Below are 143,654 nucleotides of genomic sequence, written 5' to 3' on the forward strand. Positions count from 1 at the left end.
CTGCTGTGTGTGGAATGGGGATGATAAGCACTTGTGATGCCCCTCAGCACATTGCTTAAGCAAAGGCCTCTGAGCTGCCGCTACCACTGGTATTGGTGGTGTGGTCTAAACCACTGAGACTCTTGGTCTTGCCGATCGGAAGGTCAGCAGTTCAATTCCATGCAATGGGGTGAGCTCCCATTGCTCTGTCCCAGCTCTCCCAACCTAGCAGTTTGAAAGCATAGCAATGCAAGTAGATAAATAGGTACCACTGTGGCAGGAAGGTAAATGACATTTCTGTGCACTCTGGCATTCATCATGGTGTCCCATTGCACTAGAAGCGGTTTAGTCATGCTGGCCACATGACCTTGAAAGCTGTCTGTGGACAAATGCTGGCGACCTCGGCCTGAAAGTGAGATGAGCACAGCACACCATAATCTCCTTTGACTGGACTTAACTGTCCAGGGTTCCTTTACCTTTTGCCTTTACTTATTGCCATGCACAATAAGCTGCAAAACTGAAACCTCATTTCTTCCCAGGGGCATCTGTGGTTTCAGCTCACTATGTGTAGAATGCAGCAGCAGTGGATGTTCACCCACCAGCTTGCCTTTTGGTTCAAGATATTAAAGAAGAAAATAATGATGATGATGATGATGATTTATACCCTGCCCACTCTGTGTGGCTTCCAACAAAAGATTAAAATACAAGAATTCATCAAATATTAAAAACTTTCCTAAACAGGGCTGCCTTCAGATGTCTTCCACAGGGCAGGCGCCACTACAGAATGGTACAGGCATTGTTGAGTTTCCTCCCTTCTGTGCTACCAGGGCTCATGGGCACCGGTTGCCAGTGACTGCAGGCCTAGACGCTCTTAAATGTCCCTCTAAGTGGCAGATTACAGGAAAGCATGAAAGTCCTGGAACATCAAGTCCAAAGGGTGGATCTTAATTCAGAGTTAATTAAAGCCGGAGCAAGATGATTGAAGAGTGTATCTTCCTAAATTGCGGATTAAACTTTTAATATACCGCGCTAATTGTGTTTAAATTTGCTACTTTGTTTCCAATTATTTAAGTGTTTTGAAATCACTGCAAGAGCGCCTTAGAAAAATATGTACTCAAGAGCAAATCTGTCCGGGAAAATCTGGCACAGTTGTATGGTGTTTCTTCTTCTTCTTCTAAATAAGTGCTTGCCAAACCTGTTCTTTGATCCAGCAAAACAGTCATAATTTAAAACAAGGCCTAGAGGCCTTCAAGGAATCAGGGAGGGATTTCATTCCTCTCTCCTTCCTCTTTTCCCCAAGGGGACCACTTCACCTTGCTCAGGTTGTAATCTACAAAGCGCAGCTCCCACACAAGCTGAATGGAAATAAATGGGTCTGTTGGGGGGGGGGGACATATACACACACAGTGTGCCTTGTGTGGAATGCAACACCTTTTGGGAACTGCATTTTTTAACCAGATGCATATTTGCAGATTCCGCCATGCAGAGTCAAAGGTAGGATAAGATGCCTAGTTCTCATTTAAACGGTCAGAGAATAGTTACAATTTAAACGTCACTTTTAAAAAGGAAACAAAAATGATTGACCAGAGGAAACAGCCTTTGTTTAACATTATTCAAATTTGATAATTTTATCAAACTTTCTATCTGAAGAAAATATTTTCCACATGAACTTGTCTGCCAGGATGCTTGCTCTCAATCCCAAAGCATTTTAATCGTGAACAGAATGAGCTGTACGATCTGGACTCACTGAACACTTGAGCGGCATAGTGTAGCGACAAATTCAGAAGTGCAAGAACTCATCATGGCAGCCTGCAAAGGTACGCCAAAAAGGACTAAAAAGACCTGAGGTGGCTGCTGCTCATCCATGATTATATAAATGCACCCACCCACCAAGGAGCAATGGTACACAGCATAATAGGACTGGCATAACTGAAAGGACTGGTGTAACTGAAAAGCTATGCATAGTTTCCTAGGAGTAAGCTCAATTAAATTCAGTATTGCCTACTTCCGGCTGCATAGGCTCAGCTTCTGAAACACATGGTGCATTGACAAAAGATAGTGAACCAGCTGAATTGCAACCATTAGCTTTCCATCGGAAATTCTGTCTTGCAAATAAGTGTTGCTCTTTAAAATGCTAGCATGGAGTGGGACCCCCTCTAAAGAAAAGGAAAGATGTATGCAGCCTCTGTTTGATGATTTCCCTCATTCATTCCCTTAGTCTTCCTTTTAAAGTCACCTTTGCACTGCAGCAGAATTTATAGTTAATCACATATTGCTGTGCAGAGCAGTGCATAGATCTAGACTGAAAGTATCAACTACCACTTGAGGTATAGCACAATGTTTCTGAATGTTTCTCTGGAGGTGATCATGATACCTATAGGATTAACATCAAACAAGTTTTCAGTAAGTAACATTGCCTGGAAATAACTCCCACTGAAACCTGTGGGACTTACTTTCAAGTACACATCATTAAGACTAGACTGTCTCTCATAAATGGTTTCCAAATAATTGTTTGCTATGATACGTTTTGCATATACATATTTGTTTCTCTTTAACTGCAAGGTCAACAACTCAATTATGGATATGAAAGTCATTATGCTTTTCCTGGCTCATCTATAAAGCCAAACATTATCATCGGTAATCATATTTTGGCAGTCACAAACCTTGCTGATGACGCACAATCTAGACCTTACTTCATTTCATTACACTATAGCACCTACTAGTATTGTTTAAATATCAACTTTCCCATTTTGGGAGTCATCCAAAGCCAGTTGTGTTTTCTGTCTAACTCCATATCAAGATAACTCATGGAAATAATGCTCCCTTTTTTTGGTAAGCATCTAACAATCTCAAAGTGTCTGATGTTCCACAAAGCAGTTCAGTAAATGAGGGTGTGTGTGTGTGGCCATATATGCATAGTTCACTAGAGGCCATCCAAGGAACATAACACATCTTATCTGTCTATCTTTTTGTTCCAGAGGAGCTTAAAGAAGTGAATTGTCTTGAAACACAAGGGCATTTCTCAACTCCTAATAAAAACCATACAGTTCCCAGTTCTTCACATTACAAGTTAGGCTATTTGGAAAGCCCAACAGCACACATGTCTTGAAAGCTGTGATCTACGTAAATAAGAGCTCAAGTGAAGCCATCAAGACAGTAAAGTAAAAATCTAATGCTTAACTTCATCTGAAAATAAGGTGGCAGAGACCATAATATAATGTGCAACTTCTCCGCATGAAAGCCGCATGCTCCTAACTTTCAAAATGACATCTGTACATTGGTTCAAAGCACAGTATATTTAACTTGCATCGAGAAAGCAGTGACGCAGTTCAGATATTTACTGGGCAATGAGCCTATTTGATACCATCAATCATGACATCCTTCTGGACCATCTAGAGGAGCTGGGAGCACTGTTATACAGTGGTTCCTCTCCTTTCTCCTGGGCTGTGTCTAGAAAGTGGTGTTGGGAGATGAGTGTTCAGACCCCTGGGCCCTCACTTGTGGGGTGCCTCAGGGTTCCCTCCTATCCCCCATGCTTTTTAACATCTACATGAAGCTGTTGGGAGAGATCATCAGGGGGTTTGGGCTGGGTGTTCATCAGTATGCAGATGACACCCAGCTCTACCTCTCTTTAAAATCAGAACCAGTGAAGGCTGTGAAGGTCCTGTGTGAATGCCTGGAGGCGGTTGGAGGATGGATGGCGGCTAACAGATTGAGGTTGAATCCTGACAAGACCGAAGTGTCCTACACCCCCTAAATTAGCCTCCTTCCCTCATATTTCCTGCAGGGATGCTAGCATTGAAATAAGTATCAACTGCAGTCAGCTTTTATATCTGAAATTGCAAGGAAGGGGTAGCCATTTTCTCTTTTAGGCACCAAAATGTCTTGAGCCAGCCGAGCTCCTCTATCATAGCAGATGGAATATTACCTAAACCAGGATACGGTCACCTATATGGGTGAGCTCTGCATCAATGGTGGGTTTCAGCTCTCAGCCAACCGTGAAATAAAGGTTGTATCCAATTCTAATCCTACTCAGAACAGATTCTTTAAAATAATGAAAATGACTAACTTGGGTCCATTAATTTCAATGGATCTTCTCTGAGCTTGAGACAAACCCTGAAATTTGCCAAAAGCTGTTGGACATTGAAGAAGAGCGTTGGCTCCAACATGTTTCCACTTAGGAAGCTTTATGACTGCAACATTCACAACAACAAAGGATGCCATGATAATTTATTCCAATTTTCTCAGTCTATATGCTAGGGAGATTATATTATCCTTACATAAATATAAAACAGATAGCTTTCATCAGAACTCATCTTTCATATAATGGGCTTACTTACACCAGATGTTTAAATGAGATGATGATATAGGATGGAAATATTTTCAGCCCCAAATGTTTCCATACCATGTGTCAAGGTTGTACAAAAGTCAGGAAAAATACATTCAAACAATGGTTTTCAATCTGTGTTCTGGGTAAAGTTTCGGTTCCTCTGCTTATGAGGGCTTATCAGAGTGACCTTATCCGCTTAATATCAATCTTGCTTCTGAAGGTTTCCCTTTTGGCAAAAATAAATTTATTTATTTTTCAGTGAAGTTTTGGAGAGGGTAACTATTGCTGAGGAAGATCTGGGCTGGAACTCTGACAGCAGGATGGACTAGTTGGGCATCAACATTTTATCCCTACTACAGTCCATATATGGACTGGACTTCATCTATGTTGTTGACATTGGAAGAAAAATTACCATTTGCACTAATGGAAGAATTTCTTCCAATGAAAACAGCAAGTACATGATGTGTGTGTGGGGGGGGAGATCTGAATTGTGACTGTAGTGGAGCTAAAAAGTTAAAGAACCCTTGCCTCAGAGTCCAGATCCCTGCTTCCCCAACCCTGCTTATAATTTATTTTTTAAAAGCTATTCACACAATTGCCCTTGCTGTAAGTAGTATCGGAGGCAGCAAGGTCAGAGGCAAAATCCCTTTGTTCCACTAACATGCTTTTAATTTAAAAAGGAAAGAGTGCCTGTTATTTGCACTCACAGTTAATGCACAACTCATTAACTTAATGCGCAGCTCGTTAAGGGAAAGGGATTTCGCCCAAGGACAAAGTACAGCCTTTCCATGCAGAAGTCAATGGTGTCTCTGGGTAGGCTGGAGAAGGATTCTGGTCTGAAACCTTGATGGAGCAAGCTTGTTTTCTCCTGCTCTGGAGGGTAGGACTCCAACTAAGGAATTCAAATTGCAAGAAAGGAGATTGCGACAAAACATCAGGAAGAACTTTCTGATGGTAAAAGCTGTTCAACCATGGAACAGTCTCCCTCAGGAAGCTGTGGGCTCTTCTTCACTTGAGGTTTTTCAGCAGAGGCTACACCACCATCTGTTATGATGCTTTAGCTGAGATTTTTGAATTGCAGGGGGTTGAACTAGAGAACCCTCGGGGCCCCTTCCAACTATGGTTGCTCAGATGAGCTGGATTGGTGCCGTGACTGGTTGGATGCAGAGAATGGTGAGAGGAACCAGCTGGGGAACCTCCAAGGGCAGAAGGCTCAGAGGTGGGGCAGCGGTGGTGGAACACTGATGGGTGGTCAGAGGGAGAAGACTGGGAAGAGGAGGTGCTGGAAGGGATAACTGGGCTTAGTGAGTTGGGAGAGTCTGTGGCAGAGAGACCTCCAGAATCAGCGGCAGAAGCAGGAGAGTGGGATGTGAGAGGCAGAGATGAAGAGTCATGAGTTTCTCCCCCTCCTGCTGTGTCAAGCTTCCCTTCCCTGCTTCTCCCAGAACCAGGAGAAGCATGAAAAGGATGGATGAGAGGTTGGTGGTGTGAAGACAGTCTCTGATTGCTTTGGGAAAAACCCTGGAGAGGAAGGGACTTAGACGGCTGTGAGGACATGGGTACTTTCAGTCTCAGCAATGGATTTTCATGGAGTAAGACCACTGGGTCGTGGTTTTGCCTACCTCTCAGCAATCATTACAACTTTGGAGGTTTAGGCATTGGGTAAACCTTAGTCTGGGGACGCGGGTGGCACTGTAGGTTAAACCACAGAGTGTGCTGGTCCCAGGGGGAAGGTACTGCTACCGTAGTCAGAGTTCACAAGATGTGAGGCGAGGTCCGAAACAGGGAGCCGGGCGGGGACAGGAACTCACGGAGATCAGAAGCATGAAGCCGGGCGGGGAACAAGAACGCTGGAAGGTCAGAAGCAGGAGGCCGGGCAGGGAACAGGAACACTGGAAGGTCCAAAGCTGGGAGCCGGGCAGGAACAGGAACGCTAGAAGGTCGGAAGCAGGAAGCCGGGCAAGGAACAGGAACACCGGAGGAACAGGACTGGATGCTGGCCGAAACAGCTCTTCAATGACGACGTTGCTCCCGCAACCTGGGACCGGGCTGACTGACCTTTATCTTCTCTAAGGCCAGTGGCGGTCCCGGCCCCCAGGAGCCCCGCCTCTCCTGGCCTTAAGGCGAGCACTCCTCCTGGGAGAAACCAGTTCCCTTCGCCTCTCTGCCCTAAGCCTCTGCAGTTCAGGAGAGGCTGAAGGGTTACTGGGCCCCGGGGGAGGCTCACCTGTAGGCACTGAGTCCTCAAGCACCTCTGGGGCCAGAATGGTTTCACCTGGTGCCTGCTCCTGAGGATCTGACACAGGTGCAGGCTCCTCAGAATCTAGGCCTTGCCCCAGTTCAGCCGGCCCTGGAGGTGGGGACTCCTGTGCAGGCTGGGATTCCTCTGGTTCAGCCTCTGAATCGGAATCCCAGGCCATCACACAGAGCCTAGGACTTGCCGATCAGAAGGACGGCAGTTCGAATCCCTGTGACGGGGTGAGCTCCCGTTGCTCGGCCCTGCTCCTGCCCACCTAGCAGTTTGAAAGCACGTCAAAGTGCAAGTAGATAAATAGGTACCGCTCTGGCGGGAAGGTAAGCGGCGTTTCCATGCGCTGCTCTGGTTTGCCAGAAGCGGCATAGTCCTGCTGGCCACATGACCCGGAAGCTGTACGCCGGCTCCCTCGGCCAATAAAGCAAGATGAGCACCGCAACCCCAGAGTCGGTCACGACTGGACCTAATGGTCAGGGGTCCCTTTACATTTAAACCTTAGTCTTGGCTGGAGGGGAGGATGTGCACTCCGCCTCCCGCTCCAGATGTTAAACGGATCAGGGAGGAGTAGCTTCTGTCCATATGCCCAGGCAGGGGCTTGGGCCTCAGCACCCCTCAAGGTGGCGATCCCCATGGGGGTCCCCCTATGATGTCAGTCATAGGAATCCTCCACTGCTGGGTCAACACTTGGTGTCACTTCTGGCAGGCGGTGCAGAAGCAAATGGCTGCCCAGTGCCTATGCCCAACCTCTTACATCTGCAGTCAATAAAGTTGTGGCCTGATTTGACTCCATTTAAGCTGTGTTGTGTCCTTCATTCCTACCCAGTCGAGGAGGTGGGGAGTGTGGAGTCTGGGCATGCAACTGAATTTACATCCCTCCCTTCCTCCATCCCTGGCGATTCAACTTTCTCACAGTTCCAGCTGCTCCCCTACTGCACTGTGCATACTTTCCTGTGATGCAATTAAAAAGAAGAAGATAATGGCAACGATTTTCACTTTTTGGCAAGTACGAAAGGTATAAACAACAGGGCATGAACATGCCACTAAGATGCCAGAAGTGAAGGTGTGTGCGTCAACGAGAACACATTTGTCTTTCCATATGTCAGCAAATCCTCATAGCAAAATTCTTATGAGCATTTTTGACAATTTGGTGTTGAAACATTTAAGACAGTCAATTGGCTTCATAATGGGAAAGATACAAGAGTTGTCTGTGGTTTCATTAAGGCACCTCTTGCTTTGGTACCTGAGGGTCTGAACTGAAGCCCACTGACATCAACGGAGGTATTTCCGTTGACTTCAAGGGTCTTGGATCTGGATATTTTTTCCCTGCAAAGTAAAAAATGCTGTCGAAGAGTGCCCCCCAGGTGGAAACATTTTTGCTTCCTTTCTTATTCCTAGCATGCATGTTGCAATATGAATCAGGATAGGAGATGGGAGAAATCTGGAGGGTAGGATGTAAGATGAAAATGATGAAAAACGTAAAAAGGAAGGAGTGGCATTTAACCATTAAGAAGATAAAACTATTTTTGCCAGTTACAGCAAGAAGAATGGCAGCCACTGTTCATGTGCCTGCATCTGAAATGAGGTTTCATTAACTTTTCAATTGCTTTTGCTGGCATCGAGGTTATGCATTAGAAAGAGTCAAACACACTTAAGTAGTTGCTTTAAAAAATAATAATAATAGGGATCTCTTATCAACCCGGTTGAAATACTCCAAATTGTGGATGATTTTCTGCTACTCCTTTTGCGCTCTGCCTCTCAGCATGGATATGCTTTGTGTGTGGTAGGAGTATCTCCCAGAAGCTCATTCCTATCATCTAAAATCTCAGACATGCATTATGTTTTCTCATTTTACAGCTATATCAAGAGCGAGCTTCTGCAAGCTACCCGCAAGCACATTTCAAGCAATCGCCTTGATCTAGAGAGCTCGGTGACCTTGGACATGAATGCAGGTCTTGCGTGCACAAAAGCTGCCCTAATTATTCCAGTGGAGTGGGAAGATCTGCATATCCAGACAGATGCAAACCATATGCAGTCAGAATGCCTTGGACTCAGCTATACAGCTGCAAATAAAACGTTTAAAGTGTGTTTTAAGTGCAAGACACAATGTGACACTAGATGGCGATGGTGAGCCTTATGGAAAATTCAACGTGTTTTTAAAAATGCTTTTTTAAAAAGCATTTTCAGAATGATTGATTGATTGATTTTAAAGCTTGCAGAAACTTGATTTAAATGTTACAAAAAAATAAACAATACAATTATACATTTCAGTTATACATTTCTCTTCTTACATATACTGATCCCAGTATAATGCTCTAGAACATATCTTTGCCCCAAACCAGTCCTTTTCACCTTAAAATCAGAACAATTTTTATATGTGTGTAGATTCCACCTTGGACTCAAAACTGACTGCAACTAAAGTCCAAAACTTACTCATTAAAAGTTAAAACTTGATGGTAAGATGAACCCAAACCCACCACTGCGATCCTGATCACCATTCCACGGCTGAGCAATAATTCAAATCCTTTACTTAAACATCAGACAGGGCCCTTCTTGATTAGGCCACTGGAGGAGGGAGGTGCAGTGCTCTTTTATTGTAAAGGCTGGAGGCAGACAGTCAGGGATCCACAGGAGGAGAAATGACCGCTGGGAGGAGCGTAAAGAAGAGACGCCATGGTGCATCTGGAACAGTGGAAGCAGATGCCTTCATGGGCCCCAGCTGCAATGAAACATGATCTCTCCTGCGTTGGTCTCTACAGCCACCCCAGGCACTGTAACTCTCCAATGGTTTGACTTGCCCCCGACGGCATACTCTTCCTTTGCCTCTTGTAATAGGCTGATGCCAACCATTTTGGCCAGCTATTCTATATTGTCTCATATGGATCGTTTCATGCTTCCGTTTCTATATATTAGTAATCAAACTACAAGCTGCATGTGCAGCCACTTCATACGCCATTGTCGTTTTACAGAAAGCAGCTCCCAACCACAGGTCTCCTCGTTGGCAGACCCACCAGCACATTTCTTTGGTGTCCTCTCTTCATAACAATGATCTGTGAACCCTTTGAGATAGTTCAGAACTTAAGAAGCTATAATAATGATCCGCATTATATTATTGCAGCTGCCTCCATGGGAAAAGTCATACAAATGGAATCTTTAATTGAGAATCATGAGATTTCTCTTCCCAAGCCGGATGGAGGAGGGCTGTGGTTCTGTAGGAAAATGGTTAATTTGCACGCAGAAACTACCAGCCAGGTTCAATCCCTGGCTTCTGCAGGTAGGGCTGGCAGAAACCCCTGTCTGAAGGAAGGGAAAAGGGGTACTCAAGTCAGGTGTCTGAAGCAAAATAAACAATAACCTTTTAATTAAGAGACCATGTTCTGACCACTCACGTTCTTCAAAATAAAATCAATCCTGAAAATATAGGGTGTGTCTAATAAGCCAACATCATCCTGGCCACGTTGCTCAGTCCAAAGTCTGGATGAGATCATGCCTTATTACTGTTAGCTGCAAAGCAGGCTGTTATCCTCTAAGAACCCTGGAAGTAAAATAATAGTTCTTCCAGGCTATCATTAGAGAGGCCTGAGAACAGGGGTGGCCTTTGTAATATGGCGTCCCTTGCGAGGCCAACATTTGGCACCCCCAACTAGATCTTCTCCATTATGGATCTTCTCAAGTTTGCGCCCACTCCACCTACCCTAAATCCAGTGCTGCTGGAAGGTGGAAGAACTTTTACTTCCTTTAAAAGAGGATCCTATCACCTTTCATTGAGAAGATGGTGAGCCAGCAATTGTGGCAAGTACCCAGGAAGTCTGAACTCCTCTTGGAGCAAACACTAACACTACTACTACTACTACTACTACTACTACTACCAATAATAATAATCATCATAATTTATTTATGCCTCAGCAATCTGACTGGGTTTCCCTAGCCACTCTGGGTGGTGGCTCCCAAAAGAATATAAAAAACCACGATAAAACACTAAACATTAAAAACTTCCCTAAACAAGGTATCTTCAGATATCTTCTAAAAGTCAGATAGTTATTTATCTCCTGATGTGAGGACGTTCCACAGGATGGGTGCCACTACCGAGAAGGCCCTCTGCCTGGTTCCCTGTAACTTTGCTTCTCGCAATGAGGGAACCGCCAGAAGGCCCTCAGAGCTGGAGCTCAGTGTCTGGGCTGAATGGTGGGGGTGGAGACGCTCCTTTAGGTATACTGGGCCGAGGCCTTTTAGGGCTTTAAAGGTCAGCGTCAACACTTTGAATTGTGCTCGGAAACATACTGGGAGCCAATGTAGGTGTTTCAGGACCTCAGCATGGATGGTGGTGGAGGGGCCATATAATACAGTATGGATGCCCTTCAGTGCTGGCTGGGGTTTGTACTTCAAAATATCTGGAGGGCACTAGGCTCATGAAAGTTGGTGGATAACCCATTGACAATCCCAGTTAAGTCCTGGAAAGGCCCACGTTGGATTTTTCTTCCCTGACTTGAAGGGCTGCATCCCACATTTCTCACATTTCATCAGAGGTTCCTCTTGAAGACACTTGGCAGAAGCAGGGATGCCCCTGGGTATTCTGCAACAGGGTGTTTCTTCACAGATTAATTTAAAAGGAAAACAAATTAAAATGAAAAACTCATCTGCTTTTTGCTTTTTTCTTTCTTTGCCTGCTATGTCCCCTGAACCTGCTGTTTCTTTTCTAGTCTCTACTTAGATCCCCCCCCCCCATCTTAAATGGATGAGGAGGGACTGTTCTTCTTTTTTTGGTGCATGTGTTCATGATGTTTGGTGCTGATTTACAGCAACAAAAAATATAATTTAATGCAAGCCTTCTCCCTTTCTCCAAATTTCCAGTTTGGCTGTAGATAAATCACGTTAATCCCCCCCTGACTGTGGGTTGGGAACAACAGTTATAGTCAATAAATTTCTCTAGATGGTTTCCCAAACATGCATTATTCGCCCAGCCTTTCCCATGAAGGCAGCTGTAATAATATAATATGCTTTGTGTACAAAGTTCATTCCGAAATATCTCCAAGGGTTTACAAACTATTATTATGAAGAAAAGACATCAAAGAAATGCACTGGAGCTGACAAGGCAGGCTGCTGCTTTGCAACTGAACCATGGTTTGTCTCTTCAGTCCTGGAAGCTACTTTATTGAGCTTCCTTCCTGATTTGCTTGCACAAAGCTTATGTGGAGGTTAGATTATATATTTACTGAGCATTTGTTCCGATTTGTTTGCAGGGAGGGAAATGTGGCAATAAGCCTTGATCCTTTTTTGCCTGCAAGGTGTTTTTCTGTCTTTCTATTAATCATGCACCCATTCCACACTTTCCAATGTACTTCCCCAACACTTTTTTAACTGCAAAAGGCCTTTAAAAGGGGTGTTGTTGTTGTTGCTGTACAGTACTAGAGTGACAGAGTACTTGAATTCACTTTAATAGTGCAAACCTAAATTTCCATGTATGCATCTGAATTCTTCTTACTGACAGCCTTGGACCATTATCTTTCCCCCAAAATAACACATGCAGTGTTTATGGCTTGGTACACATGAGTCCCCCATCCCCCGAATCTTGGGAATTGTAGTTTGTTCAGTGTGCTGGGAATTGTAGCACACTTGGGTGTAAATTACAGTTCTTGGGATTCTTTGGGGAAAGCTATGTGTTTTAATGTATGGCGTACATTACTAGGGCCAAGCTAGATGCAACAGCAACGACTCTGTACTGGAATTCTCATTCTGAAAGCAAAAAAGACCTAACTTATGTTTCTCTGTGGTTCTTTTCACCCTGCCCAAGCAACAGCTGGTATCAGAGTTAGGCAGATGAGAGAAGCTGTAGGGATGTACGTTGTTTGTGTGTGAGAGGGAAAATCCACTTGTCTGCTTCTCAGCTCAGACCCCTCCCCCCCCCCACTTTCTACCTGATTGTGGCAGTTCCGTTCTTAAACAAGGCAAAGGTGCTGCTGGTGCATCTCCTTTGGCTCCCAAACAACTGCATTGGCTGAAAGCAACTGCGTTCAATCCACCGTCCCAAACACTTGCCAACAACTGCGTTCAATCCACCATCCCAAACACTTGCCAAAAACAAGCCACACATGTTGAATAACTAGAAAGACTCATATTTTGTAAACAGGAAATTCTGATGGCTGTAAAAAGAAAGGGGCGGGGGGGGGGGAGAGAACAGCATGGAAATTTCAGATTACTCTGACCATGAATTTGGCATGTTAAGAGGAACATGAAGATGCACATATGAGGACGTTGGTCAAAGTACAAACAAGATGATGAAAATGGCTGAGTCACACATGCAAGCTCTTAAAGGATGCTTCAACAAATATTACAAGGAATATCCTCAACCACAGGCTGAATGGAAGTACTGTGTGGTCCTGGGACACAATTTTCTAATGAAGAAGTCTTTACGTGTTGTTTTTTATGTGGAGTCTGTCTCACCAATCTGTTCTGGCCTTTCATGGAATGAGGGACCTTGGTTTTGGTATTGTTATGAGTATGTGGGTGCTAGGAACCCTAAATCCCTGGGTCCAGTAGTTATTAATTAATGCTTGGAATATTAAGACTGGGTGCCAATATTAAGACTGAGTGTGTATGAAGCCAGTGTTTCTTAAGCCATACTCCTGTGTATTGAGCTGTGTGCTAGACGCTATTGATTACCGGCAATCAGCAAGTATTAAAAGCTAATTAAGCTAGGCAGCGCTGCCACGCACCCTCCTCAGCTGTGGCACACCACACACCTGGCAGCATATCTGACCAGGCAGCAGAAAGCTTCCCACCTTGGCTGCGGCTGTAGCAGCTCCACCTCTTATGTCAGGTCAGGCCTGACTCGACAGCGGAGGGCCGGAGGAAAGTGGGCAGCAATTTCCCTGCCCTCCCCTACCCTGAACTGTGGCGCACGCTCCATCGCTGCACCACAACAGTATGAACCCCCGGGCCCTACAAATGTTAAAATTGTAGTGAAAGCCGTGGGGTGACTGTCAAGCATTCAACAAATGTGAGAAGATTGAAGCCACTGTGCAGCCATCTTGGTCTGAGGCTGTGTTTGGACCAAGAGGAGACCACTGACTCTCTTAACTGCACAGGCCACGATCATAAAGATGCTGCTGCTCTCCTTCTGAAAATATCATCTTACCTCACCTATGTCAGTCCCAACCTTGCCTATCCTTAAAGACTCTGTGGCTTACGCCTAAATATTGCACAAGAGCCAGGCCCCCTAAATGGAAGGCCTACTTCTATATAAACAGGACGCAGGTGGCGCTGTGGGTTAAACCACAGAGCCTAGGACTTGCTGATCAGAAGGTTGGCGGTTCGAATCCCCGTGATGGGGTGAGCTCCCGTTGCTCGGTCCCAGCTCCTGCCAACCTAGCAGTTCGAAAGCACGTCAGAGTGCAAGTAGATAAATAGGTACTGCTCCGGCGGGAAGGTAAATGGCATTTCCTGCGCTGCTCTGGTTCGCCAGAAGCGGCTTAGTCATGCTGGCCACATGACCCGGAAGCTGTACGCCAGCTCCCTTGGCCAATAAAGCGAGATGAGCGCCACAACCCCAGAGTTGGTACCTCAGGTTAAGTACTTAATTTGTTCCGGAGGTCCGTTCTTAACCTGAAGCACTACTTAAGCTAATGGGGCCTCCTGCTGCCTCCATGCCACCGGAGTACGATTTCTGTTCTCATCCTGAAGCAAAGTTCTTAACCTGAAGCACTATTTCTGGGTTAGCGGAGTCTGTAACCTGAAACGTATGTAACCTGAGGTACCACTGTACTTCCATATAAATAGTTAAGATGGACACCCAGCTGTGACCCAGCCATTCTGCTTAACTTTCACTAACTCCCTGGGCTCCTCCGTCACCTGTATCTTCTGACAAAGATGACTGAGGAGAGGCCTAATGGCCTTACTTCACCACTTTCTGGTCAATACTGCACAGGTTGAGGATTTTTATCCTCCACTTCTTTATTAGTTCTGCTATATTTTATAAGGGGTGTGTGTGTGCTGGTAAGTATCACCCATTTTGGATATAGCCAGATATACATTTCAAACTCAGATTGAGATTTATACCAAAATTCTTCTCAGTCAGTTCTAAGGAGAGATGCTTGAAGAATGCCATCTAGTGGCTACAAGCAATGTAAGAACAAATACATTTTTTTGGTTTCATCTGCTGGCAGGCCATAAACTTTTAAATCCTATTAATGACACACAGTACACACAGGTATAGATAAATATGCACACAAATGTAAGCATTTCCTTATGTACTCATTTAGAATATTTCTAATCCTCCCTTATTGCTAGCAATCCCAGGTGTGGTACAGTAAACCAATTTAAAATCAACAATTATATCCAGCCAATAATAACATAAAATCAACAGCTGCCCAGCGGGAAGGATGTTTAAGACTGATATTACTTGTAATCTGTCTTGAGAGGATTTGCATCCTGAAAGATAGGATTAAATAACTGACATGAATGAATGAATAAATGAATGAATGTCCAGTAAGAAATTAGTAAACAGCAGACAATACATAAATACTGTGTTTTCAGCCTTGGCCTAGAACAAATACCTTACAAATGCCTGATTGTAAGAACAAATACCTTGCAAATGACTCGCCTGCATAAGCAAGTCTTCAGCTGGTGACACAACCCAAAAAGAGATGGTGGCAGCTGTATTTCAAAAGGGAGACCATTCCACATACAGGATGCTACCACAAAGAAGGTTCTCTCCCATTTGCCCCCCCCATAAGATATCAATGGCAAAAAGATGTTTCCAAATTTATCTGGCAGGGGAAGAAACCAAGGATTAAGTATAAACTATTAACAGATACCAAAGAAAGAGGTGGCTTCTCTCTGCCAGATTTGAAATTATATTATGAGGTGTCATGTCTCTGCTGGCTACGGGAGTGGATAACCTTAAAAAATACAGATATTTTAGACCTTGAGGGTTAAAATAATAGATTTGGTTGGCATGCATATTTATGGTATGAGAAGACCAACATGCATACAGGCTTTTTGAATCACTTGGTAAGAAAAGCAATTTATGGTGTATGGGGAAAATATAAAAACCTGTTTGACCAGAAGACACCATGGTGACTTTCCCCAGTGGAAGTGATATCCTTGAAAAAGACTAATGAATGCAAAAAATGAATGGGCAGCCTATAATGGGGAACGGGGTAACAAGAAGGGCCTCTCCTGGCAATCTTAACACATGTGTGGGTTAATTCAGGGGAAATGCTCCTCAATATTTAAGTCCCAAGTGCTGCGCAGGACTTTATAGGTCATGTTCTGCATTTTGAATTTCACCTGGCTGCATACTGGCAGCCGCTCTTCCAGGATCCTATAAGCCTAGGTTCCTTGAGAAGATGGCCTCCATCTTCTGTACTGACTGAAGCTTCCCACGCAGTGTGTCATAGTAATTTACTTGATCAGACATTCAAATATGAATTTTCTTATGGAATTTTTGTTTCCTGAGAAATACAGAACCATAAACCGGCCCAGCACTACCACTGGGTAGAGTGAGGTACCTGCCTCAGGCATCAGATTCGGAGAGGGGGCACCAGGGAGCATCAGCAAAGTGTTGGAGTAAAAAGCTATGTGTGCCCCACGGCCTGCCCTGCACCTCCTAAGCAAACTTGCTTCCCTCAGAAATGCTGTCTTGTTGACAGTGCTGAAGTAAAGCTCAACTGCCAGACCAATTGCCTGAAATTGCTTCATGCCACAAAATCTCTTGGGCCAGCAGTCTTGCTTATTAACTTAGCTCTGCTTAGGGACTAGATTTTTTTTTTTAACCAGCTCATGAAACAGATTCACAGTGAATGCTAAAGAAGAATATGCTTAACCTGGCATTTTCTGTTTCCCAACAAGGGTTAGCGAGAATAAGGTCTCAGATGCAAAGAATATGTAATAACCACTTATGTTGAGCTGTTGACAGAGAAGGGGTGCTTTATGCCAGTTTTCAAGTTTGATGAAAATGGGTGGCATTATTTTTCTGTTGGGAGCAGGAGGGGAAGTTAAATTATTATATTGCCTTGAGGTACTGAGAGTCATAAGTAATATGAAAGTGGAAAAACATCAAGAACACACATTCAGCAGGATCCCAGAAGGTGAGTCAGGAACCAGGAGTTGTGGGTCAAGCAAGTACTCATGCCCAGTGGCCTGAGAATAAAACAAAATATAGGTCTGAGAGACAAGTCAGAAATCAGGACTGATAAGCAAATCAGGACCAAAAGACAAAGCAGGAGGCAGAAGCAAGCCAGTCATCAGGACTGGAGGATACAGGAACATCCCAGAGCTCAGGAAAACCTCGTTGCAAGGCTCAGTAGGAGCAGAAAACCCTGCTATTACTCCTTCATATCCAGAAGATCCCATGACTAGCTAGAGTGAGCAGAGTCAGTCTCAGTCCGGAGGGTACTTCACTGATGTTGCTTCAGGAGGTGACATGATGCCCTCCCTTGCCTGAGCTCCCTTCCTTCTGCATTTCCTCAAAGCACATACAGTTTTCTTAAGTAGCCATAAGGATGGTTAGGGATGGACTGCCTCAAAATTTCTCTCAGGCCATTGATGGCTCCTTCAGAAGTTGATAATATGTGTTCCCTGGTCCATCAATGAATCTGGAAACTAATTGTGCAAGTCTAGTTTCTGAATCAGTGACATAGCGTGGTAAGCAGAGGGGCACACCCCACCCCTGAGTTGGCAGAGTAGCCGGCCAAGAAGGCGTGTGACCACCGCCACCAGGAGCAGCAGTGGCAGCAGTCATGTGCCTCACGGGCTCAGCATGCGACCCCCGGCACACTGCTCCACCCCAGCTTCCCAGTCCACCAGGGTGGGGCAAAACTTGCCCTGCTCCGGGCACTGGCAACCCACGCTATGCCTCTGTTCTGAATATTATTTCATCTACTATTTCATATATAATGAGAGTGTAATATGTGAATCTGAGCGAGTTAGCTACTATACAAAATAAAGTAGGCCCTATTCCTATAATGTGTACAAGTGGTGACAAAGAGCCAATGAAGAGATGAAGAGCCAAAATTAGTTTTGATGAGCTATAAGGTGAGCTAGTCTTTAGTGTGACTACCTAAGCAGTGATCCAGGCTGAAAATAGAAACATATTCACTACGCACCCAAGTTTCAGCAAGCATCTTAATGTCGTCAAAAAAGACTTCAAAGTCAAAGCCTAAGGCATCTGCTCCCAGAGGCCTAAAGCTGCATCTTCTCCATTTAGAAGTCTGCTGTTCAGTGATTAATCCTGATGTTGGAAATGTTCGCGATGACGTAATTTTCCTATAAGAAATGAAAACTTTATTTCTATTCTTTTCTTTTATCATTTGATCTGTCCCCATAGAGTTCTAAAGTGAGAGTTTTGGCACATTTTAGACTAAACATTTTTTTTTCATGTGTGAGACTTATAATAAATACCCCGTTTTTATGTGTAGTTTGTGCTTCAAAGTCACATATGTTCTTCCTTGGTGTATGGGACGACCGTGTCACTCCAATTCCCTAATGTAGCTTTAGTAACTAAAAAAAGGAAAAGAAACATGATACACTGATATACGTGCTATGGTTTATTTACTTAAAAGAAAACTGCTGATAAAACAGGCACCATGGATACTAAATCTCCATGAAAACTAAATTTCTTTGACACTATTTTTAGCTCCATCCATTTATCATTTATTTTACAGAGGTACAGACAAGGGCTGCATTCATACCATACATTTAAAGTACCATGATACTACTTTAGGCAACCAGGGCTTCCCCCAAAGGATTCTGGGAGCTGTAGTTTGTTAAGGGTGCTGAGAGTTGTTTGGAGACCCCATTCCACTCCCAGAGCTATTACTCTGAGAGTGGTCTAATAAGCAATCCCTCTTCTTTTCAGAGAACACTGGGAACTGTAACTCTCTGAGGTGAGTAACAACTCTCAGCACCCTCAACAAACTACAGCTCCCAGAATTCTTTGGGGAAAGCCATAATTGCTTAAAGTGGTATCATAGTGCTTTAAATTTATGGTGTGAATATGGCCAAGGAAATACAGGCACATAAGTAATTCAGTCCATGCCACCTTCCTCAGATTTATTTGTCCCTTGGGATTCTCCCCAGGCCACATTTTTCATCAGCCCTTCCTCATACCCTGTTCGAGTGTTTTCGCCCGGCTGAAATGTGCCTTTGAACTCTAGTAATACTTCTGGTAGACCTGGATAGAGAACTGAGGCAGGTGTGTAGAAATACAATTATTTTTATTTGTAACTGTTTTTAGAACTGTTTAACTATTCTAGAGTGTTTTTCTTTGTTTTAGTTTTTGTTAATTGTGCATCTGTTTGCCGCCCTGGACTCCTCTGGTGGGGAAAGGCAAGATATAAATTCAGTAAATAATAAATCTGATGCAGAGGACACAACAAAACACACATGACCAAGGATATGACAACTAGAACTTGCTTTTCAACGGTTGGCTCAGCACCCTGAAGGAAAGACAGTCAGAGTTTTGATATTCCAGCCACAAAACAACACCACCCTTCCCTCCCTCAGCCCATCGCAAGCACTCCATGATTGCTGTTCCCCTTTCCCTGCCTCTCAGTGGCTGGCTTTGCTGTTGATAGTTGACTGGGAAGCGCAGTTCCAAAATGGCAGCTGTTTAAGCTGCAACAAGAGCCTGGAGTGGGAGCAGGTGAGTGCCTTCAAGCACTTGTCTGTCCCCGTGCAGAGAAGCTTTGTGTTCATATGGTGTGTGGAAAGGAATGCCACCAATAGACCACTTGAAAAGATAACCCCAGTTACAAATGCACCCTTTTTCTAATTCTGCATGTATCTCCTTTCCTTCATCCACTACAGACCACGATGTCCATGGGCAAGGCTTTGTGAGTTCACCATAAATGCCAGGCTGCTCCTCATCTTCACCAGTCTGGGGTAGCCAGGTGGAGAGGCTGTCCCCGAGTGAGCAACTATAAGGCCAGCTGACAGGTGTGGTCGCAAGGTGGAGAGCACATCCGCCTGCTGGCCTGATGCAAACATGCCAGAGGAAAGTGAAAGGAAAAGAGGTGGAAGCGAGTTTCAGGTGTGACAGTTTGAATGAGGCCAGTGTGGAAGGCTGTTGCCATGTCTTTAAGGAAGGTTGAGTTAGAATGTCAGTTAGACGCAGTCAAGCTGGATTCTGCTTCTCCTCCTTTGTGAATGAAGCATCCAGGGGAAGGTTGGTTGGTTGGCGAAGGGGGAGATTATGCACCCTGCGTCAAGCCTGAGAGAGAGGTCTTTGAGAAAGCCTGGGGAGCCACGGTGCAGCAGTGCAGAGGCTGCTGAGGTAGGCGGATGGATGGTCCAACTGAGGGTAAAGCAGCTTCTTCCTGCATCTTGAGCCAGTGTGATGGAGTGGTTAAGAACAGTAGACTTGTAATCTGGTGAACCAGGTTCGCGTCTCCGCTCCTCCACATGCAGCTGCTGGGTGACCTTGGGCTAGTCACGCTTCTCTGAAGTTTCTCAGCCTCACTCACCTCACAGAGTGTTGTGATGGAGGAAGGGAAAGGAGAATGTTGGCCGCTTTGAGACTCCTTCGGGTAGTAGAACTCCTATTAGAATAAACAAGTTCCATTATAAATACTGAAATACCAAAGAATATGGATAACAATGTGTAACAGAAAAATAAGTAGAAAGTTGATTTAATAGTGTGTGAAAGAAAGTAATAGAAATAGAAAGAAATTGGCAATTGAGTAGATTGGAAGTCTAACACAGGGTGGGCATGAGGGGTGAGGGACAGTGGTGGGAAAAGGAAGTATGTGAGGGATTGTGTGTGGGTATGTATGAATATTTTTAAGGAATGTATGAAATGGTATGTTTGTTTGTATATCCATAATATGTATGTATAAATGTATTAATGTTGAATTATTTCAAAAAATCTTTTAAAATTAAAAAAAGAGAATCTTTAGGGTAGTGACAAAGCAGGATAGCAAATCTATCCTCCTCCTCCGCCTCCTCGTCCGCCGCTGCTTCTTCTGCTTCTTCTTCTTTTTCCTCTTCTTCTTCTTCTTCTTCTTCTTCTTCTTCTTCTTCTTCTTGAATTTCATGACATGGCAGGGGTGAGGAAGAGACCAGCAGTGCCTCCTGTGTTGTAGAAGGGGCGGGGGGCTTCTGAAAAGGCTGCAATTGAGGCCTCTGAGGAACATGCCACAGCCATCACTGCCCCTGTGGCAGCAGCAGGCAATGCCTTCCTTAGAGGCCAGATCTGCTATACCTGTGAATCCTGCCGCCCAAGGCAGCCACCGCACCTTGCCTCATGGGTGGGCCAGCACTGCAGATTACATCTGTGTCTTAAACGTCTCTGTTGCTTGGTTTTGTTTTGTTTTGATTTAAGATTGGTAGTCTGAATTGCCTGCCAGCTGTAGTTCAGCACATCAAGGAATCCTAAAGCTGGTTTAAACAGTATCATGCTTGCATCAGTCTGGTCTGATAAGAAACTTTGGCAGAAAACGTCCAGCCAATTAAGAATGATATCATATGAACTGGCCCTAAACTCATGTTCAGCCATGAGTTTATTAACTCCCGTAGAACAAGGCTCCCCACCCCCATACTCTTATAGCTATGCTTTGAATATATGATTTGTAGGAGTGAATCTTTTTTCCCCTTCCAAATTCCCATGACTCTAGACTGACTAATCACGAAAAACAAAGAATTAATAGCTGAGAGCTATATAGCAATCCTCATATCTATGTTTCTTCCTCTATCTTCCAGGAGCCAGTGTTGCCCCAAGGCATTCAGTGCTGTCTTCCCCACAAATATGTGGTAAGGCACGTACTGAAGCAAAATGAAGTAAGGAGGATAAAAACTGGAATGTAATAGCTGTAGGTATTTTTTCTTTCTTCTATTCAAGAATAGGCGAGAAAGAGATCCTGTGAATTCAATTTCTCTTTTTATATGTAAGAATATATTTTGTTTAATTATGTGCATTGTTTCTGACACACCATTTGTTTCCAGGCTTTAGGAAAACAGTTGAAAATATGTGGCTATAAGAAAAATAATGAAGTTACCGATTTGTATCTTGGTGAAAAGTAAGTACCGTATATTCTTCTTCTTTTTTTGCTGATTTAAGGCACTGTTCTGTTAGGCTCAGCTGAAAAGAATCAATTTTTAGACTGATTAATCTTTAAGCAATAGAAAACAGAACTTCTTTTTGGTTCTGTGAAAATAAAATAGTTTGTTTCCAGGACCAGTAAGTTGCCATTTCATTCTTAAATCTTTATTTTGTGAGGCCAGCGCTCATCTTAAGAAAGGTAAAGGTAAAGGACCCCTGACCATCTTAAAGAAGGTAAAGCTAAAGTCCAGTCACGAACGACTCTGGGGTTGCGGCACTCATCTCGTTTTACTGGCCAAGGGAGCCGACGTTTGTCTGCAGACAGTTTTTCCAGGTCATGTGGCCAGCATGACTAAGCCGCTTCTGGCGAAGCCAGAGCAGCACATGGAAATGCCGTTTACCTTCCTGCCGGAGTGGTACCTATTTATCTACTTGCATGTTGACGTGCTTTTGAACTGCTAGGTGGGCAGGAGCAGGGACTGAGCAACTGGACCTCAACACCGACTTTCCGATTGGCAAGCCCAAGAGGTTCAGTGGTTTAGACCACAACGCCACCCGCGTCCCATAGGGCTCATCTTAGAAAAGGCTAAATATCAGAATTCCCTTAGTGATGTACAAATTGTGCTAGCAGAATGGTTTGCACAAGAGAAGGTGCAGGAACCAGCATAATGCACAATCATTATTACCTTCCTTACCATAACACAGTAGGGGTTGCTCTAGCAGTCAAAGAATGTTGAATGTAGGCCAGAGTTTGCACATCCAAACCAGCAAACTGATTTGTAGTTTCCCTCCAAATCATAATTGCTCACCATGATTTGCTTCTGCTTAGGCATATGCTAAGCAGGAAGCAGTTCATTGTATCTACCCATACAAGGGGAAGAAAGGACCAAATAACCAGAGCATGGTTGTTTCCACACCTCCCAAACCATAGTTTGCAACTTTACTTCTAAACGGGCAGACTTGTGTTGTGTTGATTGGAGCGGGGCTGCTATAAAAAGCTAATAAATATTTAAGTCTGTGCATTAAAATCCTCCAGTACTGTTAATGAAGCACAGGAAATTCTGCTTCTGAGAAAGCTGTCATCTTGAGGAAATTGATTAGTTTAGTTGTAAATTGGAAAAGAATGCTGGAGGCCCAAAGGGCATGCAAAGACTAGAAAGACCTGCATAAAGAGGCAGGTTAAAAAAATTATTGGAATTAAACTCTCTTTGGAAGAAATGTAATGCCTTTGGGTGCAATCCTCAGATGAGTTTATCCAGATATGTTCTATTTATTTCAGTAGAATGTCTCTAGAGTAAGTGGTTTGAGGGCTGCAGTCTGTTCATCAAAAGGGTAGGCCTGGAGATATGGGGCGGGGGGGGGGGATGAAGCCAATTAAAAATAAGTTTAAACTTTTGGAGAGAGAAATAGGAGATAACTTGCATGTGGATAGAAGTCAATAAGGAAAAGTGATTGTTGTGTGTGCATTGTGCAGAACTCCAGCATTCTATAAATAAAAACATCATGGGATTGAGAATTTTGCCCAGGTATGTCGTTTTGTCAAGAGTCCTTTAAGCCATGGCTAAATTGCCAAGAATCTGTGCCATAACTGAATGCAGTACAATGGTACCTAGGTTGCATACGCTTCAGGTTACATATGCTTCAAGTTACAGACTCTGCTAACCCAGAAATAGTGCTTCAGTTTAAGAACTTTGCTTCAGGATGAGAACAGAAATCGTGCTCCGGCGGCATGTCAGCAGTGGAAGGCCCCATTAGCTAAAGTGGTGCTTCAGGTTAAGAACAGTTTCAGGTTAAGTATGGACCTCCGGAACGAATTAAGTACTTAACCTGAGGTACCACTGTATGCAGAGTATCTGTTCCGGGTTTTCTTTTTCCCTAGAGAGATCAAACCAATCGCACTAGGCTCTTCAAACCTGGCAGCAGACCAAATAGAAGACAAGTGTTCATTCACCACATCATCTAGTTCCTGTTAGGTGGGAAGCCATACATCTCCAGGTATTTCCTCACCCCAAATGGTTCATAGCTCCTCCCCCCATCTTTAATATACATTGATCATGACAAATGGAAAGAACATTGAGAAATGGCTGCAATATATGGATTTTTTTTTTCTTTTTAGATAACCACTTAGGGCCAAATGTGTCATGGAAGATCTGAGGTACATGGAAGATCTCAATTTCTTTTGTTTTCACCAACAGCAGTCATGGGTGGAGGAAGCTGGGCTTTTATGAGTACAGGAAGCTCCCTGCTTCAAAAGAGGCCCCTCTAACTTACTGTGATGGTAATTGTGATGCCAACATATAAGAATAGGACCCTTGCTGCTCGTCTCACACCTGAAGAGTGCTAATGTTAATATATAAATGGACATTTCCCCCATGCACTCAGTTGTTTTGCAGTGTGATCACTCAGACCATTAAGTCTCTAATTAACTACGGTTTTTGTTTCATCCAAAACAAGCAAAACAACCCAGATTATCAGCTTCAGAAGAAGCCAGAAAATTAAACCATGATATTATATCCTGGCTTGTTCCAAAGCTGCTAACCAAGCTGATACATGATCATCTGAAGTCAACCACTGATACTTGCGTTCCTCACCAAATATGAGGTAAAATTGTGGAGACTGAGAACTGTTGGTACTTAACAAAAGTCATTTATTTACTACTTTAGATGCTCAGCAACCACTGGGTATGAATGAATTTCCATATACAGTGGTACCTCAAGTTACAAATGCCTCAGGTTTCAGACACTTCAGGTTACAAACTCTGCTAACCTGGAAGAGTTACCTTGAGTTGAGAACTTTGCTCCAGAATGAGAACGGAAATCATGTGCTGGCAGTGTAGCGGCAGCAATAGGTCCCATTAGCGAAAACACACCTCTAGTTAAGAACAGTTTCAGGTTAAGAACGGACCTCCAGAACAAATTAAGTTCGTAACTAGAGGTACCACAGTATTACTTCATAAACAGTACTGTATATGCTTTTCTGACAAAAGAGGGTTGCTTACTGCCAACAGTATGTGAGCACATTGAATCAAAAAGCAGCTGTCACTGATGCAATTACATAACTGCTTCAGTGCTTATTTCTGATGTATAATAGTATATTAAAGTGGGTATTAACAACTGAAGTTATATAACTTTTGTTTCAGAGGATTAAAAGAAATCCCTGATTTATCACAGTTCCGGATATTAAGCCATTTGTGGCTAAATAATAATAAGGTAATAAATATAAAGTTTACATTATTTTTTACACTTTTGACTTTATTTTTGGCAATAAAAAGTAATGGGGGATTTTGTAGCATTAAAAAAAAAAGCTTAGAATTTGTTGAATTTATAGACTGGGTCCAAAGCTAAAATGCATCCCCATTCATTTCAAGAAAAGAGATTTAAACATATGTCTAACTGCCACAATGGAATCAAATTTTGGCTGTGTGTTTAGTACTAGTACAGTGGTACCTTGGTCCTCAAACTTAATCTGTTCCAGAAGTCCATTCCAAAACCAAAGTGTTCCAAAACCAAGGCATGCTTTCCCATAGAAAGTAATGCAAAGTGGGTGAATCCGTTCCAGACTTTTAAAAACAACCCCTAAAACAGCAATTTAACGTGAATTTTACTATCTAACGAGACCATTGATCCATAAAATGAAAGCAATAAACAATGTACTGCAGTCACACAATCAGTCAGTCAGTAGCTGAACTGGGTTCCACACAGTCATAAAAACAAAACAAAAAGAGCCGCAAAAACAAAAATGCAAAAGAGATAGCAAAAACAGACAGACCTCAGCATAACACTCAAAACGGAAGCGTGGCACTCAAAACGGAAGCATAACGCTCAAAACGGAGCACATTCGGCTTCCGTAAAAAGTTTGCAAACCGGAACACTTACTTCCGGGTTTGCAGTGTTTGAATTCCAAGTTGTTTGAATACCAAGGCATTTCAAAACCAAGGTACCACTGTACAAGTATCACCATATGGTTGGGAGAAAGGGCTCTAAGGGATAGAAAAACTCCCATGTGAAATTGCTGGTCAGTGCAAACAATCCTGAACTCTCGGGACAAATGATCTGACATTTGTCAGATACTTTCAGCAGCTTCCTCTGCTTCTGTATTGCTGAGGCAAGGGAGAATTTGTCCTTGGGTACTTTCCCAGAGCCATTTGTTCCCAACCCCTGGTGAGCCACAAACACCATCCTTTCCGGTTCAGAGCTTTTTGGTGCCCCCGTTTGAGACTGCACATTGAGTGCATTTAGGCAGCCTCTATAATGAGGCCGGTGCACTCCCTGGACTCTCAGGGCAGAATATATTCAAGTTTAAATGCAGAAACATTTATCGAGTCATGAATTACATGTTATAACAATTAACCAAGAAGAATAAATAGGCAGATGGAAGGCTTTTTGAAAGTCACACAATAGCTTCTGTCACTGGCTGCTCATGTATGACTGTAAATACATACATACATTTCTAAGGCTAGGAAAAGATACTGTAAAATTCCATATAATTTGGGAGAACATACAGGTTTATTGCCTTGGGCTAAGAGTAATCGCATGCCATATAATGTCAACCATGTTGAAAGGCTGCCGTTATTACAATGTTTTGCATCTTTCAGTATGCTAGCAAGCAGACAGCTTCTTTGTACAGCTCAGGCCTTTACAATGTAGGGCCACCTCTATGCTTGCTTGCTTGTGCACCCCCTGGGTTGATTCCAAATACCTGTTGCTTGTTTCCCATACCTGTGGAAAGTTGAAAGGCTGAGAGAGTGGAAGTCTTGTGAGCTGTTGCTGGTGGAGGAATAGACATAAAGTATCAGGGAGTGCGGAAGGGGAGGGGAAAGATAACCTAAACATGAAATATAGGATGCAGAAAGGCTTGTGAGGTGGAGAAAGAGTGTAAGAGAGGAATATTATATATATATTTAAAGCAAAAGAATGAGACTGTTGGATGGGAGAAAGGTAAGAACACCACATTTATTGAATACAGAAAGTCTATGAGGGCTCTCACTCACACACGCAAACATTTTATTACATCTATCCACTTCCACAATGCAGTTCAAGGTGGTTTACAGGCCACTGAGCATGGCTAAGTTCAGCAAGCTTGCTGCATCTTGTCCCTTCAGCCCATGTGCTGGGACCAGCTTATCACTTCCACCGTTTGTGAGAACTGAGCCATTGTTAAAGGTGCCCCAGACTTCTTTGGGAGGAATGGCATGATATAAATTTAGTAAATAAAATGTGCATTCTACCTGATCCTTCTTTAACGCTCTAACACTCTGTATTTTCTGAGAATCTGTATTCTACTATTACTTTGTTTTCATAACTGTTTTGATTTTTATATTGTATAAATTATACATTGTATAAATATTAGGTTATGTATTGACATTTGTATTCTGTGATGTAAACTACCCTGTAGTCTTTTGATGAAGGTCAGAATATAAATGTTATTAATACTAATATTAATACTTATAATATGTAGCAGATTAAGTATTAGCAGACTATATATCCTTTGCTGAAGCTCTCCTTTTCCAGCTATATGTGGTTTGTGCCACTTCAGGGCAAAGGATGAAGAGGGTAAAATGGCTGAGGTTTCAGCACACTGGGTGGCATTCAGTGAAGTTTTACTAAGAGCAGACCTACTGAAATTAGTGGACCTAACTTAGTTACGTTCACTAATTTCAACAGTATGGCAATCATATGACATGCAAAAACACGTTATAGGGAGATGCTTAATATAGAGGAAAAGAACATTTCTACTGTGCATTTTGAGGCCTGTTATATTTTTAATCCGTTATATGGGAAATTTCACAGGCGTATTTAAACCCACAAAGATAGCATATAATATATGCTATATGGTATAGTTCTTCACCAATAAAATCACATGAACCTATTGTTCTAATTCTCATAATTCAGATTCAGAATCTAACTATGTTGAAGCATAACTGCTGCTTGACAGAACTGTACCTCAACAATAACGAAATCCGAGATATATCAGGTATGGCATTAACATAATCTCTTGTGAACCGGGAGTGATTCCTGTGAGCATATATGTGTTAAATTTGGTTGAAATAGACTGCAAGAAGTCCTGGAAATAAGACAAGTGGTGCTTCACGAAAATAGAATGGGGGAATGTTCTTTGGCCCCATGGAGCCTTCAGTGTGGGTTTTCTCAGGGCTCGATTTTATCCCTCATGCTGCTTAATCACAGAGTGTGGTCATCCAGAGTTTTGGAGTATGTTGTCGGCAATATGCTGATGACACACAGCTCTGCTTCTCCTTTACACCTGCAGGTGAGGCAGTGGATGTGCTAAATGGTTGTCTTGCCTCAGTAAAGAATTAGATGATAGTCAATAAACTGATGGTTGGATAGTGTTTTCGAGGTTACCAGCATGAGTTTGACCAAACTGCGGAAGGCAGTGGAGGACAGAGGTGCCTGGTGTTCTCTGGTCCATGGGGTCACGAAGAGTCGGACACGACTAAACGACTAAACAACAACAACAACAATAAACTGAAGCTCAGTTCAGATAAACTGAGGTCCTATTAGTTGGTGGCTCCCTAGCTCTGATGGCTGGGAGGTTGATGGGGTTACACACCCACTGAAGGAGCGTGTACAGAGCCTGGGCATTTTTCTGGTGTGGAGTGCCTTCCATCAGATTCAATTGGTGGCCCGGTTCCGCCTTTATCTGGACAGTGATAGCTGAACTTCTGTTGTTTATGCTCTAATAACCTCTAGGTTAGATTACCTCAATGTGTTATATGTGGGACTGTCTCTGAAGATGGTTCAGAAACTTCAGCTAGTGCAGAATTCAGTGACCAGGTTTCTCACTGAGACAAGATGGTTTGGAAACATAACGCCAATCCTGGCTTGACTGCACTGGCTGCCAGTTAGCTTCCAGGCCGAATTCAAATTATTGGTTTTGACCTATAAAGTCTTAAACAGCTCAGGACCGCAATGCCTCAAGGATTGCCTCTCCCCATATGAATTTACTCTGTATGAATTCACCCCATCTTCATGTGCCTCCTCCATGACAGGTCCAGACAGGCAACATGAGAACGAGTCTTTTCTGTGGTGGCGCCCTGTTGGTGGAGTGCTCTACAGAGGGAGGCTTGTCTTAGATATCTTTAGGCTCCCTTCAAACACTTTCCTCTCTAAGCAGGCTTTCAGCCTTTTAACTACCTGTGACCTTTTAGAAGTGGGTTGGATGTTTTTTAATGTTTAATGTATTTTGGTTCAAATGTATCCATATGGGTTTGTTTGTTGTTCATTTGGTTTTTGGTTGTAAGTCACTGGGCAAGATAAGGAGATGTAACAAACGAAGAAACAAAAGATGAGCACAAGTAAGGCATTATTTTATTGTTAATTGTTGTTGCCATTTTAGGTGCTCTGAAACATATTCATGTGTTGCAAATCCTGATGCTTCACAACAATCACCTGAAAACCCTGGAGAAAACTGTGAAAGAGCTTCAAGGAATGCAACATCTGCAGACCTTAAGTAATCATTTACCTTTCTCTCTCTCTCTCTCTCTCTCTCTCTTTTTCCCCTCCCCATGCAGCACAACATTGACAGGACCCCCTCACACATTTAGTAGAAAACAGATAGTTTTGAGGAGAAGGATTGAATAAGATATATTAGCCTTTCTTTGGAAATGCTTTTTGCTGAGCAAATAAGATTCTCTAATTGAACATACCAGTATCAGTTTTAACTAGTGTCTGCATTTGTTTTATTTTACGTTACTGACAGAGCAAGGGGTAGATGAAAATGCTTGAGACTCTGAAATTTCATATTAAGATAAACAAGACGGTGCTGGCGCCACTAAGCATTGCTGCATTCAAATCGCCTTCAGGGAAGTAGGATTATAAACTGTTAACCTGTTGAAAGTGAAAGTGTAAGCAATCTTTCTCAGGTTTTTTTCTCTCCCTAAAGGAATGTGCTCATAGATCATACCAGGGCTTTCAGAACTTTTAAGAAGCAGGAACTAATTTAATGCCTCGGTAAAGTAATTAATAGAGGTATTTAATATTGTTACAGGCCACCCTAATCTCTGCCACGTGGTAGCAAGGGATTCCAGGGGTCTTGGCACTTAACCAGGCTTGGGGGAAATGATGCTGTAATGTCTTAGAAATACAGTTTATTGACACATGTTTACACCTGAGTTTTATGGAGGGAGAGCTCACAGCAATTATATCCCAAGGGGGGGGGTGCTGCCCTTCAGTCCCACATGGTGTTCTGTCCATTTCCTTCTCCTTCTTCCCAGAAAACCCTGCTCCAAAAACATGTTGCAAAAGGACACTCTCTCTTCCTGTGATGACATCGCGCCCCACGGTGACCCTGGCAACCTCCCGCTCTCATCTCTGCTTTTGTCTTCTGCTAACTAACACATATCTAGGGGGAATGGACAGTATCTGCATGGTCAATTGTTCTTTAATGGCCCAGTCACATTTCTCCTTGTGTTCTTAATGGCAACTTTGGGGGGGAGGGGGGCCTCAAATATTTTATTGGGGGTGTGTGGCAAAGGGACCTTGGCCCCTCAGTGTTGGGCTCCTATGCCAAAGACCTTTCTATTCCAGCTTTCTATTCTCACAGTGGCCAACGTGATGCCTTTGAGAGGCTCACTAGCAGGAGAGGAGCACAACAGCGCCCCCTTCTCATTGTCCTTGGCAAATGGCACCCAGAGGCCTGTGATACTTTTTAAAGCAGGTGTCAGCAACCTTTTTTCAGCAGGGGGCCGGTCCACTGTCCCTAAGACCTTGTGGGGGGCCGGCCTATACTTTGGAAGAAAAGAAATGAACGAATTCCTATGCCCCACAAATAACCCAGAGATGCATTTTAAATAAAAGGACACATTCTACTCATGTAAAAACACGCTGATTCCCGGACCGTCCGCGGGCTGGATTTAGAAGGCGATTGAGCAGGATCCGGCCCCCGGGCCTTAGTTTGCCTACCTATGTTTTAAAGGCAACCAAAATGGCAGCCAACACACTGGTAAAAAAATCAATGGTTCAACAATATGCTGAGTGAAGTATTTCCTCTTGTCTGGTATTATGAGAGGGGGGAAGGTTGTATAATTTCTCCAAATTATGCACGCCTCTACCATGTCTCTTTCTTACTTGCTTTTTTCCTGAATGAAAAAGCCTCCAATGTTGTAAACTTTCCTCAAAGAGGACTTGCCCCATTGATCATTTTGACTGTCCCCCTTTTCCAGCTCTATAACCTCCTTTTTCGAGGTGCAGCGACCAACACTTTAGGCAGCATTTCTGCAGTTACTCCATAGATTTGTATAAAGGCCTTATGATATTCTTGCATACGGAGGTTTTAGGCTCTGTGCACTATTCAAAGTGATGAGATTATTTCTACAGAGATGATTAAATCTCTACTTCATAGCCATAAAAGTAGTGTTCTTTCTACTACTGCCATCTAGTGGTTCTTTGTATGCAATCAATTACCATGATTTATTTTTGAGCGAGGAAAAAAATCACAAAAATAGATGAACGAGATTTTTCAGGATATGGCCAGAAAAAAAGATAGATTATGTTTTTTATCCAGATATTGTCATTATTAAAAGAAGCCACTGATACATTGAAAGTGTCTTCTCAAAGCACAAAGCACTAATATGCCTCACTACTGAGTTGCTTCTCTGTAAGTACTACTGAGTAAGCTTCCCCTCTCTGCCATGAGAAAAAAGTAGCATAATGAGCTGGTTCACAATTAATATTAAAACATGGTTTGGTGCTATGTGTGTGAGTAGAAACAAGCTTCAGCAAAATCTTGTGCTTTCACCCTTCCTCCTTCCCTCTTGTCCTCCCCATGTGGCCAGGAGAAGGACTTTGCTAGCATTTACTTTGTGGGTGATTTTTCTGTGTAATTAAATAATCTTCAACCTGTTTTGAATGGGGTTGCACTTCTTCTAAGGAAGAAAGTTTGCAATTTGAGGATGCTCTGTGATCCAACACAGGTTAGCCTCAGAGGCAGAGAGTGTGTTATTTCTGTTTCATTGGATATACCAATTACGACCCTATCTGAGTAGAGATAAGCTTGCAGCAGTTATCTAAGCTTCGATAATCTCCTGCTTAGATAACTGTTCTGTGTTATATGTGATGCTGCCTTTGAAAATAGCCTGGAAAGTCCAGCTGGCCCAAAATAGAGCTGTGAGATTATTAATGAGTACAGGTGTATATATAAATATACACCTGTATATAACTTTTTAAAAGGTGATAGAACGGATTGCACAAACTATCAAGGCATCTCTTTATTAGCTGCGGACAGGACAGCAAAATTCTTGCAAGCATCTTAGCAAACTGTCTCCTAACAATATCAGAGGCTACCCTTTCTGAATCTGAAAATGGTTTTCGACCTTCCAGGGGGACAGTGGACATGATTTTCATTGCTTGACAGCTTCAAGAAAAATGCAGAGAGCAAAACCAACCCCTGTATATGACCTTTATTGACCTAACTAAGGCCTTGGACAGTGTAAATCATAATGCCCCATGGACTGTCCTTTTGAAAATCGGCTGCCCAGATAAATTTGTGAACATCTTCTGTCTCCTAGATGATAATATGACAGCAACAATTGCAGATAACAATGGTTGTCAAAGTGCACCATTCAGTGTGGGATCGGGTGTTAAACAGGGTTGTGTTATCTCCCCAACTCTATTTATTAGTTTCATCACAATGATCCTACACTTTGTCAAAGGGAAACTCCCCACTGGAGTAGAAATCATATACTGAACAGATGGAAAGCTCTTTAATCTGAGTAGTCTGAAAGCAAAGACCATTGTGTGCTTAGAGAGAGACTGTGGCCATTTCATGTGCATTGAAGTAAATCTATACTCTACAAGAGAAATGTCATGGCCTGCAGTATTCTGCTGGTATTACACACTTATCAGCATTTCTTTTATACTGAGAAAGCCATTGGTGTGCAATGCAGCAATAGATAATCACATAAGATAATTATGTAACGAGTTTAGGATATGGAGGAGACTGCAGATGACTTAAAGGTAAAGGTAAAGGGACCCCTGACCATTAGGTCCAGTCACAGATGACTCTGGGGTTGCAGCGCTCATTTTGCTTTATTGGTCGAGGGACCAAGCGTACAGCCTCTGGGTCATGTGGCCAGCATGACTAAGCCGCTTCTGGTGAACCAGAGGAAATGCCATTTACCTTCCCACTGGAGTGGTACCTATTTATCTACTTGCACTTTGACAGGCTTTTGAACTGCTAGGTTGGCAAGAGCAGGAGCCAAGCAACGGGAGCTCACCTCGTCGCAGGGATTCAAACCGCTGACCTTCTGATCGGCAAGCCCTAGGCTCTGTGGTTTAACCCACAGCGCCACCCACGTCCCACACAGATGATTTACCTGCAATGAATTCTGAAGCATTTCAGCCGCAAGACCAATGATTTTGATAAAATCCCAGACACCTAATTCCTGCTAGCCACTTTTTCTAATGGAATGATAACCAGCAATCTGCATAAAAAGATGTGAATTGCCCCTTTGGCCAGGATACTGGTTATTTGTGTAATCTGCTCTTTGTGCAACTCTGTAAATACAGAGGATTTGGATTGGGTCATCCACAATCCTTTTTTTACATGTTGAAGACAAAGAATTCTGGAACCAACTCATGCTGGTTCCCATTGTACACTCACTGTAAAAAGAAAGGTTCCTATTTCCCCACCAAAGAACAACAGTCAACTATGATGTGCCAGCGAATCACATTGGGTTTTTTATATATATAAATAGGAACTAAATTAAATGTGTTGTGCTGATCTAGACAGACAAAACGGAATGGTGCCTTAGTCAAAGCTCAGCTGTCACACACAAAAAGGAAGATTAAAATTAGAGCAGTTTGATTTTTATGAATGCTTTTGCGTTCACTGAAGTCTGATGAGGATTCTTGTGAGTGGCCAGACCAGTCACAACACCTCTCAGTCAGGAATGGAGAAATTGAAAGTCTTTTACAGTTATCATCTCTGTCTTCAAGATATGTTTGGGATTTCCTGGGGCTTATCTGGGAGGGCGAGATGCATTGGTGCAATACATGATGGGAAACTTGATCCGAGTATCAGAATCTTTCTGGTTAATCATAAAGAACAAACAAGAACTTCAAAGACTCATAACAAGTGGCAAAAAAGGCATTTGTTACAGATCTTTTTTCATGCACCTCACAATGGGCCACAACGTTCAGGAAGGAGGTGCTTTGTGAATACAAACTGGTTGATTATGTCTGTATAGTATCTACTGAAATATGGAGGAGGTTGCCAAGTCTTTGCTCAGTTATTTTGACCATTGTTCTCTTTGTTTCAACTCCTGCAGATCTGTTTAATAACCCCATGTCTCATGATCGCAGATACCATCTGTACGTAATATACCACATTCCTTCAGTAACATTGTTTGACAGAAAAGGTAGAAACTGTTTCTCCCCCACTTTCTTTTCTTAAAAGACATGAAGGATAATCACTTAATGCTTTTATATCTGAACAAGAAGCAATATATTTGTGGCTGCCCTTACTCAGCAGTCATCAATTTTGTAAGATTACATACAATACTTGTTAGTATTGGGTGGATACACTGCAGGGCATCGTTCATCTTTAATAGAATTATCTGGCCCTACTTTTAAGAAACCTTCATGGAAATGGACCTTGAGCTTGTTTGGAGGTTCTAGCAGGGGAGCGCAGTTATCGTATACCCTTGACTGAAGAACGGTACACTCCTTCTATCTGGGATGGTCGTCCTCTTCCACCGAGCGCGCAGCTTCGGGAGGGATGCACATGGAGCGGTGAGGGAGGAAGGGGACACCCGCCTAGCCAGCCAGATCAGCCGAATCAACCCTGGCGATCAATGGGGTGACAGATGTCGCAGCCAGATCGCCCTCACATGAACGTGCATCTATAGCCTGGTTAAGTGAAATTGTAACAACTTAATTCAGTTTCCAGGGGTGTTGTCTTTGTTCGTCTATTACCACGCAAGCAACAACATTTTATTGCTCCTTAAAGACACATAGATTTATCATGATTATTATTTGCTCTCCCATCAGATGTCAAGGAGATGTGTAACTATACAAACTTTAGAAGACACCTGAAGATAGCCCTGTATTGGGAAGATTTTTAATGTTTAATGTTTTATTTTGTTTTTATATATTTGGAAGCCACCCAGGGTGGCAGGGCAACCCAGTCAGATGAGTAGGGTACAATTATTATTGCATGTATCTGTTGCATGAAGGATTTATTATCCTCTGTTGATGGATGCAGTTGTGTGTGAATGTAAACAGTGAGGTCAGAAGGCAACAAAATGCAAAAAGTACAAACCAAGCATCACAGAAGTACTTAAATGTTTGTAAAGTAGGCATAGTGGCCATTCACAAAGCAGTGCTGAAAACACAAGCAGCCGGCATTGCTAAATTAATTTGCAAAGTTAATTCATTAATTTCATGGAACAAGCCCTATGTAATGCTTACTAAAATTGGCCTATTGAAGGTGGACTATGGAGCCTATTGAACACCTTTCACACACTAGCAGTAGGAAGTCCTCTCAATTCCCATAACCAAATCAATTGTAAGCGACATAGGGCAGTTTCAAAAGCAGTTTGGAATATATCAGGGGAGACTGTAGCTCGGGGGGGGGGGTGTCAAAAAGCCCCACAGGGAGCAGAGGTAACACATGGGTGCACCTAAAAGAGCTCTCTTGACTGTGACCAGAAGCCTGCCTCTCTAGAAACATTAAGCTACTACTGTCTGTAAAACACACAAGTTGCAACATCCCTTAGTGCTAGGCTGTCACCCACCTAAAGAATAAAGAAATATTGTATGTCAGCAGCTGGTTGAGCTCCAGATAATGCCATCTATTCCTATGTTACAGAAGTAACTTCAAAAGAAAGAGTATCAGCTGTTCATATATATGACCATGAACGGTCCCTCGTGCTTCATTCTATAGGATTTGGGAAGAAAATTGATGAACCGTTTTTGCCCAAGCAATCATTTTGCCTAACACCAACCAAAGTGATAAGATTGCCTCCAGGTATTTAACAGTGATTCAGAAAATAATAAGAATAATTATAATAATAATGCAGATGAACAACCATTGCCTCCTTACATTAAATGACTTTCATAATTATATAATTGCCTTGCTTTTTAGCAGTCTACTTGGGATTCTTTGATGGCTTGCTGTGATTTACACTCATTGTCGTTCTAGGCTTCTCAGTAAAAGCTGTTATCTTTTAGAAGAAAAAAATCATCGTTAAATTACTCAGGGTATTTACTGTATAATTCAGCTATTCTTCCCTTTTCCGGATATCTAATATCGGTCTTTAAGATTTTAAAGCTTGAAAATAAAAAGGGCTTGGCATGTGCTGCATACATATAGCTGCTTTCCTTCTCATTTATAGGGCAGCTTTTTCACCTGGTGGGTCAGATACTCCCCCCACCCACCCCTTTGGCAGTCAATGTTTGGCACATTAGGAGCAAATGAGCAAGCAGAATTGAACTCTACATATAACAGCTGGAGGGCAGGTTCAATCCTGCTTCCTGCAGAGATTAGGTGGGTGAGCAACCTCTCCTGCACATCCCAAACCAAGCAGAACTGAACTCCCTAAGCACCAGCTTGATGGACATGTGTTGTCAGGTGTCAAGCAGGGAGGCGAAACTTGGCCCACAAGTCATAGATTTCCAGTTTTATGGCGAGTCTTTTCAGTTGTATTCCAGTGACTACTGCCACAGCCATTGAAGATTCCTAATCGGTGCACAAAAATCTTTAGAAACCTCTACCTGCTGCTGCCTTTTTCTTAGTTATGTGTAGTTGAAGCAGGTGAAAAATGGGGAACAAATATGATTTTGTCCACAGGGAGAAATCAATCACAAGTTAACTGTATATAAGGCTAAGCAAGTAACTAGAAAGAACTATCTTACTTAGTGAACCATTTAAGCCAAATTGCTAACTTACAAAACTTGCCATTTGAATCTAATGGAATTTAGAATTGACTGAAACTGTTCAGTATTTTGCATGTCAAGTGCTATGCAGACTTGAATAACATTTTCCTACCTTTGTTTTAGGTTGCGAGTTTGGAAATCACCTGGTTAAGTAAGCAATATCTGCCTTTCCTTTATTTCCAATCCATTAATATTTAGATACGAAGCTTCCACTCTAACAACAACTTAAAAACAAAATATTTATTTTGCCCTAATACATCATGCACACTTCATCAGATGCATGAAGTGATATCCCCGGCTGGCAGATACAGGTTAGCCAGCCACTCCATTCACATTGCCCCCATGTGCGTAGTAACCAGCTACTGTGCATGGAGAAGGTGAACATAATCTGCTAATGAAAAAGGGGATCATGGTCAGTACTAAAAACACCCCTTTCCCAACAGGCCTTGTAGAATAAGCACATCTCAAATGTTTTGTTGTTGTTTTTTACATTCTCTGGTCAATATGCAGCACTCTCCAAGAAAACGCTGTTTATTTCTCTCTCTAGATCAGAAGCGGACAAATGGTTCCTTGCAGCCCGCTTTCTAATTTTATGCAAATTGTGGCATCCCCTCTTGCTGATCAGCAGGGGAAAGGGGGCATTGCTGTAGTCTCATCTCCTTCCCCTCCCCACTTCTTGTCATCGGCTAAGCAGAAGTTGGGGGGCTGTAGATACACATTTACTCCTCATTCACAATGGGGCTCCACACAAGATTTCTTCCATCCATAAACATTTCTATGTGTGTGAAGAAGCAGATGTGGGTTGTTATCTCCCCCACCCCCGTAAAACCCCACATCCATTCATTTTGAGAGTACCTGTCCTTGAGGAATGGATTCTCACACCTACCTCAGCTCCACCTGTAAGCCATTCCTCCACCCACACAGAGGAGCAGTAGGGAAACAGCTGAGTTGTGTGGAAAGTGTGGGGCACAGCAGCAGAGTCTTGTTGCTCAGCTGGGAAGTGGGGGTGGGCTGCAGATAAATATTTGTAGCGAAACCACCCCCATTCTGTTTCCCCTGACTTTGCTTTACTTCTTGACTAAAAGGTACAAAATTTTTGTACTGTATTTTTCGATCCATAAGATGCACTTTCCCCCTCCTAAAAAGTAAGGGGAAATGTGTCTGCGTCTTATGGAACGAATGCAGGCGGGAGGCTCTGCTCAGCGCTCCCTTTAAAGAGCTGCGTGGAGTGTGTGTATGGCTCTTGGGGGCTTTTCCCCGAGGAAGGAGAAGGGCAGCCCATCAGTCCCTTCTCCCTCCTCAGGGAAAAGCCTGCATGCACCACACAGACACGCTCCACGCGGCTCATGAAAGGGAGCCTGGGATTCATACAGGCTCTGCTCAGCACTCCCTTTAAAGAATTTTTTTTCTTGCATTCCCCCTCTAAAAACTAGGTGTGTCTTATGGTCAGGGGCATCTTATGGAGTGAAAAATACGGTAAACTATAAAAAATATTTACTATGCATTGGGTGCCATATTAGTATCAAATCCATTCACGTTTAAACTTTAGTTTTCTTATTGCAAAAAATAAAATAAAATTATGGTCATTTACTTTCTCTCCCCCCCCCCCCCCGCTTTTTGTTTGATTCTTTGGAAGGATTCCGTATGAAAACCCAGAACATGCTGTACTTGTGAGGGCCATGAGGCGATCTGTCATGGAGTTCGCCACTGTTGACTGGGAGAAGATGCCCACCTGCGAAGAGAAACGCCTTGGCAGCAATCCAGAAAAAAGGCCAGAGAGACTGACAATTAAGTTTCGATAAATGTGACTTTTCTCTGACAGTTGTCTCTTTTAAAAAAAAAAAAACATTTCTTTTGCTGCTCTTGGTATTGTTGCGCTTTAAACATCAATTAAAATCATTTCAAGCAGGAAAATAATCCAGTTACGTTACCATTTTAGCATAGTATGAAGGGGTGATATTTAAAATGATAAAAATAATTGGTTAGTTAAACCAGCCTATGGTTTGAACTTGGGTTATTGAGCAGTTGACCATGGTCTGCTGTAAGCCAGATTCCTGATCTGCATATAGGTTTAGGTTGAGATGCTTTCAAATGAAAAATAAACTTGGCAGCGTGTCCTTTTTAAAAAAATGCCTACTTGCCAAGTTTGGAGAGGCTTTAATTTCCTAAGGTCGCAATCTCTGGGGGTTGTAAAGCTAAGGAACAGAGTAGCTGTTTAGCGAGCTTGATTATGACTCAGGGGGCAGTAAGCGAGCTGACCCCTGTTCTGTTGGTGATTAACATCTGCATATAGGAGAATAAAAGCCTTTCTGCCATTTTTACCAAGTATATAGTTAACAGACCGGAAGAGATGTCTCTTAATGCCTTTTGGGGGAGACTTTCTTTGTCCTTTCCCTGTAAATTCAGAGGATAATATAGCACAGCTTTATCTCCAAATACTACCTTGAGCCCAAAGGTATGCGCATGTGCATTTGGGCTGACAGATTGAATGCTCCTTCCTCCAAGAAGAAAGTGGCATGTAATGGATAGGTGGGTGGAGACGAAGATAGAACTTGCTAGTTTTCTAGCTAGAGGGGAGTATGGAAGAGAATTCAGCCATACGCACTTCCAATTTCAGGTTGAAATGTTGCAGTTCAGCTATAGGTTTGCCAATTAGTTGAGCCCTAGTCTTAAGATCAGACCCATTGAATAGGCCAACTTTGCTGACAGTTATGAACATACAGATTCTATACACTGCCTAAGATTTCCTTGACATCCATCAGATATAAAGGACACAATCAAGTATCTGACTTTAAGAAGATCAGATATACAGCAGCTCTGTATAGGGATGTTTTTAATGTCTGATGTTTTACTGTGGTTTTATAATTTGTTGGAAGCAGCCTAGAGTGGCTGGGGCAACCCAGTTAGATGGGTGGGGTATAAATAATACATTATTATTATTATTATTATTATTATTATTATTATTATTATTATTTATTAATTCTAATGCTTTACACAACTCATTCTGTGTAATTTCATCCTGCTTCTCTAGTAGGAAATGGACACTTGGTTGCAACACCTCAGTACGTGATTCAGTGTTTCTGCTACTCTCCCCTAAAGCTTGCAAGTATTTGGAATAACTGGACCCAGGTCAACAACCCTTCCTCCTTACATTTGCACACACTCCCAATCCAACTGGAGCGGACCCTTCATGCTCTACCTATTAGTATTTAAAGATTAGTGATGCTAAGTACAAACAAAATCGTGATGTATCTTATAAAAGTGTAGCAAAATGCTGGGAGCCTATTTTCCTGGGGAACACTAATATTTTTACGCTATGATGTGTTCTTAATCATTGAGCCACTTAAGTGGAAAGAGAAAGTTCAAGGAAGTAAAGCCAACGTAGATGAGCAGGATTTTGTTTAATGAAAACAGACTGGTAGCAGTACTGGCTTTCAAAATCTGTAGCCAGAAAAACTTAACTTTTAGATGGTTGCACCCCTTATGATCTAACAGTATCATGACCAAGCGCTTTATTGCACTGAAGTCTAAGATATTTTTTAAAATTTTGCTAGCTAATGGCCCTCTTCTCAAGACACCTTTTAAGTCTTCAACGCTTTGTGCAGGTATGAAGGCAGATGGGTATGCTCTTACAGTTTTGATCGGATGGTTCAGTTCTTGTCATCACAGTCTAGGATGATGCGATGTAGTTACACAGGACAAATAAGTTGACATATGCTGGATCACAGCATATGTCAAGAGTGAGCATTATAACTCATTCCATTGACCTGCATATCCCGATGTTGTGGTCTAGAGGAAATCCTTCATAAAGCCTTGGGCTCTCCAGCATTTGTTACTCCTCAGACTCATGAGCTTTTTCAACCGTGATGTCTGCTAGACTAGTCTCTCCTTCAAGGGCCTTGTCATCCTGAGGGGACAGTGCAGGCACCTCCTTTTTAGGAACTATCTCCTCAGTTCTGTCTCCCACGCATTTGAGGTCCTCTTCTTTACTGTCTTCTGGTTCAGAGGCCGACTGCTCTTCACTTGTTAAAGCAGATTCTGCTGCACGTGTTGCCTCTAGAGGAGAAACACAGGGCATGGGAAATGCATATATTGCAATGTGCAGCACTAAATAAATAAATACATACATACATACTTACTCCCACAAGCAACACTGGCTCCTTCATCCCAGAAACTAACGCTAGTATTAGAAGCTATTTTGTAATAACTAATCAAACCAGGAATAGAAGTTAAAATGGCTCAGAGAACAAAATTAACCAAACTATGATTCCATGGGCAGTTTCAGAAAGCAGCTGCTTGTTACAGAGCACAGGCAAGCTCAGCTGTTCCGAAACAGTACGTTGAGTTTAGGGGGCAGGTTGCTGCTAATCCATGAGAATAGGGAGTGCATGTGATGTGCATTTCTATGGCTGCAATCCTAACTCGCATTTAGAGGGAAGAAATCCCCACTTAACTCTGTAGGATGTCCTTCTATAAAGATGTTGTTAGGGGCTCCTTATTGACAGTGCAATCCTAACAGATCTGGAGGAAGAGGAATGAACCTCATTTATCTTTAACCAAAGCCAGCATGGCCAATGCTTTGTTTTTGTTTAGAAAATTAATAACCTGCTTGACAAACAAAATAATCTGATAAGTGTTGCAAGCCCAACATCTGGATTGCCACTGTTCCCCCACCTGTTGTTTAAGAAAACACTGAGTAGTTAGGTGTTGCATGATTATTAGCATTGCTTAGAAAACATCTCTGCTCTAATTTGGCCACAAACATGAAAGCTGTTGCAATGACAATGATGTGTGCCAACCTCTCTTTTGCTTTGCTTCTTGCTGTTTCTTTGCCTTGGCAGCTTCCAACTCCTGCTTCTCGTGGGCTTCCTTTAATGTCTTGCATACTTTCTTGTGTGTAAACCAGTGCATTTTCTGACAGTCTTGATCACAGTAGATCACCTGCAAATGAAACAAGCCATGCCTCAATGCACAAAAAGGATGGGCTTGCATTTGAATCATCCAGGTTGTATAAGGCCACCCATTCATTTCTATATGGAAAACTGGAAATCTAAACCTTGCAAGAGCTGGCTTATTTTAAGAACAACAAATAGTTTGTTTCTGTTGACTTGTGCAACCAGGAACAACTATTTGCTCACTTTCACTTTAGGAGTTCCAAGATTTAGCACCTGAAACATCTATGCTGCTCCTATAAAGGAACAGTCTCCAGATACAGGAACAGTTGAAATCTCTTGCTGGAATCTCAGTCAGTGGTATTTACCTGCAGATTCTTACCATTTTGCATACAGAACATCTTTTGGCTGCACCTTTCCCCCCACATGTCGTACAAAACTCAGCATCCACAAAGCCCACTTGGCCAGTAACTGCTTGTGTCAGTACAGAGAAAGCTGTAGGATCAGATCCCTGGGGGGGAAAGATAAAGACAGTTAAGTCATTGCAAACATACACCCTCCCCCAGCCAATGAGAAGCCTGCAGCTACAACACTAATGCAGATATAGGGGGGGCTGCATATTTTCAATGTACACTTTAGTACTTTTGCACTGCTCTTAAATGCAAGATCTTAGCCCGGCATATGGAGGGAAGCAGGGAAATTATCCTTCCACTCTCCAGAGATTTAACTTTGCAGACCGTTCCAACGTAAAGTATACTGGTGGTGACATTGTTGAGATTATTTGCAAAATGGGAATGAAAATCAATTCAGGGATGCATAAGCTTTGGCTTGTTGCCACTTATGTCTGAGTTTCCTGGCATGCATAGTGTTTTGAGAAGAGAAGAAGAAAGAGGGGATTCCTATTACACTAGACTTTAGAGTGGACAAAGGCACATTGTCTCTTATGCTGCTTCTGCCTCCTCTGAAGCTCAGTGTGGCAGAAGAGGTAAATTCCCCCCCCACCCCAGTCAGGGTTTTGGAAAAGGAAAGATTATGTTTCTGTCTGTATCCTCAGCAGCACATGATACCCCCTCCTTTCCTCTCCTATAAAGCTAAGAAGGGACTCTAGCTCCTGGATTGGGGAATTCAGAGACACTATCAGAATATAAAGGAAACTCATTAAAAAAGATCTTCCATCCTCCGTATGAAATACAGTTCTTCAGAATAACTGCAAATATCAAGTGTACCCATTAAGCTGTATCTTGGGGATTTCAAGTGTTCTGCCAAAGAAAGAGAAGCTATTAAACTAGAGACACTCACAATTTCAACGGGGGCAATGCTTCTCACAAGCTGCTGGAGCAGGGTTGCTTCACAGTAAGGAAATTTTCGAATGCATTCTCGGATGAACTTCTCTTGAAATACTGGGAAACCATCTGCATCTCTGCCTTTTAATAGGCTGGAAAGATTAAAGCAAAAGATGAATGGAAAAAACTCATGCCAATCCTATTGGGCAATCACTTTGCTTTATTTGTAGTTGCCATGCCTGCCTTACGGTGCAATCAACACAAGATAATATCACCAAGGCAACTCTCTGTAAACAAACAATAAACATACATAAAAATGGCAAAAGTAGTTTCTTTCCCAAATATGTTTTATCTTAAACAATAGCAAACACAGTAAATAAAGAGCTCGCTTGTAATATATCAGTGGTTCAGTGCTCATTTCTTCTTTTTCCAAAACAGATTTTATCTTGAACAATTGCAAATGCAGTAATAAAGAGTCCACTTGTGATATAACAGGGCTTCAGTGCTCAACCACTGGTGTCGATTCTGTTGGTTGCAGTGGTCATTGTACCACCACCCTGTTCATTGTTTTACTGTTATTTACGGTGCATCACATAGGCCAAGATTTTAATATTCGAACTACATGCCCACAGCATAATAGAGAAAAATGCTAATGCACAAACTTTCTGTGTGCAACACTTAAAATATGTATCTATATCTTTCAGCTCTGAGATTTCACAATAACATTTCGGCAGTTAAAGATACTCTTGCCCTACAACGAAAGTTGAGGGCAACTGAAATATAGACTTGATTCATGCAACATGGTAAGCTAAACTATGGGCTATTGGGAACATATGAACATGGTTGGAGTAACTGGGCATGAGCGTAAATCACCCCATGGATGAGATAATTGCAGGTGTAAGGCAGCCAAGCCAGCTGCTATGGTAACTCCCCAGTGCCCTGACCATATCTGTGATTAATGCATGTCAGCTTAGCAGTCTCAATCATTTACTCAGTATGTTGGTGTTACTTATCCAGTGTCATGTCTTGAATTGCTGGTTTATTTGGAGCAACGGATATACTTTTTCACTGTATGTATCAATGGCTGCAAAAGCCTACTGCTGTATATACCTATCCCCAGAACTATTTAACTAGGCCTTATCTTCTGCAGCAATAAACCAACTGGATCTTACGCTCCTTCCATGTAGTGACTGGTACTGAGAGCAACTTCCACTGCAGGGTATCTCACCTAAGATTCCTAACAGTCATGTGGGTATCTTGAGAGGACATTGTAGCCGCTTTACTTCTCTCAAGTCCTTTTCGCTGCCACAACATTGCACGGAACTAAACCAAGCTTTGGCTTAGCATATCGTCCAGACCTGAGCTCGTGGTTACACTGTGTCCTCACTAACCACAAGCTATAGCCAAAGCTTGCTTGGCTTCTTGTGCCATGTGAACCAGGTCATAGTGCCTTTTACTTAATTATCCTGTCCATCAGTGTGAATTACTGCAATAATAATAAAAAATGAATTACTGCTGTTACAGCAGAACAGCCTAAAAAGAATCAGCAGCATCCTCAGATCTTTAAACACGATAGCAGATTAAAAGGCCTCAGCAAAGATTAAAAAATAATCTTGGTCTAGCATAAAAGAGACACAGAAGAAGAGCCCAGGGAAGGAGGATCAAGAAGATAGAATGAAGGAGAGATGAGCAGAATCCCTTCCTCATGGGTAGGATATATATATATATATATATATATATATATATATATATATATGCAGGTTTTGGTGTCCTCGGGTGTCTTCCCGTGTAAAAGTTGGGGTGTCTAGGCGACGTTTCGACGAGGTCTCACTCGTCATCTTCAGGCTGGTGCTTTCGGCTTCTTGTTACTGGAACAGAGCGGGATCTCAATGTTTGAGTTCCTATAAATACTGTAGAGGGGGTGTGGTGTCTAGCCTCCAATGTTCTGGGCAGAGAGGAAGTTCCCAGGCTAGTGTGCCTTTTCTTCTTTTGTTCCTTAATTACTTGAGAGATACCTTGAGTGATTTCTTGAGTGATATCCTGAGTACCACTTAGGTGGGTCATTAGGTGTGGATTAGTTGCTAAAGTCTTTGTGTCTTGACCTCTTGAACTTTGTGAAGAGTTTTCCTGAGAAGATGGCTGTATTGCACTTAGTTGTGCTTTGGCTTGGCTTCGTGTATAGGGGCGAGCTGTGGTTTTGTGGCTTGTGTCAGCCAGATCTGTGTAGGGATTGCAGGGGGGTGCAGCATCCGGAGGTGCCACCATGGATTGGCTACTGGATGGTGTCAGTAATTCATCTGTGGAGAGGGTCTGGGTTTGGGTCTGGTGTGGTTGATTGGTGTTGGCGTTCTGTGTGCCTCTGGATCTGGTGTCAGTTTTTGTGGGGAGGGCTAATTTCCAGATGTCTGGCAAGCGGGATGTGTCGTCACGCTTGTTCATGTTGTGAGGGTGTTTCTCTATCTCGATGGCTTCCATGATTATTCTCTTGTGGTGATGTTCCGTGTTAAAGAGCAATTTGGAATCTGCAAAATTAATTTCGTGTCCTGTTTCTTTCATGTGTTGGAAAAGAGAGGAAGTTTTTTCTTCTTTTTTGACGGCATTCTTGTGTTCTGCGATACGTGCATTTATTCGTCTGTTTGTTTGTCCAATGTACGTGGCTGGGCAGACTTTGCAGGGTATTTCATAGATCCCTTGGTTTTCCAACTGGATTTTATCCTTGGGGTTTCTGAGGATATTGGCTATTTTTTGGTTGGTGCAAAAGGCTGTTTTGATATTGTGTTTATGGAGGATTTTGCTAATTTTATCTGTAGTGCCCTTGATATAAGGAAGGAGGGCCATGCCATTGTTTTCTTCTGTGTCGTGGTTTTTGGGGGGTGTTTCCTTTTGGATTAGCTTCGTAATCCTGTTTTGCTGGTATCCATTGGCAATTAACACATTTGAGAGATTCTGTAACTCAGTTGTCAAGTGGTCTTTGTCAGCCAGGCGTTTGGTTCTGGAGATGAGAGTCTTGGCTACGGAGTTTATTTGTGCAGGGTGGTGGATCTATGAAATACCCTGCAAAGTCTGCCCAGCCACGTACATTGGACAAACAAACAGACGAATAAATGCACGTATCGCAGAACACAAGAATGCCGTCAAAAAAGAAGAAAAAACTTCCTCTCTTTTCCAACACATGAAAGAAACAGGACACGAAATTAATTTTGCAGATTCCAAATTGCTCTTTAACACGGAACATCACCACAAGAGAATAATCATGGAAGCCATCGAGATAGAGAAACACCCTCACAACATGAACAAGCGTGACGACACATCCCGCTTGCCAGACATCTGGAAATTAGCCCTCCCCACAAAAACTGACACCAGATCCAGAGGCACACAGAACGCCAACACCAATCAACCACACCAGACCCAAACCCAGACCCTCTCCACAGATGAATTACTGACACCATCCAGTAGCCAGTCCATGGTGGCACCTCCGGATGCTGCACCCCCCTGCAATCCCTACACAGATCTGGCTGACACAAGCCACAAAACCACAGCTCGCCCCTATACACGAAGCCAAGCCAAAGCACAACTAAGTGCAATACAGCCATCTTCTCAGGAAAACTCTTCACAAAGTTCAAGAGGTCAAGACACAAAGACTTTAGCAACTAATCCACACCTAATGACCCACCTAAGTGGTACTCAGGATATCACTCAAGAAATCACTCAAGGTATCTCTCAAGTAATTAAGGAACAAAAGAAGAAAAGGCACACTAGCCTGGGAACTTCCTCTCTGCCCAGAACATTGGAGGCTAGACACCACACCCCCTCTACAGTATTTATAGGAACTCAAACATTGAGATCCCGCTCTGTTCCAGTAACAAGAAGCCGAAAGCACCAGCCTGAAGATGACGAGTGAGACCTCGTCGAAACGTCGCCTAGACACCCCAACTTTTACACGGGAAGACACCCGAGGACACCAAAACCTGCATATATATATATATATATATATATATATCAGAAGGCGGTTGTGTGTGCATCTCAAAAGATGAATATTTTTTTTGTCCCTTTCCTCAAACTAATGGCTTAACCTGTAGATAACTATGGAGAATATTCATCTAGCTGTAGATAGTGTGGGGATTTGAAGGAAACTGAGCAGCAAACCATTCATTTTACCTTTCAAGGTAAGCAGTCTGTCTTTACTTGGCTAGAAATGAACACAAATGCTTTTCTGCATGCATTAAATGTCATTCATGATGGGGATCATACCTTTTGATTAATCCATCCAATTTATCCTCTCGCTCCTTAAGGAAGAGGATGCATTTCTGGAAAATACAGCTAATGTAGTGCATTTTTATTGCCAGTACTTCATTCATTTCTCTCTGCTTCATACACTTCTCGCAAATCAGATCCAGCACTCTGTAGCATTTCTGCATTGCTTCAACTTCTGCTAAGAGAGGGTTTTCTTTCACTAGCAGCACAATCTATAGGAAAAGATTAACAAGAGTTATCTTTCCTGGATAGATGATTTAAAACAGAATCAATAGGTAATTTTTAAGTGCTCATATTAACAGGGCTTCTTGCTCTTTTATCTTCTTAAATAAGCTATATTACCTAAGAAACTTGCCATGCCATAGGTGGATCACATTGGGATTATGACTGACCCATTTTAGTGTCCACAATGCATGCAATACTGATTACAGGAAGTGATAGTCATACAAAATGAATGCATCTTTGATCAAGCAACTGAACATCATAACCCTCTCTTATTTCCAAGGTTCAGGGTGTTAAGTGGCATTGCTTATGTAGCAAAAAACACCTATGTATGGGAGGGAAGTATCAGCAGACTGGGGGGAAACCCCCAAGTTTTGCAGAAGTACCAAAAAATCCCCTAAGCCACAAAACCCACAGGAACCCACAAAACAGCTCAACAAGGACCAAACAAGCCAAGTGGGCCTTGGAATGCTAACAACTGTTACAGATAGGGAATGGAATGGAGTTGTTTGAATTCTGAACTGTAGCAACTCACACAGCTATTTTTTGTTGAAGGTCTCACTTGTAGCTTCCAGCTACAAGCATCAGGCCCTTTCTGAAACTACAGGGTTTCACAGAAACTGATAACAGAGATGAGTTTCACACAAGTAGATTTCAGCTCTTCTTTTGCATGCAAGTCCTTATAAGATGCTGTCTTGCTTCTGCTAAATCACTGGTCTTTAACTAGTGTGTTGATTCACACTACTATGTTGTGACCTAGTCTAAGGTGGGTCATAGCAGCAACATTACCATTGTACAGATATATGATTAAGAAATCGGCTCCCAAATGTCTGTTTGGGTTAAAAGTAGGTCCTGGATCTCAAAAAGTTGAAGACTACTATGCTAGTCTTAAGGTGTATATACTTGAGTACAATGATCTTCAGTGTGCTAACCTTTGAGTGTTTCATGTTGGGGACTATTTTACAATAAATATCTCCCCATTTGAGAATGAGGTACTAAAGCCCCTATGAGCAGGCCAGGACTATGGAGTATCAAGAAGAAGCTCAGAATCATAAATTAGCTGCTGGCCAAATTTTGCCACCCAACTTCATAGGCCAAATATTTTTTCTTAGAGGACCGACCTCAGCAAGGTTGGCAGTTATTTGACAAGTATGCCTGAAGGATAAGCCAAAAATATGAACACTTTACCTTAACAGGATGCAAATTGGTAGTTGTAATGATCTTGTGCAGAGGTCCAGCTAACTTGACTGGCAGTTTGGGTTCTTTGTCAAGTCCTTGTGGTTTTGTATAGTAATCCAACCTTTCTCGAGGAAAGAAGTTGTTGATAACAGTGACACAGTCATGTTGACCTAAAAAGAGAACGGTGCATCTTTTATGAAGAACAATTATTTCACACATGGAGCACAAATCACAGAGGTTGTTCACCATTTAGAGTAAGTACTATACTCATAAACCACTGTGGAACTAAATAGAAATAGCTTCACACAGAGGCAATATTTCAAGGCTCAAGGCCTATATGTAATATGAAGTTTACAGAACGAAACTAACTCACCTATTCAGAGAACTTAGGATCTGATGGGCAAAGCAGCTTTTAAGACACATTATGAAACAGTTCTAAAGTTATTCCCACTTTTTATAAGTTTGTTTTAGTTCACTGCACGAACTAAATCTAAAAATGGTGCTGCTAACCAGTCAAAAATTTAATTCTTCTGTAAGATATGACATTACATGACATTTCAAAGCAGCTCATATGAGATTGCATGATTGACGCTGGCTCACCTTTCAGCCAGCGGTAGAATGCTTAGTGATTATGCCTCGTTAATAGGGTTTTTTTTATTTTAGAAACAATGATTGCAAAGCTTCCAATGCAGACTGGCAATTACAGTGACTGAATCTCTGACTAAGTACTGACTGCTCAGATGTAGTGGATGTGATATGTGGGTGTAATTTTCCCCAAGTTGTAAGCAGATTCCTGCAATAAAGTGGTAAGTCTTTTGACTGGATCCACTACTCTCCTTGTCTCACAATCCTCTTTGTGTCTGGTTTTTGTTTTTTTCCTGTAATCATCAAAAGACTTGACTTTAGAACACTTAAAAAAAAAAATGGGGTAAAAGGTCTCTCCTCACCAATCCTTCCAACCCCTTTGCCAGGAAAAACAAACAAAAATATTTTCTTCTTCTTCATAGTCTATCCTTAAAAGGAAATACAGCTCAAAGAGCACCACCATTTATTTATTTATTTAAATATATATTTACATACAGTTATCAGCTCACGGAGGCTACTCCTATCTAGCAAACTCCTCCCTGCTGCTAGTTAAAATCTTTCTTCTCAAAGAAAAGGGGAAGTCAGCAAGGGGAATGACAGGGAAGGCTGGCCACAAATGGAGCTAAACCCATTTTTGAGCTGGACTCAGATTTTTAAAGAAAATCAGATGGTTGAGTTTGAAATAGAGCAGATTTCTTTCCTAATTAGGAATTCAAAATTCCCCCCTCCTGCAGTCAACTAATGTTAGAGAGCAATTTGAGAAAAGCAGCAATTACCCAATGAATATTTTTTAAATGTCTTCCCCTTGAGTTAGTTAAGAACCTGGTACTGAGCACTCCGTTGCCAATAAACATTAAGTCAAATCAATCTCCATCTTCTCAGAGCCTTAATGGAGGGGTGGGGAACCTGCAGCAATCCACTTGTTGTTGGGCTGTATCTTCCATCTGCCCCAGGCAGCACAGCCAATAGTCAGGGATGATGGAGTCAAAATCCAGCAACAGTTGGAAGGTCACAGGTTTCCCGCCCTGGACTTCATGAAGGGTAATTCAAAATGGCCGCTCCATTTACCCACAAAGGCAGCCATCTGTGCAGCTGTCCTTCCCACTGAGTTCACGACATCTGTGTCTGCTCCAGCCTCCAACATCATCCACGTAATTTCCTTGTTGCCTAAACACGGAAGAGAACAGCTTTCATTTAGATTTCTCATAATGAGTCTGTATAAAAGTTTCAGCCATATAAGGTTTTCTGGTGGGTCTCCCCGCCCCCAGACATTAAAACATTTAATCCCTCGTAAATCTTCAGTTTAAGGCATTTAGAAAATGGGGAGCTGCTTTATACGGAGTCAGACAAGTGCTTCATCTGGCTGAGATGAATACTGTCCACACAGACCGGCAGCAGCTCTTCCAAGTTTCCAGACACAGGTCTTTCTCAGCCCTATCTGGAGACACCACAGATTGAGCCTGGGTCTTTCTGCAAGTGAAGAAGGTGCTTTTCCACAGAGCTACAGTCCTTATTCATCCCCAGTAGCTGGAAATGAAGATGCCATTTGCTTTCTCAAGGTTTCACCCAACCCTCTGTCTTGCCAGTATGAATAGATTCTGCACCAAGGCCTGATGGCTGCACTAGCCTTCCCCAGTGGCATCACTTTCTGCTGTCATCTAATCCATCTTTGGAAATTGCTATTTTTTTTTTTTTTGCAGTAGGGAGTTCCATAGCTTAGCTTTCCATGAGCTAAGTTCATACATGTGCTCTGGAAGTATTATGACTCAGCCTCCTGATTTTAGGGAGAATTTTCTAACCCAGAGGCTCTGGGTGAAGAGCACATTATTTCATATTTCCCCTTTCCACCCACTGATGCCTCTCAAACTACTTTTTGCACATATCTCCTCCTCTCCTCCATGGTCCTTTCACATTTTCTTCTTCCTCCCATAACGACTTTCCTCTCTTATCTCCTTCCTTCCTTTCCCTCATGTTATTTTAATAATTCCTACTGGCATTTCCTTTCACGTTCTTATTCCTTCAACACTTTCACCGCCTCTTTCCCCTCAGAGGAGAGAGGCCTTCTTACTCCCACAATCTGATATATGCATTCACAAATATTGTTTGCTGTTCATGCTTCTACCTTTTGCTAGAGAAAGAGATATTTTATAGACCCTGAAATCTAAACCATATTTTTTAAAATAAATATGTTACCCTTTAACGGTGTATTCCAGCTAAGCCCAAGAACAACACCTGGATGGCTGATGTTTAATTTTATTGGTTTAAGGAACAAAGAAAAAGCCTGACAATTAATATGCACACACAATATAAATACTGTACTCTGCTATACCTGTAACACCTTAAATGGCTCAAGGACCACCTCTCTCCATATGAACTGACCCGGACCCTGCAATCACCATCTGAGGCCCTTCTTCAAGTGCCTCCTCCATGAGAGGTCCAGAGGGTGAAAGATATCCAAGAGCAAAGCTGGGTCCTCAGAGTTGTCTGATTAGCTATTAATTCTATCCCAATTTTCCAGTAAAAGACTATCAGTGGCTTACAATAAAAACAGTATTTGGTTAAGAAAAGAATAGCAATCTTGCCTATAAAGTAGATGTAGACCTTACCTCTAACACATCATCCTTTAACAAAAGATATAAAATCTGCCTACACAAAGACATGAAGGAATCCTTTATCTGCACGAAGAAGCAGATGTAATTAACAACGGGGAAAACCTCATAGATACCTGAGAGCCCAGCAAACATCAGAGCCGTATATCCGTGTTCATGTTCATTGCAGTTAACATCAGCCCCATGCCACAACAACAGTTTGCACACCTCAACTTTCCCTTTGTATGCCGCATGCATCAGAGGAGTCATGCCATGCTATGGAAAGAAGAAATAAATACAGGACCTTCAAATATATCTGTTTGTTCTTCTCCAGTAGTATTTAAACACAAGCAAGCTACGCTTCCAAAATGAAAAGATAGCACTCCAAATACAGTATAGCTCAGGGGTCAGAAAACGTTTTCACCAGGGGGCCAGTCCATTGTCCCTCAGACTTTGTGGGGGGCCGGACTATATTTTGAAGGGGGGGAGAACAAATTCCTATGCTCCACAAATACCCCAGAGATGCATTTTAAATCAAAAGACACATTCTACTCATGTAAAAACACGCTGACTCCTGGACTGTCTGTGGGCCGGATTTAGAAGGCGATTGGGCCAGATCCGGCCCCCAGGCCTTAGTTTGCCTACCCGTGGTATAGCCTTTTTGATGTTCACTTTGCTACATTTGAATACTCTTTAACTATATATTCTTTCAACAAAATCCAGCTTTTAGAAAACCAACTACATCTCCAATTTAGCAGAGGATACCTTTGTACAAATCCAGCTTCAATGTAAGCTACTAATGAGAAGGAAACTTCAGCTACCATTGCATGCCTTTCTATGTGGGCAACTGCAATTCTTCCCCACCCCGCACACCCATCAATACTTATAAAAATTATACTAATGACTATATTTATGAAAAGCTTTTCAGTTTTGCTTTTGGAGTAGCTAGTATGACTTGGTGTATCAGCAAATAATAGAGCCCCCTTGTACTGGAGATAGGAGCAATTAAATTGCAAAGCATTGATAATAAATATTTCTTTAGATTTTTAAAGGGGGGGTAGAATGAACACTGAAGCGTTTAAGCTTTTAATTCCTAGGCAACTATTCTAATAATAATCTGAAGTATTAATAAAAGTATTAGTAAGATATATTTTTTTAAAGTGCACATCAGTTGCTTTCACACAATTAACAACATGTCTAATTTGGTGGGAAACCACACAATTCTCTGAGAAGAGTAACAGCTGCAAGCAGGGAGACCTGCAAAGGACCTCTTTATATTTGAGTTTGCAGTATGGCAATTTATATAATAGGCAAGTTTTATATTTGGGAAGCCATGTGGGAGAGATGGATCATTACCAGTTTTGGGTAGTTTCTTTAGCTGCAGGCACTGGTGAAAAACCTGTCATTTTAAGCAGCAGTTCACACACACTCTATGTTATGAATCATACATTTGTTAAGCCAGAAATGAACAGTGGCATTTAGGACCTCTGCCTTCCATTGTTTCTCATTTCCAGCAGCAACCTTTGCTTTGAGTTCTTTTCTAAAGAGATTAAAATGCTTAAATTCAGGGAGACTTGTTCAAATTATACACATGAGTCTTCCGAATGCTGAAAATATATTTCAAATGGTGGGATGAAATTTTGCGCATTAAGGAGCAATGAGGTATTTGTACAGACCACCTGTACAGGAAACCAACTCTAGAGTGGTGCCCTTTTTCCTGCCTTAATCTGCTCCCTACGAATTGATAATGAGGATTACAAAAAAGATAACCACCTGGCCTCAGAGCTATATAGGAGAGCCAACTCACACATTATGCAGCACTTCTGGAAAACATTTCAAAAATAATCTCAGAAGTGGAGGAAAAAGCCAAGTAACTGGAAGACGGAACATGATGCTATACAAACAACATGTAGACAACCAATATGAAGAAACCACAAAGTGAGTGCCTCATCATGTCATGTAAATATAGTGAGCTGGATTCAGATGAAGAGGAATAAAACCATCCCTGCCGGCAGACTTGAAATCAAAAGTCACATGGAAGAGGGAACAAGCTCTTTTTCTCCTGCTACAGAGGGTAGAATATGAACCAAGGGCTTCAAGTTATAAGAAAGGAGATCCTGGCTAAACATTAGGGGGGGAAACTTTCTGACCATAAGAGCTGTTTGACAGTGGAACAGGCTCCCTGAGTTGTGGGAGAGGTTTTAATGCAGAGGTTGCATGGCTATTTGTCATGGATGCTTTAGCTGAGATTCCTGCATTGCAGGGGGTTGGACTAGATCAGTGTTTCCCAACCTTGGGCCTCCAGATGTTTTTGGCCTACAACTCCCATCATCCCTAGCTAGCAAGACCAGTGGTCAGGGATGATGGGAATTGTAGTTCAAAAACAGCTGGAGGCCCAAGGTTGGGAAACACTGGACTAGATGACCCTTGGGGGTCCCTTTCAACTCTATAGTTCTATGAAAATGACATGACACAAAAGAGGAAAGGGGGATAAAGAAGTTGAGAACAAGCTAACTTGTTCAACAGTTCTTAAAGTGTCGTAGTAGTAGTTCTTATAAAGATCACCAGGAATGGAAACAGTTCAGAGAGAGAACCAAATGGCCTCCTTCCCATCCCTGCCCCTGCTGGAGCCTGATGGAATGGATGCTGCCCAGTGGTGGTTGATGGAGGAAGGGGCCTGATAAATGGGGTTTACAAGATCCCACTGAAAACAGTGGGACAAGTTAGTCACAAATCCCACTGATTTATATGGAAACAACTACATGAATCCGGATCCATTCAACTTCTCTATTCATTCACTGCAGTTATTTAATACAGTGGTACCTCGGGTTAATTACTTAATTCATTCTGGAAGTCCGTTCTTAATCTGAAACTGTTCTTAACCTGAGGTACAACTTTAGCTAATGGGGCCTCCCCCTGCTGCCGCACGATTTCCGTTCTCATCCTGAAGCTAAGTTCTTAACCCGAGGTACTATTTCTGGGTCAGAGGAGTCTGTAACCTGAAGCGTCTGTAACCCGAGGTACCACTGTAGTTGCTTTTGGGGGGCCAAGCCTTCACAAAGCAACATATAGGGGGTAGGGGTGGGATGACAACAGAACTGCAGGGAAAGTATGAAGCATTGAGTGAATACAAGCAAATAGAGGCAAGGGGTATAATGAGATCACCAAGATTCACTTAAGGCAAGGCAATAAATAGAAAAATGTAAGTTTGAAAGGCCTTTCTTGAATAATGCTCTCCCTCACGCATTAAAATGCAGCTCTTATTTTCCTCATTTATGTCTATAGAAACATTCCTATGGTCCTTTTCTGATTCATCTGAAGGACATTCAATACTGAGTCCAGAATGGATCCACATGCCCCATCCCATGACAACGTTACAGGGATCAAATGCAGCAACTGCCCCACTTACAGTACATTAGATATACTGCGCCCCCTCTCGACAGGGCAACATTTCCCACTGCATATTAAACAGACCAGCAGCTTTGCAGAGTATTTCCCTCTAAACTAGAGAAAGGATATTCCACAAGGGACTCACTGTGGAACCTGTCTGGTTATGAAACTGAATACTTTTTTTTCCAGGTACTGCATTAAGTGGTGATGAAGCAGGTTTTCTGGATGATATGGGAAACACTTTCCTAGGAAAATTCTACAGCTGAACAGCTCCTGCCAAGATGAAATATTTCACTAAAAAAATCAAATCAAATCAAAAACCTACAGGGACAACAGTCAAAATCCAGCATGATATGAGGCAGACTTAACCCATTGACTCTGCACTGGATTCCGGCCATTTTGCAAGAAGTTAGTTGCAAAAGCACAAAATGTGTTATGGTATATATTCCCATGAGGAAGTTGATCTGAAAATACACTGTACGCTTTTTCCCACAGTAACACTTTTGATAGACTCACCTTTGACCCTTCCCCCTGCCTGCAAAAAAAAGTTAAACAGAAACAGCCTTTTGCAACTACATTTTGAAAACAGCCCACTATGTTTGTGAAATATTCAGTTATGTAATATGTTGCTTTCACCCCTCAATCCATCATAAGGCCTTGGGAAAGTTGAGGTTTCAAATATGTAATCTCAGAAGATGATAACTAAATCTGACATTAACAAAAGTTCAGGTCGCTTTTCTATCAGAAATAGAGGATTTCTTATTTTTTTTAAAAAGCATGAGCTTACTTTGAAAAATCAAATAGGATAATTCAGGTCCAAAAAAATCTGCATATTATACCTCTGTTCAGGCATATTACACTAGTTCATTTTTAGCAGGGAACACTGAATACTTGCTTGACCGTAATCATTTTCCAGTATACTCAAGGGATACTTTCTGATTCCAGTATGTTAAACAGGTTTCCTTGATAAGTATTATTTTGCTTATAGAAATCTGCCAGCCTTTGAATTCCCAATGTTTCTTTAATTTGACTCTACCCAATCTAGACACATATTTTGAGTCAAGTCTTTTACCTCATCCAAACAATTCACACGGACATTCTTGCTGCCAAGCAGTCGTGCAGCTTCTTCAGGGCTTCCTAAGGGAGAGGAAGAGTTTGTGAAGTCTACTGTTAAACAGAAAATCAATACAGTGAATCTAATAATTTGTTACATTTGTATCCCATGCTTCCTCCAATGAGACCATGGTAACGTATGTAGCTCTTATCTCTTCCTCCCCTTATTACCTTTTGAGACAAGCTAGGCTGAGAAATCATGACTGACCCAAGCCCATCCAGTAAATCTCAGGGCTGAATGAGGATTTCAGCCTGAACTCCTCATTACGAATCATGGAATCATAAAATTCTGCCATGATGAAGTATGAAGCACCTGTCAAACATTTGCCCTACCACACATATTGTAACAACAAATCGACACTTTCATCAAATTATTTTCAGAATGGGGGTTATTGTTTTTATTTGTTACTACATTATGGTTTTTTGGTGTTTTTATATTGTAAACTGCCCTGTGATCCTCGGATGAAGTGCGGTATGGAAATTTAATGAATAAATAACAAACAAAAACAAACATTTATTCTATTCACATGCAATGCTAAGGTAAAGTATGGCTTAGTGCAGGCATAGGCAAACTCGGACCTCCAGATGTTTTGGGGCTACAACTCCCATGATCCCTAGCTAACAGGACCAGTGGTCAGTGATGATGGGAATTGTAGTCCCAAAACATCTGGAGGGCAGTGTTTGCCTATGCACGGCTTAGTGTAAATGTGTGGGTTCTTAGAGAGGTTATTAGGGTGCAATGTTTTTGTTTGTTTACTATGTTAGGTATTTATGTGTTTATAGTAAACCGTCCTGTGAGCCTCAGATGAAGAGTAGAATGGAAATTTATAATAATAATGATGATGATGGTGGTGGTGATGATGCTACTTTGCTTGTCCTCTGGTCCTGCTGCTGCCCTGCTGCCATGAGCTAAACCGTGATTTAGTTTAGCATGCCATCCAACCATGGGTTTGTGGTTTGTCCCACTCCAGACAAACCATGAGTTATGAAACCAAAAACAAAACATGGCTGCAGTTTGCAAAATGCAATGGCTGAAACAGTGGCGTAGCGTGGGTTGTCAGCACCCGGGGCAAGGCAAGTAATTTGTGCCCCCTAACCTGTGGATTTGCGCCCCCTAACCCTAACCCCCAGATGTTGCGGCTGGTGCGGCCGGGCCCCCCCCCTGCACCCCCCCACGCTACGCCACTGGGCTGAAATCTCTGCTCTGGGAACCCTCTTTTCTGTGCTACGCCACAGTTTGACTAGCGCTATGTGTAAAGAATCTCAATAGCTACTTCCGTATGCAGAAAAGAAAACATTACATTGTTCCCCTGCTAGTGATTCCCAGAAGCTGACATTCAAGAAGCATTGCAAAAAGGCAAGGCATCATTTCCATGAATAGATAAAGCACTATGACCGAATAAAGTAGCATTCAACTAAATCTATCACATGCAGTTTTGTGTGCATCATGTGGCTGCCTCCATCCCCAGTACCAGCAACTTGAAGGTGGCATGAGTGGCGGCTCTCACACTAAGTTAGTTATGATAACAGGCTCTGAAGTCACATGACCTTTACAATACAAAGATCACATCCAAAGGAAACAACAACCTGCCAACAACTTGGAAGTTTTGGTGCCAACACCTCAACCATTAGTAAACAAAACAACCACCTCCGAAATAAGGGGGTAATCTGAAAGGCATATTTCCTCCATCTGCCAGTTAACACTTTTATAGAAGAATCATGTACTCCAGCAAAGGAAGGAAAATAACTTTCCATGTCCTGCTTCTGCTGCAACAAAAGTGCTGCTTAGGAGCAGCTGCTGACAAGGTCTGCCATACCTCTGGAATAGTATGACAGCTAGCAAAGTGTTGATTTTTACACCAGTCACTGCAGTCTGCCTTACTCCTCTCTGCACTCCACAGCGAGACTTTCCTTGAATGCAACTACTGAGTACACACAGTGAATTTAAAGTAACCCCCTAACTTATAATTCCCAACACCCGTAAACTCCAGTTCACAAGATTCTTGGGTGGGTGGGTGTGCTAGAAATGTGTGGTATGTAGGTAGAGCTCACTCAAACATAAGACTCACCAGATGACCTTGACCCAGGCCATAGGAGCCAACTCTTAAGGGCTGAAGTCCCTTTGCCCCCCCTCCAATAAAATATTTGAGGAGGCTGCCCCCCATGGGCATTGCCATTCAAATGTTGTGTGTATGCCATGTCTTGTGACTGATCATGCGGAGCTTACCTGGCCCCTCCAATATTTTATTCAGGTTGGCACCTTGGCCCAGTCCGTCTCCCTAGCCCTACCTTGCAGGTTGGTTGTGAAAATAAAATGGGGGGGGGGAGGGGGAGGAGATCAGGAGAAAGAAACATGTTGAATCATATGAACTCCTTGGAAGAAGGGGTAAATGGGATAAAAAGAAACAGAGTCCCTTGTCTCACTACTGCAGCCCTGTTTAGGGAAGTTTTTAAATGTTTGATCATTTATCATGTTTTCAGTGTTCTTTTGGAAGCCACCCAGAGTGGCTGGGGAAACCCAGCCAGGTGGGCAGGGTGTAGATAAATAAATTATATATGTGTGTGTGTGTGTGTGTGTGTGTTTTCCATTTAATATTATACAACATTCACATCATCTTTATCCACTATCCCGCCCTGGCTCTTAGAGCCTATCGACCTCCTCTCCTCCCGCCTCATGGCTTTCAAAATTAACCTTTATATCATTGCCATTTACATGTTTCTCAATTCTAATTACACTCATTACAGAATGACTCAAAATTTAAATAAATATAGAAAGATAGAAAATTTCTCATTGCAAGCCTTCAGAAGACTATTATTATTATTATTATTATTGCTTATTTTGCAAGAAAATATGCACGATCTGATAAAAAAAGCAGCCGGCGTGCAACAGTCACAGGGAGCAGTGCCCAGTCAAAGCACAGGAGAGAAGGCGAGGAAGCAAAAACCTAAGGAAAAAGCCCCCTCCAGAAGCAACCTCCTTGCGCAATTAGCGCGGGCCCGACGCGCAAGGCCCGGTCGCACCGACTCAAAAGGCAGCCGACACGCGTCACTCCGCCTCTCGGCTCGGCCTGGAGCCAGACTTCCCTTGCCCGCCTTACCTTTCCCAATCACTCCCAGCAACTCCTTTTCCTCCTCGCTCAAGTCCCCTCTCTTCAGAGACGCCATAGCTCGCTGGCTGTCTTAGTTCTTCCTCTCTCTCTCTCAGCCACGCGCATGCACCTCCCCCCCCCCCCGCCGCCCTCCTCCTCCTTCTTCCACTGAGGAGAAAAATGAGGGCAGCCCCCGCTGCTCCGCCAGAACAGAAGGAACCTCGGCGCGCTCCCCCTGCCGCGCTTCGGCCAGCGGATATCCCCCCTCTACGCCCGCGCCAGGATCCCCGCCGCTCGCGACATTGTAACTTCCTCTCCCGGAGCTGTCGTGAGAAACAAGGGGGGGGGGTTTAAACCACTCGCTCAAAAGACAGGGGGGTGTATAGAATAAGGAAACAAAGCGACGCTCGCTCCCAGTTAGCATCTCAGCCTGGGAGGGGGGGCGAAGGAGTCGGCTTGGACGGTGCCTAAAGAGGAACGCGTCTAGACAGGAGAGTGCCCAACTGGACATGCACAATTTCCTTTATTTTTATTCCCCCCCCCCACTGGTAAAATGGTGCGGCCGGGCGGGGAAGGAGGCGGGGCCTGAGCCGGCGCTCTGCCTGTGTGTGTTAATGTGTCCGTCCTTCACTTCTCCATTGTCTGTGGCTGCTGCTTGTGGCGGAGGCGCTGCCGCTGCTGTTGTCTCTTTGCTTCTTCTCCTTAGACAAGAGCCACTTCCCCCAGAGAGGTAAAAGATTGACGTTGCGGGGAGAGGGGCAGGCGCCGAGGCCGGGGGGGTGGGAAAGAGGGTGCGGGTCCAGGAGGAAGGGAGACAATAGCTGGGGAGTGTCCGCGAAATGCACAAAAGAGGCAGAAGCGCGCCTGCACGACCCTCTCCTGCAAAAGGCAGGGGGAGAGAGGGGCGCTGCTCCTCAATTGCCTGCTGCTGATGCCGCCGCCGGAAAAGCAGGGAGTTCAGCAGGCTGGGAGGGTCCGCTTTCCGCGGTGAACTTCGAGGTTGCGTGTCTTCCTTTCGCAAGGTGACACGAGACAACTCGGGGGTTGTTGTTGCGGGGAGGGTGGGAAGCTGTCATTTATACGGGGTAGGGTGAGAAAAACAGCAAGCCGGGTTGGACTGAGCGCCTCTAGGAGAGGGGGATGCTGGAGGGATAGCTCAGTCCGTGGAGCACGAGACCCTTCAGCTCAGGGTTGTGGGTTCGAATCCCACGTTGGGCAAAAGATTCCTGCAGTTGGGGGTGCCGCGGTTGGGCTAGATGACCCTCGTGGTCCCTATGATTCTATCATTCTGGCGGCGAATTGCTTTATGGTTGCTTCGGCCGGTGCTCGGCAGTGGCTGCTGCATGCGAAGAAACGTGTTGGGTATGGGAGGGTTCAGACGTATCGCCTTCTCCTTGCCTGCATCCTTGGCGGGAGTCCGTTCTGCTGGGTGCAAACAGGCGGCAGAAGGAAGGAGTTGCCTTTGATCCCTTATAGAGCCTTTCTGGCTTTGGTGAGGTGGGGGGGGGCGGGCGGCGGCAGACCCACTGGGCTGGCTGCGGTGGGGAGGACGTGGTGGTTGCTTCGCTCCGGAGCCGCGCAACAAATCTGTGTGTGCAAGGAGGAGGTGCTGCCTTGTGCGCAGTTTTATTACCGAGGCGCCATAGGCACTCCAGAGACCTCAACCTGCGTGGTGCCACCAGCCCGCCTGGCTGCATGTGGGGAGCCATCCCCGTGTCAGGTTGAGGCTGCAATCCCATACCCATTCTCCGGGGAGTAAGCTCCATGAAACTGAATGGGACTTGCTTTTGGTGCATAGGATGGCGCTGGAAACGTTTCCCTTAAAAAAAAAAGAGAGAGAGACTCTTCTAAATCTGGACAGCGATGTCTTAATTTTCAGGCTTTTAAAAGAAAGGTGTGCTTCAAAAGTTGGCTGAGATTCATTATTTAGTCATCCTAGTGGTTACAGGTGTTTTGTAAGCCTCTTGGAGGAAGGGAAAGTCTAGACATCGCTCAGTTGTTTACTTTCTGTTTACGCATTAAATTGGAGATCTGAGTTCTTTGAGGGAGTTCAGATTTTCTTCTTCCACTTTAAAAAAAGGGGGGAGGGAAGGGAGCTGCGTAAACGCAGGAAATACCATTTTAAATAATTGTTTTATCCGCTGGATACAAGTCACTAGTATTGCTTAGCCCCGTGGATTTCTTGGAGATTAGTTTTTTTTTTTGGATTGTGTAGTTTTGCAGCCTAAATGAACTACAGTACATTGAATTTATAAGTTAAGAGCCTTTTGCTGCTCTTTTTTCAGTTGAGGATTAAGGGAATTTCTGCTCAGCATGCTTGAGTTGTAAATTAATACACCTCCTGCATAATATTATTTTTGGTAGGCAAAGTGATTTAAATAACGTTTAGATCTTGAACTAGAGAAAAACTTGTGTTAAATGCAGTCTGATCCTAAACATGCTTACTGAGCAAGAGGTCCAGTTGTGCTCCATGGGGATTTAGCCCCTGCTAAGAGTTCTTCAATTGGAATAATCATTATTACAGGTAGGTAACCATGTTGGTCTGCCGTAGTCAAAACAAAATAAAAGAAATTCCTTCCAGTAGCACCTTAGAGACCAACTAAGTTTGTTATTGGTATGAGCTTTCATGTGCATGCACACTTCTTCAGATACCTACTGGAAGGAATTTTTTTATTTTGTTTTGGAATAATCATGTGCACTTTCCAAGAGGCCAGAATGGGACGAACAATGGTGTTCCCCCTCTTCTTTCAATGCTTAAAGGTAGGGTGTGATATCAGGCAGTGTTTGTGATTTCTGAGCATGGAACCAGAAAGTGTGGTTAGTCTACAGTACACATGCAGCAGAATAGGACGATGGGCCACAGGAGTGAATACAGGAGGTGCTCTTTTTGAATGATTCCAGTGTAAAACCTCACTGGCAGTAAAACACACACACCCCTCTTTAAAAAAAACCCAATAATGCAGCAGAGTGGAAGGTTTTAATTCAGCCCCCTTCCTACTCTGTAAAATTTCCACTAGTAGGGAATTGTGTATGTATAGTATTATTGAAAATGTGAGTTGTAAAATAGTACAACCCATTCTGTCATCATACTTTCAGATACTCAGGGCCATATATTTTTATTTCCCACTCCCTTAGATATGCTGTGCTTTAAGGTAAAAGGTAAAGGACCCCTGGATGGTTAAGTCCAGTCAAAGGTAACTTTGGGGTTGTGGCGCTCATCTCATTTTCAGGCCAAGGGAGCCGGCGTTTGTCCACAGACAGCTTTCTGGGTCATGTGGCCAGCAGGACTAAACTGCTTCTGGCACAATGGAAACCAGAGTGCATGGAAATGCCATTTACCTTCCTGCCGCAGTGGTACCTACTTGCACTAGCGTGCTTTCGAACTGTGAGGTTGGCAGGAGCTGGGACAGAGCAACAGGGTTTAGACCACAGCACCACCCGCATCCCTGCTGTGCTTTAAAGACTCTTTGATGTAGTATGTCATGCCAACTTTGTGCAAAATGTATAAACTGGCTTGTGCATGATGCAACTGTTGAAGTGTATGGAAGTTTGCATGTCTTCCTTCTATGTATAAACAAGACAGAATGTTAATTTATTATATAAGATTTATAAAGGACTTTTTTAAAGAGGAAAAATAATATAGTAAGGTTACTGCAGCTTGACATTTTTGTAGTAACTCAGTGCCAAAGTTGGTAAAAAATAATAATCAGATTCCATGGCGCAATTAATTAGCATAGCTTGTACCTGGATGACAACTCTGAATTATTTACATTGTTGAGGCAAAATAGAAAACCCCCTCTTTATGGCTTTCTGGTTTCTGCGAATTCACCCACAATTTACAAACATTATTTCCTAGGGGAAACAACCCTCTGGGATGCTTTATAAAAAGCAAAATGTCATCACTATGTTCACAATAAAACCTAACTTAAGCAACTGTAGTTTGACTGGAAAATAATTGAAACAGTAGGTCAGGTGTATTATAACTAATTAGAAATTTTGTTGTGATTATTGCTTGACCTTTAAGAGATAGGTCTCCTCTCCCACTTGCAGATGGTTGCTAAATGCACTTTATATCTCTTGATTCCATTCTGCCTATGGCACACACTGGCAATACTTGTAATTAGATGTGCTCCTTCATGTTGACATTTGATCATCAACCCAGTCATCATATGCCATGGTTAATGGTTCACTATGAATCCCCACTAATGAGTGAAAGCAACAATTCACAACCCTTGGCATTATGTTTGTGTCTGCACAAGGATCTTGGTTTGTCTCACTCTAGCCAAACTACAATTGGTAAGCTAAGAATAAACAGTGGCTTCAGATAATGGCTTGTTTGGCGTGAAGCAAACCATGATTCCTGGTTTGGATAGAACACTAAGCCACAGATTGTGGCCTGTCACTTCTGTCCTCTAGCAGGGAGGAGTGATCTGCACATCCATGGAAAATTATTAGCTTGACTGGGATATGTGAATGCAGCCAGTAACGGATATTAAAGGCCATTCAAAGCTTGCTTGTGCATATTGTTTGCTGTGGTTTAAGGTAGCAAAATCTTTAGGCTGGCAAAATAATAGATTTTGTAGTTATTACATGCATGTAGCAATTCTTTTTCTTAAAAACAATTTTAAAATTTTTATGATTTTCATTTATATACATTTTGCTAGTAGTTTAACAGTAAATCAAACATTTCAAAACGACTTCTTTCCTCTTTATGCGGTTCATTAATTTTTTTATCCTCATTCCCTGCACATTCCAAGTTATATTAAATAATTCTTTTATTCATCTATTTACATGTATCTATATTTTAAAAACTGCAGGTTATTACAATAGATGTTTTTATCTGTTTGCAACTTGTTTGTAAATATTCAGTATACCATTTCCATTCCTTTTATAAAAAGTTTGTTATCCTGATTTCTTATTCTTCCTGTAAGTTTCGCCATTTCTGCATAGTCCATAAGTTTTTGTATCCATTCTTCTTTCATTGGGATTCCTTCATCCTTCCATTTTTGGGTGCATGTAGCATATCTGAATCGCTTATTTTTCTTCTGACAGTTTTCGGTGCTTTATGGGTTTTGCCTCATTTTGTTAATGAACAAGTAATTACAGTGTACGTTAAGCAGTGCAGGGCGGATTACTAGTCTATGGACTGATCTAAAGTGTTTGATTTAGAACAGGCAACTTAAGTTGTAAAGCAATAGCTCCCCCTCACCCCACTGTATCCTGAGAATGTTTTCCATCACCCTACCTCCTCCCCTTGTGTTATATATATAACTAAATGAAATGTACTCCCCCATTGCAGAAAAATAAATAAATCAATGTCTATGGTTGCAGCCTTTTTCCTGTTGTGTGACTCTCTGATTTGACATTGCTTCAATTCTTCCTGTGGTTTCTTCTGAAAATGCAAAAACAAGCGAGTGCCACCGAATATTTAAGGATAAGGTTGTAGGTTTCTATTTACATTAAGCTGTCTTTTTTCGGCAATATCAACATGACCTGTGTAGGATGTTAATTCAGTCTGTAAGAAGAAAAATATGTACATTAGTGCCTACCACATTTATTCTTCTGTTATGTGCCTCTAAAGAGAGATGGGGAAACTATTTATATCTTTGATTGCTTTTTTTTAAAAAAATAGGAACATTTGGTTCCATGTTTATTAGATGAGTTTGAAAGAATAAACACTGTACAGGTAGAGAGATTCTTGTGCAGCCCAAGGAAAGCTATTTGATCACTGAAGAGGTGTTCTAGTCTGAACCTTGTTTCTTTTCCAAAATCACACTCATCTCCCCCAAATCAGTAACAAGTGACTTAGGCTGACTAAACCTAAATTTACTCAAGAAGATCCGATGGAATTCATGGACCCAAGTTAGTCATGCCTATTAATTTCAATGGGTCTACTCGTAGTGTAACTGGGACTGGATAGAACCTAGTGTTTTTTAGTCTCTTCTTTATTTTGTCATGATGTTAAAAATGTTTTTAATGGAACATCCAAACCATGGCAATTGAAGTATAGTCCCAGGCATTCCTAGCCTAATGCATTTCATCAGTTTTCTATAGAATCATACATAGAATTGTAGAGTTGGAAGTGGCCATGAGATTAAGAGCCTCATGCTCTACTGACTGAGCTATCTTGTGCCAGAGTATTGTAATTCTTTTGGCAAAGTTCATCCCCCATCAAAAAAAGGAGTCCATTGGTATAGAAAGTCTTCTGTCCACCCCCAGATTCCTTTCAAAATTGCACATACACTTTAGGTAACTAATGCACACATAAACACCCCCATGTAGGAAAAATGTCAATTGTAAAGTGACTGCAATGCTTTACACTTCTTGGACTTCCAGTTCTTTGTTACCTTAACTTTAAGTGGATAGGGAGAAGGTGGAAACTATGACATTCTCTATCACAATATGGCCATCAGCTTAGATGGCTTTAAAAGGGGGTTAGTTAAATTCATGGATAATAAGTCTGTCAGTGGCTACTAGCCGTGATGATTTATGTTTTACATTCCTCTAAATACCAGTTGCTGGAAATCATATGTAGGAAAATTACTGTTGCCCTTGTGTTCTGCTTGTGGGCTTCCCATGGGAATTTTGTTATGAGGACAAAATTCTGAATTAGACACACCCTTGGCCTGATCTAACTGGTCTCTTCTTAGGTCCTAAGATTTGTCAGCTGGTTCAGTCTGCCTTTAATTGCTCTTCTGCTAAGTAATTTGGGACCCATTTTCCTGTCCAGAATTGCACAACATATAGTATAATGATAAGATATTGCTGAGGAATGGTTGACATGGTGGGGAAGAACATGAAATGTGACATTTTGGAGAGGTGCACGGAGATCACATCAAAGGATCCCTAATTCAAGAGGTGCAAAGGAGCTGCATTTTTTAAAAAAGCAATCAATCTACAATTTTTGAAGCCTGGTGCTTATGTGCAGGGCTGGATATGTTTTTACTACATTTTAGCAAACCTTAAAACTCAAAAAACAACCCAAAACAAAACCCAACCCAGAAGCTTTAAACAGCATGAACACAGAATGAATTCAAAATTTTCTTTTTAGCCAGAAGTTAAACATGTCTGATCCTAATAAGAGCATTATGCTGTCAACTTAGCCCATGAAAAGGTTTCTTGAAATACTTTCATTTTTTAAAAAATCCAAGGTTAAGCATGATAAAATAACCTCAAGAAGCCAAAGGCACGGCAAAGGAAAACAATAAATATATCTGTATTGTTTGCATAATTGTAAACTTCTCTCAGTTGGTGACATTTCTTCCTCCCAGGCCGCACCCCTCACCATGAACATCTTAAGTGTTTTTGGCTCCATTCCCCTTTTGGAATTTGTCCTTTTTGTGGTCATAAATTTTGATTTCTTGAATGGAGGGATGCATGTGTCTGTGTAGAAACCTCTGGCTTTTGTGTGGCTGGAATGTAGCCATATTGGACTGAAAGAGTCACATCCCTTGCTTCCTTCACTTAAGGTAAAAGGTAAAGGACCCCTGGACTGTTAAGTCCAGTCAAAGGCAACCATGGGGTTGCAGTGCTCATCTCGCTTTCAGGCCAAGGGAGCCGGCATTTGTCACACTGGCGTGTGGCCTCAGGTTGAGAAGCATGCCCTACTCCCAGTCTACACAGACCGGCTCTCAGGGTTTCAGAGAAAAATGTTTCCTATTCTTGCCTGGAGATGCTAGGAACTGAACCCCATAATCTTTTGCATTAAATCATGTACTGTATCACTGAGCTATGGCCCTTCCCTTAATGCTGTCTACTACCCACAGTGCACACACATGCACTTGCAAAATCCACTTGCAAAATTTCAGGTTGTCAAGTTCCTGAGCCAGCCAAATTCTTCCATTATTTCCCCTCACTCCCTGTCTTATCTGTTTTTTGGAGTTCCTGGGAGATTGAGCATCAGTTTGTCAGCAACGCTCACAAAATAGCTTGCTTATTAGCAAAGTGTATTGAGTTGGAGTGGCATCAATAACTGCCTGAAGAACAGCAGGCTGACATATCCGCAAAAGATGGGTTTCTCTGGGCCTTTAATTATCCACTATTTTTTGACTATGTGTTTTAGGGGTAACCATGTCAATGAAATTACCGAGAGCTCTCAACATGCCTCACTTCACAGATACTCCATTTGTGACATGTCTACCCTTTCTTTAAAATGGTGAAAAAATGAAGTTATAGCTATATGGGGGAGTAAGAAGCTTCAGTAATGAGTGAGAGCTTTTTTGTGCTATCTGGGCAACAATCTTCTGTGAACTTCTCTTGAGCAGGCCCCGTGAAACATAAATAAATTGCACACACGAGAAAATTGTGGGGTTGGCTGCTTCTTCTTCTGAGTCCAGGTAACTGACAAGCTTCATGGGGGGGGGGAGACTCTGATCTTTCTTTCTTTCTTTCTTTCTTTCTTTCTTTCTTTCTTTCTTTCTTTGAACATTATGAAGCAAAATGCTGGCACCATTCAAAGCAATTACTTTGTGAATCCCACTCCATTTTGGAGAAGATCCAAGACCAGCTTCAGAATAGCTACAAAGTCCTTTCCCCAAACAACGAAGTAGGGACTTTTTCGTTTATTTTCAAGTTGTTTGGGGGACTTCCTTGGTTCATTTGTCACCCTAGAATTTTCTCTCTAGACATGGAGTATGGGGAAGGGACCGCCTGGCTTCATTTTAAAGCTGTGTTTTCATCTTTCCTGACCAGAGAAGTGATGGAGTACCAGAGAAAATAATTGGGAAATCTGGGATTTTACTGTAGGTGTGACTGGGCAGCAACTTGTCCACCAAAAAGCCAAAGGTGGTTGCAACAGCAGGCGTTCATATTTTCTCATGTGTTTAATTTTGTGGTTTGAGTCAGGAGTATGACATGTTCAGAAAGTTATGGCAGAAAGATAAACACCGAGTGGGGAAATATAGCATATAGGTTCAGGCTTCATTGTTTGAAAGGAGAGCTAGGGGTGAGCTTTATTTTGGGTGTTGTTGTTTTAAAGAACTGGCACATTTAGAGGAAGGATAGATTAGAGCAGGGTTGGGGAACCTTTTCCAACCACAGTGCCGCATTCCACCACAGACAGTATTCTGGAGGCCACATTCTGCTAACAAGTGGGGCATAGGCAATAGCAGGCAGTAGATCTGCAGCTTGCTTTTGCACATAGGCTACATTTTGGTCAGAACACTCTACACACAGATTCCCCCCCCCCCCCATTGAGGCAAATAAAGTGACTTTTATCATTGTTCAAGGATGCGTTCCAGTACAGCAGAGGCACTTGGGGTTGTGAAGCAGAGTCCGCAAACACTGGGACATGAGAAGAGTCTCCGGTGCCAAGTAGAGAGGCCTGGCGGGATGTATTCAGCCCCTGAGTTACTCACCTCAGGGCTACAACTAACTCATCACTGTCTGGCATACTGGCTTTCTACAGGCTTCAGTCATACATTTCCTTCTACACTGTATTCTGTTTAAAAAACAATTCTTGATACTAATTCAAAGAGCTACAAAAACACACAAAGTGTCTTTTTACAATATACTGAGATAAAACAGCTACTTGGTGTATAAGAGAACAAAGCCAGAAGGAAGAAAAGGCACGGAAAGGAGAAGCCTAAAAAAAGAGAAAGCGAGGGGAAAAAGAAAAAAAAAACTAAAGATGAAGAAAATAAAAGAACTTCTGGTTCTCTCCACTGCTGCTGTATATGCTATTCATTCCTCAAGATCCAACCATTCTATCGTCAATAAACCAGTATTTTTTCAATCTTCAAATCCAGATATTACAAGATCATTTTCTCTTTCATGCAAAAAGTCCATGAGAAATGTCCAATCCTTAACACCTCCTACATTCTGAAGTGATACTGTCATTGAAGGATATTACCACATGGTGTGTTTTTTCTGAATGGGAAGAGCAGCCCTATGCACCAGTTTTAGGTATTTCGGTCTCTGTGTGCATTTATGGGTGGACCTTCCAGCTGTTGCTAGCTGTCAATCATACTTGGGCAGCATAGGTAACTTCCTGTGTTCTGTTCTTGTACTGTGGTGACTTATTTCTCTATCCATCTGCAGTAAGGATGAGAGACAAATTCTATATATGCCCTGGCAGCATTTGATGGGGATTTCACAAGAAGCTGCTGCTCTTCCATCTCATTCCAGATGCATCCTTTCATCCTGTCAACACTTTACAGCACTTTCTTTTTTCCAAACTTGAGTGATGCACGTAGACTTGTTTTTCCACTTACAAATTTAGTTCGTGTCTAACTTTGGATGTTCTTTCACTTTGTTGCACAATGAAGAAGAAGAAGAAAAGGAAGAAGAAGAGGAGGAGGAGGAGGAGTTTGGATTTGATATCCCGCCTTTCACTCCCCTTCAGGAGTCTCAAAGCGGCTAACATTCTCCTTTCCCTTCCTCCCCCACAACAAACACTCTGTGAGGTGAGTGGGGCTGAGAGACTTCAAAGAATTGTGACTGGCCCAAGGTCACCCAGCAGCTGCATGTGGAGGAGTGGAGACGCGAACCCGGTTCCCCAGATTATGAGACTACCGCTCTTAACCACTACACCACACTGGCTCTCAGTGAATGAAGTAACAGTTTTTCAGACCTGGCTGGGTCTGCATCCTGCAAAGCATCTCTCTATCTCTGACTGCATGCAAACCATACACCTAAAACACACACCCCTCAAGAATCTTGGGAATTGTAGTTTCCGCTCAACAGAGCTGCAATTCCCAGAATGCTTAACAACCTACAGTTTGACAGACCGCTCTTCTTCCTAGGTTGTGAGGAAAAATGAAGAAAACAGGTAATTTACTGGGGTGGAGTGACTTTTGCAGCTGTTGTCAAAGTTGCAAAAACAATGAAGCACAGGACTGAGGGAGAAATTTCTAGAAAAACAATGGGATATCATCTCCGCTCAAGGCATGATGGATAACAGCAACAACTGGGAAAAGATAGACATAACACTTTACAAGGATGGGAAGAAACATCACAGACAGAATAAATGTCACACACAGGAAGAACAAGGATATACTTTGAGATCCTCGCTTGTAGTTCTATAAATCATTTAATGTGTCAACGTGAATAGAAGTTTTAAATATTGCAGCTGTTGTATAAGGGATTATTATTATGACTGGAATGTAATTGAAATCAGTAAGATTTTGGAATGCAGAAATAAAGAAAAGCATCAATTATAGCACGTGGGCCCCCACTAAATTATATAATTTGGTATTTGAATGATTGATAATAATAATTTTATTTTAAATGGGCATTGTTATAATGAGGCTATCATTGAATTATAATGAAAAATTAATAAAAAGCATTATAAAATAATAATAATCTACAGTTCCCAGGATACTTTGGGGTAAAAAAATGTTCTTTAAATGCATGGTGTGTACACAGCCCCCACTTTTTGTAGTCGCTCCCCAGTGGGCCATGGAATAAGCTTTTAAGAAGCCAATTTGTTGCAATATTGTTGGACTCTGTGGGCTTTCTCTTGTGTTGTAAAACCTGCATCTGAGTTGAAATGAGTGTGCTGCACTGATCGCTGCCCAATCTCCATCTCCAGTAACCTGTAGTCGGCAAAGTTCTGAATCAGAGAGCTTAATAATTAGGATTCTATATTATAGGGTGAGTCACACTGAGTAGAGAAGGCTCCCCACTTCAGAACTTTGCTTTCCATGAGTTGGTGGTGATGGTGATGTGGGATGAGCTTCACACATTCATCTCTGCTCGCATGTAGATATTACAGCACATAACAGGATGCACATAATCCTTTTGTTCCACAGTAAGAGGCTGGGTGCCGAATAATGACTAATCAAGGCCTTGCACTTTTGCTTTATAATGTAAGAGCATTTCTCTCTCAAAGAGGAAGCATGATGGCAAAATGTTCGTTTCTGTGCCCTGCTCTGAAGATGCTTCTCCAGGGTGATCCTCCGCTCCATCAGCTGGCATGCGGACAGCAAGTTTATGTGTGCTACTGGCTCTAGCACTGCCGGCTCTGCATTTTGATGGCAACAAATCAATCAGTGTACAATGAGAGTGAAGATAGCATTGATCAACGCCATGCCTTTTGGTACAGGCCCTGCCATCATGTGGTCCAGGCTAGGGATATCGGAGAATTCTGACAAAAATGGAAAAACAAGTGGGAATTTGCTGCAGTCTGCATGTTCAGGGAAGTTTTTAATGGTTGGTGTTTCATTATGTTTTTAAGATTTTGTTGGGAGCTGCCCAGAGTGGCTGGGGCAACCCAGTCAGATGAGTGGATGATGATGATGATGATGATGATGATAACGACGATAACGATGATGATGATGATGATGATGGGAATGGAAATCAGTCAACCAAATGTGATTGGTATTTGTTTACATCATTGCTGTTTTTCTTAAGTCCAGAAATGACAATGAATGGACACTTTTCACATTGTCCTGAAATTGCCTTTACATTGAAATGAATGTAAGTTATGTAAATTGGTGTTGGAACTTATATTAAATAGTGGCCAGTAGAATGATTAATGTAGTATTGGTTGGAAGCCAAACTGTGGCAGAATGGAAATGGCACAGACTGTGATGAATATACCGTATGTCAGAATGGAAATCTTAGTCCAGGCTGAGATGTCGGTCATCCCTGCACAGCCCTCTGTTATCCTGCTGCCATTTCTGCTTTACTACTTCCGCTGCTCATGGAGCAGCTACCATGAACGATAATCTGATCGTTTGAGATGGTTAGGCTTTCAACTCTTTTCACTGCGTGTCCTTACCATATATTGTGTTCATATGGTATATTAACACCTCTTTGCATGGGAATTTTAGATGAGGCTAACTCATTGAAAATTGTCAAACCTAAGCTTATATAAATAGGAAATCAACATTATTGGAGGGTAGTGGGATACAGCTGGAGGTTAGCTTTGCCATTTTGTTTTGAAGGAACTGTGACAACGTTAACTGCATGCCAGCTGCAATAAAATAAAATAGCCAAGATATCAAAGTACCATTCTTATTAGCCTCCAGTTGTGTTACACAACTCTGTAAGGCAGTTAAGAGTCTTCTGGACTCTGCTTTTGTTGGAGGCAGTTTTGATTCAGTTCCTTCTGCTTCCCCCTCCCCCCTTCTCTCTCTTTTAATCATCCACTTTTCTTCTTCATCTATGCTTTGATTAAGTCATACTCCAGCATGTAAACAGAATTACCCTTCTCTCTACCCCTCTGTCCATGCCTTGTTTTGTTTTGTTTTGTTTTTGAACGACTGCCACCGTGCTTCTGTTTGACATTCAAAAAATGTTGCCTCTTGCACAAAAACAACCTGTTTGGGGTTGCATGGTCTGACATTTTGGAAGATGTATGCTTTCTGAAAAAAGCAGATAAGGGTTACCATAATTGCAGTTTTCGCTTTCAGAAACTCACATCATCTTCTGAAGGAAGTTCAATATATGATGCAGTGTAGATATAAAATCGCAGAGCAATAGGAATTTGCTGTGCGTGTTTCCTCAGAGGGAGGTCTTTCTGTGCTTAATTGGGCTTTCTTCAAGATGAGTGGGATTAGCGTTTGCAGCCTAATTCAACCATATTTTGAGAATCTCACATACCTCCTGCCTCCCGAGGTATTATCCTACATAGGTGACTTTCTAACTGTGTTTCAGAGAACTCGGGGATTTACTGTATGCTTATCAGAGTTTCTCACCAAGCAGATTATTAAATGTGGACAAGCTGCCTGAAGAACAGGTTAGTAGTGGGCAACATTCCCCTGCAATGGGATGATATCAGTGCGTACCATCCATAACTGAGTGAACACCTGGAGCATGTATTGCAATTGTTTGCAACATGCAGAGGGGGCCCAGGAGATGCTGAAGAGCTCCATGGCAGACAAGTGAATCTGGGAAATACTCCTTAAAGTAAAAGGTTAGAAAATCATAGTTTTGCATCATTCCCCTGCCTTTTCACCTAGGCCAGTAGCCATTGTGATTCCTTGTCAGCTATGTGTTGGGTGATCAGAAGTATGCAAAGCCTTAAGGCAATGCTGCTGATTTCACTGCCATCCTCCTCCAAGCCTCATTTAGAATGGTAAAGGGACCTCTGACCGTTAGGTCCAGTCACGAAGGACTCTGGGGTTGCAGCGCTCATCTCACTTTACTGGCCGAGGGAGCCGATGTTTGTCCTCAGACAGTTTTTCCGGGTTGTGTGGCCACCATGACTGAGCCGCTTCTGGCAAACCAGAGCAGTGCACAGAAACACCGTTTACCTTCCTGCCAGAGCGGTACCTATTTATCTACTTGCACTTTGACATGCTTTTGAACTGTTAGGCTGGCAGGAGCAGGGACCGAGCAATGGGAGCTCACCCCATCGCGGGGATTCAAACCGCTGACCTTTCGATCAGCAAGCCCTAGGCTTAATGGTTTAGACCACCGTGCCACCCATGATTTTTAAAGACTGGACTAAAGACTCCTCCTTAGGGGTGTATTTACACCTGCTTTTAACCTGCCTTTCCTCCTAGCCGCTTGGGCTAGGTTGAGGTATGTTGTATCTCCCCAGTCCCCTTCACTTAATCCCCACAAAATCTGAAAGGGTTTATTGTTCCAAACCCAAGGTCACGCAGCAAGTTTCATGGCTGAGTGAGGATTAAAATCTGGATCTGTTCAGTTTTAAGTCCATGACACACAAATTCACCTGTAACTGTGGCTGTGTGAGGTCTAGTTGTGTGTGGGCTCAGGATGTGGCCTGTAAAGAGACACAGGGCCACTATCTAGTTGCTGCTAAGTAGGCCTGGTCATCTCCCGGATGGGTAACTGCCTGGGAAGGAACCACTTCTATACCACCTTGAGGTCCATAATGGAAGAAAGGTGGGGTAAGGAAATAAACAAATGCACTTCCCTAGGGCAGGGGTGGGGAACTGCAGGTTTATGTGGCTCTCCATGCCTCTCTATATGGCCCTCAGGACTTTTCCCAGGTCACACCCACTCCTGGTTCCTGCTTTGCACCATTCCTGAGTGTTTATGCTTGGCTGGAATATGTCATTAGACACTGATAATGCTCCTTGCTTCCTTAGACAAAGGATATAAAATGGTTTGCGCAGAAACCAGCCTACTCTGCAAAGGTAATAATTTCATCTATTGCTCTACCCAATTTTGTCTTCAACCCTACTGATGTGTGGCCCCCAGAAAGTGGCCCTCAGGCTGAGAAGCTAGGGGAGCTCTTTCTTCCTCCTTTGCACTCCAAAATATTAACTGGGTAGACTAGTCTAACCAGAAATGAGAGGTTTTCTCATGCCATCCTGCCACAATTAGTGACATGGGTTTCTCTGTTCTGTTATTTTGGCTGTTGTTTTTATTGTTTGCCACATTCTGGCATAGCGGATTGCATCCCTCTCTTTACATGCAGACCTGCAGAGTCTGACCTGACGCGCCTGAAATGTGTCTGACTAGCAGTTGCTGCCTTTTGCCCTTTCCTTTGCTCTTTCTCCCTCTCGTGCATATTCCTTGACCCCGTCCTTTAACAGCTACCTTATAAAGCCCCAACCAAAGCAGATTAGAGTGTGATGCATTTTAAAGCTAAATATAGAAACAAGATCTTGTTCTGGTACTAATAACCTCTGGAGTGACACTCCTGTACGCAATTTGTCAAATCCGCTACAAGTGGTGAGTTTGCTTTTCTCCTCTTGGTTTTTGCTTCAATTTGGCACTCGCCCCTCCCCCATTACCTCAGTGTTTTTAAATGGCTTATTTGTGCATTGGAGGCTGGGTTCTGGAGTGGGGGGGAGGAGAGTTGCTTCTGTTGCACCCATATCCACTCAGAAAGAAAAACACAGCATTAATAGAAGCAGGATGGTGACCAGAAGTCTGCACAACATTAGAAGGCTCTGAGCCCTGTGGAAAAAAGCTAGCAGCCTTCATTAGCCTTGTTGCCTCAGCCTGAAAAAGACTTCCCTTGGTCCCAGTGGGGAAGGGAGATCCACCTTGCATATTTTTAGATCTCTGTTGCTGCAGAGTCGGGTGTCTGTTGTGTTTATTCAGTGGCTGCTCTTGGTGCCAGCTTCTTGTGTTTATTCTGAGAGGCGCCTACCATCGTTAATGCACAGGGGTATTATTTATTTATTTATTTATTTATTTATTTATTTCATAGACTCGTGGAGTCGGACAAGGCCACGAGGACCATCTAGTTCAGTGGTAGGCAACCTAAGACCCAGGGGCCGGATGTGGCCCAGTCGCCTTCTCAATCTGGCCCATGGACGGTCTGGGAATCAGCGTGTTTTTACAAGAGTCGAATGTGTCCTTTTATTTTAAATGCATCTCTGGGTTATTTCTGGGGCATAGGAATTCTTTCATTTTTATTTTTATTTTCAAAATATAGTCTAGCCCACCACATGGTCTGAGGGACAGTGGACCAGCCCACGGCTGAAAAATGTTTCTGACCCCTAATCTGGTTCAACCTCTGCACTCCTTCGGCCAATGTGAGACTCAGACTCACTGCCCTGGGATTAAGAGTCTCATGCTCCACCAGCTGAGCTATCTATTAGCCTGTTTTGTAAAGTTTGAACCCTTTAAGGTTTGCTGTGTCAATAAGTGCTGTTTCCAAGAAAGAGAGGAGATGATTTCAGAGGGCAGGCAAATAAAAACTTGACCCTTGCTCAGATGGGTGTGATTCAGTGTTGTTGTTTTTTTTTTTATGCAGCCGTTTTACCTTGTGTGGAACTGCTCTTGCTGTTTGCTAACTCCCAAAACCATTAACACCATGAAATATACCAGCCAGGGAGTTTCTCCTAAGAATCAGATTGAAGCAGGAAAGAGTCAGAGGGACTCCAACACTTGCTAATGTGGTTTGTTTATTCCCCACACTAAGTTTTCTTCTGGACAACTCTTGCTGAACTGAGGGCTGAAATATGTCTGGAAAGTCTAATCTCTGGCTTGGGACTCTTTCTTCTGAGACCCTATCTGCAGTATACATTTAAAGCAGTATCATAAACGGTCATGGCCTCCTCTGAGAGCTAGTGGCTTGTTCTGGAAAATTCACCTTGGAAACATGGTGATGTTGGAACATAGAGGTGGATTCCTGGTATCAGAGTTCAGGATTGAGAAGGGGGTGTTCTGATCTTCAGGAAACACAAGGAATGTGATAGATTCAATAACCGGAATGAGTAAATAAGAGGCAAAATCTTTTGGAAGATAAGAAGTTGTTTGGATGCAAGGTCAGGATGTAAGAGTCGCAAGAGAAGGAGGAAGTTAAGAGGTGACAAGGGAGTTGATTGAGACAGTGGGAAACTGGAGCAAACTGGAATTTGGAGTGGTACAGCAGAAAAGATTAGGCTACATTGAATGGAATGTATGGAGATTATATGGCCACCCGCAAAAATTAATAGCATCAAGTGGTAATCGCTTGGCATGCAAGTTGCATCAAGTGTGGCTTTTATGGGTTCCCAAATCAGGACCTATCAATGTCACCAGTAATTTGTCCTTCACTTGTCTCTGGGATGGGGAACCTGCAGCTATTCAGGTGTTGCTGGACTACAACTCCAATCATCCCTGACCATGGCCATTCTGGCTGGGATTGATGGGAGTGAGAGTTCGGCAACATCTGGGGGTTCCTATCCTGTATAGTTCATATTATGCTAAGGTTTTGATATCCTTTTGATTTAAAATATCTCCATTAAAACTGTACACCTGTAACATTCTACACTTGTATTCCAGAAATTTTATGAATAAGCATCAGAAGCCGGTGCTAACAGGCCAACGGTTCAAAACTAGGAAGAGGGGTAGGTTTGATCACTTCCTTTTGTTGTTTATTGCAGTTTATTGAAGACTTTGCACAGTGCTGCCTGCTGTGTTTTGTTTCCCCTGCTTAGCAAATCAGTATTTAACATTAAAGAGTAGATGGACTGAATCAGTTTACTTGCTGGTATATATTGAGCTCCCTGTGAACAAAAGTGCAATACTTATTCACCATACTGGAAGACTTTTCTCTAGCTGTATTCATGTCACCCATATTGTCTTAATAGAAAACTTTGCTTTTTAAGAAATCAACATCAAACCATGACTAATAACCCCGGCTTGTTTTAATAAACCAGCTTTAATGCTAGCCACAGTTCCAGATTTGGAGATAACAGCAAGCCATGGTTAGTTGAAAATGGAAGTCCTTCTGATCTCATCTTCATAGACCTATCAGTGGAGAAAACCAGCTTGTGGTTTTTGTACATAACAATAACCAAACCATTGTGATGTATAACTTTATTTATATATGAAGGACTCTCCCATTACACAGAAGAAACATGATTCTGATATACCCTTCTACCACAACAGGCCAATCCAGTGAAATATAACCAGCTTAACTATTTTGTATGTTGCTCTCTGGGACCAACACTGTAACATGCCAAGCTCATTCATTGCAATACATCGCCCCATTGCTCAGTTTGCAATACGCGCCCCATTGTTCAGTTTGTAATATATTGCCCCATTGCTCAGTTTGCAATACATGGCCCATTGTTCAATTTCCTCTTGAGAGGATGACCTTAAATGCAATTAAGAAAAGGTGATTGGGAAGAAGAAAAATCAACAAGAAAATAAAATACTTCATGTGCAGCTTTATATTGTATAAATTCTGCAACCTAGTGAGTAGCATGTTATGATGCATATGCAAAGTGGGAAGAGAACAATTCAGCAAAGGTTGTTTGAGCACCTGTAGAACAGAATGTTTGAATATGACTGAGAAATGGAAACTGGCATTCAGCTTCCATAAAATGATTTGGCACTGGCTATCTGTTTTAGATGAAAAAGAGAAATTTGAACCGACCGTCTTCCGGGATACAATTGTCCAAGGTCTCAATGAAGCTGGTGATGACCTGGAAGCTGTAGCCAAGTTTCTGGATGCTACAGGCTCAAGGCTAGATTATCGCCGCTATGCCGACACTCTGTTTGACATCTTGATAGCTGGCAGCATGCTAGGTATGTATGTCACACTGAAAACTTTCAACGCTTTCAAAGCTGATCCTGGAAACATGCCCTCTTGGTTTTATCTGTCTGGCAGCTAATGTTCAACAACTGTGGCTCTCCCCTTTGTCTGGATCCTCCTCTTCCTCATTTTCAGTTATCTGTGTTTTGTTTTCATGTTTCTCTTACCTTTTTGGTACAATTCGGAAAACTTTGTGGGCTGTGCCCAACTAAGTTCAACTCAAGTAGACCCACTGAAATTAATGGACCAAAGTTAGCCATGTGCATTCTTTTCAAAGGGTGGTCTTCAACTTAGTTTTATTCAGAGTACACCCATTGAAATTAATGACCATGGCTACATGGAGTCCATTCAGTACAATGGGTCTACTCTCAGTATAACTAGCATTGGATGCAACCCTAAAAATGAAGAAGAAGAAGAGTTTGGATTTGATATCCTGCTTTATCACTACCCGAAGGAGTCTCAAAATGGCTAACAATCTCCTTTCCCATCCTCCCCCACAACAAACACTTTGTGAGGTGAGTGGGGCTGAGAGACTTCAGAGAAGTGTGACTAGCCCAAGCTGCATGTGGAGGAGCGGAGATGCGAACCCAGTTCCCCAGATTACGAGTCTACCGCTTTTAACCACTACACCACACTGGCTTGAAATAGTGTTGTTAAAGTTGTTGTAGAGCGTATCTAGAATAGCAATGCTGTTCTCTTTTACCTGAAACAAAATGGCAACAGGTTGGAGCCTAATGACTAGAGTTGATCAATATATGGGATTGTAAAGTCTACACTGGACTCCTCCAGAGGACCTGTTTATTGAGCATTCATCCTGATTTGCTTGCAGAAAACTTAGGTGCACTGAAGCATTGCACAAAGCAGAATTGACTTCCCCTCACATCTGTCGATAGAAAGGGAGGCCAATCCTGCTGGGTTCAGGTGCTCAAGAGAGCTCACTCCAGGGAACTCTCTACACACCCAAACCCAAACCGCTGCCAAAATTATCCTTTCCCCCTTTGCTTTAGCAGTGGTTTCAATGCAAATGCCTTTCTGAATCAGGAAGGAGCTTGCACTGAATATTGTCAAACTGAGCAGGCTTTAATACCACCCCCTTCAGTTTGGCTGCGCTTTGAAGTCCCAAAGTTAGGACTCCTAACTTTGACATCATTTGTGCTTTCAGATGCTGGACAGGTGGGTGGCTCAGCTCACCAGTCAAATTTGGCTCCTGAGAGCCAAAAAGGTTCCCCATCTGTATTGTTGTACAGTGCCATTGTCAATGGGTGGGGCAGAGAGGGTCAGGCAGCAAGATTGACACCTCACGGTATGTGATGTTCAAGCCATTCCCATCGCTGGAGGTTTGAGAAATTTTTATGCTGACTCTTATTTCACTTTTTAGGTGCCTCCATGTGTGCAGCATGTATATTATGAAGAATGAAAGCTGGATCTTTATTTCTAACTTCCAAGATATAAGTTTACATTGCTTCTATCTCTTCAGCTCCCGGAGGGACAAGAATCGATGACAATGACAAGACCAAGATGACCAATCACTGTGTGTTTTCCGCAGAAGAAGACCATGATGCCCTCCGACATTATGCTCAGGTTTGACCAATTGGATTTGATGATGAAGTTCTCATGTTGACTTTGTACTATAATACACCAGCTGTTTCTATTGTTCCCTACCAGACCCATAATATCAAATGGCTGCAGCATTAGTTGCTTCTGGCAGTATTTGCCACTGGTGCATTTTGCCAAAATTGAACATCTCTACAGATTTAGGTTTTTATTGGAGTAGCAAATTGCTTGAGGCAGCAGGATTGCATAATTATGAAAGTATTTACCTAAAAGCATTTTGTTGTTCTGGAGTAAAGTTATGCGTGATTGGGAAGTATCCTGTACCATACTTTCAACAACACTTTCTTGTCTTGCTAAATATAGGAAGTGCATTTTTATATGTTATTTTCCTTTTTTTAACACAGATTAATTATGAACGCTGTAGGAACAGTTAGGTTCTACTTCTCATGTTAAAGATGGCTGCTTACCTTTGTATTTTAGGTCTTCAACAAACTCATCAGGAGATATAAATATTTGGAAAAGGCATTTGAAGATGAAATTAAAAAGGTAATATTGCCAACTTGGCGTAGTGGTGGTTAAAGTCTTCCTGTATTATGTTCAGAGTCAGTAGCTGTTTTTTGGCATCACTAGATGCTAAGTTGTGAGGTGGTGACTTCATATTTAATGGTAGGGTTTGTATTTACACACTTTTTCTAGGTAAGACAAGATGGAAAGCCTGTGTGTTGGGGTTGTGTATATGTTGAGGAAATCTCTAAGCAGCACTCATGCAGAATTAGGTGGTGTGGGCCCTTGAACTTGTACACGATAGGATGAGTATTGTATATTTAAGGTATTTTCTCTTTAAGTTATGCAGCTCTCCTTTCCTAACCTTAACTTTACTGTTAATATTGTGATGAGTAATACTGACTCATACACTCTCAGGCACAGAAAGCACTTTATGCTCGTTCAAGCAGCTATTTTTCCTTTCCACCTCCATCCTCTGGGAACTCTTGATTGTTAATGGTGTTTTAGCACAGTTGTGACAAACTGTGCTCTGTTTATTTTAACATATCAGGCTGGGAGCTTATTTGAGGCTTTGTGTACTGCAGTAATAAGTAAGGTTCTGCATTAAAGGGTGTGCACATATGGTGCCCACTGCATACCACACCTAGGACTCATCTACACTCATTGTTTTTAATGCTAAGAATGAGTTTAAAAGGGGTTATGATAATCATATAGCCATATGATGTTCTTTTAAATGTAACACCAGAGGGTGCTGCAAAGCTCTCCCCATCAAATAAGTGGGTGGACCATGTAGAAATCAAATATATTTATTGCGGTCCATAGACTCACAAAACAGTTTCAGAATAAGATACCGTTAAAACAACAGGTGAAAGTGTCCAGTCATTTTGCTATGCCTAGAGCATGATGGTCTTTGTTTCTTGCCATGGTCAGTGTAATATCATTTGACCTATCCTCCAGAAGGTATTTAATATGGGAGGCATCGGATTTTCATGGCAAATTTGCTAGTAAGGGTTTGATCAGATGATCCCTTGCTTGCTCATACTGCCCACAAGGCAGTAGGATATGGTTCATGCAGTCGACGTCCTGAGAACATAAACAAAACCTATTCTGGTAGGGGATGCTTCTCAGTCTACCATTTAGCACTTACGATGGAAATACATTTAATCTAGCTTTGGTAAATAAATGCCGATAGGTGGGTACGGACAAATTCCTAAGATATGAGGCTAACTGAAAGTTGTGCCCGTATTGGATTCCAGCTGCAATCGGGCCACAGATTACATTGGATCTGGATCACAGGTTGCTATTTGAGATGTCCCAAAGTCTTTGCCTCAGGGATACAAGGGCGGTATCATAGCCCAGTTGATACAAAAGGATAGTAAAAGTCCAGTTGAGGTGGCTTTTCTGGCCATAGTTTTCAGCCATGCGCTGATAAACTCCTCGTTGGTTAGATGTACAAGTTATCCCTTCCACAGGCCAAATACTGAGATCTTAAGCCAGTATTTCAAGGCAGCCCACCAAGCTTTGGTGGAAAGTGGGCATTCACCTGCTTCCAGAAATAAGATTGGATTTGGGACACAATTTGGGACCTGTAGTAAGGACCAGAGAAACTTTGCCTGGAACCCATCTAACTTAGGAAATAAGCTGTTGTACCAGACGTTTGAAGCATAGAGAAGTTGGGAGACAGATTTTGCATTAAAAACCCTTATGGCTGATGGAACATAATGGGTGGACCATGTAGAAAAGGAAGTGAAGGAGAAACCAGGTGCCATTACATTTTAGATGATAACAAAAATATCATTCTAAGAACGTTTAAAGAGTATGTATAGATCCAGCCCTAGGCAACTAAGATCATGCCATAATGTGATCCACGGAAGGAAAAGAAATATGGCTATCCCAATAACATATACGTACGTGTGTTCAGTTTGACCAACATTAATTAAATGATCTGGATTACAGTGTTCCTTTTGATTATGTGTTTATGTCTTACTCCTCCTCCTGTTACTTCACTGTAGCTCACTCCATGGTATGACTTCCACATCTCTCCATTTACATTCCGTAAAGTAGGTTATTGCCTCTGGAAGCTCACAACATAATAAATTAGTTAAGCCATGCTCTGGAAGGCATACATGTAACGCCTTTAGAGGGTGTTTGGCTTCTTTCAGTTTGTTTCAGAGGGCTGTAGCTTCCTAGGGGAGCACATCCTTTGTGTGCAAAAGGTTCAATCACTGGTATTTCCATCTTCTTCCTGAAACCCTGGAGAGCCACTGCCAGTCACTGTAGGCAGTGTGTAGAGTTCATTGATTGTTCCATCAGTGCAATGATTTCTTCTTACTCAGAGGAACTGTCTCCCTCTTTCCTCCATGCACCCACTAAATCTATTCTATGCAAAGAAATTGCAGTAACATAGGAAATTACGTTGGTCCATCTTTTCTGGTATTGTCTACAGTGACCGGCTCTTCAGGATCTGAAGCAAGAAGATACTCCCAATTGTACCTGGAGATGTTGAGGATTGAACCTTAGACCTTTTACATGGAAAACATGCCCTACCCCTACGCTACAGCCACAGCCTTTCTCCAAAAGACAAATCAGCTTCCACTCAGGCATTCTAGTTAATTCTTCTTTCATGGAACTTAAGGTGGTATACATGTGGTTCCAAGGCTGCATCCCATCTAGGCACTGACTCTTCTTCTTCTTCTTTGGCGATCCCTCATAGCTGAGTAAGATTATCGTCCATAAACATGGTTTTAACAGTGAGTCTGTAAGTGACTGTGGAGTCCAATTCTGGATCCACACGTCTTTCCACAGTGGAGACATAGGTTTCTGGACGGGAGTTGATCACGGTGAGGGTTTGCCAAACATGCCTTCCTCTTAGCTGGTTTCTCCTTATGGCCCTGAGTTCGTGCTTCTTCAAAGTCCACAACACCTTTGGCAAAGACTGTTCTCCAATTGTTGCGCTCGCAGGCCAGTGTTTCCCAATTGTTGGTGTTTATACTACATTTTTTTTAGATTTGCCTTGAGAGAGTCTTTAAGCCTCTTTTGTTGACCACAAACATTACGCTTTCTATTCTTAAGTTCAGAATAGAGTAGTTGCTTTGGAAGACGATAATCAGGCATCTGCACAACATGACTGGTCCAACAAAGTTCATGTTGAAGAATCATTGCTTTGACAATGACATTGGTGATCATTGCTTCCTCCAGTACACTGACATTAGTTTGCCTGTCTTCCCAAGTGATGTGTCAAATTTTTGGAGACACCGTTGATGGCTAGACCCAGACGTGCTTTAGCTCTAGCAAGGTGGTGGCCTCATTAACCTTCAGATCATACCCTGTGAGATCCTAGCAATAGAAAGAGTGCTTTGATTAATCAGCTACTCAATACTCCTGCTGCAAAAAAGGAGGAGTTTATGTGCTGCACTGGGGCACATCAGGCATGCTGATTTCCCCTAAAACCATACTCCCTTCATGTAGTACACGTAGTTATACCAGTGATTTTCTACCGGCTCACAAATTGGAGTCCTGTGGGTGGCAGGTCAGTGTTATTCGGAAACTCTCCAGTGTTCTCTGACCTCCCCTACAGTGCCGGAAACTAAAAGTGTAATAGTGATAGGCAGGGAAGAGTTCTGAATGCAATCAGTGCCTCAAGTTGCTGGCAGTAATAACAACTTGAAGCTGAACATTGATGGTTTCTAAGTGGGTTAATTAGAATTGGAAATTTTCCCCATAAGCTAATTCAGGCAATGCTTAACAGTTGAGTAAGGGACAAATAACACCTTTTGAACAAAGGAAAATGATATCCCATGAAATTACAAATGTGCTCCAGGGTGGTCTGAAGCCAGAAACACAGGCCTTGTTTCTGCCTCGCTGCTTATCTTTGTGGCAAACAGAGTGGCATGCTACCTCGCCTCTTTGTCAAGTGTGTCTGTGTTTTCCCAGCTTCTGCATTATTTTTATTTATTTTTTTGCAACCCGTAAGCAATTATGGAAAGGCACATTAAACAGTTGGATAAATCTGCCACATGCACTTTGCAATGCCATTCCAAATCATTTTTGTTCATTGTGTTGATTCCCTCTGAGCCACTTGGATTCTGACCAAGTATGGGAAGCACTGGAGGATGAGGTTTCAGAATGGGAGGAAGGGGGAAGAAAGAGACTGTGCAGCAGAGCCCTCTTGATGAAACAGCCCGTCCCCAGATGTGCCTGGATCCATTGATGAGGCAGGAGACCCATGGCCGTCATCATTGGCCGCACTGGCTGGTGATGGTGGAAGTTGAAATTCAACAACATCTGGAGGGCTGCAGGTTCCCCATTCCTGATCTATAAGAAGATTGTCTGCTAGAGGTGGGAAAGCACCTTCATATTTACTAGGAACCTTTTAAAAGTTATCTGCATCTCATTCTGTATGGAGAAGGGGTTTCTCGCTCTGGGTGCTTTCCATACACTCAAAGATGCTAATATTTGGTTCATCGCTAGGGGGTTCCAGGCCCTTTTCTTTTTCCCTTTGTCCTTCTCACAACATTCCCTTTCCTAGGCTAAATGGCACCCATCAGTACTGTGTATTTCAAGCCCTTATTCACAGAGAAGCTTGGTTTTTTCTTGTCCACAGTCATCTTATTTTCAAACCTATTTTGTTCAAAGACTACGCTGACACTCGAGATGTTTGCTTTCAATTTTTCTTTTTAAACCGAACATTCAGGTTTCCAGGCAATTGGCAAAAAAACACACACACAAAAAGCTCGTTAGTGATTTTCCTTTCAGCTCAAGCTATTCAGGGTTAGATTTTGTTTGTTTATTTATTTCTGGTATCTCTTACGAGCTATTCACCCTCAGGTCCCAAAGTGGGTTACGTAAACTAAAAGTGCAATCACAAAATCATGAATGTCAGTGAACAAAAGCATAAAACAGCAGCTGTAAAGCAAAAAGCTGTGAACTGCCCTGAGACCTCTGGATATAGGGCGGTATATAAATTCTAATAATAATAATAATAATAATAATAATAATAATAATAATAATACCACAAATTACAACTAACACCATTTAAAGGGAGCAGAACTTACAAATTCAAACTTGCAGACCCTCAAGGTGTCTCTATTTTCCAGGGACATCCCTGATTTAGAGAAGCCATCCCAGTTTCTGATTTGATCCCGGAATGTCCCGCTTTTCCTTAGGATGTCCTTATTTTCACCGGAGAAATGTTGGAGGGAATGGAGTTATCTGACCCCCGAGCAGCCTAAAGGTAATCCTGTACAGTGATACCTTGGGTTAAGAACTTAATTCATTCCAGAGGTCCATTCTTAACCTGAAACTGTTCTTAACCTGAGGTACCACTTTGGCTAATGGGGCCTCTTGTTGCCGCTGCGCTGCTGGTGTGTGATTTCTGTTCTCATCTTGAGGTAAAGTTCTTAACCCGAGGTACTATTTCTGGGTTAGCAGAGTCTGTAACCTGAAGCGTCTCCAACCCGAGGTACCACTGTATAGTACAGAGAAGTTTTCTAAAAAAAGTCTTAATGTTTTATTATCCTTTTACATATGTTGGAAGCTGCCCAGAGTGGCTGGGGCAACCCAGTGAGATGTGTGGGGTATAAATAGTAAAATTATCATTATGGAATGGGACGTCCCATACCTTCCAACATTTCTCCAATGAAAATGCAACCCTTCATGGAAGCCCCAATTCCTAGCTATGCAGAGGCTGCTTGTGGGTAATTGAGAGAAAGGCACATACTGATAAGCAAAAGGATTGTTTCCTTTTTACTGACATCAATCATAAGTCAGGCCTGTTTTTAGGCCCCTGGCTCTGACCCACTGGTAAGCATTTCAGAACCTTAGGCAAAGTTTTGAGAAATGATATTTATAGGATTGCCAGTCACACCACTAGATCTGTGCAGAAAAAGGCACTCCATGCTGGTGTGTGTTGAAGTGGGGTGGCATAATAGTTTCATTGTTTCAAAAACTCTGTCTCTTTCTTGTTTTACAGCTCCTGTTGTTCCTTAAAGCCTTTTCTGAAACAGAGCAGACAAAGCTGGCAATGCTCACTGGAATCTTGCTAGCCAACGGGACACTTCCTGCGACCATTTTAACAAGCCTTTTCACTGACAACATTGTCAAAGAAGGTAATTTTCTTTTTTCCTTACCTTCTCTTGGATTAGGTTGGATTCATCGTTTTCCAACACCAGGGACCTGAGGCCATAGAATGCTCTCGCTCGAAAAGCTCTTCTTCCGTGGCCTAATTTTCTAAATGCCTTGAGATATGAGCAGCTTATTCTGTCATGCATTTAGAAATTAAGATGGTTTTGATATTCATTGTGCTAATTTTTTTACGATCGGTAAATATTGCCTTCATGGGATTTTTTTTGGTATTCAAACTCTCACCTTGTTCACAACAAACAAATGGCATTTTTGCACCTTTTTTACATGCAAAAAGAGATGTCTCATGAGTAGAGGAAAAGTAAGGAAATGGATATTTCAAAGGAGCAGCCTTTAATGCCTTATTTTTTAAAAAAATAATTTTTATTAATTTTCCAATTTTAACAACGAAACAACACCAAACAATACAAACAACAACAAACATAAACACATACATACATTTTTGCTTTCTTAACCTCATTTTCATAAGCCTCTTTTCTCGGACTTCCCCATACCTTCCCCTTTTTGCATCCTAATTTCAAAATTTTTCAGCAACCCTTTTAGCCAATTATAGTTTAACTTATTCTCCTTTCAATTACACTTTAAATCAAAAGATATATATAGCTGTAATTATACATCTTCCTTTCCCTTAACACTTTAACACTCCTCAATTTTATAGCAATTTTTAAGATATGCTTTAAACTTCTTCCAGTCTTCCTCCACAGTCTCTTTCTCTTGGTCACGGATTCTGCCGGTCATTTCTGCCAATCCCATAAAGTCAATCACTTTTGCCTGCCACTCTTCCAGCGTGGGTAACTCTTGTGTCTTCCAATACTTTGCTAGAAGGATCCTTGCTGCCGTTGTGGCGTACATAAAAAAGATCTTATGCCTCCTTGACACCAATTGGCCGACCATACCCAAAAGAAATGCCTCTGGTTTCTTATGAAAAGTACATTTAAGTACTTTCTTAATTTCATTATAAATCAGTTCCCAGAAGGCCTTAATCTTTGGGCAGGTCCACCAAAGGTGAAAAAAGGTACCTTCGGTCTCATTACATTTCCAACATTTATTATTGGGCAAGTGATAAATCTTCGCAAGCTTAGCTGGGGTCATGTACCACCTGTAAATCATTTTCATAATGTTTTCTCTTAAGGCATTACAAGCCGTGAATTTAATACTTGTGGTCCACAACTGTTCCCAGTCAGCAAACATAATATCATGACCTACGTCCTGTGCCCATCTAATCATGGCTGATTTAACTGTCTCATCAATTGTATTCCACTTCAACAGCAAGTTATACATCCTTGATAAATTTTTCGTATTGGGTTCTAACAATTCAGTTTCTAATTTCGATTTTTCCACCTGGAATCCAATTTTCCTGTCTTGTTTAAAGGCCTCCATTATTTGAAAATAATGGAGCCAATCTCGTACCTTGGACTTTATCTTCTCAAAGCTCTGTAATTTAAATTCACCACTTTCTAGTTCCAAAATCTCAGAATATTTTGGCCAATTAGTTCTCATATTAAGTTTCTTCACCTCTTTAGCTTCCATTGGTGATAGCCACCTGGGAGTTTTGTTTTCCAACAAATCCTTATACCGAATCCAAACATTATATAGTGCTTTCCTGACAATATGGTTTTTGAAACCCTTGTGCACTTTAACCTTGTCATACCAGATATATGCATGCATATATCAGCCTTTAATGCCTTAGCCTAAGGCTCAAACTATATTACAGTATCTGTGTATTTTAATACCATGCTTAGAACTGGCCACATTACCCCCTTTCTTATTAAAAAATGGGTGGGGACACATGGGCAACATAGATCAGGGCTACAGGGGAAGAGAGGGTTTAACCCAGTGGTGTCCAATTTTTTTTCCAAAGAGGGCCAGATTTGATGAAGTGAAGGGCCATGGGGGCCACCCAAAGAGCCAACCAAAGCTCTTGACATTTTTTTAAGGATTGAAGTTGTTGAGCTTCTTTTAGGATTGAAGTTGTTGAGGATTTTACCCCAGGAAGTAAACTGCCACAGGGGCTGGATTAGGCCCCCGAAATGGACTTTGGACATGCCTGGCTTAATCTTTCCCTGCTTGCTGATTGTTCCATAAGAATTCATGCTTCTCCCTGAAGACTTTTAGGGGCAAATAGCATCTTTTAAAGGGGTGATTTTGAGCAGCAGAACAGCATTGATGCAGGGTAGAATTCTACTGCCCATGTGCCAAAGTGCCCCTCTGATATGTAATGGGAGGGAGTTTGAAAGGGTAGCTGCAGCCACACTAATGACTCAGACCTCCTATGAGATAGTATCTGCAGACGGCATGATCCTGCAGGGATCAGTTGGATATTGCTAGAAAGCTCTGATCTTTGGCCTGTCCTTTTCTCAGTGGAGCCACAACTGAGCTACTCAAATAACTTGCTGTCATACTGATTTGTCCCCATTCACTTTGAAGACAGGATTGATCTGAAGCGAAGCTTCCTGGTGCACAAAATAGAAACCTAGCATGACTGTTTGGACCCAAGTTTCTGCTCGGTGTGTTAATGATTTCAAAGCTGATGGTAGATGGAAAATCACTTGGGCATGTGCAGAAGAGATTGGTTTGCATATGTTCCACTGACTGCTGTGAGGTGTTTATACCTCCTTCCTGCTCCCCAGTGTCTGGGGTTGAGTGCATTCATTTCATTGTGGATGTGGGAGGGAATGGGGCTACAACTAAAAACTTCTGGTATCATTAGTCTTGCACCCTGTTCCTAAGCAGGGTGACTTGGAAATTGATTTCTGCATGTGCGCATAGGACCTTAGACTTAATACCATGTGCAGGCATGATTGCAGTGTGAGGTATTCAGCTAAATGAAAAGCCACTTCCAGTTTAAAGAACCAAAATAAAGCATTGCAATCTCAGTATAGCTTTTTGTTGTGCTTCGTGCCACTTTTGTATATAGAAAAGATTCAAAGTACGGCATAATAGCGAAGTTCATTTTAGTCATTCTCAACAGATGATATCCATGGTAACTCAACTGCTTGTAGCGACATTTGCCCAAATAAGACAAACCGTTCTCTTTCCTTTTCCTCATTGTGTTCTGGAATAAGAGACATTTGGCCACCCAAATATTTAGGGTTGCCTCCAGACTGTCGGTATTCTGCGGGAGAGATTCAAGCAAAGACCAGAAATGTAGGTTTGTGCAATTAAAGCGCTCTGTTGCCCTAGAGGAAGGGGAAAACACTTTTGAAAAAGAAACAGGCATTTTCTTTTTCTAAAAGAGCTTAGGAACGTGAGTGGGGAATGCAAAGTGAGAGATGAATAAATGATTAATGGGAACATATATAACACCACACAAGCAAATCAGGATGAATTTGTGGTGAATGCTCATTGTCGTATAACCTCCCTGCAAAGAATAAAAATAAATGCTCAATAAAGGCCTGACTTAGTCTAGCCTTGGTACAAAATGCAGCAGCCAAGATTGCTGGCAGGGGTTGCATTTAGATCTCGTATAACCTCTAGTTCAACACACCTGTTTGGTTTGCCTGTTCACTTCCTGGCCTAATTCAAGGTGCTCACCTTGGTGTTTAAAGCCCTAAATGACTCGGGCTCCAAATACCTGAAAGACCACACCCTTCACTTCAGACCATCTTGGGCACTAAGATCAATGGAGGGTGCCCATTTGGTAGTTCCACCACTCTCAGAAGTTTGATGGGTGGTGGTCTGGGAGAGTGCATTCTCCATGACAGCTCTCAAGCTGTGGAACTCCATCTCCACAGAGGTGCACCTACATTCTTGTCTTATGTAATGTAGTCCTGTGTAACTATAGAGGTATGGAACCCCCTAGGCTGCAGGCCGAATTAGGCCTGGCAGGCCTCCCCATTTGTCCTGAATCACCCAGCTTTTCAACTGAGTTAGACCATTTGTTCCACTTAGCTCAGTATTATCTACAATGACTGGCAATGGCTCTCTAGGGTTTCAGATGGATCTCTCCCAGTCGTATCTACCTAGGTCCCTCTGCATGCAAAGCAAATGCTTTCTCCAGAGCTATACACTCTTTCCCCATCTGGAAGGAGCCTGCTGTTTCTTGCCCCATCCCCTTTTAGATTTTCTCTACTCCCGCTTTCCAGTAAAAGAGGTTTATGTGCCCTAATTAGCCCATTTTACACCTCCTTTCTAGCTTTTCTTATCTTTATTGCTCAGTTTCCCTCCTCTGAAATGCAACTCTGGCAAGAATTCCTTTTTAAAAAAATGGAGACCACTTCTCCCTCCTTACACCACTCTTTAAACCTCCAAGATGCCTTCAGAAGCACCTCTCAGAGTGCTCTCTTTCCCTTTGCTTTGAAAAGGGCTTCTGAAGTCCAGGCCATCAGCTGGTCAGGTCCTCAAAAGCACAGGGTAAAGGAGCACTTTGAAATGGGGCTTCTGAGCTGGAAAGGTTCCCTACTGCTGCTGTAGACGGTGTAAGATGTAGACCTATCTCTTGAATTACAATATGGACAGATATATCCAAGAGGGCTCAGAAACCTGATTAAAAAGTTTTAGCCGCACTCCTAAACATAGGCAGCAAGAGAGGTATCAAAATCTCCATGGAAACACAGCAGAGGCCCAGCTGGCCTTGCCTTCCAGCCCTGTGTTGCCTACATTCCCGACATTACGGTTTTAGTAGGTACACGCGGCAGGTAGCTGTAATAGAGTTCCATAAATCTGTGAAGCAGCTTCTCATTGGTATAACTTCTGCCTGCAATCTGTGTCAGTCCCATCAATAATATTATTGCTTCAGATTCAATGATTGTTGCAAGATCCTTCTAAATATGACTGTATTAGCAAGATGTACTTTTGAGTACTCCCGCTTCTCTTCTAGGTATTGCAGCCTCTTTTGCTGTCAAATTGTTTAAAGCATGGATGCTCGAGAAGGATGCCAATTCAGTCACCTCCGCTTTAAGAAAAGCTAACTTAGACAAGAGGTTGCTAGTAAGTATTTCCTTTCCTAATGTTTGCCTGAGGCATTGCGAAATGGATGTAAGATCTCCAACTGTGTATACAGGTTGGATCCTGCCTTAGGAAATACAATTGATGACTTCAGTACTGTAATGATTCATACCCTACAAACCATAGGTGCCAGCTATAGGGGGTCCTGGACACTTACAAAGTTTTTTTGGGGTGCTCAGCACCCACAATGTGGGCTCCGCAATGCAACTTCCGGTATCTACCGAAAGTCGCGTTGGGCCCCCAAGGCCAAGTACAAGACTGTAGTCATGTCAGAAGTCTCGCGAGGCCTTGAACATGATCTCCAAGGCTACAGAAGGCCTCAGAGATCATGTCCGAGGCCCTGCCAGGCCTCAGAAGCACTGCTGCAGCACGTTGATGTAACATCACGTCATGACATCACAACATCATGTTACATCATGGGTGCCATTGAGCATCCATAACTTGGGGGCCAGGTTGGCATCCCTGCTACAAACAGACAAGAGGGTTGAAGACTGACTTGAAAACAGCTTTATTCTCCAGAGCCTCTAATGCAAGCCACTGTAATGACAACTAGGCCTTTGGAACTGCCTAGGTCATGTGACTCAAATAATCAACTTCTTAATACTAAGGGAATATCTCAAAATTGTAAACTGCCTTTGCAAAGACTACACTTTTAAAAACAAAAACAAAGAAACCCCCACCTTCCTATATTCAGTTCTTGCCTTTTGACCATGGTGAGGAAAAGAACTATGGGAAGCATCCGTGCTTGGTGCAGATTCTGCTTTCTGATGTGAGAAGGCATGGAGAGAACCACAGGAGATGCCACCTTGCCTTTGTGCAACCATGCTCCATGGTGTCATTTTGAATGCCTTTTCATCATGAGGATGGGAAGTGCAACACGTCCAAAGGGCTCCTAGCCAGAACTGCACACTGTCACCTCCGACTGTGTACTTAGCTAAGTCTCTTCTTTTTAAACCAATCTCATTCCTTTGGGTGATTTTAAGGAAATGTGCAATCTCTGGAGCCTTGCAAGGAGCTACCAGGAATGCTTTGCCACTTACATGCACAGATCCATTTGCCGACTAGGTACAGTCATATCTCGGGTTGCGAACGTGATCTGTGCAGGAGGCACGTTCACAACCCGCAGTGTTCGCAGCCTGAAGTGCTGCGTCTGCACATGTGCGTGATGCGATTTGGCGCTTCTGTGCATGTGTGTAACATCATTTTGTGCTTTTGCACATGCACAAGCACCAAAACCTGGAAGTAACCTGTTCTGGTACTTCCAGGTTCGGCACAGTCCACAACCCGAAAACGCGCAACCCACAGCGTTCATAACCCGAGATATGACTGTAGTAAATGGCCTCCTTGCACCGTTTCTGCTTTTTTGCAAGTTACTAAGAAGAGGTTCTGCATTTCTCTTTTGTATAAATATCCTTGCCTTACGTCTACATCTATTTTACGTGGTTTTGCAAAAAGTAAGTGAATTTCTTCCTCCTTCCAGGAACTGTTTCCACCCAATCGGCAGAATGTGGAACATTTTGCCAAGTATTTCACTGATGCTGGCCTTAAGGAGTTGTCAGATTTCCTCCGGGTCCAGCAGTCGCTGGGGACTCGGAAAGAACTACAAAAAGAGCTTCAGGAGCGCCTTTCTCAGGAATGCCCAATTAAAGAGGTGGGGAAAGCTTTTCAAACTAGAACAAACAAAGGGGGGGGGATTAAAAGAATGCTGATTGCAAAAGAGGATGCAATACTGAGTTATTAAGAAAGGGATAGCTACCTGGTGTGCCTATTAAAAATATATTCTGTAAGTGCATGCATCAGATAGGGGCTGATGGGAGTTGTGATTCAAAAAATTGGAGGTCACTAGTTTGGCAAAGACTGCGGCAAACTTTGTGTGTGTGAGAGAGAAGCACTTTCTGAATTCAGAATGCAGACTTTGGAAGTGGCTAGAAACATTTTAGGTGCTTCTTTTAGCTGCTTGACTCTGTGGGAAGGTGTGTTGTCACATATAGAAGCAGCTGTTGATGCTGAGCCGTTGTCAAGAGAGCATCATTGCTTACTGTGGCATGAGAATTGTCAGTTTGCATTTCTTAGTGCAGAAAGTATTGATCTGATGTGTAGACAGGGTACTGGAAACTTCTTTGTGTGAAAAAAACAAGCAGAAGGTTCATGACGTTTGGGTTATTCCTTGAGAGAAGCCGAGTACAGCTGGCTTAAACCAGTTCTGTTATCTCTTTCTGTCAAGGTCATGCTGACTATAAAAGTAAGGCCAGAAGGAACCTGGTTTTCACACTTTCTCTTTCTGTCTCTCTTTCCTTCTGGTGTGGTGTTTTGTACATAGTATGCTTAAAGTGTTAAGGTTTAGTCCAGGCATAGGCAAACTCCGGCCCTCCAGATGTTTGGGACTACAGTTCCCATCTTCCCTGACCACTGGTCCTGTTAGCTAGGGATGAGGGGAATTATAATCCCAAACATCTGGAGGGCCGGAGTATGCCTATGCCTGGTTTAGTCTTATTATAAGTTATTGTAAGTTTAAGTTTGAAGTCTGCTGCAACTGAATTTCTTATGGACAGTGCCAATCCTGAATGTATTGGATTTGTGACCATTATGCTCATTTGCCTTCTGCAGCAGTAAAGCTCTGCTGGATGAAGTACAATTGCCTCTGGTCTATTTTGGGGAAAATCCTGCAACGTGTTTAAGTCTTTACTCTGCTAACTAAACATCGGGAGTTCTGCTCTGGAACGGTATTCAGAGGAATTTCATGACAAGAACAATAGCAACATTTTATTATAGCCCACCTTGTAGGCTGGCACTGCTCTGGTTGAGCAGAAAGCAGTACAGCCGCCTTGGCCTTGCCAAATGGAACAGTTTTTTGGGAGAAGTGCTGCTTGCTGTTATTTTTCTAGTGTGGTGGCTGTCCTCTAGTGGCTGCCAGGAGAATTATTTTTACTCCCCATATGGTGTGTTGACAGTATCCTAGTACAAATGCTCACTTGTGGCATGGAGTGAAGTGCAGTGCACCCTCTTTAAAATTTATACTCTTGAATGAATCCCTGGCCTGAGTGTTCTCGCTAAACATTGGCATTTGAAGCAAATCAGCAACTCATATTAAATATAAGACATATTTTCTTTTATTACTCATCCAGCCCTGCAAATAAAATCATTGGGAGGGAGTTTTGCAGCAGACAGGAGGTGTGACTTAAGAGAACGGCTTCAGTTTCTTCTTCTTTTTTTAAAAAAATAAAATCTTCCACTGCAGATGGTGCTTTATGTAAAAGAAGAAATGAAGAGGAACGACCTGCCAGAACCGGCTGTGATTGGACTCCTGTGGACCTGCATAATGAACGCTGTTGAATGGAACAAGAAAGAAGAGCTGGTCGCGGAGCAAGCACTGAAACATCTGAAGGTGTGCAAGTGATGGCTGGCTTGTACAGTAAGAACGGAGGGTTGGATCCCTTTTTGTGCAGCAGTCCCAGCACATGTGTGTGCATGGCTGTCAAAGACAGGAGATGCGCATCCAATAGAAAGCTTGCTTTGCATTGACAAGGAAGGCTAGCATTATGCGCTGGTCGCAGTGTTAGATCTCATCCTCTCAAAGCCTGCAGGCCTATTCAAAATAGGAGGAGCATGGAGAGCTCCCAGGTTTATTCACTCAAGGCTCTATGAGAGCAGCTCATTGTAAATCAGTTTACTGGATAACTGCAGGCATGCAACGGACAGGTTATCCAGAGTGAATATCCCACTGGTGTGTTTTGCAGATGATAATAATCTGCATGCCCACACCCTTAAAAGAATATCCTGGGGAGTGGTGGTGGTTGTTGTTTTGCAGCAAAACATAACACTCTCTTCTGTATTAGCCTATGAAAGAATAACTTAATTTCTTCTCTGGTTGTTTTAGCAATATGCACCTTTACTGGCTGTATTCAGCACCCAGGGCCAATCAGAGCTGATCCTTCTCCAGAAGGTTCAGGAGTACTGTTATGATAACATCCACTTTATGAAAGCCTTTCAGAAGATTGTGGTGCTCTTTTATAAAGGTATTTGACCATACCTCTTTCCTTCCTCCCTTCCTTCCTTTTTCCATTATTCAATTTACATAAAATGTTTAAAGAGGGTTCCGAGTTAAAACATCAGGACTCCAATAGGGTTAGCATGAGGCACATGAAAGGATGTGTCCGGTGCCTGTTTTTCTCTTTATGTTCTATAAAAGCTGAATGTGCCAGGATTGTGCTGCTAAGTTGCGGGCTGGCCTGCATCTTCCTGCCCTGTGAATTGCTGCAGCTCCAGTGTTATTGTGCTGTAATACTTCCCATTTAAGAGATGTCTGGTGATACTGCTTTAGCTTGCAGTGCAATGAAATACAGGCGCATTTAAACCTGGAACGTGTCCTCTGGAATTGTTACATAGGAACACAAGAAGCTGCCTTATACTGGGCTGGGCCGGCAGCGCATCTCTAGGGTTTCAGAGAGGGTTCTCTCCCAGCCTTAGCCGGAGATGTCAGAAATCAAACATGGGACCTTCTGCGTGCAGGGTGGTTGCTCTTCATCTGACCCACAGTCTTGCCCCTTCCAGAAGGAGCCTGCTGTTTCTTGCTGCATCCTCTTCAACTTCACGTGTTCCCGCTTTCCAGTAAAGGAGAGTTGTGTGCCCTAATTTGCCCCCTTCTTTTGCATTTCCTTGTTAGCTTCCCTCCCCCCCCCTCTTTATTGCTCAGTTTAAGGAGCCGTGCAGGATGTGAGAAGCAATTTTCATTTGATGATCTATGCTCCATTCACATGATAGGCTTCCTGGAGGCAAGGAGAGCCATCCCATGAGTTGCCTTGAGGGCTGCAGAAGGCCAGAAGCAGGCTTTGGGGAGGGTTTGTAATCGGTAGCTTGGGGCTGTCGACTCTTAACTGGTGGCTGAGCATCTCTTCAATTGTGTCTCTACTGAAAGCGCTTGAAAGCTAAACACAGATCCTACACCTTAACAGACTCTAAATAGCTTTCCTTGGAAATTTCAATTAACAGCACATCTCTCATTCTATCTCTTTGTTCAGGAAGATCCAGGAAGGCACTTCCAATTCTTTAGCTAAGCTGTCAAATCCCCACCCCTCCATTTTCCCTTTATATAAGGGAATGGGTCTGTGGCTTGTTGTCATAGAGACTATCTGTCTTTCTTTTGCAAGGTGTTAAGAGTATAGTATGACATTGTTGCTATAAATAGTGGAAGGAGGTGGAAAAGTCTTCAGCAGGGAAGTTTCATAATGCTCCTTGTTTGCATTGATTGTAGTGCCATAATGACAACAGTAGACCGAGGCATTTGGGTCTGGCAGCTGGAAGTTGTTGAGCCGCCTTCTCACTCACTGATGTAGCTAAAAAAGACAACACTCAAGCAGCCCTTGACAAAATGGAGGGGGAATGAAGACTCTAGTGAGGACAGACACCGGGCCACTTCAAAAGCAATGGTCGCAGCTTGCAAATTCTTCTGAATACCAGTTGTGCTTGGGCTTATGGTCTTCTCAAAGGCATCTTGTGCTTGGGCTTTGCTTATGGTCTTCTCAAAGGCATCTGGTTGGCCATTATGAGAGTAGGAAGCTAGACTAGATGGGCCCTTGGTCAGATCCAGCAGGTTGTTCTCATACTGTAAATATAATGAATGTCCCTCAAGCCTTTGCCAACTTGATGTCCCTTGGACATTTTGGACTACAACTGCTACTATTGTGACTGTGCTGGATGGGGCTGATGGGAGTTGTAGTCCAAAACATCTGGAAGTCACCAAGTTGGCAATGGCTGATGCATATCATCAGCACCAAACCCTGATCCGTAAGGCCACTCCTGCAGAACTACAACTATCCAAAAGATGTCCTTGCATCACATGGTAAACTGCCATGTGTTCGATTTAACTGGAGATATCTTGCCTACTAACCCAGTGCCCCTGACTCTTGTCCACCAGAAATATGATATGAATTAATTTTACGTTCATTTTTTTAAAAAATGATTACATCCCAGATTTGCAAAATAGGAGCTATCTGTTGCCTTGCAGATTCCCCTAAAGGCATTATTTTCTAATGAATAATTTTAGAGTGTTGGTTTGTGCTGTACTTTTGTACTGTTTTATTATTGTTAGCCGCCCTGAGCCCGGCTTCGGCTAGGGAGGGCGGGATATAAATAAAATTTATTATTATTATTATTATGTGTGCGGGCCTTTGCTCCTTGTGTCTATAACAGTCCCCTAGGGCCGAAGGAGTGGGTGGTTAGAATTGGTTCCAGCCACCGGGAATGTCGCCACGAATTGCTTCATGGGCTTTGCTCAGACTGACATCACTTGGGGCAGCAACGGGGGAGCTACACTTCCCACAACTGCTCAGCTAAAATTGCGGCAGCATTTAAAATCTCATCTTAATCATTTTTAATCATAAATAGCTAACTATAAATCCCCCCCTCTGGTGTTCCTTGTACTTCAGAAAGCAACCTAGGGGTATGATTAAGTGCACCCTGTCCTGCATGATTGCTTAATTGAGCAACTCTCTGACAAGAGAATATTATATTTTTGGGGAACTACTGAAGGCATGAATAAATTACAAGTTGTCTTTCTCGAGATTAAAGGAAAATTCAGTTGACCTTTTAATTCACACTGGTGACTCGTTCAGTCTATTTTTCTGTGTTTGTTCAAGGCCTGTTCAAGGTCCCTTCATTCTCTTTTGACTCTTAAGCAGGTTGTGCATAAGGAAGACAGTTCTTTCCCACTTCCATGTGATCCCTGTTTTTTCCTTTTACAAGTTCTGTTTTCTCCTTCAGAAAGCTCTAGCTACCGAAATGGATTCCAGTCCCCGGCAGTGACCAGATGAGGGATCCAAGTCAGTTTTAGCACCTGCCTGCAATTTTTTGCAGTCAGTAGGACTTCAAGCAGTACATAAAATAAGCGCTAAGTGATCTGAACAGAACCCAACACAGAATACTGGTTGACATTTGTCTTGCAGTTAATTACAATGTCCCAGTGGGCATGTGAGATTAGCTGAGAGGCTTCCTAGCCAAGTCAGGAAAACGTGTGTAAAATGGCCTTATTAACTGAAGCTGAATCCGTTCTTCAGGACCTGCAACATTGAAGAGTTTCTGTCCCTGTTTCAGGGACTTCCTCACCAGATGTTGAACCATAACTCCTGTAACCTTTGAGCATCTGAGGTTGATGGGAGCGGGGGTCCGACAACAGCTGCAGAGCCATGGGTTCCTCATCCCAACCCAATACCCCCAAATCATCCTAGGGTAACAACACCCTTTTGCGGTTTGCTGTCTTCTGCTTGAAACCATAAGGCAGCTCTCTGGGTGGCCAGTGCTTTTCAATGCATTGCTATTCCACACACTCCAGAGCTCTCATGAGACAGTGGGAACTCTCACAGGGTCTCATAAGACATGGGAGTGTAGGAGAGGCTGCCTTTGCTGTGGGGGTCTGCTGTGCAAAGAACTGGGATTACTGTTGATTCCAGTTTAAAGCCAATGCATATGATTATTACAGCACAACATAAAACAAATGCGACAAAGCTATTCACAGAATAAGTGCAGCGAGCCTTAAAAGGAACATAAAATCAAGAAACGGCTGTTTAATTAGTTTGTTCTGGGAACAGATGATGTTGGCTTACAGCAGGGCTGGGGAACTTGTGGCCTTCCTGATGCTGTTGGACTCCAACTCCCATCAGTCCCAACCAGCACTGCCAATGGCAAAGGATGATCAGAGTTGGAGTTCAGTAGCATCTGGTGGGCCCAGTCTTCAAGTTACTTCAGTTATACAGAAGTCTGTGCTGTGTCAAATTTGGTAAATCCCATATAAGGATGATGATGTCATTGGATTTTCTCTGCAAGCATCAGTGATTGGCCTCTGCAAACAATAAATGACACATGTGTAAGTTTTCATGTGAGATTCATGAAAAGCCTCATGTGGAAGCTGCTTCTGTGACGGAATTCTGGCAGAGTGTACCAAAGCAGCCCCAGACCTATAGAGTTCCTTACCACAGTCAGTGAAAATTTGACCAGCTTTCTAAAATGGTTGTGGGAATCTATGGAAGATAGATCCCTGCAGGCATTCCCAAACTTGGCCCTCCAGCTGTTTTGGGACTACAATTCCCATCATCTCTGACCACTGGTGCTATTAGCTAGGAGTTGCAGTCGCAAAACAGCTGGAGGGGCAAGTTTGGGGATGCCTGACTTAGAGCATGCAAAGGGCAACCAAAACAGTAAAGGGACTGGGGCAGCTCCCCTTTGAGGATATGTTACAACACTGCAGGATTTTTAATTTTTTTAAAAAGAAAGAAGACTAAGGGGTGATACAATAGAGGTATATAAAATTATGCATGGCCTAAACTAAGTAGGTAGAGAGAAGTTTTTCTCCCTCTCCTAATGCTAGGACCCAGATCAACCATTGGAGATGAATAGTCCCTATAGCTCAGATGTAGAGCTTCAGCCTTGCATGTAAAAGGTTCTGGGTTCAGTCCCTGGCATTTCCAATTAGGGCTAGAGCAGACTTCCTGCCTGGAACTATGGAGAACTGCTGCCAGTCGTTGTAGACGATACTCTCGATGGAGCCAATAGGGTGGCTTGGTATTAGACAATTCCCTACATTCCTAATGTCTAAACTCTGGGACTCACTACCACAAGATGTCATGATGGTCACCAACTTAGGACAGTTGTAAATTAATGAGGCTGCCAGTGGTTACTAGTCATGATGCCTACATTTAATATTATATTTAGTATGAGAGATAGTTCAGTCAATAGAGCGTGAGACTCTTAGTCTGAAGGTCATGATTTTGAGCCCCATATTGGGCAAAAGCTTCCTGCATTGCAGGGGGTTGGACTAGATGATGTTCATGGTCCCACCCAACTCTACGATTCCATGATTTCCTCTCGTTTTGGAGCAGCCTGCCTCTGAATTCTCATGAGTGGGAGAGTGCTGCTGTGCTTCCATTCTGCTTGTGTGAGAACAGAAATGCTGGGCTAGATACAACCTTGGTCAGACCCAGCAGGGCTTTTCTGATGCTCTGTTGCAGCTTACTTTCCATGGCAACCTGAAACAAAAAATCCATGTTTAGACTATAGACACCAGATGGCTCCCACAGAGATGGCCATCTTTGCCCTTGATGTAGAATGAATAGGCAACACCAGGTGGGCAACTGGCCTTTCTCTTGGCGGCATGGCTGATGTGTTGCAGATCGTTAACATTTTAACCAGAAATGGAGGAAGCAATTTTATGTAACGTGAAATTATTTTAAGTGCTTGATCACTGAATACTAGCGGCGCAGTTAAGTCTCCCTTGTTTCTCCGTTTCCAGCTGCAGCCCCTCCTGTCAGGCTTTGCTGACGATTGAAGTGGTGTAGTCACATTAAAGCCCCTTTTTAAAAAAAACACACCAAAAAAGCAGCAGTTTTAGGGTTTGTGTCTGCTAATTCTCTGCCCAGAAACACTTCCTAACTGTATACTCCCTGGTTTTGAATTGCAGCTGATGTCCTAAGCGAAGAAGCCATCCTGAAGTGGTACAAAGAGGCACATGTTGCCAAAGGCAAAAGTGTCTTCCTTGACCAGATGAAGAAGTTCGTTGAGTGGCTACAAAACGCTGAAGAAGGTAAGGTTCTTCTTCTCCTCCTCCTCCTCCTTTTTCTTGGTATATCTGGGATATTAAGGAAACATCTACTTCATTTCACATCGGCCAGGTTCTGCAATGGGATCAAGACTTACATCAGGGGTGAGGAACTTTTTTTCAGCCCAAGGGCCACATTCCCTCATGGACAACTTTCTGGGGGCCACATGCAAGGGGTGGGCAGGTGCAACAGATGTGATTCTTATTTTTGTATTCCAGCCATGCACATCAGAGATATTTTATGCCTGCAACTTTCTATCCAGGAAAGCAAGAGACATTATTGAGAGCTCAGGATATGTTCCAGCCAGACAAAAGACCTGGAGAGGGTGTGTAGGGCTTCAGCCAAAGGAGGAAGGGTCTTGGGAAGAGTCCTGAGGCCTGGAGGGCCACATCTGTGTCATGGAATTCTACTCAATATTGATCCAGACAAGTTAAACAAGTTGCAGGATCCCAAAAAAATAGACCGGAGGCAATTAACATTTCATCCAGCAGAGCTTTACTGCTACTGAAGCAAATGAACATAATGGTCACAAATCCAATATACATTCAGGATTGGCACTGTCCATAAGAAATCCAGTTGCAGCAGACTTAACTTATACTTACAATAACTTATAATAAGACTAAACCTTAACACTACATACCTTCTTGCTTCTTATTATAGTCAGCATGACCTTGACAGAAGAGATAACAGAACCAGTTTAAGCCAGCTGTACTCAACTTCTCTGAAGGAATAACCTAAACATCATGCTTGTTTCTTTCACACAAAGAAGCTTCCAGAACCCTCTTGAATTAATTAGAATAGGAGAGATCTCTAAACATCAGATCAATACTTTCTGCACTAAGAAATGCAAACTGACAATCTGGCCTTTTCCCAACCCTCAGATTGCACTGGTCATCTCCAGCTGGTGGGTTCGTCATGTGTCTGGGCCATTTTTGCACAGTAGTGCAAAACTGAACCTCCCCCAATGTGTGTGAATGTGGCCACACCCACCGACCCAAATACACTTTATGTTGGTTAAATGGCTTGAATCCCATCCCGCCCCCAATTGGGGATTTTAGCTTGTCCCCATTCTAGTCGGGAAAGAATTCTGAAGGAATGGTTCTTTATAAATAAGTTGTTTATTTTGCAGCAGCCTCTGAAAGAAGCTCAGATGACAAACAAGATGTCAGTCAAGTTTGCCCACTACAGTATAGCTTATATATAAAACAGGATACAGTATTGATATGTGATTCAAAAACATTTGTGGGTTTCATGCCACAAATATATATTTATTCGGGGTGAGGGGGCTTCGCCAGGAGCTCATTTATTGGGCACAATTTCAGCTGCGATGCGAAGCACGCTTCTCAGCGATAGCTATGGGGACATTAGCTTTACTCTGTTCCTGAACCAAACGATCAGTGCAGCTCCAATATGTGCAGAGCTCTTCACCAGCATGAGCCGTTCCAATCTTGATTTGTCTCTTGATTTGATCCAGACTCTTATTTTGTCTTAATCAGCACCTCATTGTGTGTTATGGCAAATCACTTGTGAAACGGATGTGGCCCAATTGCCTAGCTAAGGTGGGTGAGTGTGAATCCTACTGGCCAGGCCTTTGCAAACACTTAAAGGGAAAACTGTCCCAGAGCTTTCCACTCTTTTTAAGTTGGCGACACACTTTTTGGGCGTGCATCATTTTGCAACACAGTAGTTTAGTTTTACTAGCAAGGTAAAGGTAAAGGGACCCCTGACCATTAGGTCCAGTTGTGGCCGACTCTGGGGTTGCGGCGCTCATCTCACATTATTGGCCGACGGAGCCGGCGTACAACTTCCGGGTCATGTGGCCAGCATGACTAAGCCGCTTCTGGTGAACCAGAGCAGCGCACGGAAACGCCGTTTACCTTTCCGCCGGAGAGGTACCTATTTATCTACTTGCACTTTGATTCACTTTGATGTGCTTTTGAACTGCTAGGTTGGCAGGAGCAGGGACCAAACGGGAGCTCACCCCATCGCGGGGATTCGAACCGCCGACCTTCCGATCGGCAAGTCCTAGGCTCTGTGGTTTAACCCACAGCGCCACCCGCGTCCCATTTACTAGCAAACCAGAGGTTAAACTAACCTTTTCCCAGCACCGGGAGGAGCACGGGGAGTGTTTGTGCAACACACCTACACACAGGTGTTGTGACACACAGTTTGCATACAAATCTGTGCACATTTGCCAGAGTCACTGGAGTGAAGGTTAGATATGGATTCAAACCCATAGGCAAAACTCCCCTTGCTTTGTCATACGAGTCCTGTTAGAAAGGGAGGGGAGTGACTGGGAGGGAAAAACTCTAATGGAAAATATAATTTTTAAGGCGCCAACTCGACTGTAGAAGCTGAGTTGGACTTTGTAATACAGTCGTTTTTCTGGTTCCAAGAGCTGCTTTCTCCCCCACCTTTCTTCTGATGACCACCCATGGAGAGTTATTTTTGCTTTCTGCAGAAAGTCTTTAAGCAGCTCCCCTTGAAGACTAATCCCATATTAGCTGCACATGAGATTGGCAGGTTATAATTATTAGGACTCAGCTGCTTCCCCTGCAAAATCCAAGCTTATTATTTGCTTTTAGTCCGTTTCTATCAACAATCAAAGGTTGCTGGTTCCCTCCTTTTATTTTATTTTTTACGGCAATGGGCTTACTTGTTGGAATTGATGTGGAGAGTAACAACCTGTGTCAAGATCTTGTAATGATTCCAATAGAAATGTTAGCAAAAAACATTCTGTCCCGAAATGTCAAAGAGCCCTGAAACATTATTTTTAGTTAAAAATATCTTGGGGCTTTCTGCTTCTTTTTTGTATTTTAGCAAACAGCAGGCACCCTGCTTTTCCCCCTTTCCTCTGCAGATATTTCTGTCTTTAATCTGCCTCTAGCAATTTCAGAAAGTGTAGCTGAAATCAGAATAAAGAGAAGGCTCTGGAAAATCAGAATGAATGTGTCAAATACATACATACATACATACATACATACATACATACATACAAGAGAAAGAGAGAGATAATTGGTTTGATACACATTTTGCAATGTGCTTGTGTTGCTGTGAATCAGATACAGTATATTGCTGAGAAGGCTTGCAGGTTGTTGTGGTTGTTGTTGATTATTATTATTATTATTATTATTATTATTACCCTGAGAGTCACTAGCCAAAGCCAGGTGCAAAAGACATATGCTTAGAATTTAAAAAATCTGGCCCAGGGTTTTACCTTGAATACCAGAACTGATCTGTTTCTCTCCCTCCCTCATCCCCAACTACCACACACCCAGCTTCCTTCAGTTCAGCAGCCACACAGTCTAGGGGAGGAATCATTTGGTTGTTACCATTGTTATACAGCCGGGAAGTGGGAGATCCTTGTTGATCCTTGCTTCAAATTGCCTAGAAATCTACCAGCAGATGCTGATCCACCCTGATGCATTGGGAATCTAGGCTCTATCCCAGGCATAGGCAAACTCGGCCCTCCAGCTGTTTTGGGACTACAATTCCCATCATCCCTGACCACTGGTCCTGTTAGCTAGGGATGATGGGAGTTGTAGTCCCAAAACATCTGGAGGGCCAAGTTTGCCTATGCCTGCTCTATCCCTTTGTAGCGTAAGACTGACTTGTTCCATCTCTCGTGCCAGAAAAGCTGCTGCGATTGGGGGTCAAACCTCCATATGGGATGCTGAGGAGCCACTGGGCATGAGAGTGGGGAGACAGCCTTTCATCCCAAGGGCTATGGGAGGGGTCTTGTATCCTTAGCACAGGACTGCTGCAGGACTACAACTCCCATGATCCCTGACTTGCTGGTTGATGGAAGATAGAGCCCAATAACACCTGAAAGTCTACAGATCTCCCACCTCTGCTGCAGTACATTTGCATTTGATTCATTGATTGAGGACTCAGCTACATTAGCCATGTTACAACACTATAACTGCGTTATAAACATGCGGTACCAGATGGCGCTGTAGAGCACAAAACTTTGTCTATGCGACTTTAATAGAGTGTTTTTTTCTTTTGTTATAATGATTTAATTTATGACTTACTTTTCCCCCTGTGTGTAGTAGATCCAGCCTTAAAATAACATTTGAGGCTTGTTAAAGGAATAACTGTATAAATGTTGTCACATGAATTGTTTTTATAGTTGGAGAAAAATCTTCACTTTTCCTCTGCTCTCTCTCCCTCCCTCCCTCTCTCACCTCTCAGAATCCGAATCTGAAGGGGAAGAAAACCAAGATGGCTGAACAAAGCACAAAACGTATTCGCTGTGGCCAGCTGCTTCTTGCGGAATTTTGTACCGTTCAAAGAGACTCTTACTCCAGTGTCATACCGAAATATCTAGGCTAGGCTTTCCTTTTGTTTAGAAGAATAAAATGTTGGAGCCCTGAGACATTAAATGCTGAGACTCTTCCTCTGGCGCCCTGTACACTATTGTAGGCAGAGGCATTCAGCGAGGAAACAACATATAGGAAAACTGAAGTAATATCCTTTAAGGACTCCTTTTTTATTAACAGTCTTCAGGTACTACATATGAACACTTCAGTGTTTCTCCATAGGGATGTTCTGTGCGTGTAGCTCAATATTTGCTTGTGTGTGATTTGACATAATCACATTTTGGGGAAATTAAATGGCTTTTAAAAATCTTACTTTCATGTTTCTGCGCATTTTTCTTTTGCTTCAGAAGTGGGCTTGCATGTGACTAACTACTGCTAACCTTCTGCAGAAGGATTTAATAATAATTTTGCTATTTGCACCCTGCCCATCTGACTGAGTTGTCCCAGCCACTGTGGCAGATGATTTGGAAGGTCCAGTCTACACTTTACCTCAGGCTTTGCCAACCTTGTGCTCTCTGGGTATTTTGGGCTACAACTCCCATCAGCCCTAGCAAGCAGGACCAAGCTGGCTGAGAATGATGGGAGTTGTAGTCCAAGTATCTGTAGGAAACCAGATAGGGAAAGGCTGCTCCCCTGGTGAATGTGGCAAGCTTCTTTCTTGGTGTGACTCTCTCTGCATCATCTTTTTACACCTGTGACAGTCTGCTCTAGGAACATGTGGTGCTGGGTTCGAAACTCTTTGGGTCCTTGCAGGGTTTCCATGAAAAATGTGGGGCGGTTATCTGTTCCAGGAGAGATGAGAACCCTGTGGCCTTCCAAAAGTTTCTGGACTACAACTCACATAATCTGTATCCACTGGCCATGTCGGTTGGGGCTGATGGAACACAGATCCCCTAGTCCGGTGTTACAGCAAAGGGAAAAACAACTTTCCACATGGAAACGTTAATAGCACGTTTACCAACGCTAAAACACCTACATTACAGTTGAGTTTGGGTTGCTTTGTTTTTAAATAAGAAATAACAACTTTGGGAATTCCCTGCCCTCTCTCATACAAGTCATCCATTGCTGTTTTTCATTCTATTCTATATAGCTTAAAACCCATTTCTATTAATCTGAACCTGTAATTGGTTATAATAATCGATTAAAACAACTTTTAAGAGAGGTCTGTATATGTTAAATAAATAAACAAATTTTAAAACACTGACTGATTAATTGGCAGGATTTTTTTTTTAAAAAAGGAACTACAATACAGTGGTACCTCTGGTTGCGAACGGGATCCGTTCCAGAGGCCCGTTCACTACATGAAAAGAACGCAACCCACAGCGGTGCATCTGCGCATGCGCAGCTTGTGATTCGCCGCTTCTGCACATGCGCGTGACGTCATTTTGCACGTGTGCGCGAGCGGCAAAACCCGGAAGTAACCCTTTCCAGTACTTCCGGGTTGCTGCGGGACGTGACCTGAAAGAACATAACATGAAGCGGACGTAACATGAGGTATGACTGTATTTTTTAATATGAGGACTTGTAAATTGGTAGCAAGCATCATCTCAAGAGACAATTCGCTTTTCACAAGAGAGGGGTGGGGAAAGCCTTTTGCTAAGACAATGCTTGCTACAACACAGGAGCATTATTTAAAAACAAACTTGCATTTACCCATGTGAAAATTGGTTCCCAATGCAGCCAGGCTATGCCGGCTTAGCTCTGTCATCTTCACCTCATCTGGAGAGAGACCTCAGTGTAACTCCTCAATCCTGGCTCAGCCAGGACCCGGCCAGCTGAGCTGATCCCAGCGGATATTAAGCCAGCATATGCCCTGAAAAGGGGGTGCTGTGGTGGGATAGAAATCAGCCTTGCCCAGCCTGGTGCCATGCAAATGCTTTGGACTGCAATTCCCACCATCCCTTGAGGTTGATGGGAGTTGTAGTCTAAAACATCTGGAGGGTACCAGGTTGGGGTAAGGCTTTAACCATTAAAGCCCACTGCTTCTGATTCAAAGTACAGCCGTACCTTGGTTGTTGAACGGAATCCGGTCCAGAAGTCTGTTTGACTTCCGAAAACATTCAACAACCAAGGCACGGCTTCCGATTGGCTGCAGTAGCTTCCTGCACGCAAGCATAAGCCGCGTCGGACGTTCGGCTTCCAAAGAAAGTTCCCAAACCAGAACACTCACTTCCAGGGTTGCGGCGTTCAGGAGCCAAAACATTGGACTCCCAAGGCATTCGGCTTCCAAGGTAAGACTGTATAAGCTTTGTCATCTAAGTGGAACATAGAATAGTGTACCATGGTTTCACTGAAGTCGCAGCACCACAAGTAGAAAGCAAAATCCTACTAGCAGACAGCTCTCGGCCAAGTAATAATTTAAGGTGTATTGCTTTCTGAAAGCAAAATGTAAAGGGCTTACGGTAACTATGACAACTAAATAGTGAAATTGCTAATAGAACAGTGTGTGACCATATCCAGTTATGCCTGCAGGGAAATAGTGTGGAGCTGTAGGGCGCCCTTATGCAGTGATGTCACTGTGGGCAAACAGTGCTGAGCTGTCTTTAAGCCACTGAAGTACGGAGAATATTGTTAAATACTTGTCAGCTCCATTAGTGGTATTTTTTTTAAAGAGAGGTAGTCATGTTAATCTGCATCAGAAGCAATAGTATTTTGCAGGATCTGAAAAGCGGATAACTTTCGCATTGGGGGTGCATATTTCTAGCCCACAATAACAAGGCCTGTTGTTGTTGTTAAAATTTGTATACCGCCATATACCCATAGATTTCAGGGCAGTTCACAACATACACACATACATGTGTGTGTATGTGTGTGTATTGTGTGCATGTTGGGGGGGGGAGAGAGAGTATATATACAATATTTCAGTGTTTCCCAACCTTGTGCCTCCAGATGTTTTTGGCCTACAACTCCCATCATCCCTAGCTAGCAAGACCAGTGGTCAGGGATGATGGGAGTTGTAGGCCAAAAACATCTGGAGGCACAAGGTTGGGAAACACTGCAATATTTATATGTATATATATAGTATGTATATATGCTAGATGATGTATGTGCATATATATATATATATCCGCACACACACAAAATACAATATATTACATCTTGAGCATGTTAGCGGACCTTGAAGAGTACCTATTTTCTACCTGACAATTTGGCTTTTGCTTTGGATAGAAATGACCTGCTGGCATTTTCTGTAAACCCATTTTTGAGAAACCGAAACATCCAACTTGCTGCCTAAGCCATTTCCCCCGCTCCTTTAAAGCCATTGTTGAAATGTCAAAATATAAACAATCAATTGTGAAACAGAGAGTAGTGCATAGGAATCTGCTTTATACTATGTCAGAATAACTGTCCAGCTAGACCAGGAGGGGAAAACCTTTTGTAGTTTGACAGCAATGGGTGGAGTCAGAGACAAGTGTTCTAGATTAACCGATCCCTGTTTCAATTTTTGTCATGTCTACCACATATTAGAATATCCAATCCTATATGGCTGTCTTAAGAAGTAAACCCTGCTGGGTTTGGTGGGGTTATTCTTTTAAAAAAGTATGCAGCAGATTTAAAATAAAATAATGTACCGTATTTTTCGTCCTATAGGGTGCACCGGCCCATAGGACGCACCTCGGGTTTTTTTTTTTTGGGGGGGGGGAAATAAAAATAAATTATCCCCCCCCAGCCACGGCTGCCGCCCCAAGCCTTACGCACACCTGCCTGAAGCACGGGGTGCCCTCCGGAGGGCTCTGCGTGCTTCGGGCGGCAGGCTGCCGCCCCAAGCCTCGCGCGCCTAGTTGGTGGGACCTCCCGCCGGGTGTGCAAGGCTTGTGGGCACTCGCCCGGCTGCAGGCTGCTGCCCGCAAGCCTTGTGAGCCCACGGGACCTCCCGCAGGGCTTGCAAGGCTTGCGGATAGCTTTCTGAAGCCTGGAGAGCGAGAGGGGTCGGTGCACACCGATGCCTCTCACTCTCCAGGCTTCAGCGAAAGCCTGCATTCACCCCATAGGACGCACACACATTTCCCCTTCATTTTTGGAGGGGGAAAAAGTGCGTCCTATGGGATGAAAAATATGGTAGATACAACAGACCAATGCAGCTACTGTTCTAGAAAGTCAGTGAAAGTAATTTCTTCCTGACTTTAGTGTGCTACTCACATTTATACACAACTTTTTACATTGCAATTTGTTCTCAGGCAGCTTCTTTTCTCCAATCCATAAAATGGGAGTGGGTGGGTGTTAAAATGCCCCTTATGTAGTCTTAAACTACATAAACAGAAAAAACAATGAGGAAATGAGCAGAAAGAAAGGAACTCCGGTGGCACCAAGGGCCTCAACATGGCCCTGTGGGGTGCAAGTTGCTGACCTGTGATTTAGATCAGTCTTGTCTAGGGTCTCAGGTCTGGGGATAGTCTCAGGGCTATCCGATCCTTTTAATTGGAGCATCAGGAAGTGGGCCGCATGTAAAAACATGCAAGGTGTTACCACTGAATTGTAAAGGTAAAGGTAACGGGATCCATGACCATTAGGTCCAGTCATGGCCAACTCTGGGGTTGTGGCGCTCATCTCGTTTTATTGGCCGAGGGAGCCGGCGTACAACTTCCAGGTCATGTGGCCAGCATGACTAAGCCGCTTCTGGCGAACCAGAGCAGCGCATGAAAACGCTGTTTACCTTCCCGCCAGAATGGTTCCTATTTAATTGTAGCCCTCCCCAAAAGACCCTGCTCTGTGTGTTCACGTTTGTTTCCCAGACCGTGAGATATCAATGGCTGCTCTGCACTTCAACAGTCTAGGAAACAGGGAAGGAGCATCACCATCAGAAGAGTGTAGAAAAGAGAACTCGCCTGGTGTTGCTCTTGAGGAATCACTGGGTCCAGAGGATCCTTACATCCCTGACAAGGACAAATAGCCTTTTATGCACAAACACTCGGTGCCAAGCCATGCAATAGCGTTATTCAAATATGTTTATATGGAAACAAAGGGTCTTTCTTTTTTAATTTGGTTGAATCCGATCTTCCTAATAGTCATAAAAGGATACTTGCATGTTCGACTCCACTCAAAGGTTGTTAAAGCCTCCTTTGTTGACTCATGGCGCAGTCTGTAAGAAAAAGGAAGGAATAGAAAATTATCCTGCAGAAGGGTTGCTTTGCTGGATGGATGTTATTAAATGTCTGCTTCTGTAGCAATTTCCTGAGAAGTTACTAAGGGCCAAGAGGAAATCCCTAAAGTGTCAGCATCTGGTGCTTTGTTCTCCAAGTTGTTCTTATTCATATCCCATCATTTGAACTGGGTTCTGATGCCTATATTTGATGAAAAGTACTAACTTAAACACAGATCTTGACTTAGGATGCTGGAGTTGCAGAAGGAAGCGGATGCAAGTTTTTTGCAAAATCGACATGACTTCAAAGAGTTGGCTTTCTTCCTCACATTTCTAACATTTCCTCAACAAAGGTCTCAATTTGTGAACTGTATTTGCTTCCTTGTTGGAAGATGGGAGACTAGACCACACCTCCAGACCAGGCAACCTGTTCATTGAATAACTGTCGAAATCTGTTTGCAAAAAGCTCGTGAAACGGTTAGATTCTATCCGGTTTTCATTGAGCGTTTGTTCTGAGTTGTTTATAGGGAGGTTATATGACAATGAGCATTCATCCTGATTTACTTGTAGGGTGTTTATATACCTTCCTATTAATCATTTGTTCATTTCACACTTTTCAATGCATTTCCCCATCACTTTCCTAACTGCAAACAGTCCACTTTCCTTTTAAAGTGAATTTGTTGTGCTAGGGCACTTTAACCTAAATTTCCTAGGGTGTGCTAGAATCCCTCCCACAAAACACTGACAGCCATGGGGTTTTATAAAGTGTAAGACAGACTAAAGGAGCTTCTATTCATCATGTTTGGTTACAAATTAGCTACGCTGATACCATCACTGAACCCTACCATGGTTAGGAATGATACATGGGTTGTTTGGGGCATGCATGCCTGAACCAGATATCTAAAGGGCTCTTATGGCTGGCCCTACCATGAGACATGATAAGATAGCTGCTTCAGGTGGCAGAATTTGTGTGTCATGGAGATTGGCAATAGTTCTGACCTACTGGGCACAAACTATCTGTGCAATCTTAACTGAAATGAACATGACCCACACAAGATCAGCCCTTATGCAGCTCCCATATGCAGACCTGGGGTAGCAGAGTGTACACTCTGTATGTATGAAATATTCGTGTCCCCCATGAACAGAGTGAGTTGCCTGAGGTGAGCCTGTTTCTCAGCCTCTGACCCCTATCTACAAGGTGGGGATAAGAATACTGACTTCCTTTACAGTGGGGGCGGGGAACCTGTGGTCTTCTAAATGTTGTTGGACCCATCAGCCCCAGTCAACACACAAAAATAATGGATGAGGAAAATGGAAGAGGCAGGCACACAACTCCTATGATTACTAAGATGCCTTGGTGTGTTAAGCTGCATTGCATTTTAACATAAAAATCTCCGCTAGAGTTTTGCTGTTTCTTAGCTATCTACCTTGAGGAGGAAGAATGGACTATTTATTTAAATAGGATAGATGAGCATTGGATAAACATCTTCACAAGCATAAGCCTTAGCCCAGATCTTTTAGCTGCAGCTTGATTCTGATCTGCCAATAAATGAAGTTTGTGGTTTCTTTGGACTTGCTTTGCTCCTAATCTAATACAAACCAGCCAGAATAAAAATTGCACTGAAGCCTTTGGTGAAATAAAAACAAAAGTTTTTATTTCACCAAAAGTGTCATTAATTGCAAAGCAACTGATTCTACACATTATCTAAACCCTGCAGTTGGAAACAGCAACTTTGTGAAACCTGCTCATTTATTTATTTACATGGGAAAGTCTTTCCCTTGCTGGAAGCTAGTCAGGCAGTATTCTAGACATACAGTAGACTCTTTGCGCCCTCTAGTGTGACTTACTGGGTGTTGCATGCAGATTCCATTTATATTTCAAGTCATCTGAACCTAAACACATCACAGTTGCCATTCAGTGTTGGGCTCTCACTATCAAGCTAAACTGAAGTCAGATATTTATTTATTCTCCTCTTAATTATCTACCACATTTATATGCTGCTTTTCATCCAAGGCATTCAATTTGGTCGGTGTTTCATTAAAATACTTTCCTCTTAACCAGTGCTATTTCTCTGGAAAAAGAGGTGCTGGAACTCACCACGAACACCTCCCTCTTTCTCTTCGAATGGCAATGGCACCCACCTGAGAGGTGCCGGAACTGAGTTCCTGTGAGTTCCCCTTGGGGAAAAAGCCCTGCTCTTAACGATCTGTGGGGTTAATCCTATGGCAAGACCTGCTAGGGTGAGAAGTTTAGAAGAATAAGGACGTAAAGAAGACAAGCCTTTCAGATGCCACAAACAGGACAGCCAGTGTGAATCCCTCAGAAGGGACAGTCCCAGGGTGGGCTCTTAAACCCATTTAGTTTGGTTACATGACACAGCAATCCAGCACAGAACACTCCTGTAAATGCTCCCCCCCACCACCACCAGGGTTAGGCGGAGCAGCAGCAACAGCCAATCAAGGATGGAGCAGGGTAGGGGCAGACTGCACCAGGTGTCATCATGGAGGGGAGTGACATTCGGTGTGCTGCCAGCCCGCGACTCCCACCTATCCTGAGTCGTCAGGGGAAGGGGGTGAGTTGTGATGCTTTGCCGGCGGGCTTCCCCCTTCGTTTTGACAGTACCCCGCCCGGGCTGCTGCAGTGGGCATGCAGGCAGACAGGGAGATGATGGGAAGGAGGCTGGTTAGCAAACAAGGGGAGGGTGGAGAGGAGGGAAGAAGCAGAAGCTTCCTCAAGTCATGACCCAAACCCTGTCACCCACCAAAAAGCTCAACAACTTTGGCCAACCCTCCCCTAAAAATAGCTCAACAACTTTGGCCAACATTTTCTATTACTGGGGAATGATCAGGAGCTCACCAGGTTAGTGGCTAAATATCTCTGTCAGGAAACTGCCATCAGGGCCGGAGGGAGAGAGCGGGCTCCGGAGGGGTTCCAGAGAACGTCCCAGGATGGGGAGAGGCAGCCCATCTTCTGGGGAAGAGAATCAGCGTAGCACCAGTGGAGAAGGGGGGCAGATGGGGGAATCAGTGAGGCGGTTCCATGACTCCTTGCCAGGGACCAGCGGGGAGAGTAAGGGTCCTCCGCTGCCCACACCCTCCTTGCGCAGAAGGCTTCCGTGCAGGGAGAGTAGGAGGAGACTAGGCATCAAAGAGCTTCTTTGCTGGAAGAAGTTCAAGAAACGCCCACTGACGGATTCTGCCAGCGATTGAGACAGCCACGGGTGAGTGGCTGTCCAGACAGAAAAGGTTCACTCAGGCAACCCAGCCAGGCGTTGCACCGGTTTACGCACGAGCAACCCCTAGAACCATTACAATCTCTATTTGGTTTTTTGTCATCGAAATACACTGCAGATGTCTGATCTCCCTGGAGACCAAGAGATATGATGATAGACTGTTCTGCCTCCTTTCTTTTAGCAAATATTTTGTGCCACTGGGGAAGTGGTAATTCTGTATTGATTTGTTTTGGATGTTGTATGTGATAACAATAAAGGTTTTACAATACGATACGAACTTTGGCCCTCCCCTATAAAAAGCTCAAGAACTTTGGTCGATCCTTCCCTAAAAGAACTTCAACAACTCCTGGTAATGACAATGGGTAGATCACAGCCAGTATTTTTATACTCTAAGGAGATCACAGTCTCTTGGGAGTCCAACTAGATTTCAATGTGTGTGGGGGGGGGGGTGAAAAGAAATTTTCCACACCGGGTACCACCTGACCCTGCTACGCCACTGCAGCCAAGCTGCCCAATGGAGATTTGATCTGGCATAACTTTACCATGGCTCAATTTCACTTGCTTGCTTTACACTTGTGCCTAGGGTTGCTCTTTAAGCAGCATCAGACAGAAAAGAAAATGGAAGAGGGGAGAGAAATATAAAGCAACTCCGATAATCCTGAATATCCTTTAATTCTGTTCAATAACGATGGTACGCAACGACCAGGATGTAAAGGTGTTCTGAGAGGGGTAAAGCCAAAATGGTACTTGGTTCCAGCTACGATTCTATGTGCGCTTCCAAAATTAATGTGACAATAAATTAACAGGTCTCCATCTCAAGTAAATTCAGACTTGTGGGTTACTGTGCCACAAAAAAAAAGTCTGGGAACCACTGCTGAAACAGATGAGAATGGGAAGGAATGGAAGCGAAGAGAGCAGAGTTCAAATCTTTTGTTTAGCCACGAAGCCCACTGGGTGGCTTTGGGCCAGTTAATTCTCTCTCAGCCTGCGCTACCTCACAGGGTCGTTGTGAAGATAAAAGAAAGCAGGCGGCGGGGGGAACTTTGTAGGCCATGCCAAGCTGCTTGATGGGTTAAAATAGGATTATTTCACACTCTTCTGGTTCTTTTAGACAGCTACGTTTCTTGGAGCAGGCGCGCAGATATGAGAGGATATGTGCCTTTTGAAACCATATGGCAGAACAGCAGGAGGCCTTCTGGGCTGCTAAATGCTTCTCCAGCTCCTTCGAGCTCATTAAGCAGACCTTCATTTTCAACTGGTGATGTTTTATTTAACAGTGAGCGGGTCTCGTTTTTTCCGCTCTCCCATCAGCTGCTGCCATATTGCTGGGTGATGTCAGCCTGTCACCAACCAGAGAGGCTCAGATTGGGAAGTCAGGTCGCAATCTGCCTTATCTGGTGCTGTGCTGGGGGATTTGTCACCTGCAAGGCGAGCTGCGACAGTTCGCTTCCAGCTGAATAGGCTCCCTGGTATTGACAAGCTGACAGGAGTTTAGCCTAGTGTTAAAAATAATAGGTACAAAAATAAGAAAATGAGACTCGCCAGGGATGGGATTGAAATCTGATTTTGTTTGCAACTGATACTTGACTGAAGCGCAGTTGTGCTTCAAATTTTGCACTTCTCAGAATGTTGTGAGGCAGTTCTCCAGCCAAATAATGCATGCAAAAATGGATATATTAGGGGAAAGCATGCCTAAAATTGCACATAGTAGTGAAACAAACACACAAAAAGGCATTATATTAGGGGGAAATGCTAACCAAAAATTGTGTATATTTGTCAAAATGTGTGCCAAAAGTGGGAGAAATTTGCACTAAGATGCTGGTGAATTTTACAATGATGTAAAATTTTAATTTCTCCTTGCTACAGAAATGAGGAGCCATGAATTTAAGATGGGAAAAATGAGACGCTGAACTGACAGATTCGTTCATCCCTATACTGACCTTAAAACTCTGGCAATACTCATATATACACAATCTTCACCCCCTAAATATGTAAAAGCTCCAAAGCTGCAGTATTGTCAACCTTTTGTATTAGGATCCACTTCAAAAGTCACCATAAAGCCAGCAAACAAAAGCTCTGCACCAGATTGGACAATGAGCAAATGTTTGAAGCTCCAGATTTGAAGAGGCCTCAGCACATATTTCATGGGCCACGTTGAGTTGCCTTCTGTTGGGTTACACAGCTGCCTAGCGAGAGAAGGTAAGGTAAACTGTACAAGAAATCCACACAATTGAAAGCCATCAGAAATAGCAGGGTCCCAAGTGGTTATAGGATGGATGAATCCCTTTCGATCATGGTCAACTGCCCTGCCCATGGAAAGAAAAAGAGAAAGTCTGCAACACGGCCTTGTGTTGCTGGAGGGAAAAAATATACAGAAATGAGAACATTAAAGGTTGAAATGTGGGTGAGCAAGGTTGAGCAAGTGAAGATTGGAATGCGAAGGTTGTCATTGCAAGAGAAGGATGGAAAAACATGTATGCAGAAGCTATTGCTAGAACTGTTAAGGACAAAGGAAGGAAGGAAAGAAAGATAAGAAAGCTGCTACACCTCATGATTATAGTAGAAGGAAGCACAGCCATAAAAGACCTAACTGTCCCTTTGCTTGGAAGTGTATAAAAGTATGTGCTGTACTCATATTTGCTGCACCACCCTTCAAATACTTGCTGGCTACTATGTTGTGTTTAAGAAAACAGACCTTCCAAGTGTCCCTATTTTCCAGGGACAGTCCATGATTTACAGAAGCCGTCAGGTATCTGAACTGATCCCAGAAGGTCCAAATTCCTTAGTATGTCCCTATTTTCACACACACACACACACACACTCATTTATGCATTTTATATATCTTAGTACATCAATTATACAATTGTCATTGTTTATCTTACACTCTTTGGCTCCCACACACATCCCTCTGTGGGGGTCTTATTACCGTAGTCCTTGTTGAGCTGTATCGCCTTAATTACCACTCCTCTTCTGCTTATTTTTAACTGCTGCTCATATATCTAACCCCACTTATCTGATTTGTTATGTTTCTTTAAGTATTTGCCAAAGTATTCCCACTCTTCTTTTATATCCAACTCATCCCCATTTCTTATCTTTGCAGTCGACACTGCTAGCTCAGCACATTCTATCAGCTTATTCTGCCAGTCTCCTTTTGTGGGACTATTTTTGTCCTTCCACCTTTGGGTATAAATTATTCTGGCTGCTGTTACTGCATAGAGGAAAAGAATAAGCACTTTCTTGGGTATTTCACCCTCTACTATACGTCCCTATTTTCATCGGAGAAATGTTGGAGCATATGGAGTTATGTGAACCCTAAACCAAGAAGTAACTATACAATCTGTAAAAGACATCTGAAGGCAGTCCTGTATTGGGAAGTTTTTTAAAAATGTTTTATTATGTTTTTATATATGTTTGTTGTCCAGAGTCCCTGGGGCAACCCAGTCAGATGGGTGGGGTATTATTATTATTATTATTATTATTTAGAATGTCACTATTTTTATTGGGAAAATGTTGGAGGGTATGCAAAAATGTCCTGTTTGACTGACAACTGGATCTCATGGGCTGTCCAGGCAGAACCCACGGGTTATTGAGTCCTGAACCCCAATATCCTAACAGCATCAATCGTCTGCTCAATTCACTCACGGATAGCCAGAGAAGGCATGGGGTCACCAGGGGAAAGTTGCTGCCCTTTCCCATGGAAGCGATGATTCCCGCTGCTTAGATATATTGTCCACTTGCCAGCGATGCCATTGAAAGACAACAAAGGGGCCTGAAAGAAACAAGGACTGTGCGTGAGACGGAGCAGGGATAAAGGAGACTCAAAACAAAGCAAGCAAGCAAGCAAGAATACAGACACTGCAAGTCTGCTTGCAGCAGCAATATTATGCGAGTGCAAAAGAACTGTGCTATGCATAAAATATCAGCCTTGGGAAGAAGACACATGCACTGCATCTGACACATAGCACCACCTTTCTTAGAATATTTGCACCATAGGCTTTGCATCACTTTTGCAGGTGTGCAAAAATATTATGTGCAGCTACAAGTATATTCAGTGGGTTTGGGTGAACCAGGTTTATCTTGTCCATTTGTCTGTTGATTGCTGTCCATCAACATGTGCAGTTGCGTGCCAAAAGCTGAATCTTGCACACATACACACATGTGGCTTTTGATAACAATAACTAATTTTGCACTGCAATCCTACCTATTTCTGCTCAGAATTAAGCTCCGCTGAGTTCAATGGGAGTTACATCCAGGTAAATAAGTGTGTACGGCTGGGTTTCACGAAGGAAGGGGATAGCATTTCCCCAGCAACTTGTTTGAGTCTTGGGGGGAAATGTGACTTCTCCTTATCAGATTAAACAAACTGGGTAAAATATATTTGGACTCACAGTACAAAGTTCACCTCCAGCTGTGATTACTTCGCTTCCTAAACTTTGCAGTCTGTAGAGTGAAACTGTCCTCACACACACAAAAAGTTATTTGTGCCTGTGAAAATGTGAAGTTGCAAATATTATTTTTGGTTGCTTGCTCCCAATTCTCCCCAATTCTTGCTTGCTTCCCCAGCCCCACTCCAGGTGAGAAAAAGACTGCCAGTCAGTTGGGGGAGGGGGTCCCCTCTTAATAATGCATGATGGAAAGGGACCAGGACAGTGGAAGGCGATGCTGAAAAATTCAGAGCTATGACAAAGGGAACATGACTCTGGTTATTTGATCTCTGCTTTTCTGCTGGCTCCACAAAATCATCTGCTTGTGTAAAGTATCGGAGTTGCAGGAAAGGCTATGAAGTTGTGTCAATATGTCTAGACAGCAGATCTTTTTTTGTAAACCACCTTAAAACTCAAACTTGCACATCCTTCCGGATTTGCACTGCAGTCCCATTTCAGAAAATGCACGGATCCCAGTGAACAGCTTCATGGTTACAGGATGGTAGTTCCTTGCATGCATTCCTACATTGTTTTATTGCACTCAGAAAAATGGACCAATTAAAAAAAGAGAGAGCATCTCACATGCGTAAACCAGTGCAGATTGTCACATCAAACAGGCACGCCAGGAGCCCAATGTGGATCAGGTGCACAACTGCTACCTACTCTGGCTCACAAGAAGAGGAATAATAGAATAATAGAACTGTAGAGTTGAAATGGATGCTGTGGGTCATCTAGTCCAACCCTCTGCAATGCAGGGATCTCAACTAGGTCATATATGATCTAACCTCTGCTTAGAAACCTCCAAGGAAGGAGAGTCCACCAGCTCTTCTCCCAACAGCTGTCACTGTCAGAAAAGTTCTTCCCAATGTTTAGTCAGAATCTCCTCTCTGGTAACTTGGTTTGAGTCCTACCCTCCAGAGCAGGAGAAAACAAGCTTGCTTCATCTTCCAACGTGACAGCCTTTTAGATATCTGAAGATGGCTTTGTGACGGACAGCAGAGTCTGGTGATGCAGTTCCTTTGAAACTCCACCAGTGTGCTAGAGCCTCTCACGGGCTGGCTACAGAGTCACTTTGTGGGGGAAGAATAAAAGGAGCAGTTTCTGGTTAGACAGGAGTTTAGTTTTGAGAAGGGGCAAAGGTTCAGGTTAAGAAATATGGTTTGATTGGAGTTGGGAATTAGGGAATGAGATAAGGAGAACTGGTTCTGAGTGAAGTTCAACTTACACACTGAGGAGACTATCCATAGTGAGAGGACAGAGTCTTGCAGCTTGGATAGGGAGACCTGCTTGAGGGTCTTGGAAAGGTATAGAGACAGCAGTGTCCTGGGAAGACTGTGAGTGAACCGGGAAAGGTAGATCTTGTAGGAATGCAGGCTACCTGGGTGTCAGTATAGCCAGGAGGGGGGAGTTCTTCTAGGTACTGAAGACTCCTAGCCCAAGGGGTGAGGTGATCTACTGGGTCTGAGAATACCTCAGGTGTAGGACTGTTAAAAGAGTGGGTAACTGAGGAGAAGTGAAGCAAAGTATTAAGCTATAAGGGAAGCGGGATGGTGTCAAAAGTATTTAATTGTAAGATCTAAGTGACAGAAACGGAGTCGAGCATTTTACCAACTATTCTAGAAACCTGGATATTTACCACCTGAAGTGTTAACACTTGATTTTTTTTGTAACTGAAGTTTACGAAGACTTGTTCCTATAGTATTGTGTTTAAGACTGAGTCATCTCATAGTTACTTAAAGTAAATAAATTAACTTCTACGTGAAAGAACGCATTTCTTGACTCACTTCATTTTATAAACTTCTTTTTGTTTAATAAAGCTTTTCTTTAGAGTCTAAATCATTAGGTTTTCCCTCACACAAGTCCCCCACTTGTGGTAAATTGTAGAAATGTGTTTAATTGGTGTACTGCAAGGTGCGTGCACTATATTTAATTGGGGGCAGCTAGTGGGAGTGGATCTGCCACATTATTAATTGGTGGTAATAAGTGGTGGGTCCACTGCAGCTACCATATCTCCCTTCAGTCTCCTCTTTTCCAAACTAAACACACCCAGCTCCTTCAACTGTTCCTCATCAGGCTTGGTTTCCAGACCCTCAATCATCTTGGTTGCCCTGCTCTGCACACACTCCAGCTTGTCAACATCCTTCTTAAATTGTGGTACTCAGAACTGGAAACAGTAATCCAGATGTGGTCTGACCAAGGCAGAATAGAGTGGTACTATGACTTCCCTTGATCTGGACTATACTTTTGTTGATGTAGCCTAGAATAGCATTAGCTTTTTCTTTCTTTTTTTGCTGCTGCTGCATCACACTGTTGATTCATGTGAAGCTTGTGGTCCACCAAGACCCCTAGATCCTTTTCACATGTACTATATTAGTAAGCCAGGTATCCCTGACTTTTGTCCTTTCACCCACATACATGTTTCATCCATAATGCTTCTCATACCAGTTCGAATATGTTCTACCCTTTGCAGATGGGCAGCCTACTTGCATCTTTCTACCTAGTGCATTTTCCCTCCTTTTGACTTTGCTGCATGAAATGTGACTTGTGCATGACGTAGCACCTGTGCCAGCTTGCTCTTTAAACTGTGGACTTGCCACTCCAAATATTGACACAGGCCTTTATCTTTTCACCCTAGCTAGCTGGGCGATTCACTGAAATAAAACGCCTCAAGTGTGCAGATACTCATAACCGTTCATGTTATATTGACCAACTGCATAATGGAGTGCAGAGTTCATAAAGGTTGTCAAATACATGGCAGAAGTGGAACTCTGGGAGTTGGTTAGTATAGAGACTGAAAGCCCGGTAGTGCTCACTTTGGCCATATGCATAATATACATTTATAGCGCTATGACATCAAACAGTTATGCCTTCCCTCAAAGAATTCTGGGAGCTGTACTGTGTTAAGGGTGCTGTTGTAGCTAAGATAACCAGAGACAGGTTGTTACAAAGATTTAAATCCTAAACACCATTACTAGAGTGTAGACAGCATTGAGCACAGTGGGACTTACTTCTGAGTAAACACACATATTTCCCCTACATTTAAAAGCTGCCTGATTGTAATCAAACTTCTAAGTCTAAGAGGTTTACCACCCCCACCCCCAAAAACCCATAGCATTGCACCATAACCAAAATTTTATTCTGATGATGTCGATGCTGCCTTCAGTCTCAGGGTGGCAAGGAACCTGGCATATTAAAAAAAATAAGAACAGTTTCAAAATACAACGATTCAGCCTCCAACATACTTTAAACAATGGTCCAGATAACTATTGGGATGCACCTATTCCTTCCGAAAGACCACAGAGACCCATACGATTTCCTGAAGGCTGATTGATTGATTGATTGATTGTTTAGACTGCACACAACCAAAGATGATTGATTAGAACAGATGGTAGGCAACTGATTGGAGTAGCCAACATGGTGCCCTCCGATGTTATTGGATTCCACTTCCCATCCCCACTGACTATTGGACCTGGAGCCCACCACCACCTGGAGGGCACCACGTTGGCCTTCCACCGTGGTGGATCACTGGAAACCCACGAACCCGCAGAAAATGGCGCAAAGCTCTTTTTGGCGCCGGGGCTCTTAGCCGCTCCCTCCTTTCCTGGAGCAACCAGAAACGGGCGTGCGCCTGTTTGGCTTTCGGGGCGCCTCTGGCTCTCCCATTTCCTCGCGCGCAGCCACGATCGAGGCGCCCCTCCTTTCCCGGATCTCGGCCCCCGCCGGGTCAGCGGGCCGGGCGCTTATTTGCATATTTTTACCTTTGTCTCTTCCGGCCAGCCAATGGGCGCGCCTGGCTGCTGCTCCTGGCCCGGCCCCCTCGAGCTTCCCATAGCTGGTGCAGCCGCCGCTTCTTCCAGCTCGCTGGGAAACGGGCTTCTCCGCCGCCCTCGCCGCCTCTGATCCTTTCTGCCAGGAGCGTGCGATCCTCCGGCAGCTGAGGACCGCTCCTCAGCCAGCCAAAGAGCGGGTGGGGTAGAGTAGATCCACACCCCACACCCCAAGCTATTGAGAGCTACTCGATCGGCAGGCGATCGCCGCAGTAGCGGCGGCCACAAGCGCAGAGGCGCGATGGTTTGCGGCGGCTTCTCCTGCTCCAAGAACTGCCTGTGCGCCCTCAACCTGCTCTATACGGTGAGTGGAGGCGCCCGTCGGGGGGAGCCGAGCGGGGCGCGCCTCTCTGGCCCACGCGGGGAGCCTGGCGCGCCTCTTTTCCCTCGCCGCCCGGAGGCAATCGGCCCCACCTCTCCCTTTCTCCGGTGGGTCGGGAAAGGGCCACCTTTGAGGCCTGGGCGGTCGCCAAGCGGAGCCTCCCGAGTTGGCCTGGGAAACCGGGTAGACAACGGCCCCTGAAAAGCCGCCCGGCCCCTTAGGCGCGCCGGCTGCACCTGTTGGGGTGAGGCGGAGGAAGGGGGCAGCTTGCAATCCGCTCCGGGAAGCGCCTTGACGCCGGTGTAAAGGGCTGCGTGGCCACAAGCTGGGTTTTTTTTGGGGGGGGGGGTGTTCCCTTTTCCGGAAGCGAACTCCTCGCTTGGTTTTTTTGTGTGGCGCTGAAATTTCCCCCGTCGAGGTTGCCCACCTTGCCCCCTATGCCTTTAACACGAATGCAGAGCAGGCAGTAATAATTCAGCGTGGTCTCTCCCCCTCCCAACAGTGGGGGAAGCTTCACTTGTTGAGCTTCTGCCTGCTAGGCATCTGTTTCCAGGGACAAGCAGACACCTGCCAGGAGAAAATGGCAAAAGGGGTGCTGTGGGTCATATTGAGCTGGAAAATCTTCCATGACGTAGCCTTATATTAAAAAAAAAGAACTGGGCCAGGCAGCAGGTAAACTCGACATCTACCTTTCCCCCTTAGCTCTTATCCTTTACATGCCATATTTACTACACCTGTCAGGTGATGAAGTCAATTCTGCCCCAAGAACCTTATAAACTCACTAGTTTCCAAGGTTCTGCAGGATGTTAGCTGCAATCCTTTCTAGCACTTACCTGAGAGTAAATTTCACTGAACTGGATGGAACTGAGTAGACATGTTTAGGATTGTGCTGCCTGCCTTGCTTTTTTCCCTTTGTTTTGTTGTTGCAAAATAGTAACCTATAAATATCATGGAAAATGGTCTCTTATGTTTTTGATGTTGATATATATTTTTTGAATGCCACAGGCTTTATTAATCTCTTGAACCTATTTTTCATATTCAATCCCTTTCACTTTAAAACACATAAAGAGAAGTAATTTCCTGCTAAGTTTAAGTCTTGTGCTTTTGTTTAGGAAGCTTGCCTATAAGCCATGTGATCACAGCTTTTATTCTGTTTTTCCCTGATGTGGCAGCAGTGAACTCTTTAATCTGTTGAAGATGCCCTGTATCTCTGTGTTTTGACTGGGACTGTAGGTTGGACAAAACTTTTGTTTGTTTTTTAAAAAAACAAAACTGCTGGTATGTATCCCTAAGCACAGTTATTTGAAAGTGAGCTCCACTGAAATCAGTGGAAGCTACATCTGGCTAACTGAGCCAGAAGTAGGAACCTACGGCACTTAAGTGGGCCAGAATTACTTTGGTTTACAAAATGCTTTACAGTCTTTGCTGTTACTTCATATAGTGCCGGGGTCTCCAAGACAGTGCCCATGGGCACAATCGCCACCTCAGACACTGTTTCTTCTGTGAAATGGGTATTTTGAGCTGCCAGTGGAAGTTCCTTAAGCTTCCAACTATGTCTCCAACCCCCAAAACATTGAGGACTTCTGTAGTACAACGGTAATTTAGGATTGAACAGAATTAATCAGTCATAATTATTTTCTAGGAAAAAATGGTGCTGGTACTTACCACAAAGTTGTTACAGCAAGTTCCATACTTTTAACATTTGAAGAAAAAGGTGCTGGTACTACTTACCTCTGAGTATGCCCCCCCACTCCCACCCAAAAACACTGGAATTAGGGCACAGACCATATCAAAATAGAACAGGATAAAATACTGTACAACGTGATATCCACCTGGAAGTGAAACATGTTTAAATAGTTAACCTACAGAAATTGCTGTTGCAAAATGTGACACTGGATCATACATAGCTTAAATGACTTTAAAATGGAGTTGGACAAATTCTCTCCATAGGCGGTCAGTGGCCACAAGTCAGGATCAATATATATATCCCACTTCCAGGTTCAGAGATTAGATTGATTCTGCATACTAGTTGCTAGGGAGTGGGCAGTTGCCCTCACGACCTGCTTGTGGACTTAGAGAAGTCCATCGGTTGACTACTGTGGAAGACATTCTCCTGGAGTAGATAGACTTCATATGAGCTACCTTAGAGTAATCTCACATTCCACAGACGCTTCCACAAACAGAATGGGTGGATCCCTGTGCCCACTTCTTACAACAGTTGCTTCCCTCCCCCCCAAAAATAATCAGGGCCATCTTTAGCATATGCGCCACCAGGGCACGAAGATCCGCCCAGCACCCCAAAATTTAGTTTTGCCGCCCCAAAATTAACTTTTATTGAGTTTTTTGGAAGGAGCCAAAGTTGTTGACCTTTTTTAGGGGGGGCAAACTCAAAGTTCTTAAGCTTTTTTTGGGGGGGGGGAATCGCTCACCAGTAACAACAACAAATTGGGAAAAAATGCTTTTGTTACCTGACTCGTCGGGAATATTGGACTCTACGGAGTAACAGAGCAGGGGGGAGGGGACTTTGGTTCCATTGCTTTTCACTGCCGCCAATCGAGAGGGACCGGTATACAGTAGGTATACATTTGGCGCCCCCCCAGAATTTGGCGCCTGGGTGCCCCGCACTCTTTACACCCCTGAGTAAAGACGGCCCTGTAAATAATGATGGTTATTATAACGATATTAATCCTGCAATGCAGTAACTTCACTTTCTGAATTGCATCCTAAAAAACCAAGCTCAAGCAATGTTACCCTAGAGAATAATACTGCTTCAAGTCTTCCCATGTGTACACTTACCAGCATCAGTCATGGTCAAGAGAGAGGTACCCCTAGACATGGAGTAATGCCAATGTTTGTAGCTTTAAAAAGAAAAAAAGAAAAACTTTAGAGGAAAAGAACTAAAAGGAAAATCCAAAAGGAACCAAACTAAAAAGGGAAAGCTGAAAGGAATCTGAAAAGTTAAGGCAGTGCATAATCCTGAGAGTCTGAGAGGAAGTATACTGACAACTGAGTTGGAGGGGGAATAGAATGAAGTGGCGGGAAAGAAAGGAGGCAAAAAAGATATGTAGAAAGAATATTTGCATAGGTCTTTCCTTGGTCCACACTGAAAAATGTCCCCAGGGACAGAGCAGAGAGTTCTCCATAGACATTGACAGACATATCCAAGATTTTAATGTAACTGTGGACTTGTTTTTCCTCCGGGTAGGGGGAAGCCAAAATGGAAGACGGAGGAGACAGTGAACTAAAAATATGCCCGTGAGACTTTAGAGCAGTCTTTCTCAACCTTGAGTCCCCAGATGTCCCTTAGCTACCAAGACCCAGTGGTCAGGAATGATGGCCAACAACATCTGGGGACCCAAGGTTGAGAAAGGCTGCCTTAGAGTGTTAAGTGGTATGAGATGCTGACTGACAGACTGACTGACTGACTGGAGGAGTAGAGGAAAGCCTGGGGCGGATACAATGGAGCAGGATCTCACCTGTGCTATTAGAAAAAGAAAAAGCTGACCATGCTGTGTCAGCCAGGGGTGTATCCCTTCCAAGGACGTTCTTCGTGATATGTCAAAAGCCACACCGTACACTACATCCTGACACAAACATGTGAAAACCTCACGGATACATGTGTGTGATTTGGACACTGTGGGCAAGGATGTAACCATGGCAAAGGTGCATCTCTTGCCCCGTAATGTGTGGAACATCTCTGGGTCTGGCCATTCATCATCTGCTAGGCATTTAATTGCGGGACGTATAAGTTACACCTGTCAGCTCAGTTTGATTACCTGCCTTTATGTACTTGGAGCAGGGAACTGGAGTAGGCGGGGGAACAAGATCAAGGAGACTGGTAAACAAGGTGTTTGAATAATGCTGGACTCTGGAGAGCTATTTAGGGATTTCCAAGGGATTACTGCAGCCATTTGAAGTTAAAATTTGATACTGCTTAAAAATCCGGACACTTGAGTAGTTTTTGAAATTAATTAACTAGAAGAATTGCGGCATTCTTTATAGCACTCAGGGTGGGCTGCAATAATATCAGGTTGTGCTGGAGCAGCTCTGTTGGTTAGAGCGTGGTGCTGGTAACGCCAAGGTTGCAGGTTCGAGCCCCGTGTGGGACAGCTGCATATTCCTGCATTGCAGGGGGTTGGACAATGATCCTCAGGGTCCCTTCCAACTCTAGGATTCTGTGATTAAATGCTGGGAGGAAAATAAAACAACACTACAGTTAAACAACGGAAGAGCAATAACTTTGTTATCTGCTGTACCTGTCTGCCTAGAAACAGGATGGGGTGGGTGGGTGGTATCCATCCCTTGAAAAGATCTTAACAGGGCATGTTAAATGTCTGCAGGAATACACTCCTGAGGGATTCCTGCTATCTTGGAGGGGGCACAGAGAAAGCCCTCTACTGTGTCCAGTTGTGCAAGGGTGGGGAATCTTTGACCGAAGGACCCCTCCAGGCCTTTGAAACTGGCCCTTGGGACTCTCTAGGCCTTGCCTCCTCCCAGACCACGCTCCTCATAAACCCTCAAGTGCTTTTGCCTGGCTGGAATGTGTCCTTGAACAGCAATGCGTATCTAGAAGCTCCTGACTTTTGCATGGGCGGAATGTAGCTTTCTGTACAAGGGTGAGTCACATCCTTTGCTCTGCCCCTGTTTGCTTTTCACCCAGCCTACTTTTGCTTCTGGCCCTGCCTGCCACATTGGCATGTCCCCCACCTCCCACTCCAACTCCCCCAGAAGGTTTTCATAGGGGATTGTGGCCCTCTGACCTAAAAATGTCAGTCCCCTCCCTGCAATTGTGCTTCAAAAAAACAAAAAAAACTCCACACTAGTCTGCTCAACAGCTCTTACGGAGTAAACAGGCTTGTATGGCAGAACAATCATATATAAGTAGTGTTTTACCTTCACAACACCAGGTTAGGCTCATATATACGGACTGTATGTGAGGATCCATTGTTCAATGGGTAGAGGACCATGCTTTGCATTCAGAGAGTGGCTGGAGTGGGATGGGGGAATCAGCTAATAGGTGATGGGAAGGAATCACTAGCACAGGCATCCCCAAACTTGGCCTTCCAGATGTTTTGGTACTACAGTTCCCATCATCCTTGACCACTGGTCCTGTTATGATGGGAGTTGTAGTCCCAAAACATCTGGAGGGCTGAGTTTAGGGGTGCCTGCACTAGCAGATGTTCTCCAGGGTCTCGGACTCTGTAATACAAGGCTACACGGATAACGAGCCTGACCTGAAATAGGGACCTCTCTAATTTCTGTGGTAATCTTGTGAGCTTTGTATCTGAATTGGCTGAGTATGAGTTGTATCCTTTTCAAGGCACCCCAAAATGCACCTCATGGAGAACTCCCTGCTTCATTGGTGCCCTTTGGAACATGGATGGTCTGGACAGCTGCTTTGGGTGCTTGTACCTAATTTCTAGTTCTGGTTACTTAGCACCCGACTTGGGTTGGCTTTGCTGCTGAGAGTCAAGCCCTTTAAAAAAGAAAGAACCGTTTATTATGACTTTACATATCAAAGAAAAACAAACGAAGAAACAAAACTCAGAGCTTATATACACCTATTTGGTTACAGCAAATTTAAGAGAAAAACATGTAGCTGACAGAAAATGTTTCACAAATGGACAGGCTGCAACACACACAAAAATAGACACTAAGTGAAGCAATTGGGGAACCATCACAGAAGTACTCAACCAGCCAAACGTAAAAAGAAGAAAATTAACTCAGTCCTCCTATAATGTCAGTGCATAAAGCCCCACATAAGTTGATGAAGGAAGTCCTAAACTTATGCCCTTTCCCCAAAACATAATAAATTAAACTAACCATTGTACACGAACACACACAAACATTTTTTCCTCTTCTTGGATTCTTCCCCTCAGCTGGCAAGTAGGTTTTTCCATAAGGGTCAGGGTCAAGCCATTCTGATGTAGTTGCTGCACCCGCAGCCTCAGTTTGAGTGGAACATGGCATAGACCTGCTAGTTTCCTTGAGGAAGCTTCTGTTGTGCTGTAACATAATAGCCGCTCCTGCCCATGGACAGGTGGAACATTTGGCATCAATAATGTATTGAGCGAAACCAGGCATGTCCAAAGTCCGTTTTGGGGCAATTTATAATTTATTTCCTGGAGTAAAATCCTAAAAAAAACCTCAACAACTTCAATCCTAAAAGTAGGTCAGCAACTTTGGTTGGCCCCCAAGACCCTTCACTTCATCAAATCTGGCCCTCTTTGAAAAAGTTTGGACACCACTGAGCTAAACCATTCCTTCCTTTAGGCAAAGCGGGTAGGGTCACATTCGTGACTGGCTTGCACAACTGGATAAGTGATTCAGGCAAATTTTTCGAGCGGGGACGGAGAATGGTTTTCAGCCAGAAGGCCACATTTCCTTCTTGGCAACCTTTCAAGGACCACATATCAGTGAATGCCAGAGGCGAAAATGTGCCAAGAAACCAATGTAAATGTTACCTTTATACGGTAGACTAGTTTCTACGCACATTCTCACATTCCTCTCTGTCCAGGAAAGCAAGAAATCATTAGTGTTTTGGTACACATTTCAGTCAGAGGGGAAAACACAGGGTGTGAAGCAGAGCGGGGGGGATATATGGCCTGAGGAGACTTCTGAGGGTCCCATTCAGCCTTCGGCTCCTCAGTTCCCTGCCACTGCTTCAGATGGTTGCAGATTACATATTTTGCTAACTTTTGTTGCAAGAAAGATGTTTCCAATAAGTGTTTGTTGCTTATTTAGGCTGTGGTCCTATCCTTGGGAGTGTGTTGTTGAACACAGTACCCATTTACTTGAGAGTAAGCCACCCTTGAATTCAGTGGGGTTTTCTGCAGCATCAGTACGCATAGGATTGCCCTGTAAGAATCACCAAATCTCCAATTTTGTTATCAAGCAGTGAGTATGTTACTCAAGAGACTGAACGGTTCTTCTTGGCTTTTATTTTGGAAACTTGGGGACCATTTTACCAATTTTCTTTTAAAAGAATTAATTCTTGCGCAGAAATCACTGGGAGCTTTCAAAGGCGATGTGACAGGCGAATGTAAAAAAATGTGACTGCTGTTCACGTGTGTATATTTAGGCTCCTAATGGAGTATAGAGCAAGAAGCCCTCATTCCTTTCTTTGGTAACACCATGATAAATGTAGGCCCCTCCCTTCATAAAAGATTTTTGACTTCATGGGATGTTTTGATATGCCAAACAATAAGTAGTTAGCAATACTTGTGCAGTCAACCAACATCTCAACCTGCTTGGCATATTTCGTAGAAGATGTGTGAGCTACACCAAAGGCTCTTGTAATAACTCCTATAACTTAGAAGGTGCATGGATGACTCAAGCCTGCTTCACAAGATGGCCCTGATGATCAGTGGAAAATTACAATGGGAACTATTGGATTCTGGCTTTTTTCGAAAGATGGTGGTTCCTGTTTTTGTGAATTGTATTAGCAGACTTCCCGGTTTAGAGTACTGGATGAAATCATTACTGGTTTGGGAAGAACCTTTTTTGAAAATCAAAACCTTGCAACTTATGTTGCAGTCCAGTCTGTTCATTTGCTAGGTGAACCTTCAAATTTCAGATACTTCTGCAAGATAAATTCTTGGCCTTCTCAGTTCACTGCTATCTAATGTTGCCTTCACTTCTCCCACATTATAGCAGAGACTTAGGAAGCTCAAACGTACTGTGGGTTACGGAAACACAGGAAAGGCAGGAGCTTCCTGCATATAAAACATGACCTTGCAAGCTGACCTAGCTGAACCTAATCTTCCACTTCAAAATGTCATCCAGAACAGGAAAAACAGCTGTATCCCCAAGGTTTTCAAACTTGCTTTGATCAAATTCAGACAAGAAGGGCTTGGTGAGAGTAAAAAGCTGTCTTCCTGTTAACAATATTGGATGCACTCTTCCCAGCAATTGACGTCTCTTAGGTCAAGTCTTCATCTCGCTGCCTCCTGTGTCAGGAATATAGAGAATACTGAAGATAACACGTTGGCAGCTCAGTCTGCAGTTACGCTTCTGTGGTGTGAGATTTCTCAAGCCGTTTGAACAGCCGAGGATCGCAATTAATTTCCTGTGCGACTTAATTGTTGTGAATTTAAAGCACTTCTCTTCACTTGCTCATGGGTGTCAAAACAATGCATCTAACAAATCAACAACATATTATTCATCCTTCTGGGTCATTACGCAACGGCCTGGTCCGACCTCCTAGTAGAATATTTCCAAGAATGTTATAGGACTGATACCTGCCCATGAGAGAAAACTCCCTACCCCTCTCCCTCGGCTATTTGTAGACAGTGGTTACTTGAAAGAACTCATCCCAGTTGGCAAAAAGTCTGTTTTGCTTGGAGTAACAATCTTTTCCTGGTTGTTTTGGGACAAGTAGATGGCAGTTCATAATGGAAGCTCCATGGAAGCAAAACTTGTATAAAAGGAAAATGGGCATGAAGGCTATTTTCCTTCCATCCATCGCTCCTCCATGTGCCCCCCCCCCCATTCTTCCTCTCTTTTTTAAAACACACACACCAAAACTTTCACTTAAAGTTTTCAACATGAGCTATGCAACCCAATCCTTGGCTTGATAATTTTATTCTATTTATTTCATAAAATTTATATACCAATTGATTGTTAAACAACAACATCAGAGCAGGACAAAACAATGACATTATCAGTAAATTTAAAAAAACAAACAGTTAAAAGCTGCTATTTAAAACACTTTAGAAACAAGCAAACTCCACATTAAGCTAAAATCCACATTAAAGCACTTGTTATCATTCTACTTATCTGGATAGGCTTGCAAAAAAAACAACAACGGTTTTTTGCAGGCACCACAAAGAAGTGCTGTGAGCGTGCCTGCCTGTTGTCAATAGGTAGGGAGTTCCAGAGGTCAATTTTGTACAGATGCGGAGTGAGTATTACATGCCACTGTTCTGAGGTGTGGAGCAGTCGAGTGGGCATATATGGAGTAATGTGATCTTGCAGGGAAACTGGTCCCAAAATATTAAGGTCCCAAATTATACTAAAGGTAAGACCTTGAACTTGGTAGTAAGTTTCACCAAGCTCCGTGGGACTAATTGCAATGTGCATGGATTTCATCTTTATATCTTTCTCTTTTTTGCTTTTTAGGAAATCCTAGTAATCCTTTTCTTCTCTCACTTTCCTTCCAGTTGGTGAGCCTGCTGCTGATTGGAATCGCAGCATGGGGCATTGGTTTTGGCCTCATCTCCAGCTTTCGGGTGGTCGGAGTAGTCATTGCTGTGGGGATATTTCTCTTCCTGATTGCTCTGGTGGGGTTGATCGGCGCCATCAAACACCACCAGGTGTTGCTCTTCTTCGTATCCTTCGACCTGGGCAGTTTTTCTAACACACGACCCATTTTCCACAAAGCTACTTGTAACCCTATTTCCCCCCTTCATCTGCCTCGACGACTCCTTGCATTGCACCTCAGTCTAAATGCGCAGAGTCACCTAAAGCACAAGGAACATTGATCACATGGTTGGCCCCTGACCCAGTTAGTGACATTTTTATTTTTTTCCAAAAAAAAGCTGTTTCGTAAAGCAAACAGTTCTCCATCTATAAATGGGTCACAAGACAGCGGTACAACTGGTTTCCTTGAAATAGTTACAGATCACCGATAAGGAATGCCAGCTTGTTTTCTGGGCTTTCTGAAGCAATTATATATCTTACGCTTCCTGCAGCAATCCTGTTTTCTTCTAGAAGGCAGCGCTGCTTATGTTACGCACAAGATTGTAGGGTGCATACTTAGAAGCCCAGTGTGAGAAGAATTCTTGTACATGGGAGACCTGCTTGCCCTTTCACAGCTGCCTAAAAGCCCTGCTTGAATTACTTACCTAGCTGCTTCCCAGCTGAAATAGATTTATCATGTACATACACTGGCTATGACATGATCTGTCCACTGTTAGACTTTTCATCCATGCATTTCCTCCCTACAAAAAGTGCATTTAGACTTGCAAGTGTCCAGTGTATGCCTAAAATTAACATTTAAAGCCGCCTCTGAGATAGTTTCGGAGTTAGTGACAAGGGACAGGGACTTTTTGGCTGTGACCTTCCACTTAGGGAATAATTTGCCCAGTGAGGCCCACCTGGTGCCAACATTCCTGTCTTTTCAGCACCAGATTAAGACACTCCTCTGCTTAGATTTGCTGGTCTGTGATGGGCTGTTCATTATTAATTACCAGCTTCTAATGGTCTTCTAATGGGACGCAGGTGGCGCTGTGGGTTAAAGCCTCAGCGCCTAGGACTTGCCGATCGAAAGGTCGGCGGTTCGAATCCCTGCGGCGGGGTGCGCTCCCGCTGCTCGGTCCCAGCGCCTGCCAACCTAGCAGTTCGAAAGCACCTCCGGGTGCAAGTAGATAAATAGGGACCGCTTACCAGCGGGAAGGTAAACGGCGTTTCCGTGTGCGGCTCTGGCTCGCCAGAGCAGCGATGTCACACTGGCCACGTGACTCGGAAGTGTCTTCGGACAGCGCTGGCCCCCGGCCTCTTGAGTGAGATGGGCGCACAACCCCAGAGTCTGGCAAGACTGGCCCGTACGGGCAGGGGTACCTTTACCTTTTACCTTTAATGGTCTTTGGTTATTGATTATGTATTGTGCTGATATTGATTGTGCCAACCTTTATGGGGCAAGGTGTGTTTGTAGTTTGTGTGTGCATAATATGAATTAATTGTTTTTGTTTTTATTGCCTCGTTCTAAATTTTGGATGTTTTATACTTTTTGTAAGTTGCGATGTCTGGGGTTTTTTTTTAAATCACATGAGAAATATGATGCCAAATGTAAGCTAATATTAATTATATTATTTTTATTATTAATAGCTCCCATCAGCCCCAGCCAATATGACCAGTGGTCAGGGATGATGAGCACTGTTATCCAGCAACATCTGGCGAGCTATAGATTCCCCACCCCAATGTAGGAAAAATGATTTTTATTATTTTTTAATTGTAAAAATATTTGTATTCCACTATTGCATTAAAAAAACCCACAAATTAAGATTACAATTTGGAAGACAATTTGACTTTTTTATTTTAGTTTTTTATTTTTATTTCATTTGATTTGATATGTTAATTAGATGTTCTTGCTGGAAAATTAATAAACAAAGTGGTTTACAACAATAATACATAAAACTGTGCAAATAAAATAAAAAATCAGCTAACTGTTATGGAAAGATGTGTTCTTTCCATGCATAGGCCTGGTGGAATAGAAAAGTTTTCAGCAAATGTTTAGAAGTTGAAACAGAAGGCACCTGATGCATCTCTGTTAGCACAGTATCCCCCAATATCAGGTCTAAGACATGAAGGACTATTTCTTTGTCATCGTGAAATGAGCTTCCACCAATTTGGGTAACAGCCAGTGATCCTCCCTGTAGATGATTCTGTAGCTGGGAAGAAAAGTGGTTACTCACTAAAATACTTCAGGTTACAATCCCAGATTCACTTACTTGGGGTAAGTTCCATTGAACTTGCACTCAGTGGGGCTTACTTCTGAGTAGACATGCATAGAATGGCTCATCTGATTGCTGCCAGCATTTTGGAGAGAATGGTGTCAGTAGAGAGTTTTCCCCCTACACCATCCTACCCTTTCTTTGGTAAGAAACAAAAGACCTTTTTTCTGCTTAAAAATGATTGATGGGGAATAAATCCCGCCCTCCATTGCATTTGTGTCATGTGGGGGCTTAGCAAAGGCACTTCCAGTAATGAGGCTTAGGAAAGCCACTTGTCAGTAGAGGTAATATGAAGAAATGATTGAACCAAGATTGATTAAAGAGCAACTTGATCCAAGGTAGGCAGACTGGCAGGCTGGTCAATCAACCAAAACAGAATAGTCTAGAGTAGTTTGTTTCTGATTCTCACCCTTAATGGCACCAGAAAAAAATCCTCTTGTCTGTGCTGATTACCTTACTTTGCCTCTTGACTGGACTCCATTTCTTCCAAGCCAAGAGAGCCTAGTTTCTTGGTTAAAGAACCCCATTTTGTGCATACAGTTACTGTAACTTTGTGTTTTCATGAATGATACACATGATCTTGTGGACCTTAACTACGTAACTTCAGTATATGATTATTCTCTTGCTAGTGTTTATTATACAGTTTTCGGTCTCCTGTGCTTGTTTGACATTGAACAAGGAACAGCAGGTAAGAGATGGCTTGCGACTTCTTTGCCTAAAACCGCTCATAGCTGTGGCTAAATCTGTGTGCTGCTTTTCCATATAGAAGCGCCTAGAGTGTCTTGCAACAGGGCAAGAGCAGGAATATGCGTCATTGCTAGAAATAATCTTGTAACTATTCAATTCAAAACATACAGAGCAATCAAAATAGTTTTTCTCTAGTAGCATTTAAAATTGGTTAAAGAGTAGGCAAGTGCAGTCATTAAAACTCATTGTCCACCGACTAGATCAAGCTTCAATTATATAAGCCCGAGATACTGGGCAGTGGGTGGCGTTGTGGTCTAAACCACTGAGCCTCTTGGGCTTGCCGATTAGCAGTTTGAAAGCACGCCAGTGCAAGTAGATAAATAGGTACCACTGTGATGGGAAGGTAAATGGTGTTTTCATGTGCTCTGGCTTCCGTCACGGTTTGCCATTGCACCAGAAGTGGTTTAGTCATGCTGGCCACATGACCCGGAATGCTGTCTGTGGACAAAAGCTGGGTTCCTCGGCCTGAAAGCGAGATGAGTGCCGAACCCCATAGTCACCTTTGACTGAACTTAACCATCCAGGGTTCCTTTACCAATGCCCTTTATACTATACTATAGTTTAGTATAGCATAAAAAGGTAAAGGACCAATGACAGTTAAGTCCAGTCGTGAACGACTCTAGGGTTGTGGCACTCATCTCGTTTTACTGGCCGAGGGAGCCGGCGTTTGTCTGCAGGCAGTTTTTCTGGGTCATGTGGTCAGCACGACTAAACTGCTTCTAGCAAAACCAGAGCAGCACACAGAAATGCCATTTACCTTCCTGCCACAGTGGTACCTATTTATCTACTTGCACTTTGGTGTGCTTTCAAACTGTGAGGTTGGCAGGAGCTGGGACGGAGCAACGGGAGCTACCCCCATTGCGGGAATTCGAACCGCCAACCTACTGATCAGCAAGCCCAAGGCTCAGTGGTTTAGACCACAGCGCCACCCGTGTCCCTTTAGTATAGTATAGTACAGATTAACCAACAGTATAACCAGTTACCAGCCCCATGCAAGGGTCAAGACAGGAGCTAATACTTGGGTTTCTTACAGCTGTTATGGGATGATGGTCGGTCAGCTAACTACCGTATTTTTCGCTCTATAGGGCGCACCTGACCGTAGGGCGCACCTAGTTTTCAGAGGGGGAAATCAAGGGGGAAAATATGATTCCCCCCCCCCAGCTCTGGGACCAGCGGACAGGCTGCACGCAGCCTGTGCACTTCTCCCAGACCTTCTCCCTGCTATTACGGGAGGTGGGGGAATACCCCCATCTCCTGCAAAAGCCCACAGGAGGGAGAAGGGACTGACTCAGCCAGTCAGTCCCTTCTCCCTCCTTGGGGAAAAGCTCCCAAGAGCGGTGCGCTCTTTAAAGGGTGCATGGCTTCTGTGGGCTTTTCTACGAGGTGGGGGAATTACCCCACAGGCTCTGTCGAAAAGCCCACAGAAGCCGCGCACCCTTTAAAGAGTGCACAGCTCTTGCGGGCTTTTCGACAGAGCCTGTGGGGCTGGCAATGGGGGGGAAGCACTGCTTTCCCCCACCGCCAGCCTCAAAACCAGGTAGGGGAGTAGCACGAAGGCGTTGCGCACCTTCCCACTGCCCCCCGAGCCTGTGGGGCTGGGGGGGGGGAGCGCTGCTTTCCCCCACCCCCAGCCTCAAAGACCAGACTCTCCTGGCTTCAGCAAAAGCAACGCAAAGCCTCCGGAGCGCAGGCTTCAGTGTTGCTATCGCTGAAGCCAGGGAGCCTGCATTCGCCCCATAAGACGCACAAACATTTCCCCTTCATTTTTGGAGGGGAAAAAGTGTGTCCTATAGAGTGAAAACTACGGTACTTTGCTCTCTTGCTCTGTATGTCTTTCCTTCCTCCTGTGCTTGTGTTGTGGACATCAAGAGGCCAGCCTTAAAGCTTGCCCATTAGCCCTCCTCCATCTTCCCGAGAGGGGGCCATCTGCATCTGTCACTGAAGAAAAGAATGGTCTCCTTTTGCAGCAGGCAGATACATGGCGTTATAGAGCTCCACAGCCACTGTCATATATCACCCTCTCTCAAACACATATGAACTGTCACAGCTGACACTTATTCCTCCAACCATTACCACTGATGTCTGAATGCTCTGCATGCCACTTGGAAGCTGAGGAGGGTCCATGAATTTTCAAAAGCTGCCACACACTTAGGCCTCACACCCATCATACCAGCCATCAAGTTAACCAATCTGACTCTTTCATGTCAATCTGACCCTCCTTCAAGAAGAAGGATCTGATTTTTGTCGTCCCTGCAAGTCTAAATTTTGGGTGCCTCCACTTGCAGATTAACTGCCCCAAACAGAGCTTGGGATGTATACAACTTGGGAGATCTAAATATCTGCTGTGAAGACATGAAACTCTGTTTAAGAGGTTTTGCATAGAGTTGGAAGTGGTTTCTGCACATAGCGCTGTTTATTCTGCTGGTTTTTGCCACAACGACTCAGGAAAGTGATTTTGCAATTGTCATAGAAAGCTCATTGAAAAGACCAGCATGAGTGTGCTGTAGCCAGGAAAGTAGTAATGCAAAGAATTGCCAGATAATCGTCTGAAAAGAAAACAGCCCATTTACTAGCACATGGCAGAAGTTTAAAGGTTGTGCAACAAAGGAATCCCTGTGCAACAGTTGCACTAGTGGAAGCTTGTTGTACAACAGCTCTTTTGTGCAATCTGTTGTGTGACAACCTTTGGTAGTGTGTTTTCAATTTGCTTTGCACCACAGTGTTCCACCAGTGCAACTTGTACACCATGAAGGGACTTTAACTTAGCACTACGTTGGATACAACATAAGTCCCAGATAGTCAAAGCCATATAAAGATATGAGTGAAGGAAGATAAATAGCTGTGTCCTTCATAAAGCTACAGGGAAACACGAATTTCTTCTGTGTGGTTAGTTCAGATAAAATGTCTGATCTGGAACAATGGTGATAGTGCCAACACATCTCGCTATACAACCATGCAGGGGAATAAGATCTGTCATGTCAAATGGTTGACAAAGAAAGGGTACCCACCTGCTAAATAACTTCTTTATGTATTCTAGAGCAAGCTTCTAGAAGTTGGGTGGAACAACACAAACAACGCCAAGCAGGATATTGAGAGGAATCTAAACTGTTGCGGATTCAATAATGTCAGTGAAGCGGACACATGCTTGGCTGTGAGTAAACAACTCGGTTCCATTTTCCACTCCAAAGCCTGTTTTTAGAAGTACTGGACAGCTAACTCTTATCAAGTATCCACACTTGCCTGTCTTTGAAAGAAATAATTTGTTTACCTTGCATGTGAGGTTCCTGCATTTTATTGGAGTTTAATCACACCTAGAGTGTTTTTATAACTTTCATAACCTTGGGACACTAGTTGCGAATTTTGGCCATTAAATTAGCAGCACCGCTAGGGATTTTATTTATTTTTTTGAGGGGAAGGACATAAATTAGAAGTATCCCTTGTATACGGAAAACGATCTTGATGCGTAGGGATATATGACATCTTAAGTGTATTTAATCTTTGCTTCATTACAGAGCTGTGTTAAGCTACAGTCATGCCGCCCATGTGCACCAATAATCAAAGAATACTCTGGGATGGTGCTGAGATTTGTAGGAGGCATTGGACTCTTCTTTAGTTTCACGGAGGTAAGAAAAACACGGCTTTTGCTTTGTAAAAAGCAACAAGGTTTTTGGGGAGAAGCCTTCAGTGCTAAATGTCTGACGTAAAATAATTGCAAGCTCTCCTCTTGAATCATTGCTACGGGTTTCTGTGGTGGCAAAATTGTCACTTAGTTGATCATTCAACTGATTCTTGGTTTGGGAAATAATAAGGCTATGCATTTTTTTATAAAAAAAAATCTGAACTGTTTCTGAGGCATTGTTCATTCGCTGCTTCCATCTGCAATTTAACTCCTGTGGAAACAAAATACAAACCACCAGAACAAAACAAAGTAGGTCCATCAAGCTTGACACTGTAGATGTGCATAGAGCTCTTTCATGCAAGAGGAGTGTGGCCAAGTCAGATGGAGCTCCCTTCACACACCAGCCCAAGTATGCAGACAGGCCAACCTCAGGGTTTTGCCTCCCTTGCTCACTGTTTCAACACAACCAGATGGCGGTCTGGCCCCCACCTGGCCTCCCAGGACAGCTATGTTTACTATGTTTTGGCTACTTAGGTAAAATGTGGTGGTGGTAGGATATGGGACTTGAGAACTTTATGATCCCCAACAAATGATTTATTTCCTCTCTTCTCTTCTCTCCCTCCCCTCCCTTTCTTCAGATCTTGGGTGTGTGGCTCACCTACAGATACAGGAACCAGAAGGATCCTCGGGCAAATCCTAGTGCATTTCTTTGACCTGGAAACTTTCTCGGGGGACTGAATATTTCTTTTCCTGTGTTTTTAACCATGAATTCTCTACCAATTGGCTGCTTTCCACATCAGCCTCGGCCTTGTGCACTTGAGATAAGATGGCCTGCCTACAGCTGCTTCTCATCTTGGTTTTTCTTGTATTGCCCTTGGATTAGCTGGCTTGGAATGTCACCTGTGCCCCTAATCAGAATCTGGATACTTTAGGAATGTGGGGGGAGTTTTGTAGGAGCTCTTCTAATGTTACAGTGCCCAACCCTGCATTCTGGTCTTTGACAGTTGCTTGCTATTGCCTTCGGTGGGCAAAGAGGAGAAGAGAGATTTCTGATCTGTTACGTCTGCCAGAAATTCTTTCTGAAAGATCAGTTTTGAATGCCCAAAGCTGTGTTATGAAACCTGATGTAAATTATGATGCTGATGTTTCCAACTTTGGTATTATGGGGTGTTAAAAAAAACCCCACAACCACCACCCAATAACGTAGACGTCACAGGATGTAGAAAATCATCTCCAACCCTGCGTTCTGCTTCTTCCCTTGTTTCCATAGGCAATGTGAAAACCTGTGTACATTAGTTAGTGTTGTCCGTCTATTTCAGAATTGCCATGGAAACATAGTGATTCCATTCCAGAGCCCTGTTTTGTCATTTCACCGCATTAATGGATTGTATGTGAGCTTCTTAATTCACTGCAACTCTGTATACATACACACGAACACGCTGGATTGCAATGGCTCCTTGCCATTCAGAATGGTTAAAATTCATATTAGATTCTGCATTGACTTTAAAGTGTGGCACAAGGGTAGCCAATGTAGTGCGCTTCAGATGTACTGGATTACATCTCTCACCCCTGACCATTGGCCCTGCCAACTGGGCTGGTAGAAGGTGGAATCTGACAACATCAGGAGGGTGCCTACTTGTTTATCCTTGATAATAGAGTTTATCTTCAACGTTCGACAAGTGATGATGAACAGGGATATGAAACTTCATTGTATTACCCAATAACTTGCATTTGAATGACCTGTGTGTAGTTTAAAGTGGCTAAAAGAGAGAATAATGTTTAGTTAGCTTGTCACACCAAGAAAAACTAGTCTTGATGCCTAGAGTTCTCATATAAATTTAATCGGTGTAGTAAGTTAATTGTGATACTGCTGTTGGTCTTTAACTAATTATGCTCAGTCATTGCTATTTAAAATACTTTTTCCGCACTCGGTATTTAAAATATTTGATCGTAAATGTGAACTAGAACATTACAGTTATGTATCTTTGTAGGACATGGATAAAAAAATAAAACTTTTTTTGGAAGTATGTTAAAAAAACCAAAACAGGTAGAGTCAAGTGTCATGCACTGTAGTTGAGAGCTCCCAGTGAAGGACTGGACTGGAAAGCACTGTGCTTCCTCGTCAAAGCTGTCATTCTCAAATGACGTGCGTGGATCGCTTAAAAACACACACACAAAAAAACACCTTGAAGTTAGGCATTGTGCTTTTTTTTAAATAGTAAAAGATCTGAGTGAATTATTTCAGGGGTAGGGAGCCTTACAAAATCCCAGAACGAAAACGAGATGCAAGGAAATAACAAAATGCAAAGCAGGAGCAGCTGGGTAAACTCATTGCAAGGAACAGACTGTGGAAAGCCTTAATGGAAGCATGCGCTTAAAACTCTGGCACAAGCTAGCATAAGATACCATGATGGCCGCCAACGTGAACAGCTTTAAAAGGAGCTTAGGCAAATCCTCTGAGGGAGGGGGCATGCAGCTTGGGGGCTACTTCTGGACCCATTGCTGATGCTGGAGGCTCAGGTGGCCTTGGTGGTGTGGAGTGTCTTCCATCAGCTTCAGCCGGTGGAACATCTGCACAGAGATAGCCTAACATCAGTTGTCTAGGTACTGGTAATCTCTAGGTTAGATTACTGCAGTACATTATACGTGGGGCTGCCTCTGAAGATGGTCCAGAAACTTCAGCGGGTGCAGAATTCAGTGGCCAGGTTGCTCACTTGGGGCAGGAAAGGTTGAGCATATTACGCCAATCCTGGCCCTACCACAGTGGCTGCCCATTAGTTTCCAGCCCCAATTCAAAGTGCTGCTTTTGACCTTTAAAGCCTTACATGGACTACAATGCTTCAAGGACCGGCTCTGGACCCTGCCATCGCCATCTGACACCTTTCTTCCTGTGCCCCCTACACAAGGAGGGTGGCAACATGTAAGCAGGAGACTCTTTCAGGTGGTTCGTAATTTAACGGAACCACCTGCACCATCGGGGTCTGACAAGTCCCCCAAGATCTCCTGCAATGATTTTGCAAAGTCGCTCAGATTTGGAAAGAGGTGGACTCCACCGTGGGAGCAGGGCCGGGGCGGGAGAGTGCTAAAGTCCTGTCTAGTCAAGTTAAAAAGGTAAAGGTAAAGGTACCCCTGCCCGTACGGGCCAGTCTTGCCAGACTCTGGGGTTGTGCGCCCATCTCACTCAAGAGGCCAGGGGCCAGCGCTGTCCGAAGACACTTCCGGGTCACGTGGCCAGAGTGACATCGCTGCTCTGGCGAGCCAGAGCCGCACACGGAAACGCCATTTACCTTCCCGCTGGTAAGCGGTCCCTATTTATCTACTTGCACCTGGAGGTGCTTTCGAACTGCTAGGTTGGCAGGCGCTGGGACCGAGCAGCGGGAGCACACCCCGCCGCAGGGATTCGAACCGCCGACCTTTCGATCGGCAAGTCCTAGGCGCTGAGGCTTTAACCCACAGCGCCACCTGCATGGGATCAATTCCCATCGGTTACCTCCGAGGATGTGGACAGGCTGCTTGGACGAGTGAAACCAACCACCTGTCTCCTTAATCCTTGCCCATCCTGGCTAATAAAAGCGAGCCTGGGCAATGGGCTCTGCAGGGTGGTGAATGCTTCACTGCGTGAGGGAGTCTTCCCAGCCCCGCTGAGAGAGACTGTCATTAAACTGCTTCTTAAAAAAACATCTTTGGACCCAGCCTCAGCCCAGTATACCTGAAGGAGTGCCTCCACCCCCATCGTTCAGCAGCCAAGGGCCTTTTGGCGGTTCCCTCACTGAGAGAAATGAGGTTGCAAGGAACCAGGCAAAGGGCCTTCTTGGTAGTGGTGCCCACCCTGTGGAAGGCCCTCCCATCAGATGTCAGGGAAATAAACAACTATCTGACTTTTAGAAGACATCTGAAAGCAGCCTTGTTTAGGGAAGTTTTTAATGTTTGAAGTTTTATTCTGTTTTTAATGTTCTGTTGAAAGCTGCCCAGAGTGGCTGGGGTAGAAATAACAAATTATTATTATTATTATTATTATTATTATTATTATTATTATTATTATTAAATTTTCTGCAGTGGCTCCCATTTGTGGAATGCTCTCCCCAGGGAGGCCCGCTGGCACCTTTGTTACATATTTGTAGTCACCAGGCAAAGTCATTCATCTTCGCCTTTGGTTAATTAAACAACTTTTGTGTATGAGGGGGGAGGTGTATTGTTTTTGTTTTTTCTATGTTATGTATTTGTGTGTTTTTATGCTGTAAACTGCCCAGTGTTCCTCAGGTGAAGGGCGGTATAAACATTTTAATAATGAGAATGATGATGTCTTCTTTTTCCAGAAAAAGAGGTGCCAGAACTCACCATGAACACCCCCCCCCCTCATTCTCTTAGAATGGCAATGGTGCCCACCTGAGAGGTGCCGGAATTCAGTTCCGGCAAGTTCCAGCTGAAAGAAAGTGCTGATGATAATGCTAGCCTGTTAGACTGAGGTATAGTGAAGGATGCTGTCCCTTTGCTGGTGTGTTGAAGTAAGATTCAGGCATTTGTGTGTGTTTTGGAATGGGCAGGAGCAAGCAGAGTATGAAGATTCAGCTGTGGAACGGATGGTGATGTTTGGTTGCTCTGCCTGCCTTTTGTGATCCTGGTCAGGCAATGTACAGCATGAATATTTAAATGCTGGTATTTATTAGGTGACCAGACTTTGGTTACAAGTTATTTATTTACACGCTCCGATGTAGAATGTGTGACATAACGAGCCAGCTAATCAAACATTAACTATTCAACACTTTTATGTAAATTAAGACTCCCTGTGAGGTAATGGAGACTTTTCTGGCACATTGACTTGTGGGAAGCCCTCTTTCAACTCACTTAGTTATTTGACTGGTTTTCCTCCATTCAGCAGGAGTAGTTTATATGTTCCTGATGGAATGGGAACAGGTTTGGCAGGAATGGTTTGAACCAGAATGAAACCTGAGGACTCTTGGTCTATATTGGTCCAATAGACAACTGCAGTTGCCTTCAACTGAAAGGCCTCTGTTATTCAAGGACCCATATTTACTTTAGTGCAGGGATGGGGAAATTGTGATCCTCCAAATGCAGTTGGACACTAGTTCCCATCAGCCCCAGCCGGCGTGATGGGAGTTGTAGTCCAACAACATGCGGAGGTCTGTAGGTTCCCTGGTCCTGCTTTAACGTGCCAGAAGGAATCACTGAAGAATGGGGTGTGGGCTGTTTTTGCGTCTCTCATCTGGGGCTCATCTGAGCCCTTGACTCACTGCAAAAACCCTTTAGCAAATCATCAGAGTTTTGAGGAAAAGGAATATTCGTTTTCAATATTTGCATCTTGAGGCCAGCATTTTTATGTGGTGGGCAATGGTCTTGTTGACTCTTTTTTTAAAAAAAACAAAGCAAAAAACCCAAATATTGGCTTGATAAAGCATTAGAAAAAGAAAACACACAGGGAGAGAAATTTCACAAATGGCATAAAATAGTGAGACGCCATTGAAAGTTTTTCCATCAGGTTTCCTTAAATATAATTCATTTCTCAGGTATTGCAAAAGCTGTATAATTTTCCACTGAATTAATGCTAGGAAAGATTTTACACATTTATTCATTTCCAAATGGAATCGATTAACAGGTTCTCTGTATCTCGAACCCTTGCTGAGGAGGGGATATAAGTTTGGCTCACTGCAAATCCAACATTTAGTCAGCTTCCCTTTGGATGTTTCAACAATAATTTTGAATTTTGAATCCAGGTAGGGGCAGGAAAGACCCCTGTCTTAAATCTTGGTGTAGATGATAACTGAGCAAGGTGAACCAGTGAGCTGACTTAGTAAAAGGCAACTAACTGTGTTCCTGTGTATAGAGTTCCACCTGGCAAGAGAGGTGTGGGCCTAGAGAAAACACAGCTGGGGAGCCACTCTCCATTAGAGTTGA

At 43.2% G+C, this 143,654-nt stretch overlaps 4 protein-coding genes and 1 long non-coding RNA gene across 8 annotated transcripts; 3 read left to right on the top strand and 2 right to left on the bottom strand.

Moving 5' to 3' along the window:
* The first annotated feature begins 19,661 nt into the window (after positions 1-19,661).
* LRRC72 (leucine rich repeat containing 72) lies at positions 19,662-38,408 on the top strand. Of its 3 annotated transcripts, none has more exons than XM_083705398.1 (9): positions 19,664-19,833; positions 21,501-21,574; positions 24,737-24,806; positions 27,489-27,570; positions 28,954-29,067; positions 33,884-33,973; positions 35,500-35,583; positions 36,615-36,642; positions 38,128-38,408. In XM_083705398.1, the coding sequence occupies exons 1-9, from the start codon at positions 19,753-19,755 to the stop codon at positions 38,291-38,293; spliced, it is 789 nt and encodes a 262-aa protein (XP_083561524.1). In that variant the 5' UTR covers positions 19,664-19,752; the 3' UTR covers positions 38,294-38,408. The 3 variants fall into 3 exon arrangements, with proteins under 3 accessions (XP_083561525.1, XP_083561524.1, XP_083561523.1); XM_083705397.1 differs by having other exon boundaries at positions 19,667-19,833; positions 35,425-35,583; XM_083705399.1 differs by lacking the exon at positions 35,500-35,583 and having other exon boundaries at positions 19,662-19,833.
* Positions 38,409-39,873: 1,465 nt separating this feature from the next.
* ANKMY2 (ankyrin repeat and MYND domain containing 2) lies at positions 39,874-59,417 on the bottom strand. The gene is made up of 10 exons (XM_083705368.1): positions 59,096-59,417; positions 55,957-56,021; positions 51,632-51,770; positions 49,975-50,073; positions 48,331-48,491; positions 46,918-47,132; positions 42,683-42,818; positions 41,766-41,894; positions 41,291-41,432; positions 39,874-40,547 (listed from the first exon to the last, which is right to left on the bottom strand). The coding sequence occupies exons 1-10, from the start codon at positions 59,160-59,162 to the stop codon at positions 40,324-40,326; spliced, it is 1,377 nt and encodes a 458-aa protein (XP_083561494.1). The 5' UTR covers positions 59,163-59,417; the 3' UTR covers positions 39,874-40,323.
* A 247-nt stretch (positions 59,418-59,664) lies between these two features.
* Positions 59,665-105,348, top strand: BZW2 (basic leucine zipper and W2 domains 2). 2 transcript variants are annotated; one of them, XM_083705343.1, is made up of 12 exons: positions 59,665-59,816; positions 76,724-76,788; positions 77,798-77,974; positions 79,459-79,562; positions 80,016-80,081; positions 86,011-86,146; positions 91,000-91,109; positions 92,608-92,778; positions 94,366-94,512; positions 95,005-95,143; positions 100,576-100,698; positions 104,909-105,348. In XM_083705343.1, the coding sequence occupies exons 1-12, from the start codon at positions 59,701-59,703 to the stop codon at positions 104,944-104,946; spliced, it is 1,392 nt and encodes a 463-aa protein (XP_083561469.1). In that variant the 5' UTR covers positions 59,665-59,700; the 3' UTR covers positions 104,947-105,348. The 2 variants fall into 2 exon arrangements, with proteins under 2 accessions (XP_083561469.1, XP_083561470.1); XM_083705344.1 differs by lacking the exon at positions 59,665-59,816 and adding an exon at positions 74,603-74,677.
* Positions 105,349-115,427: 10,079 nt separating this feature from the next.
* Positions 115,428-121,523, bottom strand: LOC310828251. Its single transcript, XR_014556782.1, has 3 exons — positions 121,287-121,523; positions 116,992-117,118; positions 115,428-115,535 (listed from the first exon to the last, which is right to left on the bottom strand). It is a non-coding gene; the product is annotated as an uncharacterized lncRNA (long non-coding RNA).
* A 19-nt stretch (positions 121,524-121,542) lies between these two features.
* Positions 121,543-139,779, top strand: TSPAN13 (tetraspanin 13). Its single transcript, XM_083705422.1, has 6 exons — positions 121,543-121,904; positions 131,084-131,251; positions 133,983-134,063; positions 137,160-137,273; positions 137,635-137,745; positions 138,380-139,779. The coding sequence occupies exons 1-6, from the start codon at positions 121,842-121,844 to the stop codon at positions 138,452-138,454; spliced, it is 612 nt and encodes a 203-aa protein (XP_083561548.1). The 5' UTR covers positions 121,543-121,841; the 3' UTR covers positions 138,455-139,779.
* The last annotated feature ends 3,875 nt before the right edge of the window (positions 139,780-143,654 follow it).

Source organism: Podarcis gaigeae (assembly GCF_964106915.1).
Source record: "Podarcis gaigeae genome assembly, chromosome: 12".
Taxonomy (NCBI): Eukaryota; Metazoa; Chordata; class Lepidosauria; order Squamata; family Lacertidae; genus Podarcis; species Podarcis gaigeae.

Coding starts and splice junctions, on each gene's coding strand:
- TSPAN13 (XM_083705422.1), top strand. CDS start 121,842: ATGGTTTGCGGCGGCTTCTCCTGCTCCAAGAACTGCCTGTGCGCCCTC. Junction 131,252..133,982: donor ACCAGGTGTTGCTCTTCTTC/GTATCCTTCGAC, acceptor ACGTAACTTCAG/TATATGATTATTCTCTTGCT. Junction 137,746..138,379: donor TCTTCTTTAGTTTCACGGAG/GTAAGAAAAACA, acceptor CCCTTTCTTCAG/ATCTTGGGTGTGTGGCTCAC.
- BZW2 (XM_083705343.1), top strand. CDS start 59,701: ATGTGTCCGTCCTTCACTTCTCCATTGTCTGTGGCTGCTGCTTGTGGC. Junction 76,789..77,797: donor GTTCAAAACTAGGAAGAGGG/GTAGGTTTGATC, acceptor TATCTGTTTTAG/ATGAAAAAGAGAAATTTGAA. Junction 79,563..80,015: donor CCCTCCGACATTATGCTCAG/GTTTGACCAATT, acceptor TTTGTATTTTAG/GTCTTCAACAAACTCATCAG.
- LRRC72 (XM_083705397.1), top strand. CDS start 19,753: ATGCACCCTGCGTCAAGCCTGAGAGAGAGGTCTTTGAGAAAGCCTGGG. Junction 19,834..21,500: donor GCAGTGCAGAGGCTGCTGAG/GTAGGCGGATGG, acceptor ATTTGTTTCCAG/GCTTTAGGAAAACAGTTGAA. Junction 36,643..38,127: donor TTTGGAAATCACCTGGTTAA/GTAAGCAATATC, acceptor ATTCTTTGGAAG/GATTCCGTATGAAAACCCAG.
- ANKMY2 (XM_083705368.1), bottom strand. CDS start 59,162: ATGGCGTCTCTGAAGAGAGGGGACTTGAGCGAGGAGGAAAAGGAGTTG. Junction 56,022..59,095: donor GCTGGGAGTGATTGGGAAAG/GTAAGGCGGGCA, acceptor CCTCTCCCTTAG/GAAGCCCTGAAGAAGCTGCA. Junction 51,771..55,956: donor GTGTGAATTGTTTGGATGAG/GTAAAAGACTTG, acceptor TTCTTTCCATAG/CATGGCATGACTCCTCTGAT.